At 36.4% G+C, this 144,179-nt stretch overlaps 11 protein-coding genes and 2 pseudogenes across 13 annotated transcripts; 6 read left to right on the top strand and 7 right to left on the bottom strand.

Moving 5' to 3' along the window:
* Positions 1-18,071: 18,071 nt before the first annotated feature.
* LOC122294710 lies at positions 18,072-26,676 on the bottom strand. Its single transcript, XM_043103633.1, has 2 exons — positions 26,491-26,676; positions 18,072-19,199 (listed from the first exon to the last, which is right to left on the bottom strand). The coding sequence occupies exons 1-2, from the start codon at positions 26,674-26,676 to the stop codon at positions 18,072-18,074; spliced, it is 1,314 nt and encodes a 437-aa protein (XP_042959567.1).
* Positions 26,677-35,243: 8,567 nt separating this feature from the next.
* LOC122293213 (putative pentatricopeptide repeat-containing protein At3g08820) lies at positions 35,244-37,718 on the top strand. Its single transcript, XM_043101723.1, has one exon. The coding sequence runs from the start codon at positions 35,442-35,444 to the stop codon at positions 37,506-37,508; it is 2,067 nt and encodes a 688-aa protein (XP_042957657.1). The 5' UTR covers positions 35,244-35,441; the 3' UTR covers positions 37,509-37,718.
* Positions 37,719-41,344: 3,626 nt separating this feature from the next.
* Positions 41,345-44,014, top strand: LOC122294345 (copper transport protein ATX1-like). Its single transcript, XM_043102989.1, has 3 exons — positions 41,345-41,544; positions 42,282-42,357; positions 43,646-44,014. Exons 1-3 carry the CDS (start codon positions 41,536-41,538, stop codon positions 43,861-43,863), a joined length of 303 nt encoding a protein of 100 aa, XP_042958923.1. The 5' UTR covers positions 41,345-41,535; the 3' UTR covers positions 43,864-44,014.
* A 429-nt stretch (positions 44,015-44,443) lies between these two features.
* Positions 44,444-48,452, bottom strand: LOC122294343 (IQ domain-containing protein IQM3-like). Its single transcript, XM_043102988.1, has 10 exons — positions 47,929-48,452; positions 47,721-47,835; positions 47,554-47,619; positions 47,370-47,458; positions 46,880-46,967; positions 46,444-46,590; positions 46,246-46,338; positions 45,741-45,842; positions 45,402-45,471; positions 44,444-45,311 (listed from the first exon to the last, which is right to left on the bottom strand). The coding sequence occupies exons 1-10, from the start codon at positions 48,171-48,173 to the stop codon at positions 44,998-45,000; spliced, it is 1,329 nt and encodes a 442-aa protein (XP_042958922.1). The 5' UTR covers positions 48,174-48,452; the 3' UTR covers positions 44,444-44,997.
* Positions 48,453-49,136: 684 nt separating this feature from the next.
* On the top strand, positions 49,137-51,907 carry LOC122294139 (60S acidic ribosomal protein P2-like). Of its 2 annotated transcripts, XM_043102631.1 has the most exons (4): positions 49,137-49,286; positions 49,371-49,470; positions 51,101-51,333; positions 51,742-51,907. In XM_043102631.1, exons 2-4 carry the CDS (start codon positions 49,383-49,385, stop codon positions 51,766-51,768), a joined length of 348 nt encoding a protein of 115 aa, XP_042958565.1. In that variant the 5' UTR covers positions 49,137-49,286; positions 49,371-49,382; the 3' UTR covers positions 51,769-51,907. The 2 variants fall into 2 exon arrangements, with proteins under 2 accessions (XP_042958565.1, XP_042958566.1); XM_043102632.1 differs by having other exon boundaries at positions 49,215-49,470.
* Positions 51,908-52,173: 266 nt separating this feature from the next.
* Positions 52,174-57,649, bottom strand: LOC122294137 (neutral/alkaline invertase 3, chloroplastic-like). Its single transcript, XM_043102630.1, has 7 exons — positions 57,193-57,649; positions 55,695-56,542; positions 54,986-55,151; positions 54,666-54,877; positions 53,380-53,873; positions 53,235-53,283; positions 52,174-52,760 (listed from the first exon to the last, which is right to left on the bottom strand). The coding sequence occupies exons 2-7, from the start codon at positions 56,385-56,387 to the stop codon at positions 52,443-52,445; spliced, it is 1,932 nt and encodes a 643-aa protein (XP_042958564.1). The 5' UTR covers positions 56,388-56,542; positions 57,193-57,649; the 3' UTR covers positions 52,174-52,442.
* Positions 57,650-66,259: 8,610 nt separating this feature from the next.
* Positions 66,260-71,868, top strand: LOC122294886. The gene is made up of 5 exons (XM_043103871.1): positions 66,260-68,205; positions 68,582-69,955; positions 70,644-70,758; positions 71,219-71,457; positions 71,531-71,868. The coding sequence occupies exons 1-4, from the start codon at positions 67,411-67,413 to the stop codon at positions 71,452-71,454; spliced, it is 2,520 nt and encodes an 839-aa protein (XP_042959805.1). The 5' UTR covers positions 66,260-67,410; the 3' UTR covers positions 71,455-71,457; positions 71,531-71,868.
* Positions 71,869-81,401: 9,533 nt separating this feature from the next.
* Positions 81,402-100,189, top strand: LOC122294703 (annotated as a pseudogene).
* A 690-nt stretch (positions 100,190-100,879) lies between these two features.
* On the bottom strand, positions 100,880-107,962 carry LOC122293399. Of its 2 annotated transcripts, XM_043101964.1 has the most exons (4): positions 107,685-107,962; positions 105,106-107,518; positions 101,740-102,050; positions 100,880-101,513 (listed from the first exon to the last, which is right to left on the bottom strand). In XM_043101964.1, the coding sequence occupies exons 2-4, from the start codon at positions 107,397-107,399 to the stop codon at positions 101,146-101,148; spliced, it is 2,973 nt and encodes a 990-aa protein (XP_042957898.1). In that variant the 5' UTR covers positions 107,400-107,518; positions 107,685-107,962; the 3' UTR covers positions 100,880-101,145. The 2 variants fall into 2 exon arrangements, with proteins under 2 accessions (XP_042957898.1, XP_042957897.1); XM_043101963.1 differs by having other exon boundaries at positions 105,106-107,962.
* Positions 107,963-108,781: 819 nt separating this feature from the next.
* On the top strand, positions 108,782-110,421 carry LOC122293398. The gene is made up of 4 exons (XM_043101962.1): positions 108,782-109,381; positions 109,610-109,720; positions 109,901-109,981; positions 110,086-110,421. The coding sequence occupies exons 1-4, from the start codon at positions 109,163-109,165 to the stop codon at positions 110,146-110,148; spliced, it is 474 nt and encodes a 157-aa protein (XP_042957896.1). The 5' UTR covers positions 108,782-109,162; the 3' UTR covers positions 110,149-110,421.
* Positions 110,422-110,508: 87 nt separating this feature from the next.
* LOC122294700 lies at positions 110,509-117,248 on the bottom strand (annotated as a pseudogene).
* A 12,153-nt stretch (positions 117,249-129,401) lies between these two features.
* On the bottom strand, positions 129,402-130,263 carry LOC122294897 (wound-induced protein 1-like). Its single transcript, XM_043103882.1, has one exon. The coding sequence runs from the start codon at positions 130,145-130,147 to the stop codon at positions 129,566-129,568; it is 582 nt and encodes a 193-aa protein (XP_042959816.1). The 5' UTR covers positions 130,148-130,263; the 3' UTR covers positions 129,402-129,565.
* A 12,015-nt stretch (positions 130,264-142,278) lies between these two features.
* On the bottom strand, positions 142,279-143,962 carry LOC122295219 (UDP-glucosyltransferase 29-like). Its single transcript, XM_043104333.1, has one exon. The coding sequence runs from the start codon at positions 143,866-143,868 to the stop codon at positions 142,498-142,500; it is 1,371 nt and encodes a 456-aa protein (XP_042960267.1). The 5' UTR covers positions 143,869-143,962; the 3' UTR covers positions 142,279-142,497.
* Between the last annotated feature and the right edge of the window lie 217 nt (positions 143,963-144,179).

Raw genomic sequence — 144,179 nt, 5'->3', positions numbered from 1 at the left:
AAAGGTTCCGCAACTGCAAACAAACTCGCCTTAAACTTATTGAGACATTTTTTAGACGTCCTCTAGAACTGCCCAGCCCTCTTATATTCCAAAAGAAAATATTGTCACTCATAAATTTAATTTTTGAGCACGAGTATGCACCCTCTGTGACTTTCTTACCGATTTTTCCTCATAAGCTTCTGAGTTTGAGACTTTTGCAGCAGTGGATTGTCTCTCCCCATCTGTATCATACAATTTTTCTTTCCCCAACAAAACATTAATTTCTCCTTCCTCTCGCTCCGAAGAATAACCTGTCATAACTGCTCGCTGTGGACTTCCATTGCCTGTACATTCGTTAGATTCTTTCTCAGCCAGCACCGTAATCTGCATTTTATCTGCTTGTGCACTCTGTTGCAGCTCAGGTTCATCATCATGCCAAACTTCTTCACATTCTTCATCACTATTGTTATAGTCTCTCGGTATAGCAGCTTGCACAAATTGACCACACTCTGTTTCTGCAACCTGTTTTCCTTCTCTCGGCTGAATCATGTCATCTCTTTTTATCAAGTCCGGTTGTGAAATTGTCCCCACTTCATCTACATTTTTTTCGGAAACCATCTCTATATGAATGGTCACATTTAAAACACCCATGTCATGAGCAGCAGAAGCATTTGCCATATTATCATTCGGATTGCCATTAACAGCCCCTGTATCCAATATTTTCTCCCCCATAACAGTTCCAGTTTTATCCTCCATCGGCTCCTTAATGCCCTTTTGTTGCCAGATTTTTTTCCCTTTAACTTTTCCTTCAATTTTCCTCTTCTCACCCACCCTACAAACAACAGAAGTGTGCCCTTGTCTAAAACATTTTGAGCAATAAAAACCAGATCTTTCATATTTGGCCTCCTGCCAAATGCAGTTTGTAGGAGAAACTACCATCGGAAATCCCTTTACCGGTTCCATCGTTAGATCAACTTCAACACAGATGCGAGCCCCAGAAGCACGAGTACGATTCAAGGTTGCATTGTCCGTTCCAAGATACCGACCAAACCTTGTAGCTATTATCTGTAAGAAATCAATCCGGTATAAATGCATCGGTAGACCGGGCAGAAAAATCCATTGGGGTGCCAAGGGGGATTCCTTTTGCAAATCAAAGTCTTTAGTCCATTTAAATAGCCGAAAAGGAAGGCCTTCCATTGTTCTTCCTTCACGTGCCCAACCATGCACGAAGTCTCTTTCATTCTTCATATGAATCAACACATGAAATTCGTCCATAAAACTTATAGTTGGAACTTCGAACAGCCCCCAGGTTTTCACCACCGTGAGTCTTATTTTGTCAATGGAAGGACGTGATTTCATGAACTTCATCACCAGAGCATACCTGAAATCATCTGCCGCTTTTGTCATCTCCAACTCTGAGAAAACAAAGCCCATCTCACCATCGATATCAACCGGAAAACGCATGGGAAGTTTGAACGTAGGATGCTCTGTTTTTTTGTTCACAACTTGAGCGTACGATTTCAGCACATCAGAACCAGCAGGCCCCGCCGACGGAGAAGCCATCGGAGGGGAGAAAACCGCCGTCAAGAGGCAGCCCTAGCTTGCGAAACCAGCCAGAATAAGCAAGAAAAGGAAAGCCCTGAAAATCCGGAGTTTCCAAAACCAGAAAAAAATAACGTTTCCAAAACGCTCCAAAATTGCCTCACGTACGCTCCAAAATCGCCTCACGTAGCCTATGACTACGATGCACCTCAAGACCAAGAAAATATGTGAGAGATCCAAGATCTTTCATATGAAAGGACTCTAAGAGATGAGTTTTTAGCTGGCCGAGTAAGACAGAATCGGAACCAGTGATCACAATATCATCAACATAAACTAAAAGAATAACAATACCCATGTCTGATTTCCGAAGAAACAATGAAGTATCATACTTGCTTTGTTTGAATGAAAATTGTAATAAAGTTGTGCAGAATTTATCAAACCAGGCCCTTGGAGCTTGCTTGAGACCATAAAGGGAGCGACGAAGCTTACACACATGTGAAGTCGGAGAGGTGAACAATCCCTGGGGTGGCTTCATGTAAATACACTCTTTAAGATCACCATGAAGGAAAGCATTCTTAACATCCATCTGATGTAGTGGCCAATCATTGGAAGCAGCAAGAGCTAGAATCAGACGAACAGTAGTCATTTTAGCCACAGGAGCAAAGGTCTCTTCATAATTGACACCATATTCTTGATTATTCCCAAGTGCAACAAGTCGAGCTTTGTAACGTTCCAAACGTCCATCAGATTGGACTTTGACTGAATAAACCCATTTGCAACCCAGAGGAACAATGGTAGGAGGACATGGCTCAATGTCCCAGGTGTGATTGGCCTCTAACGCAGCAATTTCTTCTTGCATAGCTTGTCGCCAACAATCTTGTTTGACAGCATGTGAGTAGCATGTGGGAATATCAAAATTGGATAACGTAGCAGTAAGAGCAGAAGCAAACCATCCATACCTATCCGGAGGTACTGACACTCGAGAAGAGCGACGTGCCAAGTGCTCTGAGGGTGTTGCAACTGATTGGTCCTGGAGTATGGTAGGAGCAGATATCGGTGGAGCCACCGGAAGAGACTGTGGACGGGAGCGTCTTGTATACACAAAACCTGGTCTAAAGCGAGAACTGACGGGATGATGATCTGAGAATGGCTGTTCAAAGGAGGGGAGAATCACAGTAGAAGAGGATTGCACAGAAGACACAGGAAAGAAATGTTGATTTTCAAAGAAAATAACATTTCTAGAAATCCGTGTACGACGTAAAGTATGATCATAACACACAAATCCCTTTTGACACACATTATATCCCAAGAAAGCACAGCGGACAGATTGAGCAGATAATTTATGTCGCTCATGAGGAGTTAAATGTACAAAACATACACAACCAAATGTACGAAGGTTATCATAACTAGGTTGCGTAGCAAATAAGCGGAAATAGGGAGACTCCATGTTTAAGACTTGAGAAGGCAAACGATTAATCAAATAAGTAGCTGTTTTCAGAGCCTCGACTCAAAATATGGATGGAACAGAAGATTCTAACAAGAGAGTACGTACCACATCAAGGAGATGCCGATTTTTGCGTTCGGCTACTCCATTTTGTTAAGGAGTAGAGAGACATGAACGTTGATGAATAATACCCTTAGAAGCCAAGAATGTTTGAAACTCAGTAGACAAATATTCACCACCGGAATCTGTGCGTAATGTTTTAATAGAAGCAGAAAATTGATTGTCAACATACGCTAAAAATTCAGTAAAAGTACGAAAGACCTCAGATTTAGAGCGAAAAAAGTAAACCCAAGTAAATCTGCTATGATCATCAATAAAAGTCACATAGTATTTAAACTTTTCATGTGAAGAAATAGGAGAAGGTCCCCAAACATCACTATGGATAAGATCAAAGCAGTGAGATGCTCTACTAGCATGCAAAGGGAAGGGAAGAGTTTTGCTTTTACCAAGTTTGCAAGAATCACATTCAAGAGATAAAGAAGAACGATTTTTATTACCAAGTAAACTAGAGTTCAATACATGAGATAAGATTTGAGCATGGGGATGACCTAAACGACGATGCCATACCATACTAAGATCTGAAACATTATTACAAGCAAAAGACTTAATAGAAGAAACTGGAGAAAAATTGGGAACAGACAAAAATAGTGGAAACAAGCGCCCCACTTTAGGTCCCTTCGTGATCGGCTCCCCCGTTACCTGGTCCTGCACAACACAACCATCACCAGAAAAATTAACAGCATAATTATTATCAACTAATTGGCCAACAGAAATAAGATTCGTAGAAAGCTGAGGAGCAAGAAACACATCAGTGAGCTTCGAAGAAACATCTCCGACAGCAGCTATGGGCAAAGAGCTGCCATTGGCAGTCTGAATAGCAGATTTACCAACGTAGGGCCGAACATGGCATAAAGCAATGGGATTATTAGTCATGTGATTGGAGGCCCCCGAGTCCACGTACCAGAGTTTAGTAGATTTGTTACCTTGGAACCCCATTGCTGATAATGTCGAAATGAGCATCTGTTGCACCATGTCGGGGGTGCAGTAATTCAAGGCAGGAGGTGCAGGAGAGCCATTTGCTGCAGAAGGTGCTGCGGGCAAAACAGTAACCGAAGTCTGAAATGCTTGGGCCTGACGATGCTGAGGGCGAATACGACATTCTGTGATAATGTGACCCTTCTTCTTGCAATAAGAGCAGAATTTCTTAGAACAATTGGCAGCAATATGCCCATATTCCTTGCAGCAGAAACATTGCAAGTTTTTAGAATTGATAGAGGGTCCTCGTCTGCGTGCAACATAAGCTACAGTTGACATCCCAGAACTGCCATGAGATTGCTCCAGAATAGCTTGAGTACTAAGACGTTGTTCTTCACGAATAACTCCCCAAAACAAATATCAAGAGAGGGAACAGGAGATCTGTTCAGTAAAGAGGAGCGAACAGATTCATATTCCGAACGTAGCTTCATAAGAAACTGATCACGGCAACTAGTCGCATGAAGAGTCTGAATAGTGCAAAGAGCGACATCGGGAACATTCGCTATAACCAAATCAGCATATTCATGCCAAAGGGTCAGAAAAGCCGAGTAGTAGTCCTGGATAGACAGACTACCCTGTTGAAACATGGCAATCGCATGTTCTAGCTGAAAGCGACGAGCATCATTATCCTGATGATAAACCCTCTTCAAGTAAGCCCACATAGATTGAGCGGTGCGATGAGGTCGCAAGTTGGTGACAATATGGGGCTCCACGGAACCAAGAAGCCAAGACATGATGCGTGCATCAAGCACGGCCCATGACGGAGAAGACCCGACATCTTGAGATTGTGTAGAAGCGGAGGGTTTGGCGACATCCGTGCCATCAATATGACCCCAAAGGTCTTTGCCCTTGAGAAAAAATTCAAACTGAAATGCCCAGGTGGAATAATTTGTGCCCGTAAATTTAACACACACAGGTGCAGAATCCATTGGAAAAAAAAAAATTACCGAGACAAAAAAAAAAAATAACACTAAAGATGCCAAGAAGCAAAATCGCAAAAAAATAACAGAGTGCACCGAAGACTGACCCACGGACTGTGTGCTCGAAATACCACACAGAATCTCAAATCTAATCCAGAATTTCACGTTGGAGTATTTAGAATTCTCCAGAAGATGTCGACATATGAAACCGAAAAGGGAAAAGAAAGAAATAATAGTAGGGAATAAAAAAATAAGAAATTACACGATAAGACAACACCTGAAACGAAAAGGGAAAAGAAAGAAATAATAGTAGGGAATAAAAAAAATAAGAAGTTACACTAGAAGACAAAAAAATAAAGCTTGTGAAAGAGTTAGGATAGATCAAGTCAAAACAATTTTCTACGGTACTTTAGCACCAGATTTTAGTTTGTATAGACCGAGAGAAACCGAGAGGAGAGAAACCGAGAGAAACCGAGAGGAGAGGAACCAAGAGGAGAGGAACCTGCCTGCCGAGAGGAGAGGAGAGAAGCTGTTCTCGTGTGGGATGATGGTGCCAAGAACCTGCCGAGAACCTGCAGAACCTGCAGAACAAGAAGCCAACAGGATGATGGTGCCAAGAACCTGCCGAAAGACAACTCACAGAGTGCCGAAAATTTATGTAAGAAAAAGAAATTTCTGTAGAATCACACTACTAAGATAGATCGAAACAGAAGAAGAATTTTAAGAAAGCTCTGATACCATGACAATTTCTTGGTCCGAATGCCTTAGCCTTCAGTTTCCTCTTTATTATATAAACTATACCACCGAATACTATACATGGAAAGTCAGCTATATACAATCAAACGGTGCCTAACATTCAATCAAACGGTGCCTAACATTCCTCTATAATTCAACTAATACGGTGCCTAATATATTCTTGTTGACAATAATTGCTTGATACCTTTGAGAATTATCGAAACAATGCCAATATAGTTGGATGAAACCATAAATATAAATATATATATATATATATATATTTATATATATATAAAGACTACAGAATCTTTAAACAAAAATTATCAAGATATGATTTTGATGAAGTGGAGATCGACAGTATACCCAACTAGTTGCGGACAATTGAAACTAGATGGTGCAACAGTGCTACTGGCACTGCAAAATGAACAAAATCTTTTTAGTACTTATAGACATTATAAAAGTTCCACCAAAACAACGCTAGTAGATTATTTCTTGGTAAAATGATCCGCTACAACCATAATGACATCAAATCCCTGAGATTTAAGTAACCCTTCTATGAAATCCATATAAAAGTAGTCCAAGCCTGTTGCGGAATAGGTAGAGCCTGCAATAACCCTGCTGGAAGTGTGGTCTCATATTTAACCTGCTGGCAAATCCCACATTCCCTTACCATACGCTTAATGTCTCTCTTCATTCCCTTCCAAATGAAATATTTCTTAGCCCTTTGGCAAGTCTTCAAATAACCAGAGTAGCCCGCCACTGGATCCTCATGGATATAATGCAAAATGTTGGATTTGAAGGCTGATTCAAGCACAATAAAAATTCTCCCCATTTTAAGAACGATTCCTCTTTAGAATGGTAAGGCTGTTTTCAGCCATTTAACAGCAGCCAATGAAAACATGACATCTCAGCTATACAGAAATTAAAATCATGGGGATCACCGCATGGGATTTCTCTCTAGAATTAAAAACCTGGAAAGATCTATATTCCCTTTCCTTTGCTACCCGACTTTGTGCCTCTTGCTTGATGCTTCCACCACTCGTTGCAGCCACCAGCAGTTCGACGTCAACGACGCAGCCACATAGTCCGCCGCAGAGTACGTTATTGGCCGTATGAAGATATAGCATATCACCGATCATTGCTCCCCGATTTTCATGCTTTGTTCCTTCTGCAGGACCTAGTTTCCCCAAGCCGACGCCAACGAAGTTGATGATGTAGAAGTAACCAACGCTTGGGATAAAGAAAGTACTTCGCTTCTCTTCTGTAGAAGTTGATGATGTATAAGCTAGCATTTGCTTATAAAAGAAAATACTTCACTGGTGAGATTGATTAAAACCCAGGAAACGTATCCAATAAAAGAAGATGCTTGTGAGATGTCGTTATCTCTGATAAGAGAAATCTAGAGAAAAGAAAACATGCACTGGGTTGTTTAATGGAAACAGATTGGAAAAGTTCATTTCATCTTTGCTTTTGTCCTGTACTTCTACAAAAGAGCCAAGAACTTGACAGAAAGTTTGTACTTTTATTGAATTAAAAATGCAACTGTTGTAACAGTTGACAATCGTTAAGCAAATCAATTCAAGTTTTGGTTTTTTATTACTGTTATATTTTATGGGTGTGATAGAGAGAGGGAGGCGTTTGGGTGCCAGAGATGGAGGGGGGCTTTCCATTATTTGAATCTAAACGTGGACATAGCTTATATTTCTCGGATCACCATGTCTCCAAGTGAGATCGATATCTGTTGCACTCAGAAGGAGGAAACCAACGCTTCAGCCTTGAGGGAGCTTACGAGTGGCGTCGATGGGGGAGAGCGGCGAGGGGTGAGGGAGAGGGGAGAGAGGAGAGGGGTGAGTCTACAGGGATCGAGTTTTTTCGGATGGAAGAGAATAGAGGGGATATGGGAGAGAGGAGAGGGATCTGAGTCATCTGACGAGCGTTTTTAACCTTTCATGGGTCTTTTAATTGTGTATTGCAGTCCCATTGTTAACCTTATGGGTGGATTACGTGGCAAAACTTTATTGGAGGCTGTTTTCAGCCCTTAACAGCATGACTTGGCAGGAAGATATTCTCTTTTAAGAGTCAAGCCCTGAAAATTAGGGGGCTACCCCGCACCGTATCGCCCCCCGCCCCCGCATGGGGTGGATGGGAAAAATCCCCCCCGTCCCCCGCTTCCGGTGTGCGGGGGCGGGGTACCTCGTCCCGCATGACCGGGTACGGGGTGGGGGGCCAGTCCGTCCGGCCCCCCGCACCCCCCTTCTAGGCCTTGGGCCCAGAAACAATTTCTGGGCCATTTTGGGCCCAGAAATCTCAGCAATGGGCCATTTTGGGCCCATAAATCTCAGCAATAGGCCAAAATGGCCCACAAGTCAAAAATACCTTGTAGGCCATTTTCATTTTTCAGCCCATAAAATTATAAGTAAAAAAGAAAAAAAAAAATTTCCGAAGTTTAAAAGAAAAAAAAAAGTGTTATGTCTAAGAGTCTAATACGTAATAAACTAATAATAATAACTAAGCTATTACAAAATTCAAAGGCTAAACAATTACAAAATTACAAACATAAAAGTGTCCAAAGGACATTGTATCAACATTACAAATTATTGAATACAAAATTTTTACAAATCATTAAAAATTGATCATTCTAAAGAGGCTTGTCAGCTGTGCCTTGTATTTGAGTCAAGGGGTGTGACAGTTGGGGCGGCCCGGGCTTGAGCATATTTTTATGTTGCAGAGGTGCTAGACGTCTCATGTGGTACTACAAAAATTAATATTAAAATTAATAACGATGAAATGGAAATGAATATAAAAAAATTAAAATAATAAAATAAAAAATAATTACCAGGTGGTCCAAATCCAGACTGATCACCACCCTCATCGGTCTCCTTAAAATCTAAAATATCCGGAACATGAATATCCTTTCCTATCGTCCAACTCTGTGTGCATATCAATGCCTCTACAGTTATAGGAGACAATGAACTATGGAAAGGATCCAATATACGACCTCTGGTACTAAAGGCTGACTCTGAGGCAACGGTGCTAATAGGGATGGCCAAAATACAGCGGGCAATCTCAAAAATGATGGGATATTTCTTTGAGGCATTCTTCCACCATCCTAATATATCGAAATGATCATCATCATCTTGGACCATATCCGCTGACAAATAGTTGTCTAACTCAGAAACGACCTCCGTAGATTGATGGACTAGTGTGGGATTCTGTGCGAGGGTCTTAGTCCACGGCATTCTGCGCTTCTTTGTAGGAGGCCCGGTCACGATGTCTGTAGAAGGAGTTGGGGTCGGTGTATGTGTCTTCGATGTAGTACCACCCTTAATTGCCATAAACTCGTCATACAATTTTTTCAGGGTATCTCGGGCCAATTCACCAATAATGTTAGTCCATACCTGATCGTGAACAAGTCCCAACCCATATAACAAGCCTGAAACTTTCAGACGGGGATCAAGAATAACAGCCACATATAAGAAAATATTCATTCTAGTCAAATCTCCCAAATACTTGTCATATTTTAGCATCATGGAACTTGCCATCCCCCTCATCCTTTCATTGGAACCCCTACGCATATCTTCTAATTCTTCTTTTACCCTACATATTTGTTGACAAAACCCATGGGATGTAGGGTACAAAGAACCAGATATATTCAACGTGACATCATAAAATAATCCAAGAAAATCAACGAAAGTAGAAACTACCACCCAATCATCATCATTAGGCTTTCGTGATCCCCCGTGCTCATCAAAGTATTTGACATATTGGATGTCTTCATCACCCAATAATTGAAAGGCTGCCTTATATTCCTGGGCCGCCTCCAACATCAAGAAGGTTGAGTTCCATCTGGTAGGAACATCAGTACAAAGACCCTTCTTCGATGTTATGCCCGCAGCCTTTGCAGCAACTTTGAATTTCTCCAATCTAGAAGGAGAAGACCTCACCCATTTCACAGCCATTCTAACTCGTGCAACCGAGTCATCAACATCTTTCAACCCCTCAGTCACAATTAAATTTAAAATATGTGCAGCACATCTAACATGCAAGTATTCACCACCCAAGAATGTCTTATTTGCATCTTTAAGATAATTCTTTAGATATCCCAATGCGACATCATTAGATGACGCATTATCAACTGACACAGACAAAACCTTTTCCAACCCCCACTCCTTTATTGCGGCCTCCAATGCCTTCCCAATCGTCTCACCCTTATGATCAGTTATTTGACAAAATTTAATAATCTTTTTGTGCAAAACCCAATCAGCATCAACAAAATGCACAGTCAACGACATGTAATTCATATTTTGGATAGAAGTCCAAGTATCGGTAGTGAGGCAAACTACCAAACCCGCGAGTTGGCCCCTCAAAACATCTTTATCACGAAGGTACATCTTCTTAATATCCTTTGCCATGGTGTGACGAGAAGGAAGTACAAATCTGGGTTCCAACTCTTGGACAAATTCTTGGAACCCTTTACCCTCCACAAACTGAAAAGGCAGCTCGTCCATGATAATCATACGAGCTAACTTCCTTCTACACTCATCGGGGTTATACTTCGTATACCCCTTCAATGTTGGCCCCTCGGCCCCACTACTCCCATCAGCCATTTTAAAATCTAGTCTAGATTGGCCCTTCTCTACTAAGGATTTTAAAATTGGACTCTTCTTGCATTGTTCCTCTAGATGGACCTTCAGCTGGGATGTACCATGTTTCCTATAGTGACATCCATACATTTTTCCACAGTGATTACATTTAGCTTGTGGGTTGTTGGGGTCCCCACCCTCTAGTTTGGTAAAGTGTTGCCAAACTATAGATACAGGTTTCTTGCCCTGTGTGGGCTTCGGAGTAGGGCAAGGTGTACTCGTTATAGGGGTAGGAGTAGGGTTAGTTTCTGGGGTAGGGGTGTTGGCTGGGGAAGGCAAGCTATCACTGAAATCTGAAGACATTCCTGATTTTCCAACAAAAAAAAATAAAAATTCAAAGTGCAATCCAACACAATCAGCAAAAACTACATACATAACTATTATTGATGTATTAAGTACTTTTTATATATAATGATGATAATATGAATGGCTACACTATAATAAGTTTTTACACCTCATATAAGCAATTCCAAATAATTTGATTAGGAAGAGTCGAAGAGAGATGCTTCATATTTTTAATAGGCATTATTTTAATAGGCCACTTTAATAAGCATTATTTTAATAGGCCACTTTAATAGACATTTTTTAATAGGCATTATATTCTTATCTCTTTTCTCTTTTTGATTTTATATAATTTTCAAATTGATTTTTTTTGAATTTTAATTATCTAATAGTTATAATTATTTAAAACTTTTAAATAAAACAAAAAGTGCTTGATAATATGCTTCATAGTTTTGTTCTCTCATTTTTACTTTTCATATATTTAATTTTATAAAATTCATTTCTTAATAGTTACTGACATTAATATTAGTATATTGGTATATTTTTTAATTTTTTAAAATCTTGAAAGATGTTTAAAAAATATGAAAAATAAAAAAGATCAAAAAGTGCAAATTTGCCAAAAACTTAATTTCATACTTTCAAGAGCAAAAACCCTAGCCAAGAAAAGAAAGATGCCAAAAACCCTAATAAATCATACCGTGCGTCCATGATGATTACTATCTCAAACAAGTTTCACAACTCCATAAATTTATATATATGTATATAAATAATTTATATATGTATATAAATATATATATGTATATGATTAACAAATATATATATATATATATATATATTAGTATAAATAATTAGGGTTTCGGATTGGGGATTGGAACCCCAATCTTGGCCTCAGGTTTTTCATGCCTTGATTAGGTCTAAAATTACTGCAAGATTAAATTCTGGCTGGCCTAGAGTTAAAGTCTCTAGAGACAACTTGTTTGCCAAGAGCAACTCATGGCCCATAATTCGATTATTTGACTGTGTATATTTGCATTTATTGTGTTTGTTATTAAATTTAGGCCTCGTTTAGTTAAATAAATTAGATGAGATGAAATGAGATAGAAGTTTAAAGTTGAATAAAATATTGTTAGAATATAATTTTTTAATATTATTTTTATTTTGGAATTTGAAAGAGTTGAATTGTTTATTATATTTTGTGTGAAAATTTGGGGAAGTTGTTATGATTATATGAGATGAGATGAGATAGTTTGAACTATGTAACCAAAGTAGGCCTTAGCTTTTTGTGTAATGCGGTATGTCAATGTTAATTTTATGGCTTTCTAGGCTTTGATATTGTTGAACTTTTGGATTCCTAATGATGATTTAAGATAACTTCATGGTAACAAATTATGGGTTAGTTTGTAGCTTGCAGTCAACTGATTTTACTGGCTAGAGGAAAATCCCAAATATTAGACCAGTCCAACCAGCAATTCTAAGCCAGCCCAAGGTCACACGATTTTCTATAAGCTTAAGCTATTAAAAAAAAAAAAAATCCAACCTTTTCTTTTGTCTTTTGTTTTTTGCATTTTTGGGGAAGTGCAGTTTAATCACATGTAAAAAATAATTTGAATAAGAACATCTTATATTTTCTGTTTTGTGCCAGTCGCTTGAATTTCATTTTTATTCTAATATAGTGTAATTTACAGGCTTTCACTTGTCTTTTTAAATAGATCTTGTTTTAAATTTCAGGAAGCTTTGGGGCGATACCTAGACATGCATGAATTATTCAACCAGTACATTAATTCCAAATTGGGGACCCTTCTACCGAGTACTCTGCTTACCTTGATGTTTTTTCACAACCACATAAGATTCCTTGCAAACTGAAATTAACAAGGTAAACTACTTTCTGATTATATCTACATTTACATATTGGTTTGCAGTCCTCCCCACTAACATCAGAAAAAAGTCTGGTTGGCTTTGTTTACACTTGTGGAATTAAAGTTAATTGAGAGGCATCCTTGGGTGATCAGGTCATAGCGGACTGAATAATATAAATGAAATACATTGATTCAATCTTTGCTAGTGTATTGAGTAAGGGTTTAGTCATGGTAATATAACATTTCCCTGGAAATGTATTTGGAAAGTTAAAGTGCCCAATAAAGTTGCATTTTTCGGATTGGAACCCCAATCCGAAACCCTAAATTGATAGGGGTTTCAACCCCTAAATCAAAATTAGGGTTTCGGATTGGAACCCCAATCCGAAACCCTAACCCCTAAATTGATTTAGGGGTTTCATGATTGAAACCCCTAAATCAATTTAGGGGTCCGAATCACAATGAAATTTACAAAAAAAAAAAAAAAACAATCCATTGAATCGGGAATCCAAACAATCACACAATCCGAAGAATCCACAGCACACAATCCAAACAATCCCATCCTCCATCTCCGATTCAACCCCATCCTACCTCCAATCTCCGATCAAAACTAAATAAAAAATAAAAAATAATAACCAAACGGAGAAAATCAAAAGGGGAGGAGAAATGTTACCGTGCGGCGTGCGTCTGGCCTCGTGTGTCGTGCGAGAGAGAGGGATGATGGAATACGTGCGGCGGCCGGACTGGTTGCCGGTGGGAGGAGGGAACACCGAAGGGATTAGGCCGAAGGGGGTGAAGGGACTCGGGAGGGGAGGGGAGGGGAATCAGGGGATCGGGGGGGGGGGGGGGGGGTTGGGTTATGGGTTAGGGTATTTGTTGAAACGGCGCCGTTTTGTGGTGGACAAAACGACGCCGTTTCAATTAGTGGGTTTTGGCCCCGCTGCCCACCCCTACTGAAAATGGTACCCCTTAGAGCATTAGCATTGGCTTCATCAAAAGTCAAGCCAAATCCATAAATAGATGAATATGTAAAAAAAGGGCTGTATTGGATTAGTCAAACCAATAAATGAGTAACTTTGACCTACAGTAAATGGTTCTGGTCTTTCATATTTGAATTGCTCCTGTGCACTCATCTTTGTATTATTTTACTCTATTTTATTTCATCTTCCGGTCAATTTTCTTTTCCCTCTCTCCCCTTTTCCTCCCAGCGTTTTCTCTCCCCATTTATCTCTTTTTCATTTCTCCCAATCCCTTCGGCTCTACACTTCGATTCTTCGTAGCAGTTTGATTCTTCGTAGCAGAACACTCGGCTCTACACGAGCTTCTTCTCCAAAGGCAGCCGGTATGTTTTCTCTCCCCCTTTCTCTCTTTCTCTCGTTTTCAAGCTTTTTTTTATTCTTCCTTGGATTCTTGGTGCAGAATCATTCGGGGGTTTCTTCTACCGGTTTCAAGCAGATCAGATTCGTGCGGAAGGCAAAGATTTCAGGTTTGTTGGATTGCTTTTCTCCTGCAACCCTAATCTTATTTCGGTTTTTGATTTCCATTCAGCCTCGATTGGGGCTTTTGCTTTTGGATGTTTGGCTGGGAAAAATTTATGGTTACCATTGAGCATTCGACTGATGTTGGTTGAATTTATTTTGTGAATTTCTTGCAGATTTTCTAAGGTGCACTCAGTCCCTTCGGCTCAAGCAACCACACTCATTCTGGTATTGTAGTTGTTGGATCCGTAATGTATTGTTGCCTATAGGAAGATTTGTGTGGTTGTGTGTGAATTGGTTTTGTATGCACTCGGATATATGGAGTTCTTCCCTAGAAATTCTTCCATTTGGTTATGTGTTTGTCTAAATATTTGCTTCAGGATGATGAGCAAGTGATACTTTCTTATAAGTTTTCTTATAAGATACGATATATCTAGTATGTCCATAAATTTTTATTTTTCCAAATGATGAATATTTTTGAGTCTGTTGTTCTTGTGTGTGAGTGGGTAGATTTGACTATCATCTTTGGTTTGTTACTATTGGAAACTACATCCAACATGCAGATCAAAGTTACCTCACTGATTTGAATTGGACACTGTTATTTGATAATGTAAAGAATGACATGCTTGTGTTCTTGTTTGTGTTTGTAAAGAAGAATTTGGTTTGTTCTTGTTTGTGTTTGGAGTTTTGCTTCTGAACAATGACATGCAGCATCTATTTTTAAAACTTGGTGAGGTTGGAGCTAATGTTTGTTTGGGAAGTAACTGATTGGGTAACACTCTGCCCACTTGTGGTATTTGTATGGGCTGAGTTCAGTTGCAGCTGAATTTGTTTTGATCATTACTCTTTGCCCACCTGAGTAACATTATAGTATCCACCAATGAACTCATCTCATGGTCTGCCATGATGCATGATTAGTATAAAACATCCAATATGTTAGTTCAAAGAGGTCGATTAAAATGTTTATGTTTTTCTGTTATTTGAACTGTTTTTTAATATGAATATGAGACTGTAAAAAATGGCCAATTTGAAGTACAAAATGGTCTAAAAGTCCTGGCAACAGAGGCATGCATGAGAGAACAAAACATTGGCTTAGGAAAAATGGTAAGGGCATTGTGTTCAGCCTGTGCCTACCAGTTGATTTACTATATGCTCCCATACTTAAGGCTGAATTCCAGCATGTGCCTACCAGTTTATTTGTAGCTCATTCTGTGTTTAAAGGCATCACTGATATATAGTTTACTAGTTGATCATCCATCCAATCTAATCTAATATGTCTTTAGAGACATCTAATCTAGTCTCACTAATAAATTACAGTCTCATATTCTAATAAATTGTAAGCTGAATTTTTATACTGTTTTTCTGTCTATGGAAAACTTGGTTTCCATATATTAGCTGAATTTGATAGGCCTTAAATAGAGCTTGTGGATCTACTGTTTTTCTATTTTTTTTTATACTGTTTTGCTGTAAACTGTCTTGCTGGACCTTGTTTAATGCAAAATACGTTGTATGTGCTGCTGTTTTTCTGTTTTTGTTCTTTTTTTTGGATCTGTTTTGCAGTCATTTATTTATACGATTTTTCTGTTTTTGTTATACAGTTTTTCTGTAAACTGTTCTGTCTTGTTTAGCTATTATATTTTTCAATTGCAATCATTTTTGAATTGTATTGCCTTATTTATTGTGATGAATTTGGTTGTGTCTGACAACTTAATAATTGTAATTTTTAAAGGATGGACAATCTTTTGGAGGAGGACCCATTCTTCACCACTCTCTTACAAAGTGGAGGAGAAGGTCCTATTACCACTCTAACATTCACACCCCATTCTAATACTTTGGTCAGCCCAACTCCTCTTCACGGTGAAAAGAGGCCTCCAACAAAAACAGTTCAAAGAGGAGCTTATTTCACTGTTGAGGAGAATAATGTACTTGTCTCTGGTTGGCTCAACATTAGTATTGATGTCATTCGAGGAACTGATTAGAAATCAACTCAAATGTGGGAGCGGATTTCTGATTTTTATCACGAATATAAGAAACCACATAATGTGAACCATTCGGTTGGGTCATTGATCAATCATTGGTCCATGATCCAAAAATGCACAAATAAGTTTTGTGCATATTTAGCACAAGTTGAGTCATTGCACCCGAGTGGTGCGACCGAGCAAGATACGGTATGTACTATTTTCCTTTAATAATGTGGTCTATTTATGTAAGATTTATTCTTTGACAATATTTCTTAAACTTTTTTTCAGATTGAAAGAGCAAAGATATTGTACAAAGAGATGGAACGAGGGAACTTCACATTAGAGCATTCTTGGAATCTTTTGAGGCACCAACCCAAATGGCATCAACACATGAATACGCTGAATATGAGGAGAAAGTCACACGATAGACAGCCTTCCAATGAGCAGTTAAGTGAGGTTTTGGACGATGTTGTGGAGGAGAATGTTGAAAGGTCTGCTGGAAAAAAGGCTGAAAAGGAAAGTTTGAAGAAGCGGAAGGCACAAGAATCATCTGATGCTGAGTTCAACATGGCATTAGGAGCAATAACCGAGGATAGACGATTGTTCATGGCGGAGAGAAGAGAATGGCAGACGAAGGCTGATCGCGATAGAGGTGCACAACTGGATCTTGATAAAAGAAAGTTTGATGCTGAGATGATGAGCAATGATCTTTCTGGTATGAATGCCATGCAGCAAGCCTACTTCCGTAAAGTTCAGAAAAAAATTTGGGAAGAGTCAATGAGTGATTCAGATGGTATATTCGAATGACCTATGCATTTCCAGCTTCTAGTGGCTGTTTAGCCACAAGACTTCCTGAGGAAGCATGTGGCTGGGCAGCCACTATGAATGGATTTTATTCTATTTTTTTTTTGAATGGAAATCTTTGAAAAACTGAATGTTAGTTTAGTTTTTGGCACTGTTTGTGGATAGAAAATCTGTGAAGTACCCATCTTTTTGGAAGTGTTTGTGGAACTATTTGTATGTGATGCAACTTGTATTTGCTGGAAGTATTTGGTGAATGGAAGTTGTATTCTTAAACTTGTCTCTTGGATCTGTTTGTGGACATTAAAATGATAATGGTAGTTGTTTATGGTGTCATTTAGTTAGGCTGATTTTGTACGCTGTTATGTGGCTGTTTTTTTTTTTTTGTTTTGAGGCTGTATTTTTTATATGAGAGAAGCTGAATTTGTGTAGGTTTTATTAGTTCCAGATGTTGCAGCTGTATAGTTTAACTTAATAGTATAGTTTGTGTAGGTTTTATTAGCTCCAGATGTTGCAGCTATATAGTTTAACTTAATAGTATAGTTGTTGTAGGTTTTATTAGCTCCAGATGTTGCAGCTGTATAGTTTAACTTAATAGTATAGTTTGTGTAGGTTTTATTAGATCCATACGAGATGTATGGGTGATATTGTGTACCAGTTTAAGAAGTTGAATTTGTAGAGATGTGTAGAGATAAATCCAGCTTTTAAGAAGCTGGTTTTATACGAGATGTGTAGCTTTTAAGAAGTTGAATTTGTGTAGCTTTTAAGAAAATGTTGCAGCTGTATACGAGATTTAATTACCATATAATTATTTCTAATACTGTCTTCAATATAAATAAATATAAATATATCCATATAAGTTAATAAAAGGCACAATATATATTGCCTTCAATATAAATATATATATATCCAGAAAAAGTTAATAAAATGCACAATATATAATGCCTTCAATATAAATAAATAAATAAATATATATATATATATATATATATATATATATATATCCATATAAGTTAATAAAAGGCACAAGTGATACTGCCTTCAATTAAACAAACTAGTGATAGGTTCTCAACATTAAAATAATAAAAAGGAAGTCATAAAAAGAAGCTGAATTTTAATGAGCACTACAATACACCATAAGGATGTTGGCTATTCAAGAAATCCATATTATGCTCGGCCATGCATATTCCATAAGTGTTCGATAAGGTCAGCTTGGAGTTGAGAATGAGTGCCTCTATCTCTAATACGATGATGTTGGGCAATGAACTCCATGAATTCAGGTATATTATCGCGTGAAATTGGCTCGGATGGAGTATCATCATTGGCTTCATAATTGAATTAGTCAGCCCCGAGATATAGATGACGTTCATCTTCAACAATCATATTGTGCAAGATAATGCATGCGTACATAATATCGTTTAGAACTTCAGGATGGAAATACCTTGCAGGTTCATGCACAATTGCAAATCTAAATTGGAGTATTCCGAACGCACGTTCCACATCTTTCCTTGCAGACTCCTGGCAAGCAGTAAAATGTTTTTTCTTTTTCCCATGTGGAGCAGGAATTGTTTTTACTAATGTTGCCCACGAAAGATATATACCATCAGCAAGATAATATCCCATTGTGTACTCGTGACCATTGATAGTATAGTTGCATGGAGGAGCACGACTTTCGGCCAACGCAGCAAAAACAGAAGATCGATCAAGTACGTTAATGTCGTTATGAGACCCAGGTAAACCAAAAAAAGCATGCCATATCCAAAGATCATAAGAGGCAACAGCTTCCAAAATAATAGTTGGTTCATTTACGTGGTCAGAGTACATACATTTCCAAGCACTAGGACAATTCTTCCATTTCCAGTGCATGCAATCAATGCTACCCAACATTCCTGGAAATCCACGCATTTGTCCAACTTCTAGTAACCTTGCTATATCATTGCTGGTTAGAGACCTCAAGTACTCACCCCCAAAGATTGACACGATTGCCTTTACAAATTTCTTCATACTCAACCGTGCAGTACTTTCTCCAATTCTTACATACTCATCCATAAGATCTGCTGTTATCCCATATGCGAGCATCCTAATTGCCGTGGTCATCTTTTGAAGGGAAGACAATCCAAGCCTACCACTGGCGTCTCTCTTTTGGATAAAATAATCATCATGAGTCTGAACTGTAGAATGTATACGTAAAAAAAGATCACGATTCATTCGAAATCGCCTCCTAAAAACGTTTGGCGGATATATTGGCGGTTGAGCAAAGTAATCCTTCCAAAGGCGTTCATGACCTTTCAATGGATTGCGTCGGATGAACATACGAGGTTGAGAATTAGGACGATGTGAAGAAGATGCTCCGAGAGTTGCATGTTGTTGTCTATGTAGGGCCATTGCTTCTATCATAAGATCCTCATGATCGAAATAATCTTCATCTAACATATAAAGAGTATTGCTATAGGGATCCATAGGGACCTAAGAGAAAAAAATGCAAAGAATTGGAAGAAGAAATATTGATTTTTGATGAGTGGGAAGTAGTTCAAGAATGAATATATTTATAGGGTTTAATCCAAGACTATTAGCTACATCTAAAAAACTTGGCAAAGGAAGGACGGTTAGCTACATCTACAAGTTGGTTTGAAGAATTATGGATATGAATGTTGGGTATTGTGTATGGTGGAATGAATGTGTTTGACCAAGGATAGAATTGTAGATGTAAAGTTTAGGTAGAGAAGAAGGGTGGTTTGTAGTTAGTTTCAAACATAATATTTTATCTTGGATGAACAAATTGTATATGTGCTTGTTGTTCCTTAAATTATTATATATTTGATTGTTAGGTAGAAAAAGGATCGGCAAAATGTGTTTGTTGGTAATTAGGTTGAGAAAAAAAATTAATTGGAAATCAATAATTTAAATATCAAATTAAATTATTAATGTACATATAGTATGTTTAATTGCAAAATATGAAAAAAATTATTATTATTAAAAATATAATATTATATTATTATTTTAATGAATCTAATGGCTAATCCAATGTGGGATTATGGATAGGAAGATGTTAGAATTATGGAAAACTTGTACTTTTCATCAAAATTTGAAGATTGCTTTGATGAAGCCAATGTGAATGCTCTTAAGCTGGTCTGAATTACTTGCTAGCTTGGAAATGAGCTGCTGGGCCTCATTTGACTTTTTATAACTGGATTTTAACTCTTTAACCCAATTGAGAGTGGGAAAGTACGGTTCGGTTTGGTAACAAATTTTTTTTATCTCAAATTCAAAATTCTCATCTCATCATTACAACTTTTTCAAATCTCTATATAAAATATAATAAATAATTCAAATTTTTCTTAATTTTTTCAAATCTCAAAACAATAATAATATTATATATTTCATCTTAAATTTAAAATTTTCATCCCACTTACCAAGCAGAACCAGTCATAGCTAGCAAAGCCTCTTGTGACACTTCATCCACCATGTTTCTAGATAAGGCATGTGCCACTATATTTTCTTTTCTTTTCTTTTGTAAACAATAACAAAATCATGGCCAAAGAGTTTGTTCAACCATTTTTGTTAGGCCATTGTGCCCACTCTTTGCTCCAGTCAGAATTTAAAGGCCTGCTGGTCAGTTTTAATAGTGAAAGATCGACCCAATAAATACAACCACTACTTCTGAACTGCTATAACTAATGCCAATAATTGTTTTTCATATGTCAAGAGTAATAGGGCCCTCCTTTCAGTGCCTTGCATATATGTAATGGGCTGATTAAATTACATTAGAACAGCTCCCACACCTCTCCCACTCGCATCACACTCCACTGTAAAAGGCTAATAGAAATCTGGCAGCCTAAGTACTGGTGGCTGTGTCACAACCTTCTTGAGGTCCTGAAATGCTTTTTTGGCTTCCTCAATCTATACAAATGAATTTTTTCGTAGCAACTATGTAAGGGGTGTTGCAGTTGCACCATAATGCCTTATAAAAACTTTCAATAATAGCCCATTAAACCAAGGAAACCCCGTAATGACTTCACATTCTTTGATTTTTGCCACTCCAACATAGCAATCACCTTAGAAGAGTTAGCCTTAACCCTATCAGCAATAATTACATGTCCCAAATAATCAATTTCTGGTACACCAAACCTACACTTGGAAAGCTTTGCATATAACTTGTGAACTTGCAAAGTAGTCAACACCTTATTTATGTGAGTAAAGTGTTTTTCCCAACACTTGTTATAAATTAAGATGTTGTAAAAAGAGACAATTACAAACTCCCTCAAATATGGCCTAAAGACCTAATTCATAAGCCCTTGGAAGGTGGAAGTAGCATTGGTGACCTAAAGGCTGTTTGTGGTATATCGTCTAGAACCACTCGAATTTGGTGATAGCCGGATTTCAAATCCAACTTAGAAAATACTACAAATCCATATAATTCATCAAGCAATTCATCAATCATGGGAATGTGAAACTTATCTTTCACCGTTTCTTTGTTTAGGGCCTGTAACCCACACATAATCACCAACTACCATCCGCCTTTCAAACCAACATTACCGGGGATGAGAAAGGGCTAGATCTAGGTCAAATGACCCCTAACAGTAGCAATTCAGACACTATTTTCTCAATTTCAGTTTTTTTATAATAGGGGTAACGATAGGGGCGTGTTGAAATTGGTCATGTGCCCTTCTTTATGATAATTTTATGATCATGGGAGCAAGGGGGGTAACCCCTGTGGTGTTTCAAAAACCTGTTGAAAGGTTCTGAGTATGGTCTCAATTTCAGGGTGAGTACTTAGGGGTAATTCAGTTGGTTCCTTCTCCATTAGTTGCAACAATAATCCCTTCCCACAGTTAATAGATGTGAGTATAGATTTACTACTACCCTAAAATCTAAGTCCCTCAGTAGTTAAACCTTTCAAAATAATTTTTTTGCCAGTCTCACCAAACTCCGTAGTTAATCTCGAAAAGTCCCACATAATGGGGCCTAAGGTTTGTAACTAGCTCACCCCCAAAACTACATCACAACCCCCCAACTTCAGTAAATAGAAAAAGGGAGTAAAATGTGTACCTTGGAGTGTAAGGGCCACATTGCTACACTAACCCTCGCCATGTACCATGTCCCTATTGGAAATTTTCACTAAGATGGCTTGTCTCTTCCACTTTCAACCATGTTCTTTGTGCAATCCACAGTTCCATAAAATCATGTGTACTCCTTGTGTCTACCAACACTACCACTTGTTCTCCATATATGCTTCCAAGGATCCTCATAGTGTGAGAACATGGAGTTTCGACTATTGCATTGAGTGAGATTTCTAACTCAGTTTGCTCCAATACAGGTTGTTGTGTTTTATCTTTGTTCATTTCACCTCCACTTTTAACATTATCCCCAATTTCTTCAACCTCTTCCTATGTTTGTAAGTAGTATATTTTTGGGGTCTTACAATTATGTGCAAGATTCCACTTCTCACTGTCGTGATGGCAAAGACCTTTTCAACGCTTCTCATCCATTGTGGAAGATGATATCCTTCTGTTAGGAGGTAAATATTTTCCCCATTTACTAACACCTTCTGTCAACTAACTCCCAATATTAGAAATAGTTCCAAATGGGGAAAATCCCTTCTTTGGAATAGTTTTAAATAAGGATTTTCCCATGCTAGCTAAATACTCTGCTTGTATCTTAGCTAAACTAAAAGCAACTCCAAGATTAAGAGGGTTTAACATACAAACTGGTAAGTGAATTTCATCTTTCCACCCGCTAGGAAAACAATTAAGTTTGTGTTGATCTGACAAGCCCCTTAAGCAATTGGATAGTGCCTTAAACTAAGCCTTATAAGTTGATACATAGGATGTTTGTTTGAGTTGTGTGAGTGCTTCCATAGGCTCATCATAGGTTTTAGGGCCAAAACGCAACAATAGGGCTCTTACTAAGGTCTCCCAGCTTGTAAACTGGCTAGACTCCATGACATCTTGGTACCACACCAAGGCTTCACCCTCCATGTGATAGGAAGCCATTAACAAACAATGTGTAAGGGGAGTTTGGTGAAAATCAAAATATAATGTTGCTTTAAATATCCACCCTAATGGATTGTCATAAAAAAGTGAGGAAACTCTAAATGAACCCCCCTTGTAAACCCTCCCCTGTGAGGTAGTGGTTCCCCTTCTAAGCCCACTTGTATTTCTTTGTGAATATTGATATTTTGGTGTGCCATTAAGATTCTTATCATATCTGTAAGCTAATCTAACCTCTCATTGATATTGTGCATGCCTTCTTCATGGGAGTCTACTTGGCACTGGAGTGAGTCTTGTTGCTGCTTAAAGCGTGTGCCCTCTACCATCAGGCAAGGCTGGCTCAATGGTAAAACCATTTAGGCCATTGCCCAAGGCCCCCACCTTATGTTAGACCCTCAAAATTAGAAATGAGGTGTTTTTTAAAATAAATAAATAAATAAATAAAAACCATTTCATTAAATAAAATTTGAAATAACTTTTATATTTTTCAATGTGTGCAAAACCCCATAATACTAAACTTAATATTTAATACAATTAATCATTTATATTTTAAATAATTTTTTAAGATCTTGCTAAATTGAGGTATAAAATTTGCATTAAGGCCTCATTTTAAGATGTAGTATTCAATATAAATTAAAAAAAAAATTATTTAAATATTTTAAATAAAGTCTCATTTTATTGAAAATTTTTAAAATATTCTATATAATAATTTATATTTTATTGTATTATAATTACAAATAACTAACTTAAATTTCGCCTTAGACCTCAATTTGTATTAAACCACCCCTGCATCAGGATGTAGGTTCTAGATACCAAATGTTAGCTGCCCAATAGAAATATACTCTTTTGGTGTGAGATTTTGATTATAAGGAAGAAGAAATTGTAATGAACATCAAAATAAAAGTGTGGGAAATATTGTCATAATTTTCATTGAAAATAGACTGGGATTGTTCGAGGTAATTCAACCTCCATGAGAGTCCAAATTACAAGATTAAAAAACTAATCCTTATGCTCCCCTCTCTGTTTTTTCTTATTCACTCTGACATTGTAAATTCCCTAATAGATGATAGTAAGAAATAAACTAATAGCAAGAACAAACTCTTTCTATCACAAGATATAAACGCAACGTTTAATATTAATGAAACACAGCATTTTGACAAGACATTAAGTAAAATTAAAACGCATCGTTTAAGGCTCCTTAAGATGCATCTAGCCAGCTCGCCATGCACCGTTTCTTCCATCCCCTCAACGCACCGTTTTAAGTTATTGATCAACTAAACAAATCTTCACTTTAGTTCTCACTTCAGTTCACTCGACAGCTTTAGTTCTTCCAGCTAGGATTTCCCAATCTGTTCTTCCCTTCATTGCCAATAAACCTAACTAGGGGGACTTCAGTCCGGTCCAGTCCGGTCCGGTCTGATTCGGAGAGGTTTTGTGGACCGAACTGGACCTATTCAGTCCAAGGTTTTCCCACCCTGGATCGAACTGAACTCCCTAAGGACCGGTCCGATCGGTCTACTCTAGACTTTTTTTTCTTTATTTTATTTTATTTTTTTATATCCAAGGGCATTTTGTTTAATACTTATGTAATTATATTATGATATATTTAATATATATACATATAATATACTATTATATATATATTAGTCATACGCTAATACTATTAGTCTATTAGTATATAATAAATTAGTAATAGTTATTAACTTATTTACTATAACTAATAATACACATACATAATATACTAGTATTACTATATCTCTTTAAATCCCACATATTTATTAATACTCTATGACACTATGTAATACTATGTTAAATAATAGTAATACTCTTATTACTAATACTCTATGTAGTTATATTAAATACTATATAAATAATACTCTATGTAGTTATAGTGATTTAATACTAACATATTAAGTTAACTATACTAATACTATTAGAAATTTATACATATACTATAATTTATACTATAACTCTTATAATATGTTAATATATTAATATATACTAGTACTATATATTATAGTTATATATTAAAGAATATAATACTTATGTAATATTGTGATATATATAATTAATTTATAAAATTATTTATGTAAATAATATATATAATTTTTTTAAAAAAAATTTCATTTGGTCCGATCAAGGTGAAAAATTTCTAGACTGTGAACCGGACCGAATTCAATTTTTGGACTGGACCGGACCGGATCAATTCCGGTCCAAAAATAGCTGGTCCGTCGGTTTATTCGGTTAACCCTAACATCCGCTCGACTGTGCCAAATAATCAGACTGGGCCACTACTCGATCCATCAACATAGTAGGCTGGTATGACCTCATAAAGTGAAGATCGGATACGACCTCCATGGTTTGACACTATGTAAATCGAGATTGACTCATGTGTAGCTGCACAGATTGCTCCGATACAGAGTAGGTTGAAAGACATGGAGGATCGGCTCGAAGAGCTTCATGAGAATACTTATTTGCGACAAGGGACGTTGGAGATTAACCTTGTTGCCAGCCCCCGATCTTATTTTTCTTGTATTTTCCCTTAAATGTATTTTTGTAACTTTGATGAAAAAAAGGAAGAAAATATTTTACAATCCATGTTGATGATCGTGGACAATAAATGACTAATAACCGCCCACTCATAAAGTCCATTAACATAGGCGCGCAATAATGGAGATATCCAAAACCCGCTTTCTGGAGCATACGGCCCACGCCAACGACCAAATGGTAATTATAATCTAATTATCTCAAAGCTACAATTTATGAGAATCTAATAAAAAAAAGTGAGATTCCGCCAGAATTCAAGTATGGAAGAAGTACCCCATCTTCTAATTCCTTGCGAGCTTTTTCTATTTTGTTTTATAAAATATTTTATCGACTTAGTATATCTTCGTATATAAGTGAATAGTAATGAAATGATTTGAATTAAAATATTTTATTAGATTTTGATAAAGGAGAGAGAAAATTTTGAATAAAAATATTATAAAATTAAAAATTATTTAAATATAATTTTTGTTTGAAAATTTGAAAAAATAGTATTAATTTTTGCATTTTGTTTGGTAGTTTGAAACAATTAAATATTTGAAATTGAAAAATATTTGAGTAATATTTAAAAAAAATATATATATGAGAATATTTGATAACGGTTGTGTTGTCAAACAGACCCTTAGGCCTCATTAGTTACATTGGAGTGTTTAACAATTCGAAGTATGATTTGTATAGGAAGGATTAATCATTATAATCTTAGCAATCACAGCTAATATGACCTTTTGATTGCAAGCAACAGCTAATATAAATATTCTTACTTTGTGACGAAAATTATTTTGTTTTGGATGAAAAATTTTGTCCAATAAAGACATATGATCTTTTGTAATGTTACCATTGTTATTGGATTCTTGATTAGCCAAGAGGACCACCTTGGTATTAATCACGTCCAAGAAAATAAAACTTACAGCTCCATCGGCCTCCTAGGAACACGCAGACTATAAAATGACATTGATTGCAATAAAGAGAAGAGAAAGAATTCATCCATGCATTCATGTACATGCATGATTAATTGCAGGTTCATTGACTATAGCAATCAGCATAACTTATTCATTTTATTCTTGTAACATCCCATCTTTTGATAAATTCACCCTAACTTATGGTACAGAAGAAGCCATTCAATTGCATGGCAGGTACACAAACTAGGGAAACGATCACTTGCATGATCTTCAGCAGATTCATTAATTAGCCACCATGGAGGGATTTCGCTTGGGATAACCAACCTTGCCGGACGTGCTGCTAATGGCCGGCTGTTTCAGGTTGCAGCTCTGACTGCTATGACTACCACTCTCGCTTTCTTCTGCAATTGTTGCCAACCTTTGTCCGTAACTGGGCCGCCTCTGGATCTGAAGTAGAGCGGCTGGTGCCTCGGTAGCCTGCCAAGTACTTGTGCTCGCAGCCCTTGACATGTGCCTATAATGCCTCTCTCAACCGATGATCTCTAAATATTTGTTTCTATGTGATGAGCTTTGTGATTGTCTGCCGGATCGATGACACATTTATAGGGAATAAGCAGATCCCTTTAATTTCTACTTGATGACGATTAGCATCATTTCTCTTTTTAAGCAGAGAATCTACGCTACTTGTTTTATATTATTCCTCCGTTACTGCAGCCTGCAGATGCTTGGAATAGTTCGGTTTGCGACTTCAAAATTTTCATTTCAAACTCAAAATTCTCATCTCATCATTACAATTTTTCTAAATTTTCATATAAAATATAATAAATAATTCAATTTTTTATTAACTTTTTCAAATCTTAAAACAATAATAATATTAAAATATAATATTTTAATATTTCATCTTAAAACTCAAAATTCACATCTTACTACCAAACCAAACCTAATGGGTACTACTTTGGAGGAACAAAAAAACCATTTTTCTAATTTGTATACTTTTCTTTGGAACATTACTTAACGACATGATCTACAAGCTCATTATAATATATTTGCTAATTACAATAAATACTTTTCATTATTATTTTTCCATGGAAAAATATACACAGCAGCCTCACATTTTTTCACATCATTGAAAAATGTGAATTTATTATTTTACCCTCTTCTATTTTACACTTCAAAAATGATGGTGTGTTGGGTGTGATGCTGCTATGTAGCAGCTCTCTTTTTCCATTCTATCTCAATTTTTTCTTTTCTAACATATTAGAGAAATACTTTAGTCATAAAATAATTTCACAAAATTAAATTTACAAAATAATGTATTTTAATTCAGTAAATTAATAAATTGTAAAACTATTTTTATTATAAAGTAAATTTAACGTATTACATAAATTTATGTCAATTTGTGAATTTATTTTTATGAGATCTCTTTGTGACTGTAACATTTATCTTAATATCATATCATTAGTACTACTTGTATTATGATGTAATCAACTGTACTTTGTATAATTAGTCACGAATTCCATCTCCCTCGAATAAATCTCAAAGATTCTTCATGTACCCAAAAATGTCGCAGTTCTCTTCTTCTTTTTTTGTTCTTTTTATAAAGAGGGGAATATATATAGAGAGAGAAGAAGGTGATCATTCAACTTGTGGTAGCTGAAGCGTATAAACTCAGCAAGAACGAAATTATCAAGAGCCGACCATCGTCTGTGAATTGTCATGATAGATACATCGGTCCACAAAAAGAGAACATATGCTCTCCATTCCATATCATAATTAATTAATTAATTAATTGGGACATAAATCTCTGTCTTCTTAAATGATTTGATAGCACTAGCAGGATTTAATATTAATGTTCTCTTTGATCTGGAGATCATACGATGCTGTATGGAGGTGGTGCCAAAATAAAACATGATACCCATTCACAACATTTTTAATACAGAAAATATCAGCAGATTGGCATTCAATAGTGCAAATTAAGATATATACATATATATATACAAGATCATAATTAAATTAATTAGATTGGATACTTTGATCTCATGATCTTAAGTTGGATAACTTATTCTAAGTTTTCTCAGCATATGATCTCTTATGCATGCCCCCAATGGCTATCATAAACTTTACTACGTCGCGTAATACGTACGCATGCATGTGCAGATGATTAAATTAGATTACCTTATAAGTTTAGGTACGTAGACAGTAAACGTGATCGATCATGTGCATTTGATCACCTTGTTTGTGAGTGTTAATATATAAAATAAATAATAAAATATATATTTTCCCATCAATTTAAATTTTTAGAATAAGAAGTGATTTCATATGGTATCAGAGTAGAGGTACTGTGTTCGAATCCTGACTCTACACTCTCTATCATATTTAATTAAATATTCCACATGTTAGGCTACTTATTGATGAAAATCTAACCCACACGTAAGTGAGAGTGTTAAGATATAAAATAAATAATAAAATCTATATATTCTCATCAAGTTAAGCTTTTAGGACAAATAATGATTTTACAACGAGCAATATATAAATTAAACAATTCTCTAATTTAAATTATCTAATTCCCGTGAATAATTACAAAACTGTCTATCAATCATACCATAAATTAATTAAGGGGAAATGATTTATACATGAGTCTTAAGTGTCTAAATCTCACACTCCTTTTAAAAAAGTGGATAAATCTAAAACTTGCATCAAAATAAATAAAAATCACTTTTTAATATATAGTGGCTCCCATGTTGTTTCAAATTGAGTTTGCAAGACTTGTTCACCTTAAAACAGCATCTAGCATAACTCATGATTAAGCAAATCAACCTCAAGAACATACTTATCAATTGATTTTTTCGTCAAACAATTCAATAGAAACACCAACTCAAATTGCACTCATTATTAATAACAGCTAGCTAGCTTGTTCGCATATCGCTTCTATTTCAAACTTTTGTATTACGTCATCTATGTTATCAGCTTGGTATTCATTACTTCATAGTTGAAACTGACTTGTGGTACGTACGTTGGTTCCAGAAAGAAAAACAGCCGACGTGGCAGTTTTATCATGAGCTTTGATAGTTGATACAACATTATTCTGACCTTTTTTGGCCAATTTTATATCTTTCGACATATGTCACGTTTTTAGAAAGGACAATGGTGTAACAAATAGATGTGCAAATGTAGGAGATGTTCAATTTAATGCATCTTTTTCTTCGGTTCTACAACTTGCAAAACACATCTATGGTATTTTATTATTTTTTAAATATGGTTTACCTTCTTCTCGATTTACGTAATTTGTTGTTTTTAAATTTGTTTCAATTCTATGTTGTATAGCATAACTTTTATTTTTTTGACTTAGTTTTTTTTTTTTTTTAAAGAACAAGTAAACCTCTTTTATTGAAGAATCAAAGAAACTTTTCAGTTATTATAATATTTATCTCTGTGTAAATCAGTAAGTATATCTATAGGGCCCTCTTCTATCTACCACCTTTCCTCTCTCAACATGAATGCTAATTTTGCCAACTTAATTATGAGCTATGCAATTAGCTTCTCTATGTACAAACCGAACCCCCCAATTGTCTCTCCCAGCATTTATGGTCTTCAAATCCTCAATGACATTCCCAAAACAATTGCTGATTTTCTGGTGTGATCCATACATGGTCTTTGATCCATACATCTCTCCCTCATGGTCTTTGATTACCACTCCCACCCCAACCTTCTTAAGTTGATTATTAACTACAGCATCCCAGTTTACTTTGACAGGTCCTTCATTTGGTTTTTCCCATTTTACAGTGCTTTTGTCCACACTTCTTTCCATCAACAACTGCTGTTAGCTGGTTTGAGCTGCTATAAATTCATCAAGTCCCTCATTTGCTGTTCTTATCACATTTCTGGGTTCTTCAAACACCCCTTTAAACACCCATGTATTTCTCCTAAGCCAAATTCTTATCATAATACATGCAACTACTTTTACTCCTTCACTGTCAAGCTTGGCATTTAGTTTTTCCCATAGTTGCTTGAAATCTATGACAGATATACTCCATTTTTGTACTGGAATGTCACCCTTCTTTTCATCATATTCTATTTTGTAGGTAGGATTTCATGGTAGACCTTCCATAAAAAAATGTTTAACCACCCCCTGCATTCTTAAGCCCCATATCCACTTCCATCCCCCCACTGAATTATCACCACTTGATGTTTCCCCAGCCTCACGTAGTAGTCTTCTATGCTCAAGGTGGTAGGCACTCTTAACTGAGAACCTACCATCATTTATTACCCCCACATCTGCTTGTCTCTAACAGCCCATCTGCATCTATGTATAATTAGGATAAGGTCCCTCTCCTCCACAGAAAAAAAACTCATCAATTAGACTTGTATTCCACATCCCATCATAAACTATTAATAAGCTGCTTTACTTTAGAATTTCTTGGTAATATCATAGCAATAGACTGGATCCTAGGGGACTTTTGACTAGGAAGCCACTTATCCCCTCATATATTAACCTCACTACCATCACCCATCCTCCACCACATACCTTCTTTAATAAGATCAATCGATGAGCACAGACTCTTCCAAATAAAAGAAGAACCAACACCCACTTTAGCCTCTAAACAACCAATTCCTCGAAAATACTTTTCCTTCATAATAATTGCCAGCAAAGAAGTAGAATTCTCTATTAGTCTCCAACATTGTTCAGCAAGCATAGCTTTGTTGAAGCATTCTAGATCTTTGAATCCTAGACCACCCATTCTCTTGGCAGCACTCATCTTGACCCAACTCCTCCAATGTATATTTTTGTTATCCTGCATGTGATCCCACCAAGATTTGGCCATAAGTGATGCTAATTCTATGCGTAATCTCTTGGAAAGTATAAAAACACTCATAGCATAAGTTGGCACTGCTTGAACAACAGCCTTAAGCAACACTTCTTTCTCAGCCTATGACAACCAAGTATTTTTCCAATTTGAAATTTTTGCCCATACTCTCTCCTTTAGGTTTTTGAATTTAGTAAACTTAGATCTACCAACTATGGCTGGCAACCCGAGATACTTCTCATAAGTTCCATAAACTGAAACACCTACTATACTTTTAATTTGAGATCTGGTCACTTGATCAGTATTTGAGCTAAAGAAGATAGTAGTCTTTTGTAGATTCAAACATTGGCATGAAGCACCCTCATATATCTTTAAAAGACTTTGTATTTGCTACCATTCAGATAACTTGGCCCTCCCAAAGATGACACAGTCTTCTACTTTTTGCAAATGACTAACTTTAGTACCCTCTCTGGAGACAGCAACGCCTCTTAAATTCCCTCTCCTCTTAGTTGCATTAGTCAAAGCTGTCAAACCCTCTGCATATAGGATGAAAAGATAAGGGGATATAGGGTGCCCTTGTCTAATCCCCTTGAGGGTTTTATAGTCTTCCCTGGCTCACCATTTACTAGCATAGAATAAGTCACATATGACACACATTCCATCATCAAATTAATCCATCCTACCTCAAACCTCATCTTCTTCATTACTGCCTACAAATACAAGCACTCAATCCTATCATAGGCTTTGGACATATCCAATTTGAGTGCCATACTGCCCACCCTTCATTTTTGCCTTACTTTCATTTTATGGAGAGCTTCATAAGCTATTATCATATTATCTGTTATCAGTCTTCCCTCAATAAATGCACTTTGATTGCCTAAAACTATTTGAAGAAGGAATCTTTTCAACCTATTAGCCAATACCTTGGACACCAACTTGTATAAAACATTACATAGGTTGATAGGCCTAAATTCACTAGCTATAGCAAGGTTAGCCACTTTAGGGACTAAAGCAATATAAATACAATTAACAGTTTCCTCCAAGCTGCCCTCTCCATTCAAAAAAGCCAAAATAGCATTACTTACCTCCTCTCCCATAATTCTCCAATAAGCCTCATAAAAGCATGCTCCATACCCATCTGGCCATGGAGACTTTAAGCCTTAACCACATCTTCGTTTATGAACACTTTTTCAAGCTCTAAGCTCATGTAACATGTAACCCTCAGGTCCATGTCTTTCAAAAATAATTCAATGGCCCCCATTGCTGGTTGAGAGGTACTAAATATGGTACTAAAATAATCATGGAAGACTCCTTCAATATCTACTTGATCAGTTCTCATACTACCTTGAGAGTCCTTTATAGCCAATATTTGATTCTTTTTTCTCCTTTGGCTAGGACAAGAGTAGAAGAATTTTGTATTTTTATCACCTATCCTATACCAGTTCCTTTTTGCTCTCTATTACCAGTTAATATCTTCTTGCTTCAGCATCAATCCTAGCTCACCTTGAAGTTGTTTGATCATCATCACATTATGAGGACCTTCATTTTCTATTTCCATTATCAATCTGTCAGTTTTCTGTCTCATCTCCTTTTTATGATCCTTTTCCTTCGTGTGGCTCCATTAGCTCAATTCATTTTTACACCAGATTATTATTATTATTTTTTGGACCTTTTTTAATGGGTCAAAACCCCTTACACTTCTCTCCCACACCCCTTTAACAACAGGCTTACTTCCTCATCCAAGGCCCATTTAGCTTCAAATTTGCAAATCCTCCTCTTAATCCTTCTTCTTGGGATCTTTAATGCCAAAACAAGAAGTATAGCTCTGTGATCTGATTGGCTAACAATTATGGTTTCTGCTACAGCTTCTCTATACATTTACATCCATTTAATATTGGCCACTGCTCAATCCAGCCTTTCTTTTGTGAATGTATCATCAGAGTGCCTATTACTCTAAGTGTATCTACTTCCCTTCTAGCCCAGATCAAAGACACCATTCACCTCTAGAGCTTGCCTGAAATCCTCTATTTGAGATTTTGGCCTTGGTCTTCCACCCCATTTCTCATCTTAATAAAGGATCTAATTAAAATCCTCAACAATGCACCAAGAGATCTCATGGGATTGATTCAGCAATGATAACAGGTTCCACGTGTATTTCCTCTTGCAAACTTCAGCTTGGCCATAGAATCCAGTAAACTTCCAAGGCACATTCTGCTCCTTCCATTCCACCTTCGCATTAATATGGAATTGAGAGTAATTAATAACATCCACCATCAACTCTCTACACCATAGCAGTGCCAATCCCCATTTCCTTCCTACAGCATCCACTATAGAACATCCCTACCACACCAACTTCCTTCTTAGTGCATCAAACTTTCTAGCAATAAGTTTGGTCTCAATGAGAAAGACCAAAATGGGCTTCTTATCCTTCACTAACTATTGAAGGTTCTGAAATGTCCGAAGGTTTCCAAGCCTCCAGCAATTCTAACTTAGTATTTTTATAATTCTTGGCGAAGCTGTCTCACAGCCTCTACCAATGACATATTGTTTTCACCCCTAAACTCCTTCCCAAACCTTCTGCCCCTCTTCATTGCCCCCTTCACCTCATTCACTACTCCTTCCTCATGTGTTTTTCTTTTACCCCCATAAGGACCCTCAGTAAGCTTTTGACAAACATTCCCACGAGCTCTTCTTTTCCATCTCCTTTGCTCTCTTACCTCCATACAACTCTCGATGCTAATGTCAGCATCCACTAGCTACTGAGAACTCTCTTCAAATTCCATCCCAGCTTGTATCATAGCCCTTCCTCCAGTACGCTTATTACTCACCTCCCCCTTTCTCTTACCAGACTAGATAATACTAATATCATTTTTCCTGTTTCAACCACCAATATTACTCTCAAGCATTTCCTTAAATACTATATTTGTAGGAATCTCAACCCCATCCTGAATCATCCCACTAGTCCTTCCTTCATCCAAGACATTCACATAAGTTCCCAACTCCCCCAATTCCTCCATTATTCTCGGATCAAACTTTTCTGTTGTCTCACTTTCCTTTATCCCCTTTTCTAAGTTGGTCTCCCCGCCAATATCCCCTTCATCCTCCTGCTCATAGCTCCCCATCTTCTCAATAATTTTACCTTTAGATTTTAACTGGGCTCCCAACTAGCTCTCATACTGCAAACTATCCCCCTTCCCATTCACCCCCTTACAACCCTCTTTGTCACGTTTAATTCTTCCACACTTAAAACAGATCTTAGGGAGTCTTTCGTATGTCAAGGGCACCCACATTTTATTCCCCTCCAAGTTTACAGTTCTACCTCTGATTATGGGCTTCCTCAAATCCACTTCAATCTTCACCCTCAAATGATTATCCCATTCAATACCCTCCCCATTCACATCCACCTCCCTTAGACAACCAATAGAGGCACCAATTATCATTCCAACCTCCCAGGACCACGTCAATGGAAGGTTCTTAAAATGGATCCAGAAAACTTCATGATCAAAACGCATTTTTCGAGGAGGCGTAAATCCATCAAATGGATTTAGAATCAGGAGTTGATTGTCAAAGAGCCATGGTTTTCCATCCAAGACATGTCCCCTATCCCTCTGAATTTCAAAGTTCACCACGTATAAGTTATGATTGATCTCGTGAAATTTAGAAGCTCCCCTTAACTTCTAGGTCTTGCTCATTGTGGCTCCGACAACCTCCTTGCTCACCTTATGGTCCGAGATCAATTTCCCCACCAAGCTTCTCTCACATTCAATCTTCAACTTCCCCAAATGATCTACCTCAAGTTCAATCTCTGAATTCTCTCACTCGGTGAGTTTTAGACTATCCCATCTCTCATCCAAATCCACTATTCCTCCCACTAATACTACACACAGTAGACTCTCCCTCCACCTAAGCTTCCTCTACCAGAGCAAGCTTAGAGGAGAATCGTCGATAATTTCTTAAGCTTTAGAGAATCATTTCTTAAGCATGTGCAACTACTGAAATTAAAAAAAATTAATTTTATTTTTTAAATTTTGTTCTTCTTAAACTAATTGAATTCTTCTACTAATTATTCATATACCACACATTTGATTAAAAAAAAGTGTTATGTATGGAAATGATTAATAGAATTTTTCTTTAAAAATAGATATATGCGTGTGTGTGTGTGTGAATAATTCTATTTGAAGACTTCTACAATATATTCATCATGCTAGTAACATAAATTGATTTGAAAGATGAATTTTAATCTCAATTTGACGCTTGTAAATATTAAAACGTGAAAGTTCGTCACTTGTTATTCTTTCCTATCTAATTTTGTGCATGCTTCCTTATTGCTTTTATACTACAATAACTATGTAATTCGTTTGAACATTGCCTCCTGTTGTCGGGCAGCACAACATGTTGGCCGAAGGTTGCCTGAGACTGCATTCACTCTATCGATGAGAAGAGGCGTCACCAACAGCGACAGTGAGGGTCATGGCCATCTTCGCCAACCCAACCTCTGAAGCATTTCCCAAGGTCTTGGAGATCAAGAAAACCCTCCTTCAAGGCTTCAACTCCTTCAAACACCTCAAGCATGTCCACGCCCGCATTCTCCGTCTTGGCCTCGACCAGGACAACTATCTCCTCAACATGGTCTTGCGCCGCGGCTTGCATCTTGGTGAAACGCATTACACGCGGATTGTATTCGACCAAGCCAGAGAACCCAACATTTTTCTCTGGAACACGATGGTCCGGGGATTGGTTTCCAACGACTGCTTCCACGATACCATTGAATATTATTGTATGATGCGGAGAGAGGGATTCTTGCCCAACTGTTTCACTTTTCCTTTTGTTCTTAAGGCGTGCGCAAGACTTTTGGATTTTCAACTGGGGGTGAAGATTCATACCCTCGTGGTGAAAGAGGGGTTCGACGACGATGTCTATGTGAAAACCAGTTTGCTCTGCTCGTATGCTAGTTGCGGCTATATGGGACACGCACGTAAGATTTTCGACGATATTCCGGAGAAGAATGTTGTCTGTTGGACTGCACTTATTAGTGGGTACATCAGTGTTGGTCAGTATGGGGAAGCTATTGACATGTTTCGGATGTTGCTGGAGATGGGCTTGCAGCCTGACAGTTTTACCATTGTTAAGGTTTTGTCCGCGTGCACTCAACTAGGGGACTTAAGAAGTGGAGCGTGGATAGATGGATACATGGCAGAGATTGGCATGGGGAGGAATGTGTTTGTGGCTACTTCTTTAGTGGACATATACGCCAAGTGTGGAGACATGGAGAAAGCGCGGTGTGTCTTTGACCGGATGGGCGAGAAGGATATAGTTACATGGAGCACCATGATTCAGAATTATGCTCTAAATGGACTCCCTAAAGAAGCTCTGGACCTTTTCTTCCAGATGCGGAGAGAAAATCTGAAACCTGATCGTTATGCAATGGTTGGTGTTCTTTCTGCTTGTGCAAGGTTAGGTGCGCTAGACTTGGGGGACTGGGCAAGTGGGCTGATGGATAGGAATGAGTTTTTAACTAACCCTGTTCTTGGTACAGCGTTGATTGATATGTATGCAAAATGTGGGAGCATGGCTCAAGGCTGGGAAGTCTTTAAAGGGATGAAGGAAAAAGACCGAGTTGTCTGGAATGCCATCATATCAGGGCTTAGTATGAATGGGCATGTCAAAGCCGCATTTGGACTATTTGCCCAAATCGAGAAAACTGGGATTCAGCCTGATGGAAACACTTTCATTGGCCTTCTCTGTGGGTGTACCCATGCCGGTCTAGTTGATGAGGGTCGTCGATATTTCAATAGCATGAACCTTGTATTTTCCGTGACACCTACAATTGAGCATTATGGATGTATGGTGGATCTTCTAGGTCGTGCAGGTTTATTAGATGAAGCTCATCAATTGATAACAGGTATGCCCATGGAGGCCAATGCTATTGTTTGGGGAGCTTTGTTAAGTGGATGCAGGCTACATCGAAACACCAAGTTGGCAGAACATGTATTGAAGAAACTCATTCAGTTAGAACCATGGAACTCAGGAAATTATGTTCTCTTATCAAATATTTATTCAGTAAGCCATAGATGGGACGAAGCAGCAGAGCTGAGGTCCACCATGAATGAAAAAGGGATCCAAAAGATACCAGGATGTAGTTGGATTGAAGTTGATGGGGTTGTTCATGAATTTCTCATGGGAGACAAGTCTCACTACTTGTCAGAAAAGATATATGCAAAACTCAATGAATTGGCTATGGAATTGAAAGCAGCAGGCTACGTTCCAAGTACAGATTTTGTCCTGTTTGACGTTGAAGAGGAGGAGAAGGAACATTTCCTTGGTTGTCATAGTGAGAAGCTGGCTATTGCATCGGGTCTAATTAGTACATCTTCAAAAGATGTGATTCGAGTGGTTAAAAACCTCCGTGTCTGCGGTGATTGCCATGAGGCCATAAAGCTGATTTCAAAATTTACAGGGAGAGAGATAATTGTTCGGGATAACAATCGATTTCATAGTTTCATTGATGGTTCATGTTCATGCAGAGATTATTGGTGACGCATTGAGACTAGATAGGAAATTAATGCCAGTGTAAGTTCTAAAGAACCTGATCCCTTTGTATTTTCTCAAGTTGCAAATTGTCTTGTTGCATTCTTTCTCCATAGAGAGGGAGAAGTACTTCTCACCACATTTCTATGTCAAAAGAAACCATGTAGATTATACAATCTTGAATGATTAATGACATGGCCCCGGAGTCTGTTGTTCTAAGCCAGTTGTCGGATATAATGGTGAATCTATACAAGGGACACAAACAAAACTGGTATTATAAGCATAATGGTATGTTCATTTTGTTGTTAAACATGATGGCATATTCTTCATATGAGAGATGAGATTGTATTGCAATGGCGATATAACTGGTAAAGAGGCACACTCATGAAGCCCTAAGAGGCTAGCTGATTCCTGTGACCATTTGGTGACCGTCTTCTTGTCTTACAGGAAGAGCTCGGCACAATCCGACCGCTTACTGATCGATGGCATGAGCATGTGTTATTTCAATCATCATATTGCATTGTTTTTCTATCTGACATGTTCTCTATGTTATTTGAGAGCTGTGTAAGATTTCAATGTATAAAATACATTTCCTTTATAAAGTCAACCACTTATTTGGCCAAAATTGAAATACATAAAAGAAAAAAAACACCACCACTTGGGGCCAAATGAATTATAATCTCAAATCTCAAATTCATTTTTTGTTCCCTTTTTTTTTTAAAAAAAAAAGAAAAGAAAATGGAGTATGAGATTTCGATCTCCGGATGTTTCACATCGTGTCCCGTACATTAACTATAACAAAAATTATATGTGCAATCAATTTTGTATATTCTTTTACGCACTCTACTGATGTGATTGGTTGTGTATTAAAAAATGAGAAATTCTATTTGCAGTCCCTACTTGAGGATACACATGCAGGCCTTTATCAAATAAGAAAAAACATCATTTTAGAAGAAATATTTTTGTAATTTTAAAAAAAATTAAAGATAAAATTGCTTAGACCTTCATTGCATTTTTCATTTGAGGACTGTACATAATATTGTTCTTAAAAAAATTAATACAACTAATCATATTAGTTAAATGCGTAAAAAAATACATATAAATAATTGTACGAATGATTATTTTTAACATAATAAACAGTGAAGATAGCATCATGCCAAAAGGGAATTCATTGATTCACATACAATAGCAGTACTATTTTGGTAAGCTGTTGGTCCTACCACTTTGATTGCACAGTTGGAGATAATCGAACTAAAAATAATTAGTCGTTGCAACTATTGACCACAATTTGTTGGCCAAAAACATGCCAACCAACCTTCATAATTTCATATATATATATATATATATATATATGAGTAATATTTCGCACAGTTCATTTTATCATCATTCTTCTACCATTTTATTACGTTGTATTAAACTATTAAAGACTATTTGTTATGCTCAACTTGTGGGTCAATCATTTGATACCACGTTATGGAATATTAAGATGATGATGATAAAACAGATGGTATATATATTGACCATATAGTTAAAAAAAAAAAAAAAAGTTCAATGTATTTCTTCTATTTCTTTATCTCATAAGAAAAATGATGGAAATTTGAAATGTTTATGTGGAGGAGATTACACATTGCCCCTCCACCCCTTTCAAGTCAAGTGCACTAAAAAATCAAGGAAAATCTCTTTTAAATTTGAGGTTCTTTTGAAGATTCGATACTATTCTTCCATTTAGAAATCAGAACTTATGACATCTGGGTATTGTAAAATTGCTGGTATGCTTTAGTAATAGACTCCGCCGCCATGAAGAAGTATATGGAGTCCAAATGACCATACACGTGTAACAATTTCATTGAAGATCGTAAACAAGGTACTGAATTAATATTCTGCTATGGGTTACTAATTTATAAAAGAAATTCTTACCATATGTGTATATACATTGCCATCACTTGAGGGAGAGAGATGTTATTGGAATTTGAGTAATATGAAAGCATGGTTGCTATCTGTTGCAAGTTGAGTACAGCAATGACACCAACCTTCTTTGTCAAAGTTGGGTAGCCAGAACACTAGTTAAAGATGCCTGTACTTCTCTATGGGTACTGCACTCTCTTTTTATCATGTACTACCAAAGAAGACTACTTTGTACTGCTTAATCTATGCAAGACTATGACATAAATTTTCCTGTAAAATTCGATTTGAGTTTCTCTCTAATAAATAAATTTGCAAAATTAATCTGACTATATGTAATATGTTATATTTTATTTACATTAAAATTAATTGTGCAATCTTATATACTGTATTTAATCAAATCAATTTGTGAACTTTACTTTGTGAGGTCTTCTTCTAAATATATTTTTTTAATATTTTAATCGGATGTAGATATTGTACGCAAATCTCACTTTATTTAATGTTAAGATTCATGTTATTTATAATAAATTAATATTATAAAATTATATTATAATAATATTTTATTTAATTTTTAATAAAATTGTAAAAAATAATTATTTTAAAAAATTATAAAAAATAACGAGATTGTCAAATCATGCACAACGTTTTCTTATTGGGTTCGGCTGGTTACAAGACATTTCATCAACGAAAGCTTGGCACCTCATTAACACTTTTTAATAACTTTAGTTAACCAATCCAATTGTGACATGTTGGCTTTGAACATAATATAATATGATTTGAGGGTGATATATTCTTCATCACTAATGACAGTGATGTTAAATCTCTAACATTGGCTAGAATGTAAATGGGGTAAGCATTTACAAAATGAAGCAAAATTCATTTCGATCTCAATCGTAATCATCATTGACTAAGAAAAAAATGTAATTAATACATTAATATTGACCATTAGTTGGAAGATTATCAATAATTTAATTTTACTTAGGGGAGAAAAAAAATATATATTAAAAACCACATACCATACGGCATACACATAAGATTACCAAAACACAATCACATGTGAATTAGTTATCTAAAAAATGTTAATTTTCCAATTCTTTAGACTTTGTTTTTGAATTCTAGCACGTAATTTGTAATAAATAGAATAATTCTACTATGTCTCTCTATTTTGCTCTTCCATTTTGATCGGTGATATATTTAATTTTTATTTATTTATTAATTAAAAAAGTAATTATTAGTGTATTGATATTTTTTTAAAATGTTTAAAAATGTTAAAAAATATGAATACAAAAAATAAAAATAAATAAATTTTACCTAAAAAATACTTCGAGCGATCACTGCTGGACGGCACACTGATAGCATTCTAATAAATAAAGACACATCAAGAGAGTTGTATGTCTATATGAGATTTCCATTAAACTTTTAAGATATCTTAATTTAAAAATAAAAAAGGCTCCAATAATATCAGAAACAAGGACCTATAATTTATGAGTTGTGTTGCTCTGTCGCCCAGTGATGATCCATAGGTTAAATGTCACTTTTTTTTTTTCTTTTCACATTTTTTAACATACTTAAATATTTTTTAAAAATAAAAAAATACATCAATATACTAATATTCACTTTTTAATTATTAAATAAAAAATAATAATAATAAATTAAAATATATAAGCAATCAAAATCATGAGTGGATAAATTCATAGTGCACACTAGTATCATTCATAATTTATATCTGAAATCTAAGCCGCACGATGAGATTGCAGAAAAATTCATAAAATTTTATTGTTACCCGAGTCTCCCAATAACAAAAATAAAATAAAAATCTAGGACGTTGAATTTCTAGTTAATTACTGAAAAAATAAATTAATTAATTAAACGTAAAAAGGACTCTTCCATTTTACGTTACGTCATGACTCATGGGTAATAAATCCGTTGCCACCAAACTTATTATGATATATTATCCCTTTTCTCTTTTTCTTCCTAATCTCAACCGTTCTCCAACACCAAGACCTCTCCTTTTCTCCTCCATATAAATCAACCCCAGACCCCTAAGCTTTCTTGTACCGGAGAGAACCACCACATATCCTAGTCTCTGAGTCTTTGTAGTTATTCAGCTTAGTTTCTTCCAAAATCTGTAGTCATGTCTCAGGTACCCAACCCAACTTCTTCTTTACATGTCAAATCTGGATTTCGTTAATGGATTCTTCCTCTATAGCCAGGGGTTTTCTGGGCATTCTATTTTACATGTTCTGTTAATTCGACGTCGAAAATTCCATCTGTTTCTTCTTTTTTCTTTGGCATGAAAGGTTTGATATGTTTTTCAAGATGAAAATATAGAGCGATCTATATGCTAATGTCTTGATCGAATGAAGTTTGAATTTGATGATGTTGCTTGTGTGTGTAATTTGAGGTCCTCTGGGTTGGGCTTCTTTCTTTTTGGATGGTTGATTTTGTTTTATTGACTCAACCTAGAAATAACAAAGGTTTGAGCCAGTTCCCCTGATGGACCCAAAAAGAAAATAAAGAAGAAGGATTTAGCAAAATGTATTTGGGAATCATAAAAGATAATGCAAGGAGAAAACTTGACTCAAATTTTCTTGAGTTGCACTTTATTTATCATGTGTTTTCTTTTTTTGATATTGTATTGAAAGAGGCCAAATGTCTTCAATTTCCTTTGGGGTTCACCCCTCAGAGGATGAGGAGCTTTCATCTCCATAGATCTTCATTTTTTACACGCTCTGGTCTTGCATCTCTCTCTGATAACAGTCGCTTCTTGGAATTATGCTTATCTTCCCAAGGAAGAGTAAGGTTTAATGCTGTGACCTGCGAATGTTATATTTTCCCTCATTACTTTTGACCTGAAGTTCTGTTTTTGTTTTCGTGCAGACAGTTGTCCTCAAGGTTGGTATGTCATGTGGAGGCTGTGTTGGGGCCGTGAAAAGGGTTCTGGAAAAAATGGAAGGTCTGTGGTATCCCTTCAAATTGAACTGCAAAACTTGCCGAAGCCTTTTTTTTCTTTTTTTTTAATCCTTTTTTAATCTATCAACCATCTCTTATTGATTCAGTAAGCTTTAGTAATATTCTTTATCGATTTTTTGTCTGTTGATGCATGTAAAAACTGAGTTTTTACGTCTAAGGTTTTCTCTACATGATGGCATTTGTGTGGCTTTACGGTATTTTTCTCTGTAAATTCTAAATGTGTTTGTGGCGTGTTTTCAACATACAAGAAAAGGTTGATACAAGTTACAACCCTAGCAAATGGCAAGAAACAAGAACTGAGTAAAATTTAATACTAGCTGACAGCTAAAAGAGTACATTTGGCCTACCAGGAACACAATTTAAAACACAAATTATTTAACTGCACTTCTGTCCTAATCTTTGTTAGTAAAATGGTTAGTGTTCTCGATAGATTAGGAATTATGAAGCTTCATCAATTTTCATCCTAGCTAGGTGGGTGCAGTTGTGAAGGAAATTCCTTTTATCCAGCTGTTGATTTTGACGGTGTTTTCTGTCTTTTCTTTTCACAAAGAAAACTATGTGATGGAGAATTTGATATAGAACTATTTTATACCAATAAAAAAAGGACTAGAGTGGTATAGGCATTGAGCTTGGGGGTATGCTCCCCCCAAGTCTAAGGTTCAAATCCCCTTGAGTGCAAACAATCTCTAGGGGCTATTGGACTGAGAGATTTTCCCCTTGAATTATCCAAGGTGCACTTGCAGGAAACTCCTTGCCAAGAGCCTATGCACCCTGAGATTAGTTGGGATGCTGTTCCTAGACACCCAGTGCCAATAAAAATTAAAAAAAAAAAAAAGAATTAAAAAAAAAAAAAAGACTTGATGGAGAACTATTTTATCTTTTCACTAATATTCTGTTTACAAACTATGTATCATGAATTTATTTTCTTTGAAATGAAATGTGCTTGCTTATGGAAATTTGTGGTGGGGATTTGGGCTTGTTGCCCTTTGGTAATTCTTGTCCCACACATATTAGATGTGGGATTTGTGGGGGATTTATGTGATCATGGGATCAAGATAATCCCATTTTTTTTTGTTTGAAAAACAATGAAGCTTGTAGAAACTGTAGTGGTTATTATTTATATATTTTGACAAACAGATCTATGCACGTTTGTTTAGAGTATTATTACTAACTTTTGTATCTGAAATCATCAGGGAACTTTAGTTTCGTATTTACTTTTATGGAATTAATCTTGTATGATACATGCCGGTGTCCTTTTTCACCATCTACAGGTGTAGAATCATATAATATTGATTTGAAGGAGCAGAAAGTGACAGTGAAGGGCAGTGTGCAGCCTGAGGCAGTTCTGCAGACAGTTTCAAAAACTGGAAAGAAGACTAGCTTCTGGGAAGCAGAAGCACCAGCAGAACCTGAAGGAACGACTGCAGAACCGGAAGGTAAACCTGCAGAACCTGAAGGAAAGCCTGCTGAAGCTGTGGCTGCAGCTTAGGAGTCACTAATTGCCTGGAAGAGTGTAGTCTATAAACCACTAGTAGTTTGCTGAACTTAATATAGTATGAACGCATCTGGACTATGAAGTTTGTAATGTACTTCAAATAATTGGATGTGAGCAACAATAATTTCTTGGGTGCTTGGCATAAGATCTTCTGTTCACACAATAAGCTTACAGCTTGATTGCTGTGTTATTTCTTATCTTCATTGCTGTTTTCCGCTTCATTTGGTTGTTTGAAAGGGAGAGATATGCCAAATTTGGATGCTAGCTATCATTCCAACTGGTTTTTATATGGTACCCTGCCTGCCCATTATAGTTGCGCCCATAGTTTTAGACCATGTAACAAGTTCCATTATGTGTGTACAATTTCTTTACAATAATGATTGATTTGATTGTTATCAGCTTGGTATTTCACTTTTCATGCCATCCTCATGATCTTCACCTCTGTGTGATCAAGTTTTACCAAGTACACATCTTAACCCCCTTTTCTAAGGGTGTAATTGGAGAAACAATTCAAAAATTTGTTAGTGCAAATACTTCCTTGTACCTGGTCAAGGATTTGTGTTTTAATCAGAAGTTGATAAATTAGTGCACATTAATTTATATTCATCCTTCCTTAAGATTCCCTCAAGTTGTGGACTGAACTTGAGGAGCTCGAATGGGAAGGGGAGATAGATACATGAAGTGGGGTCCAAGTTCGAGGCTATTGATGGTTCATGCACCCCATACAGTAATCTATCAAATTTTACACTGGCTTACAATGTGACAAAATGCATACTTTTCTGCAAATCCTTGTGCACAACTCCAAGAAACCACCACTTTCCAGCAGGGTTTGGATGCTGACAGAGCAATTGTTTGATTCCAGATATGTACCCGGGGCCATGTTCTTATTGCACCCAGGAGACTAAGCTGGGGGTATTAAATATAAGGAGTAATTGGTCATACTGCATAAAATATACCAAAGTCATTTACATGTGTGAAAACAAGGCACCTGAATCCATGATCATCTGAGATGATAGATAATGGCATTAGATTAGATGATATCGAAAGAGGTCTTCATGTGTATAGAAATTTGAAAATTCAAAATTGATGCTGACTTGTTAAATACCTTCTGAGAAAGAGTCAATCTGGTCACATTACCACACAGAAAGATGTGATTGAAGTGAGATTGGAGGGAAATGTAGAGACTGATGCTGCGGGAGGATCCCCTGGTGAGAGGTTAACAAACTTAAGGGATTGTAGCCTTAGTTCCAGAGGGTAGTCTGCTACACAACCTATTCTTGGGCCTGCTCCTGTTGACCATTTTAAGGACAGTTGATGCCCTAGTTGATAAGAACATGCTTCCTTTTTCGAGTTGATCCTCTGCAATATCTCTTTCTTTGGGACGCTTCTTTTGGAGCTTTGGAGATTACTGGACAAGGTTCTCTTATAACTGCTTCTTCTTTCTGTTTGAGCAAATATACATGATTCAGAGCGTCCTTTATTCTCAATCACATAAAAAACTTGAAAGTGGAGCGATTCAGAATTTGTTTTACCAAGGTCACTTCCTTCTTGAACTGATGTGCTGGTATCATAGCTCTCATGATCGTCAACAGGGGAAAGAACCTGATTAAAATGGGAAAATCTCAGCGAAATGAAGAAGAAACAGTATATCAAGCAAATGTTGGTTACAAAACACAGGTAAGGGTCCTAGGGATAATCAAAGTAGTACAGAATGAGAAATGACAAAAAAGTTCATAAAGGTCAACTTGCGATCTGCAGTATCCTAAAATCTTGAAGATATACTTTTATGGTTTATAAATGGAATTTTGTGAACATGGAATTCGAACCGGTGTAGTAGGTTCGTGCAATGTCATGGTATATGAGTTGAGTACCTGAAGTTCATCTAGGCTGATCCCATTCTCCTTGAGGAAGGCTAGGAAGCTGCCAAGGTTCTCATCAGTTGGACGGTAATGTCCACTATATGCAGACACAGACTGGAAGTAAAAAAGGACAATATTCAGAATTCAGAGGCAAGAAACATATATAGGCTTTTCAAGTTTTTAAGTATGCTTTTAAACTTATCCCTCATCAAAATAAAGTTGCAAGAATTTCTTGCAAACAGATATCCTATTATCTGCAGATGGAAGTTTCTCTTGATCCTACCAGAATTGGCATCATAGATGCCAATCTTGGTGAAATAGCCGCTATAGATTTATGCTGGGACTCTTATGCATGCAATTACAGAAGCTATAAATAAAAGATGATTCTGTGAGCTATTTCAAACTAAATCCAATCCCATGTCACCTTCTTGTAAATATGTGTAAAAATAGATCTACTTCTCATTTGAAAAGCAAATTTGAAGGCCAAAAATTATAGATATTCTTTCAACCAGCATACCTTGAGCTTGCCATGTTCTGCCTCAAGTCTTCCAGCGGCCAAAGTGGCCCCTCCAGCAAGGAAGCTGGAATGATGAAATAACCCCTTCTTTTTCTGGATAATACATAATGCATTAATCTTTTATATAATGCAAAGTATCATTACATTCCAGATTAGAGAACTGTAAACAAATGGTTTGGTGCACATGTCAGTTTTTACCTCGCCACCATAAAGCTTTCTCGAGGTACTCATAACAAAAATCCACTTTGAACCTTGCAATCCTTGATTTGTATGAAGGAGGTTTCCAGTTTGTTTATGTACCATCATCCCTTCAGCAATTATGTATTCATAGTATTCCCTCTCTTGCTTATCCATGGTGCATGTTGACAGATCAATTAAGCTAATTAGAGCTGGTTTAAAAACATGGGAAGCACAAAGCTATTTTCTAGGTAGGGTTGAATTGCTTCTGGCTTGTGGAAAATTGGAGTATTGACAGAAGCAGTGCTTATATAATTTCTATCATGCTATCTAAATAAAATTCTGACAAGAGTAGATTCATCTTAATGGACAGGGAAAAGGAAAATAATATTGCTGTGAGTGGACTTTTTCTTTGATTGTGAGCATCCACTCGGTTTGATTCTATAGAGAAACATACCGGTCCAAGATATTTAATGCATTCTTGTCGGAGCCTTGATCTTGGGCAAACTCTGAGATCAACCTCTTTGCCTTCTCCAATATCCAACCTACACAAGACATGTAAAAAACTTCTGAGTGACCCCTTCCCATATTTTTGTAAAGGAAAATTCTATACACCATACTACTATCCTACTTTTATTTCACTATGTAAGATATAGCACATTTAGCACTTTATTGGATAATTTTTTATCATTCAATAATGATAAATCATCTTACATAGTAGGATGAAAGTGGGATGTGAGTGTGGTGTATAGCATTATTCCTATAAATCTCTTTGACATCTCTTTTCTACTTTGTGCACACTTTCATTTCTATTCATATGGATGCACTTGAGTCACATGCACAAATTAGCGCTCATTCTGATATGGCAATTAAGGAGAAAAATCAAAGAATCAACCATGAGAAATTTTCCTGGAAAAGGAAAGAAATACTGAGAGAAATGGGCATACCAATAGAAAAATGGCTGCCGTGCATCACCTTTGCACCACTCTTCATAGTAGAAGTTCAGATTCCGACCATAACGATGTCTTGGATCAATCTGCGCCGCAAAAAAACAGCTTTCCAACAATGAAGAACAATGGAATAGTCAGTAGTATAAAATGTAATATTTGGCTTATGGCATTGCAGGCTTACAGCTTCAATCCAATGTTGGAAAGCTAATTTCCGTGCCTTTGTGTCTTTACACAATCCCTTTCCAACCTGCCAAAACCATCAAATTGTATGACACTATTGCTAATTTCATATCATTTATCATATCTTAATATGATTCTTTATATTTAATATGGTTAAATGCAGCATGCCTTGGAAGCAATCAGGCTGATCCTACTCCACCGCGAGGCAGCTGTTTCTGCTTTGTGAAAATTGAAGAAAGAAACTGTGCTGTGATTTAGCCTTGCGAAGTCTATAGCTTGCCACCTGCAAACATTCCCAAAACTTCTTACTTCTTATACGAGAAAGAATTGCAATCTTGCAGAGCATATGTATAAAACATAAGGTGGTGGCTTTTACCAGAGCTCTTCAGCAACCACAGCCGAGTCTGCTAGCCTGCGCCGGGTGCGATAACTCCTGTAAACCTTCTGCAACTTCACTGCAGCCGTTGACTCAAAGTTTTCTCTTCTATCCTGAGTGCCCATTGACATCAAGCCAGGGTGACCACTATCCAAAGAAGGTGGTGCCATAGGAGAGAAAAGAAGGAAGCCAAGTGTTTGAAAGAGATTGAGAAGTCTCTTCAAGGGAAAGTCTCTTTCTAGCATTCATTTTTCTTGTTTTGGTTGGGAGCACGTGGTTTAGATTTAGAATTGATGGTGCCATTAATGGGTGGTTCTGCTGCAGGGACAGCTTCCTACATTTGGTTGGACGTTTGAGGAAGAAGAGATCAGAAAGTGGTCTCCACTCATCTACCGGCTGAGTCATGTCAATGACACAACGCACTCTTTTTAGTGCCCTCTCCCGCCAGTTCATGCTCACTAAGATTTTATTTCTATTTGATGGGTTTTGGCCTTTCTCCTGCCGCTTTCTTAGCAGACAGCAAGATTTACTAAGATCATGTTCCAATGTTCCATTTTGAAGCTTTTATAGAAATATCTAGCTCATCTTATAATGGATCTTAAATGTGACACACTCCACCGTTGAGTTGTATATATGATGTCAAAAAATTATATAGTCAAATCGGTGTTTAGAGCACATATAATAAAGTGTTTATATAATATAATTTGATTTAAAAAATTATTTTAAAATTTTAATCTTACAAATCAAATATCATCATTTAAGCACTGTAAATGATGTGTTCCATATATCGACATGATAATAGAATAACTCATATATTACCTCCTTGAAGAAACAAAACCAGCAAAGGATAAAAAAATCTTTCGAACTAATCATTATAACTTTATCAAACTTTTAAATAAAAAATAAAAAACAATTCAATTTTTTTAAATTCTCAAAACAAAAATAATATTATAAAATTATATTTTAACTTTATAATATTTGTTATTTAATTTTTTCTCTCTCTTATTCCAAAATTCAAAAAATATTTAACTTAAATTATCTCACTATTATTAACAAATTATTTTATAATTATTCATAAAATTTTCATCTCTTCTCACTATCTAAACTTCGAATTAAGATGGATTTTTAGTAATTTATTAAGGCTAGAGAGAGAAAGGTCTAAACCATAAAACTTTAAACTAATAGTGATATTGGGAAAAAAATAAAAAAAATAAAAACAAAAAAATAAAAATCCAAACAATTAACAAAAAACCGTAGCTCTATAAAAAGCGCGAAGTTAGAAACTTAGAACCCTAACGAGCCTCCAGCACTGTTGCGCTCATTTCCCTATCAGAGCCTCACAATCACCGGCCCTCAAAGTACACTCTCTCTGTCTCACTCTCACTGTCTCTCTATCTCTCAATGTACTGATTAATCCTAACCTATATGAGTTGGCTTTGAAGGAAGAAGATAAAATGAAGGTTATAGCTGCATACTTGCTCGCTGTTTTGGCAGGGAACACCAGCCCTTCAGCTGTTGATTTGAAGGACATTCTTGGATCCGGTACTCTTCCTCTCTCTAGACTTCTGATTTTGACATTTTATGCTTCGAATGGGTTATGCTGATTGTAGCTGTTACATTACTTCGAGAAGAAGACTGCTTGTCAATCTTTGTTATTCCCTTTAAATGGGTTCGGATGATATTGCTTCCAAGTTTGTTGAATTTTGATGTTCCTCTTGGTTTTTTGGAAACGAGATATTTGTTACGTTTATACCATTAATTTGGCCTCAAAAGATGATACATTGATCAAACGAGTCTAAAAAATGGTGGACTTCAAGGGGTGGGTCCAAAGGGGTTGGTCTTGGGTCTCATTCCCTTCAAGGTCCAAGGTTTAACACCTCATGGGTACAAACAATCCTTTGGGGCCACACCCCCTGGTGAAAAGCCAGCAATTTAACCAGTTTCGTGTAGGGAAACTTTCGAGGGTGCGGTGCACGGGACCGGGGTTTATTCTGCAGGGGCGGATCCAAAGGGCCCTGCCTTGGAGAGGATCCCCGACATCAAAAAAAAAAGATGGACTTCAGATGGTCGATTTCTTGCTTGTGCTATGAACCTCAATTTTCCTACGTCTTCCCAAATTTGTTTTAGCAACTTACAGGGAATTCATGACTCTCTTTATTCTTCTTTGAGAGGCTAAATCCACTTGTTTGGTTTCTGGTAGATTTGGTCTGTTCTCTTCTACGTTGCATGTAGTCTATAATGCTACTCCGGGGTTGATCAAAACTTGTAACTTAGATTAACAGTTGGCAGTTGCTAATATTTTTTTAGTTATGTGGACATCTTAGACGGATTAGTAGACATTATATAATACTAAGTGGAAGAAGTGCACGAACATGATTGTTATCCACTTATAGGAACTTTTGTTTGAAGGGGTTAAATCCGAGCCTCCCTGAGCATTTGGACAAAATCTTGGGCTTCTGTTTTTGTCTGAATGTTTCTTAAGTATTTTAGTTTTGTGCAACAAGTGGAACATTTTTTGAAACTGCTTTTTTTTTTTTTTTTTTACTAATTTCCCTGTCGGGTGAGGGGGGGATGCCATACACCATTTTCGTTCTTTAACATGCAAATTGATTAAGAATTGTATACATGTTGTATAGGTGTTCACGATTTTAATAGTATGGCTAGCTAGGACAGGCTCGCTGGACCTGCCACTAAATATATGTCATTAGCAAAATGGATAGGTAAAAGTTGTCGATATTTCCTCTTTTTTATTTTTTGAACTTCATACCCGAATAAATTTTTATGACAATCAGTCTATCTTAGTCTTAGTTAGAGACTAGTTCCTGGAATAATACTAGTTTTGATTCTGAATAGTTAATCCAGTTCTTACTAAGTGAGAAATTTTTTCTGTTTTAGTTTCTTCGCCCGTTTAGATTAAGAATTAGTCTGGATTCCTGGTTTTGATGATATAATAGCTGGAATGAAAGAAAAAAAATGGATTCATGTAAGTTTATTACTGAATCATTGCTAAACTGTAGACTTAAGATTTGATTAAATAATGAAGATCGAACTCTGGGTTATGGTTCCGGACGGATTTGGTTATGATTATGACTAACATCCTATGCATATAAAAACCAAAGAAAATTTTTATAGATTATATGTTGTCATTGACTAATTGTTACTTACTCTGTAGTTGGAGCTGAAGCTGATGATGATAAGATCGAGTTGCTCTTGTCCGAAGTCAAGGGTAAAGATATTACTGAACTAATTGCATCTGGAAGAGAGAAATTGGCATCCGTGCCTTCTGGTGGTGGTGGTGCTGTTGCATTTGCGGCAACAGGTGGTGGTGGTGGTGCTGCCCCTGCTCCTTCTGCAGTAGAGCCAAAGAAAGAGGAAAAAGTGGAAGAGAAAGAGGAGTCAGATGATGTAAGCATCCTACAATAAAATTTCATTTACCTGAAGTTAGTTAACCTAACCTTCTAAAAGTGACTTTCATTCAACTCTTCTGGCCATTTATAATTCCAAGAAACTTATGCCATCAACTTCTTTTTAAAGTACGTGGAGCTGCCATGGGAAATTCAGCCATTGAGATCTTAAACCCAGGAAATGGGACCCCCCTTTCACTTCCCCCCTTCTGTCTCAGTTTTGCCACGGATCCTGATGGGAAAGAGAGTGGCCTAGTAGACTCCAAGGAGAATTGTAGGAATGGAAAACAACTCCAAATCCTCTCGATTGACTAAACTATTTGGCTACAGGCACAAACTTGTTGCTTTTTCAATAGTTGTATACAGTCCCATTTTATCTGACGTTTCTGTTCTTTTATTCTTTTTGCAGGATATGGGGTTCAGTCTCTTTGATTGAGGAAGTAGGATATCATCTAATGTACCAAGAATTGGAAGAACTCACCAAATCTTGTTTCTACAGGCCATTATTTTTCTTTTTGTTGGTTCTCTTTTAAGACTGGAAAGTTGATAATTATGCAAAAATCTTATTAAACCCAGTATTCTGTCTTGGAATGTTGCATGTCTATTTTTCATGAATCGAGATGTTCCTTGAGATATTGATATGATGTACCGATTTCCAATGGTATAGCTCAGCTGGTAGTAGAGCATTAGACTTTTAACCTAAGCGCGGATGAAGAAATGAAGTAGACGAGCCAGCCGTCATCCTTAACTTGCCATTCATCATAATCTTATCAAGACAATGAGAAATTCGAAAACAGCATGATAATCAACTGAATAGAAACAGAAGTGGTTTCTTCACTCGTAATCGAACTGCTTCAAGACATTGTCCTCCATTTGTCATGTTATAGAAGTTGACAAAATGACAGTTTCTGGGGCCCCCATATTATATGGGGGCGACATTTGAAGTCCTGAGCAGGCTACACAATCTTTACAAATGAATATTAGGATACATGAATAAGACCTGTCTAACAATTTCATTACAACACAACCATTCAATGAAGAATTACAGTTTGCCAGTTAAACCATCAGACCTTAAAACTCTAAATAGTCTTCATATGAATGTAGATAAACTCATATTATATAGGTCTGTTTCAAGTTCTTCCGACCACGCTTTCTTCTTGGGTTGGCACTGAGGAAGGCATTGACAAGTTCAGGATCCTCTTCTGTAATCAGAATCTTGGCTTTACTTGGGTCTGCAAGCAGGAGCTTTGCCACAAGGTATCCTGCGATTGACCAGGTTTGGAACAGGCGTGCCTGTTTTCCTATAAACCTTGCTCTTTTGGTGTCATAATATTCAGGCCAGTTGTCTCGTGATATGCGTTTCCCAGCAATTTCAACAGCTCTCGCAGCAATTTCTGGTCTATTCATCTTTATGCATGCAACTGTGAGCTGCAAAGATATCTAGACTGTTAAATCACTGTATATCTGTCAATACTTGGTTGAAACTGACCTGATTGATTATGCATAATCATTGAGATGCGTTTGCAATCTATAGGCAAACCAAAAAGATAAAGCAGACATTCCATACAGAGCCCAGAAAGTTCAGATCCAATTGGATCAAGGAACTAAACTACAAAATTATGAACACATAGAATGAAGCTTCTGAATTCTGACATTGTTAGGAATTGTATGTCATCAAGGAAAAAAGATAGAGCAGACTACCTTGAATTCCAAAAGGCAACAACAAAAGTCATTAAGATGTAATTAAACTACAAAATTAAAGGTGCCTTATTTTAATGTTTTTATGTTCTTCTACACCATTATTCTATCTCCCCCTCTCTCTAAAACGTGAACACATACAATGTTTACCTTTTATGCTTGAAAAATACAAATTTTTGCCTAATTAATACCACCAGAACTAACCTGCCAGAGCAGTGTTGGCCAAGAACCTGCATTGTGGTAGGACCAAGCGCTGCATCAAAAACAAATGAACCCTGGCATGAATGAAACAGCAAAGTCGAAGAAAAAAGTACATTATCATTACAAAGAAAGATATGGGACATATTACGTGTTCTTAGGATCACTTCCTGTGATAATCTGCCACTCCTGACCTTCAAGAGCAGGATAACATATCTTTAATGGCATATCTGCCACCAAGTCAACCCATTTGGCTTCAATGAGATCCAATATGGCATGTGACTGATCCAAAGTTGCAAGACTGCTTACAACAGACCACAAGTTTCCTAGAGAAAAAAATCGAAAATCCATGTGAGCTGGTTGCAAATTTCCAATTAGATAGCCACCTTTATTGGGTATCCATTCCACCAGCCAAGGTGGAATCTGATCGGGGTATATATTGAACTTATTAACTGCATCATATGAGTACTCCTCAGTCTTATAACGATAAATCTCGTTTAGCTTTCTTGAATCAATCCAATAATACTCTCTGATGTGGAATGACAGAGCTACCAGACGATTGTTCAGTGCCCGTAGAAGATCAGCCGATCCATCCTCTGGAGCAAGCATTTCACGTGCACAAAGTAATGCTGAATAAAACAATGCCTACCAGAATAAAACAATCATATGAGACCCAAGTATCAGAAATCTTGCTTGCAAGCAAGGTGAAAGGGGAAAAAACACCAGTGATTGATGTTATCAGTATACAACTTAAACTTATTTTAAGGAGAAACAATGGAGACACGGAAAGAAAACTTTATCAAATTTCTGTGCAAGCCAAATATCACCACCCATTTGTGCACTCCTAATTTCCTTGACTATACAAGTGTCCCCTTCTTTCACTGAGAGAAACTGATAACTCCTATTGGCTATTCTTTCTTCTAACTGCGTGCAATAGCAGCATGATCATCTGAATGGTTTTAGGGATAAAATCTTGAATATTTAAGCTTTCGAAAAAGAAAAAGAGGAAATAGAAGATCTCAGGTTGATTTGTTAAAGGGCTTTGGACGTAAAATCTTAATTATTTGTGTTAAGAATACTGTCCTGTAACAGTATGGCTAGTCCACTGATGTTGTGATTGTGAATGAGTCTTGTACCATTAGCCTGTGAAATTTGCAATAGCTAAGGCTGCTTGAGGCAGTCTGTTTTTTTAGTTGAAGGAGACAGATACTTTAATCTCCCCAAAATTTAGAGTTGATCAGCTTTTCATTAATGTTGCAGTCTTGAATGAGTCCATTAAAGATCAATTTGCATACTATTGTGACCAAAAAATCCAAAAACAAAAAAAACCTCTTTTCCAAGTTCTCTTGCCAAAGCAATTGCTCCATAGTCCAAAATTACAGTCATTTGAAAGTAATCTAAAGTGATCATTCAAGGATGATATGAGAGCTCACATACCTGTATTTCTAAAGGGTGGCCATGAATTCCCATTCTGCGATCTATCATGCAGGAACCATCTGTCACTAATAATGTAGGAAACATATCAAAACCATCAGCAAGACATAGCCTTAGAATCATTTTAATTCCTGTTTGCACATCAACTCTCTCCTGAACAGAAAGGTCCTCAGAGCATTTTCCATAGGCACGTAATAAAATAATCCACCATAATCCTGAAATTGACATAATTTAACAAATAAAGATTCAGCATTGCAAGAAGATAAGGCAAGCAAAAATTCCTCCCTTTTAGAAAACACTTGGGCTCAATGAAGACATTTTACCAGAATCAACTGGTGCAACACGGCCAATTGCTGCCTCTCCAAAGTCAGGATCCAGTACCTCTTCTGTGGCAGAATCATCACCATCCAGGGGAACTGTGCGCACCTTGAAGCTAGCAGGCATTAATCCTTGACCAGGGCTGTGACAATCCATTGTTTTCTCCCAGCTCTGCAATAAATGGAGTCATGCATAAATATACACATACATGGTAAATACCATAACCAATTGATTACAAGTAATATTCTCGGTTGGGTTTGGATATGCAGCAACCTACTTGATAGGAAGTCATGAATCACATACAATATCACACTGTCACTGACTTTCAAACAGTTATATATGTATGGCAGCAACTGTCATCTAGATATCTGATTTACAGTTGTCAGAAAGTTTCATTGCAGAATCGTGACAGCAAATCTCATAAAAACTACTGCAGTAAAATGTTTTTCAAGGAGATGGTACAGAAATTATATTCAAAGTGTAGCCAATAAGAATTGAAGTAAATGGTGCCTTCCCATGTATAGCATTACAAGCAAATTTCCATGGTGCAAAATTTAATAAGACATCAAAATATGTGTGACAAATGAATGACCATGCAGTTAAATAAACATGTAAATAACAATGGTAAACACAAAGTTTAACATTATAAAATAAGCTACATAATTTACTGGTTGCAAGGATTAAGCACTCACTATTATTGCAATACTGGATTACCTGCAACTGAAGTGTATGAAGGATGAAGTTCCGAACAATATCATACTCCCCCTTCAATAAGAAAGCTATACCAGAAGGTATGAAATCTCGAATGAAAACATGATCATAATTCAACGTACTGGAACTAGTTGGGTCTTTCGCAGCAATTGTTCCAATTGGACTACCACAATAATAAACCATTGACTCTCGGAGTAATTCCCATGCTTCATCCTCAATGGAGTCAACACTAATCTTGTCAAAGGTATCTCTGACTGCTCCATTTGCGCCATTAGATGTCAAACCCTCGTTTTCCCTTTTCAACTGTTGAAGATCCTGAAACTCCAGAACATTTGATGCATTCACCATAGTGTCCATAGGATTTAACATTTTTGCGTTATCCACAAACCATGTCCCATTTCCATCTTCAGTGGTTACCCCACTTACACTCTCAGCTTCTTGGCATTTGCAATTCTGAAGCCAAGGGGAGTCAACTTTTGTATTTCCAAAAAACCCACTGCTTAACCTTCGATCTCCATTCTGTAGCATGCTTGAACACTTGAGAAATTCAAAGCACCTTAAGGCCCTTCTCCTTGAACATTTTAAATGAAGATTAAGAGCACATGTTGAATCTGATGGGCTAAAACATGGACCACTACCAAAAACTCGAGGTCCAGCCCCAGACAGAACCTGCAGAACTGCTTCAGAAGTGCCCATCGATAAAAGGCTTGTATCAACCTAAATTATTAGTATCAAACTTGGTCCAAAAGAATCCAAAAACTCCTGTCTGTTTTGAGACAGTACACCTTAAATTAGAAACAGCTATATAAATCACCAAGTCCTCAACATCATCAGAATAGCTTCCATAATGTCTGAAATCATGGAACAAAATTAAATCAGTAGAGAAATGACACTGGAAATCACACCATTCTCATCCTGCAAAGGACAAAAGAATTGAAAAATAGAATATATTGACCCATATCCGGTAGCTGAGAAACTCTATGAAGACATAAAAACAAAACTACTGAAATTCTTCATTGCCTGAACCCATGAAATCAATAATAATATAAAAAAAAAGTATGTCCCTACCTTTTGTTCATTTTTTCCAATTAATCAAACAGGATCGCTCTTCTTGTATTCCAATATATACAAATAAGCAAGCAAAACGAAACAATAGCATAATCCAAAAAAACTAAAAAACTATTCACAGCTTTAAACGAATTGGAACAAAAATAATTGTAATTTCCAACAGAAGTACTATAATTAAAGTACATATATAATCAGAATTACAATCCATTAACAGTCATCTTAAAGTGAAATTAAAATGAAACCAATATATGCTAAGCTGTCATACCTATAATTAAAAAAAATTAAAAAAACTCTAAAATTAAAAATAAGGCCGTTAGATCGTTCGAGATGTACCAAAAAGAAGAGAGATGGGGAGTGCAAATGTAAACCCAGAAAAGTTAATACCATACAACAGTTAAAAAAATAAAGTACAGCTATGGAGAAAAATACATACCCAGTTGAAGAAAAAGTGCAAATTTTTTTTCTATCCGCCGAGATAACGAATCTGAGGTTTTCGATGATACGAACAATGGAAAAGAAAAAGAAAAAACCGCAGCAAGTTACAGACACAGCTTTCAAAAATGGTTGCGTCTGTCGAAGGAGACGTACGATCGTTAAGATGGTTGACGGAGGCCAAGAGAGATAAATCGATACGCTTTTGCATGACCACTCTCTTATTTTTCGATATATTTTCTTTTCTTTTTCATTTTTTGTGGGATTGGATTGTGCATGACGTAATCAGAATTTGTGGGGAAAATGCAAAGCACATGACCGAAACACGCACCAAATCAATGTGGTTGGATACCAACAGAAGTTCAGACAGCTGAGCTGACCAGAGCAAAGCACCTACTTCTCGCTTTTTTGCTTGCCCTTTCGGCCTTTCCAAACAGGAACTTCGGATGGCCTCAATTTAATATTCAAGTTCTTTTCTTTTTCCCCTGAATTGAATAGAAAATGGATAAGAATGGAGTACCAAAATATGGGATCCACAATAATTCAACAAATTCTCCCAAATACCAATAGATTTTTCATCATAAATCTTACAAAACAATGCCATCCACTAATTTTTTTTCTAATTTTTTTATTAAATAATAAAAAATGTTACTCTTCTGGATGTAATTGGGAGTTATTGCTAGGATTCTTTATTTTATTATTATTATTATTGTATTTTATTTAATGATTAATTAAGTATTTTTTTAATAATATTATAAATATTTAAAAATATTAAAAAATACATGAAAAAAGTAATAAAAAAACTCAAAAATAACTAGCAAAGCCCTAGCGTGAGCTTCCAACAGTAATTGTAGAGCCACTCTTAAAAATTAGAAAAAATTTGTTAATTTCAAACACGTGTATAAAAAAATCTCATATTATTTTTTTTAATAAAAAAGTAGGCTGTATTATATAAAAATGTAAAAAACTAATTTTTTTAATAAAATTTACTTTTATTTTTATTAAAAAAAATCTACGCAGAGCTTGTATATTTTCGACGGGATAAAGATATTATTACAGTCAAGACAAAAACAATGCCATCCACTACTTTTTTTTCTTCTTTTTTATTAAAAAATTAGAAAAATTTGCTAATTTTAAACTGCTTCACCTAACCTTCACCTCTATATTTTAGTCCATTTTTTTCAGTTAAGTAGTTAAGGTTATTAATTTTTTAAAATAAAATAATTTACTTATAAATATATAAAAATTAGATAAATAATATTTATAATTATAGAATACATAAATATTAAATAATTTTTTTTAAAATAATAAATATTAATTTTTTAATAATAAATTATATTCTTTTTAAAATAATTACACCACATTTATGAGAGTTACTCTACAAATTAATATCACTAATCACGTACGTGTGAGGAAAGCAATATGAAATTCCAATCAGGATATTAACAGTTTTACATCTTAACCATTGTCGAATTAGTTCTCCGTAGTGGGAATCACATTGTCCACTTTTGCTGCTAAATTTTTATGATTTGGAGTCTATGAGGGTTTCCGTTCCGTGTCCCAGCGATGTTTTTTCTTCGTGTAGGAGAACGATTCTTGTGCCTCGGCACCTCCATTCCGATTTTCAATTCAAATCCTGTTTCTTTGTATCACCCGAAGGGCCGAAACTTTCTTTCCTCATCTTTGCGATGGTCGGACTCCGAGATACCCTGGCACCTCCAGCGACGTTGTTCCTGAAACATGGGTCTGACATTTTACAGGCCCATTGGAGTATTTCCAGGAGCTTTTCGATCGAATCTCGAGGTAGGCATTTTTCGATTCCTTGATTATTTGCTGCTTTTGTTTGACTTCGAATAATTGAATTGATAAATTTGTAAGGACGATTGTTATTTAATAGCTTGTAATGTGGGTTATGTTAGGATTCTAGTTCGAGAGGGTCTGAGTTTGGTGCATTAGGTGTGGTGTGAAAATCCATGATTCAAAATTGCTCGTAGTGCGTATGCTTGATGGAATTTGAAAACTTCAAAGGAATAGTGGGCTATGAAAATTTTGGATGCAAATTGTAGGTATTCCTTGTCATCACTGAAATCCCATGTGATGGTTTATGGCAGTGACATGGTGGAAAAAAGTGTTCAAGCGTATACCGAGATCAGTTGGTGCACAATCCTAAGATTCGATGATTGAAACATGTTTAAACCAGTTACTGTTTTGCAAGAGTTTCTGCCTTTTTGTGGGAGAGAGTAGCTGTTTTGCCTATGAGAGGAGTAGAAGAAGAAATTCAATGTTTGCTAAACTGAATTGTGTTGATCTTGTTGGATGTGAAATTATAAGTTACCCCAGTTTCTTTTCTATGGAAGTGGGAGAGGCTGCTTGAAAAGATATTTTCCTATATTAATTCTTCAACAACTCAGGATGAGTTGGCCAATTAGGTGCATCCTTGATGGAGTCTATGCTCCTTATAAAGTTGGGACTTTATATTGCATTGGAGGTGGGGCTTTAACCGAGATTGTGAGGAAGCAAAGTTTGGACATTTTCAAACCTTCATAAATTGGATGGGTGATACTAAGACCTCTTTTTGATGGTGTTAAGGCATTGAATATTGTTCGTTGGTGATCTGTTCTGCTAACCTAGCATGGTTTGCTGCATCTGGAAAAATAATTAGTCAGGGAATCCAAACGACCCATACATTTGAGCAATGTTTCACTTTGTTCGAGACCGCCGTAACATAGCTTTAAGTGTATTTTTTTAGTTTTGTTGGATGTGGGTTTTCATTCTTCATTGTTTCCTCAATATCTGACATTTTCTCAGAGTTTGTTAGTTACAGTTTTTCTTATCTTCAAGAGGTGGCATAGTAGTGACCATGTTGCTATTAGGGACCAAATTCTGGTTATGCTTGAGCCTAATCTAATGGGAAAGGGCAGATTTAATTATTTAATTTATTGTGACTTGTCAGAGGAGGATGACATGGAGCTGTATCCAGATATTTTAAATGTTTCATATTTGTGTTGTCCCTCCACCTGGTTGAAATCTGATAAGCCTCAAATGTCTAGATTCCAGCACTCAGATTCCATATAGATAGTTTTTTTTTTTTTTTTTCCTTTTGTTGGGAGATTGTATTGATGATATAAGAAAACAATTGGGGAACACTAGAAAGCTCAATGAATTCATTGATATGATGAAGGTGTTTAAATATTCAGCTTCATAAGTGATTACCGCAGTTGAATAAATACAATAATTTCTGTACAGCTAAACAATCAAGCTGAAAATGGAAACAAAGAATCAAATTCAATCTTGACTTTGTAACAACGGTAGAATCCTTGACAGTAGGCTGAGTTGGCTGTTCTGATATGGAGGATTGAATGTGGAGTGGACTAGGCTTGTCTCGAGAGATGATGTGGCTTGAATTTTGGTATCCATGATCGATAGGGTCTTGAGAATCTATATGGTTAACTGATGATACACATTAATTTCTATATCTGGAAAAATAAAAGTTTGCCCAGGCTTGTTTTAAGTACTTACCTTCTGGAAATTTCATATAAAGTATGGTTGGTTGACAAGAAATGGCCAGAATACTAATGATGGTAGTTCCCATGGCGGTTCATAATAAAGAAACTGTAACACCCCCCTTCCCTAGGGTTAGGAATGTCACGTGCTTACGTAAATAAGCCAAGCAAGAGATTTCATGATTAATAAATCAAACTAAATAAATAATTAAAGCCTGGAACTAAATCCAACTGTTCCATCTAGGCCTAGCCCGCCTGATCGTATTGATCATCATCCTGACCTGAGTGGTTAAAAACATGAAATAAAGCTAAAATGAGTTGACGACTCAGTAGAAACCCATCACAACGTAAACATAATAAACGTAAGATTTTCATAAAATTTTTCATATTGAGAGTTTAAAATCATGACTGATAATACTGATGCTTATGCTATGCATAACACGTCTTGATTTATTTGAATTAAGTGACTGATCTGACTAGACAATATACTTAACCCTGTGTGTAAGGTTGTGCACCAGCCCCCATCCCACTGTAGCAAGGAGAGCCGCTAAGGTAGTATTCTGACATACTACGGTGGACCAAGCTTGAGTCTGTGGCTTTCACACCCACTTTGAATTTACATTGGTACCATGCATCTTAATAACCATCTGATTAAATTGATCTGATCTTATCTTGCACTTGAACTTAAGATAGTTTATGTGTCTTATGCAATGTGAAATACATGACATAATACATACATAATTATAATTGCTGAATCTAAACATGATGCATAATGAAATGATTGTTTTCTATGCTGGATGACATGTTTGCATGTATCATGACATTCATGGTACATAAAAAGTGGCTGTCAAAGAACTGGCTTTAATACTAATTTATCTAAACTGACATGTGATGATCCTAATTTATGATCAAACTACTTATCTCGTTGCACTGCTTCCTAAATTTCACTTTGTAGCTTGTCACCTATACAAAGTATTGAACGCCAGTAAATCTGTATAGGAAAATGTGTCCTAAAAACCTGTCTAGCCCATGTGAAAATTAAGCCCAACGTAACAATCAAAGCTCAACCTAAAAATATAAGTTTAAAACATATTCTCTTTGGCTTATAACTAAGGGGCATAATTGTAATTACATTAAAAAGTCTACCTTTCTGTAAGTGTAACCGACTGAAGGCGTAGGAATTCAATTCAACTTGAAATCAAACAGCAGGTATTTTCTTGAGGGAAACAAAAGCCGTGCGACAAATCCTTACCAAGAGAGGAAGTACGTGACGAAGCTGAGGTGAGGCGATGGTGGCAAGTGCAGCAACAGAGAGAGAGAGAGAGAGAGAGAGAGAGAGAGAGAGAGAGAGAGAGAGAGATTGGTGTCATTGGTTTAGGGAGAGAAGCAACAGAGAAGATAAAGAGGAGGGAGGTTGAGTGTGGGCTTACCGGAGGAAATACAGCGGACCTGGGGTGACGGCAAGTGCCCGGCAGCACTTTCTGTGCAGATGGAGGCGATGTGGAGAGGGCTAGCAATGTGCAGTGGCTTCCCGAGATGCAGTGGCCACTGGTTTGCACATAGAAATACCCTATTTCAGGTGTAGCAGAACAGAGCACTACCATTGGTTGTTTTCGGTGGTTGGGCGACGATGGCTCTCGAAAGGAGACGTGTGACGGTGCTCATTCATTCGTTTTCACGATGTTCCAACGTGGTTAGAGATGGTTGTTTTCCAAGCTGGGATTACGTTGGTGCTACTTGTGGTAGTGTTTGTTGGCTCGCTATGGCTTTTCCCATGGTTGTGACACTGTTCTAAGGCTGGGGGCTGAGGGAGGTGCCATCACGTGGCTACGGTGTGGAGGAGACGGGTGGTGCAGCACTGGACTGTCCATAGCTGCTTCAGCATGGAGGAGGGGACGTATGGCAATGCTAGGTGTGGCTAAAGCTTGTTGCTTCGTCCGATGCAAAATTCAGAAAAGACGGCACAGGGAAGACGTGGAGGAGCTAGGTTATGCATGTTGGGTTGCTCCCTGTGATCTTGACTGTCGTGGGTGTTTCTTGCGTGTGTTGCCGAAACTACTTTGATGGGTTGGGAAGTTAATGATGTGTGTGAGGAGGTAATGTGGTAGCCCTATATTATGAGGAAGGTGACAGCATATGCATGGCTACGTGGGTATATACAGAAGTTGTGTAGGGTATTTATTGGTGTGAGTTTTTCGGTTACAAAAAGGAAAGTTTTTCAACTCAATCAAAATGTAGAGATGCGGGCGTAAGTCAGTTACAATATACGAAATCTTCCAAATTAAGAAATTACCCTAGAGAACATAGCGGCGTGAAGGGAAAAATAACGTAGAGGAAAGAGAGGTATAAAAAAAACTTGAGGATTTCAATGCTTGCATTCTGTTGCAGTGTAACGTTCAAGTTAATGTTGAACATCCCAAGGATGAAGGCGTGAAGGCTGACGGAAGATCCCAAAATATTAAAGTGTAATTAGGAAAGATTATTATTAATAAAGATAAAAATATTAACAATTATAACTAAAAGAATACCTATAAGAAAAATCCATATTTAAAATAGAAACAACTTATTAATGCCATAGAATCCTATAAAATTGATAATACTAATAATAACAATAGGAAAATTTTTTAATAATATAAAACAAAATCCGATAAAATTATTCACATTCCATCTCTAATAATATCTGGGTTGAGTTGTTATAGAAACTCTTTACCAACTAGAAATTATTGCTACAGGTATACCACTCCATTTCTTTCTTTTATCCAACTGTTTGTCTTTGAAGCCCCAGCCATCAAAATGATCATCATACTTCTTGAACAAACTACTCTTCAGGAAGACCTCCTCTTCTTGATGGTGTTAAGGCATTGAATATTGTTCATTGGAACTTATAAAATAAAAATAAAAAAAATAAAAAAAGAATATTGTTCATTGGAGATATGTTCTGCTAACCTAGCATGGTTTGCTGCATCTGGAAAAATAATTAGTCAGAGAATCCAAACAACCCATACATTTGAGCATTGTTTCATTTTTGTCGAGACCATCATAACATTGCTTTCAGTGTATTTGTTTAGTTTTGTTGGATGTGGGTTTTCATTCTTCATTTTTTCCTCAATATCTGACATTTTCTCAGAGTTTGTTAGTTAGGGTTTTTCTTATCCTCAAGAGGTGGCATAGTAGTGACCATGTTGCTATTAGGGACCAAATTCTAGTTATGCTTGAGCCTAATCTAATGGGAAAGGGCGGATTTGATTATTTATTTTATGGTGACTTGTCAGAGGAGGGTGACATGGAACCGTATCCAGATATTTTAAATGTTACATCCTTGTGCTGTCCTTCCACCTGGTTGAAATCTGATAAGCCACAAGTGACTAGATTCCAGCACTCAGATTCGATATCGATAGTTTTTTTGTGTTTTCCCTTTTGTTGGGAGATTGTATTGATGATATAAGAGAACAATTGAGGAACACTAGAAAGCTCAATGAATTCATTGATATGTTGAAGGTGTTTAAATATGCATAACTGATTACCGCAGTTGAATAAATACAATGATTTCTGTACAGCTAAACAATCAAGCTAAAAATGGAAACAACAAATCAAATACGATCTTGACTTTGTAACGGTAGAATCCTTGACAGTAGGCTGAGTTGGCTGTGCCGATATATGTGGAGTGGATTAGGCTTGTCTCGGGAGATGATGTGGCTTGAATTATGGTCTGCATGATTGATGGGGTTGCTGTCTTGTGAATCTATATGATTAACTGATGGTACACATGTTATTTTCAATATCTGGAAAAATAAAACTTTTCCCTGGCTTGTTTCTTTTGAGCTTTGAGTACTTATCTTCTAAAGGTTTCATATAAAGTGCGGTTGGTTGACAAGAAATGGCCAGAATACGGATGATGGTAGTTCCCTCAGTGGTTCATCATAAAGAAACTCTTCAGTAACTAGAAATTATTGCTACAGGTATATGACTTGATTTCTTTCTTCTATCTAACTGTTTCTCTTTAAAGTCCCAGCCATCAAAATGATCAGCATAATTCCTGAACCAACTTTATTGTATGTTTATATAAAACAAAGGAACTTTAGATGCTATTGTTTTCAATGAATGGTAAACTTTATTTTTTACTTGTAAAAGAAAAATAAAAGTTTACCAAAAGGAGCCAAGAAAAGTGACAACGATAAATGATGATAGTCAATCTTTGAGGTCAAGCACTGCTCACTTATCTTGCATATCTTATAGCCATTTCCAACATGTAATTAACATTTACAGTGTCCTGCACTCCTACATACCTTAACACATGAATCCAGAGAATCTTAGGTGTTCAACACTATTGTTATCTGAGAATTGAAATCCATGTACTGAGGTTTGGTCAACCCACATAAATTGCAAGAAATTTTATCAGAATTGCAGTGTATGTACTGAGGCTTTTACGGTTTTAAGGTTGCTGTCATTCTTTCTTGGTAGAAAATGCATTTTTTTTATTTTTTTATATAATTTTTCCATGGCACTTCCCTGCCAGAATGTTTGGTAGAAGGATAAAGCCTCTTTGCCGGCTGGGATTGACCGTTGGGTAAAAAAAATCTTTTTTTTTACTTAATAATTAAGAAAGTAATTTTAAATGTATTGATGTATATTTTTTTTATTTAATAATTAAGAAAGTGATTAAAAAAATGTAAAATGGAAAATTGGAAAAAAAAAAAAAATTAACGCTGGGCGTGCCATTTGGGGCGGCATAGTAGCCGGACCCTTGGTAGAAAATGTTTCGGAATTGGCTGCAATTGGGGTAGTTGTGTGTGACTTCGAAGAGGACCGGACCCCACCGCTCTGGCAGGTGACCTGAGGCACTTAGCTAAGCAGGTGGGGCAAGTCTATTCCACCTTCACAAATTCCTGTTCAAGGTGTAGACGAATCTGGTCGAGAATTTTGAGGAGATCACCATCTACTACACAATGAATAATTAAGATGGACGCTGCTACAGTCACCGTTGATGGCTCTCGCTGGAAGTCACCGTTAGGTAAAAAAAATTTTTTATTTTTTTTTATTTTTTTTAAAATCATTTTTTAATAGTTTTAAACATTTTAAAAAAATATAAAAAAATTATAATAATATTAAAAAAAAAATTCTTAATCATTAAAAAAAAAATTTGGGCCAGCGGTGGCCCCCGGCGGGAGCCACCAGCGGTGGCCATAGTGTTTTCCTATTAAGATAGCTTGTCTAGTTGAAGATGAGTGGTCTAAAAAGTGTCCCAATTTTTCTTGTGACGTGACATGGCAACCATACCTGACTTTCCAGGAAATTGGTAGATTATTATAACCTCTTTTCCCGCTTCAAAAGTCCTAATTTTTTTTTAATGTTACATGGAGCGATAATTTAAAAAAAAAAAAGAAAAAAGAAAATACTTGTATGCTGCCCTCAATTCACCAACACTTGTATGCCGCCCTTACTTCACGGCTCAAAGTGATTGATGATCAAATTTTTTTATTTTTTATTTAGTGATTAATGAAGTAATTTTAAATGTATTTATTTTTTTTAAATATTTAAATATATTAAAAAATATAAAAAGAAAAAAAAAGTGACTAGCAGTTATTTTGAGCGATGCTACTCAGGTGGCAGAGTAGTGTCATTTTTTAAAAAAAACACACAAAAATAGTCTATCAATCACTAGCGTCGGTCACATATATCGGACTACATAGCATTTTCCTTTGTTTTAAAGATGAAAAGATAAGAGAAGCAACATAAGTAACTTCTTTATCTGGACGTGATCATAGTAATTACCTAATAACTAATAGTTAAATAGGGTTACAAGAGTCTTAAGTGGAGGAAAACTGTAATAAACATAATAATATTTATCATGTCATTAATCTTATCGAAAATTTGCCACTTGCATATAAAAGTAAAACATAATTATTCTATATTTTTTGTGAGTAATCTCTTTTGTGTTAACTAATTTGTGTTACACTTGCCATTTTTTAAGGTAATTTGGCAACAAATTCTTCAACATTTTAGTAAAAATATTTTATTCCAATTGGCCTTCTTTTTTCCCGTCACGTCATTAAGCCCATTTTAGTCCTTTCGACTTAAAAATCGACTTGGCGAATCCTGAAGAAATATCCACTCACTGACTCTCTCTCTCTCTCTCACCCTCACTCTTCTCTGAAACGAAACGCTCTTTGTTGGGTCTTTGGAGCCATCGAACCGATATTCGGACTCGAAACCCCCGATCTGGACCGTCCCTTTCCCCCATCCAACGCATCTCGTTAGTCGGCGTATTGGTCAGTGGCTTCTTTTTGTAGCATAAACCCTAGCCGATAGAGACCAGTAGTCTTTGTCTCCCTCCCTCCCCCCCTCCCTCCAACAAGAACTCCGTGAACCTTCTTAACTATCCTCTCTCTCTCTCTCTCTCTGATCGTGTACAGTAGAATTTTTCTTCTTGTTTTTTCTATTGTCAAATCTATTTTTTTTTTGTTGAAGATTGATGTATCTTTGTATTAATCTGTGTTGATCGGTACCCGATTTGCGCAACCATTTTCTTTGTTTGCCTTTTCCTCCTTTTCTTGGTGTTGTAAGTTTTATAGAATGGGTTTTTTATGTACTGAGATTATTTGGGTCCGACTCCGGATCCGAGTCCGAGTATAGAATTCTCGTAGTTTCGGTCAGGGTTAAACAGGCGACCATTCAGGTTTTTCTGTTTCCGAGAATTTCGTACTCGTTTTCGTAGGATGATTATGAAACCGGTATTTGCTAGAAAGTCAGGATCGCAGTCCAAGTTCGAGTCCGGGTCGGTATTTGCTCCTGGGTCTGAGTCAACTCGGAGATCGTCTCGGAGACTCAGTGAGTCTAGAGGTTATACGACTCGTAGCTACTGTACGCCAATGCCGTCGGTGGGGATGAGGCGGACGACAAGGGTGTTTGGGGTGGTGAAGGGCTTGGACGGCGGTGCCAGAGTACTTCGCTCGGGGCGGCGCCTTTTGCGAGAACCCGGTGAAGGCAAGATCAGAAAAGGCAAAGACAATGAAGACTGGTTCAAACTGATCAATAGCCCCGGAAACGGCGGCATCGGGTGCAAGCAGAGCGGCTGGGGCGGTCTCAAAAGAGTGACTGCCGTCGACATCAAAGACGCTGAAGATTGCAAAACAGAGGTTCCAAGATGCGGTAACCATGCAGCGAATGTTAACCAAAGCATGGATAAATTGTTTGGGATGGTTTATAGCAGAAAGAGGAAGATAACGAGTACCGAAAATTGTGATTTTTCCTCGTGTGATTTCGATAGAACGTGCAGGCTTCAATTTTTTCGTCGGCATAGAAAGGTTGATGGTAGTGGGGAGTTTGTGGCGTCTCTTCCCCGCCCCATGCTTGCTGTTGTTGGTGGGAGCTGTTGCTTTGTAGTAAGTTTTTTGTGTTCCGTTTTGACTTACATGAGGAAAGCCAGGCTGTGCTTGAATAAGCTCTCTGCGTTCTTGTGCTCTGAGCCGATTGCCACTGTTTATGCCTCATGTGGAATTCAATTCTTGCGTGTAAGTATTTCCTGATCTTATATGCCAAAACTGCATTCTTGTTGGTTTAATCTTCAATTGCAACGCATGTATTTCGAATTTTTGAGTTTCTTCTTGAGCCTCATCTTAATGTTCGGTTCGAATTGTGAACTGGAGAGAAAACTGATGATAATTTGTTACAAGGGAAAAGTTGATGGGACATGTGAACTATTAACGTTTATGCTTTTTTTTTTTTTTTTTTGGGTTAAAACTTTATGGTAACTGAGGCGTAGGGTATTTGGTGTTCTTTCTTTTCAGAATATGTCTAGAAGGAAAGAAATTTGAACGGAATGATGTCATTTAGTTGTGACTGGTATAGTTGATAGGTTGATTTTCTTTGTCTTAAATGCTTTTTCAGGATCCTTCTATCTGCAGTGGATCTGGGATGTGCAAGTTTTTTGGGATGAAGGATTTTATACCCTTGTTCTCTGTGGAATTTGCTATAGTTCCTCTATGTTTTATGTACATGCATCACAGGATGCTTCTGAGGTTTAAGTGTTGGCCGTTTGTTCTTGTGAATAATTCAAGTGCTGTGGACACAAATGGTGACATAACAATCGACAGTGAAGATGAGTATGAAGACCGCCGCTTATGCATTCCCTTGGAGAAAGATCTCTCTGTGAACATTACAACTGGGATGGATCCTTCCGTATGCAAAAACATTGTGCATGAAGTTAATAATATGGAGAACAGGGTTTTATTACATCCATCTATCAGAGCTTCAAAATTACCTGGTCGATCTGCACAGTATAGGAATGGTTTAAATTCTCGTAGTTTCCAAAAGAGGAGGAGTTCGCCGAGGCAGAGGAGAGCTAGAAATCCTGCAGCAATTCGTGTACACAAACCCCATGGAGTCTTAGTTTCTGATGCTATCAATGGTAGGAGAAATGGGATACCTCTCTCTTCTTCGGTGAATAGTGGTAAGCTTAGGAGCTCAGTTCAGAGTAGCTCTGTGAGACAAGTTAAAGAAGAGACTTGTACCTTATTGAAATCCAGGCAGGATTTAGAACCATCATGCTGCTCTGCAAACATATTGGAAATTTTGTCAGACAAGTGTTATCGGCACGAAGGCGCCAATATCAAGTTGGAAGTCTCTGCCTCAAGGGAGTGGCATCTGGTAGTGAAGAAAGATGGATTAACAAGATATACACAAAAGCCTGAAAAAAATATGAGGCCATGTTCTTGCAACCGATTTACACATGCGATAATGTGGAATTTGGATAATGGTTGGAAGCTAGAGTTTCCCAATCGACTAGACTGGTTCATTTTCAAGGATCTTTACAACGAATGTTTAGATCGAAATATGCTGGCTCCAACTGTTAAGAACATCCCAGTGCCAGGAGTTGTTGAAGTCTTAGACTATGAGAATAGCAGTACCATTCCTTTTTGCAGACCTGATTCATATATCTCTATTAAAGATGATGAGGTGTCTAGAGCTATGGCAAGGAGTACTGCAATTTATGAGATGGACTCTGAGGATGAGAAGTGGCTGGAAAAATTCAATAATGAGTCTTTTACAGAGAATGAGCTTCATCAGCGTGTTTCTGGGGATGCTTTTGAGTTAATGGTTGATGCATTGGAGAAGGCTTATTATTGCCATCCTACGGATTTTTCAGAGGAGAAGGCAGCTGCTTATCGTTGCCTGGGTAGGAGTGAAGTGGTAGAAGGCGTGTGTAATTACTGGATGAAGAAACGGAAGCAAAAAGGGTCAGTCCTTGTTAGGGTTTTTCAGGTAAAACTGCCATTATGTTTAAGATATCATACATATATATATATGACATCTCACATCAATTTTTAGTTTTCTGGTGTTGATCTGCCACATTGAAGTTGTTAATAGTTTGGGCATCAGTTACATTGTATGAGGTAGAATGTTGTGATAACCATATGATGGGTCTTTTTATATTGGTAACTATATGACTCAGAACATTTGTTTCCACAGTTCAAAGCCAGTGTCTCTTATCTTCTTTTCCCCTTTTTCTGGGTGAGGTTGTTGGGCGATCTAATTTTGTCAATTTATGTAGCACTTCTAAAAGAGTTTCCTTTTTGTAGTGTAGCTTAGCTCGAAGTTGAGCTTTTGATTGCAGAATGCGTATTTTCTCTTTTGTTTTGGCTATGCTTTTATCCAGTTTGCTTCTGTGTTGGTTCATGAGCTTTGTTCATTAACATATCAAATGGATGAGCTTATATTTGTAGTCTAGAAAAAAGTCAAGAAATCTAGAGCTGAGAAATATGTTCTGATTTATATCATTTGAAATTCTTATATTAATGTAATTCAAGAGAGATTCTCTGCCAACTTTCCTGCCCTCCAGTTTTCTTCTTTATTCTTCTCTTTATGGTGTACACCAATTTAAGCTCAGCACGATGTATCAAATTTCTGTTGACTCGATCATGTGATCAGTGTGGATGATTTTTCCATACAGAGTCATCAAGTAAAGAGGGCTCCAGTGATCCCCAAGCCATTTTTACGAAGAAGGAGATCATTGAAACGACAGCCAAGCCAACTTAGAAGGGGCAAACCACCAAGTGTCTTTCGAGGTAAGCTATATAATTTGCAATTCTTGTACCTGGATGAGTTTCAATTCTATAGGAAGGGGAAAAAGAGAGAAAATATGGTGTTGAATGATGATTATTTTGTTGCCTAAATCAACATTCTAATGTGTTTGTTACTAAGATCCTGAGTTTGATCTGATTTTGATTCCCAAGGGTGACTTAAACCTCTGAACTGATTTCCAAGTTCTCTCTCTCTCTCTCTCTCTCTCTCTCTCTCTCTCTCTCTCTCTCTCTCTCTCTCTCTCTCTCTCAGTAGTATGCTCTTGATGCAATATTGTGATCAGTAACGGTGATAAAATTGACGGAACCTTGGTTGGTTGAAATCATGCTTGACTGGGCGTGTTATCCAAAAAAAATGTTTCGACTTGTTATGATTTTTTAAAGCATCTGAACTGTTGTTTATTCTTGTGTTAATGGCTGTTTTCCGTCTTCCATTGGTTTGCAGCAATGGTAACTGAACGAGATACTTTGGAAGAAAAGAATGCTACGATCAAAGTTAAAGAGGCTAATGCATTGGCAAACAGATCCGTGGAATATGCTGCTCTCAAACGTAAAAGAACTCAGTTTCTTATGGAGAATGCAGATTTAGCAACTTACAAAGCCATGATGGCACTTCGAATTGCTGAAGCAGCTCGAGTTGCTGAATCACCAGATGCTACAGCCAGTTATTTCCTTGACTGATGGGTAGGCGTCCCTGACGCTTATGAGGAAGGCGTTTTTTTTTTTTTTTTAAATAATTTTTCCTTTTAAAATACAGGAAGGATTACAGCCTCATGGCCGATTTTGAAGTCGTCAGAAAAGGCTACCATCTTTGAAAGATTGTAACTGCATAGATTTTGATTGAAGGTACATTCTGTAGCATTATATGTTCTCATAGCAATCGTGTAAATGGGGGGGTTTAGTTGGTTTCATAAGTGAGGAAAAAACGAAAAAAAAAAGGGGGGGAAAGACAAGCAAAACTTTGAGCCTTAGGCCATGCTGGTGCTCTAAGATATACTGTTCAACGATACTTTAGTATTTAACTTCAGTTTAGGGATTATGCAATCTGCAATCCTATACTTATCAATGGTATGGTGTATAATTCTCTTCTGGTTAGATTTTGATTGCGGTGGGTTGGGTTGGTTCTGAATCATTTATAAGCTAACCAAAGATGCCTATGTGGTGTAAGAATAAGGCTTAAGATGGAGGACATGGGACTAAAGAATCGCTTTTTAAGCTGAAATTTTTGATATTGTTGTTGGAGCCAAAAGTTTTTTGAGTTTTGCTATGTACACATTAGACGATGTGTTAACATAGGAAAATTTTACATTCTATTTTCCTCTTACTAAGTAAAATATGATACATTTATCATAATTAAATGATCATTTATCATCTAATAGTGATGAATGTATCACATTTTACTTAATACATTTTACTGAATGTATGATTTCTCCACACTTTCGTCTCTAACAAGTTTTGTTATATCAATTTTTCTAGGAATTGGGTTGGAGGGAAGGTGAGGCCTGTATTAACTAAAATTGAAATTAGTTTTAATGAAATTATTGGCTACGATTAAAAATTCTTAATGTCTTCCTTTGTTTACAAACTCTTTTTTATAGACACTAATACAGGAGTTATCAATAATACACATATAACATTTTGTCTTCATGTGTCAGCGAATAATAAGTGGGGTTGAACAGTAAATAGTAATCTGATAATGTACAAAGTTGTTTGTATTTATTCTTTGAAGAGATAATATTTCTTTTTTTTTTTTTTCGATGGAATAGAACTTCTCATATAGTAGAAAATCAGCATTACAACTGTCTTTCCGTCCAAAGGACTGGAGCAATTACATCAGGGAAAGATCCCCACCACAAGCTGATGTTACTTACATGCCAAGCATGTCTTGCAAGCTTATGTGCTGCTGCATTACACGACCTCATAACATACCTAACTTCACACGTACTGAAAAGGCTCATAAGCTCTTTAGTGTCCCTGATCACGTTCCCAACCAATGCCATTGAGGGTTCTGGTTTCTGCAGCTCCTGAACTAAAGTCAGTGCATCACTCTCTATAATGAGATGTTGAATGCCCAGGTGAGCAGACAGCTGTAGTCCCCTGAAGATTGCAAGCATCTCAATACTTGTTGCATCCCTGACTTCATATTCCTTCTTACTTGCTGCCATTAGCACCTTCCCTTTACTGTCTCTCAATATGGCCCCAATGCCTGCACTATGTTGGCTCAAGAAAGTAGCCCCATCCACATTCAACTTAAAAAAACCTGGTGGGGGAAATTCCCAGCGGCAGTGGTGCCTCACAGCCTTCAAAGGTTGTCCACGGGTTGCCTTATAAGCATGCTGGACAGCCAGGGCATGGGCTATGGCCTGCTCAATCTGAATGACTTTGTCTTCAAAGGTTGAAGCATTTCGTCTATACCAGCAGCTCCACGAGACTAGGAAGAACAACTCTAGCTGCTCTTTCTGTTGTAGATCACTAACAAAGCCAGCAATATCCCCATACACCCTTGGTAGGTCAGATTTGAAGATAACAGGTAAATGGTTTTCCCAAGCTTCTCTTACTGAAGGGCAGAGGCACAAAGCATGAGCTACATCCTCAGTTTCTGTGTTGCACATCTTACATATGTCTTCACTCAGAACCTTTTTTAGCAGCAGGTTATGCTTTGTTGGCAGGCTTTCTTTACACGCCTTCCATGCAAAAATTTTGACTTTGGCTGGGATCTTCAGGCTCCATAGGTCCTTCCACAGCTTTTGCCTCCCCATTCTTCTTGAGCCCTCACAGTCTGTCCTGCTTCTTTTTGCCTCTTTGAAGACTCGGTATGCACTCTTGACAGTAAACCTACCATGAGACTCAGGATCCCAGATCATCTTATCTTCTGGCTTACTACTACTTAGCACTATTTTAAGAACTTCATCTGCTGCTCGTGCTGGTAGTAGGGTCCTTACCTTTTCTGCATCCCACCACCTAGTCTGAGAATTTATTAGGCTATCAACTGTTACATCCTGGTCACAGGTTGTTGCAGTTATTTCATTTCTGCCCAGAGGGGGGTGCCCAGGTATCCAGTTATCTTCCCATACTTTAATTATCTGTCCTGATCCCACTCTCCACTTGCATCCCAGAGTTAGCAATTTTTTTGCTTCCCAGATCCCCTTCCATGCAAAGCTCGGATTGAAGCCTAGTTTTGCCTTAAGAAAGTCCTCACTTGGGAAGTACCTTGCTTTGAACACTTTATGGATCAAGGTAGATGGTTCCTGCATGATTCTCCACCCCTGTTTGGCAAGAAGAGCATCATTAAATGTCCTCAGGTCTTTGAAACCCAGTCCTCCAGCCTGCTTATGATCACACATTCTGGTCCAGCTTACCCAATGGATTTTGTGTTCTTCTTCTTTCTGTCCCCACCAAAACCGTGCCATCATTTGTTCCAACTCATGACATAGGCTTCCTGGTAGTTTAAAGCAGCTCATAGTGTAGGTTGGGATAGAGAGTGCCACTGCCTTGATCAAAACTTCCTTCCCCCCCTGAGACAACAACTTCTCTTTCCAGTTTTGTAGCTTGGTCCACACCTTATGTTTAATATCTGAGAAAGCTCTTTTCTTTGATCTCCCTACCAGAGGAGGTAGGCCCAGGTATCTATCATATTGCTGAAAGTGTTGGATTCCCCATAAGCTCAGTAACTCCCTCTGTTGGTTAGAATCCACATTCCTGCTGAATATCATGGATGTTTTATCTTTGTTTACCTTTTGCCCTGAGGCCTCTTCATACTGCTCCAATAGCTGTTGTATGTGGTTGTTCTCTGTCCTATTGGCTTTGCAGAAGAGTACACTATCGTCTGCAAACAGCAAATGTGATATCCTTGGTGCCCCTCTACAAATTCTGACCCCAGCTATACTCCTGGACAACTCTGCCTGTTTCAAGAGGCTTACCAATCCTTCAGTTCCTATGAGAAAGAGGTAAGGAGACAGAGGGTCTCCTTGCCTTATGCCTCGAGTGGGATGGATAGGGCCCTTTGGTTCTCCATTTATTAAAATTGAAAAGGAAACTGTCTGAACACACATCATGACTAGTTGAATCCACCCCGGGTGAAACCCCATTCTACTCATCACTGCCTCCAGGTATCCCCATTCAAGCCTATCATAGGCCTTGCTAATATCTAATTTGATAGACATATAGCCTTCCTTTCCTTGTCTTCTGTTTCTCAAATAATGGATAACCTCATATGCCACCAACACATTATCACTGATTAGCCTTCCAGGGACAAAAGCACTTTGGGAGCTTGAAATAATCTGATTCAGGATTGGTTTGAGTCTGTTAGCCAGGACCTTCGAAATCAATTTGTATACCACATTACATAAGCTAATTGGCCTGAACTCAGTAATTTTTTCAGGCTTCTTCTTCTTTGGGATTAGAGTAATGAAGGTGTGGTTGATGGTAAGGGGGAGGGTACCACTTTGCAGGGCCTGCATCACAGCATCAGTCGTGGACTTCCCAACTAAGTGCCAATACTTCTGATAGAAAATAGGAGGGAGGCCATCAGGTCCAGGTGCCTTAGTAGGGTGCATTTGGTCCAGGGCATCCTTTACTTCTTCTCTTCTGAAATCTTTCAATAGGTCCTGGTTCATCTCCTCAGTCACTCTACCTTCCATGCCAGCTAAAAATTCTAAGCTATGATTCTGAGAACTTGCTGAAAAAAGGTTCTGGAAGTAGCTCACGATCACTGCATCCCTTTCTTGACCATCTTGCCAGTCACCTGATTCGTTCTTTAAGGCCTTTATCCACTTTTTAGATCTTCTCAACGAAGCCTTCTGGTGAAAATACTTAGTGTTCTGATCACCCCCTTGCAGCCACAGTGACTTAGCTCTCTGATGCCATAAAATCTCCTCCCTTTCCAGCCAAATTTGCAGATTGTTTCGAGCCTCCTGGTGCACCTTCACTTGGATATGGTATGGGTCTCTATCCTGCACCTGCTGTAGGTGGTCCCTGGCTTGTTGTATCTTCTTCTGCACCCTTCCAAACTTGATCTTGTTCCAGTGTGTTAAGTTTTGAGAGCAGGCCTCAACTTGTGTCTTGAATCTGTTCATAGGGTTATTATCTATGTCACATTTCCATGAGTCAGCTATAACTCTTTCACAATCCTCATCCTCAGCCCACATTGCCTCGAACCTAAACAGTTTGCCTCTAGTGCTTCTCTTTTCCCTGCTTGAATAACAGATAACTGGGAGGTGATCAGAGTAGGCTGCCCTCCCATGCACCACTGTATAATTTTGGAAACTGTCTAGCCACATTTGATTTGCTAAAAATCTATCAAGCCTTTCACTGACAGAATGTGGGGCTTCCCTCATATTACACCAAGTGAAAGGGTGGCCCTCATAACCCAAGTCAAATAAAAAACAGTCGTCTATAAGCTGTCTGAATGCTATCATTTGTCGTTCAGGTCTACCTTTGCCTCCCCTCTTTTCTTGCCAACATAACACCTCATTAAAATCCCCACAAACCAACCAAGGTTCAGTGTCTACTCCCTTCAGGGTTTTAATCATATTCCACGTTTCCTGCCTTAGTTCAGTCTCAGGATGTCCATACACACCTGTGAAGTGCCACTGTCTCTCAGCCTCTTCATCATAAATCCTAGCATCTATATGGTTCTTGGAGAAGCTTTGTATACTAAGCTTAGTTTCCTTTTGCCACAATAGTGCCAACCCCCCACTCCTCCCTTCACAACTTACTGCAAAACAACACTCATATCCCACCCTTCTCCTTACAAACTCCATTTTCATAACATGTAGTTTTGTTTCCTGTAGGAACAAAACCATGGGAACTTCCTTCCTGACCAGGTCACGAAGTGCTCGAACTCCCCGTGGGTTCCCAAGCCCACGGCAGTTCCAACTGATGCACTTCATTTAATTAGGCAGGGCTGTTCTCCAGCCTCTGCCTCTACACTCATGTTTTCATCTACCAACACCAAAGTAGCTTTCAGTTTCTTCCTCGTCGACATGTTATGTATGCCTGGTCTTTTAATGTTTCTAGTAGCTGTGCTAACCTGTCTGTCACCATCCTGCACTATCTCATCCAGATTAGGGGGTTTGTAGCATTCAATACGAGTCCTCCTTTTCCATGTTCTACCCCTCCCTTGTTCATTGGCACTCGTATTGTTATTCATCTCACGTTCACTTAGGACCCTAATGTCCCTCTTGGTCATGCACTGAACCTTAGGGTTCTGTGGGGAACAGGTACCAGGACTCGTGAAAGGGTCCTGATTTTCCTTTTGCCCCTCACTACCCATTGACTTTTCATTCGCTCTTTTTCCCCTACCAGAGTCAGTAAGACATATCGTGTTGTTCCCAGATCTAGCTGTCCCCCCTACCTTGGAAAGTCCCTCAGGGAAAAGAGGTGCAGGCATACCTGGTAATGGGCTAGTGCAGTCTTGTCGTATCATAGATGGCAGACCCCCACGTGGGAAATCTTGGCTTCTGGGGTTAGGTCGTGTGTCTTCCACCATGTCAGGGCTAGTTGACATCTTCTCCTGTGGAAGAAAAGACTGGGCCACGCCTTCATCATCACCCTTACTCCCAGCATTGCTTGCCGGATTGCCTCCCCCTCCGGCGAGTCCACCCGGCACATCCCTGTTTGGATGCTTCTGATACGAGGCTCGTAGCCATGCCCCATACTGGAACTCCTCCTTCCCATGCATGGATCTCATTTGAGTCGTCTTCTCGCACCCTGCTGCCCCATGTTTGATGATACCACAGCTAAAACAGAAAGAGGGCAACCTTTCATACTTAAAAGGGATCCATACTCGGTTACCATTTAAGGAACTCACTACCCCCCTCATCAGGGGTTTTGTAATATTAACAGAAATGTTAACTCGTAAATAGGGTCCCCAGCCAACTCCCTCTTCATCAACATCCACTTCTAGCACTTCGCCTACTAGCTCTCCAATGTTTCTTCCCACTCCCCTGGTCATGCCACCTAAGGGGATATTATGCATCTGCACCCACATCGGTTCTCTGTCGAAAACCATCTCCCCTGGTGCAATCAAGCCATTATAGTCCTCAAGACAGATTAAATTACGGTCAAACTGCCAAGGTCTTCCTAGCTTAACCTTAGCTATGTCACTTGCGTTTTGGAACTCGATCAGGAACAGATTGGTGCCCACTCCTTTAAACTGAACTCCACCTCGTATCTTCCAAATTTGGACCATGGTTGCTTTGAAAGCTTCCTTATTGACCACCTTGTCTGCCACAACAAGCCCCAGCAGGCAAAGAGTGCCTCGTCTAAAGGCTATGCCATCAGCGGATAGGTCGATCAGCACCTCCTCTTGTTCAGCCTCAGTGAGTTTGAGTTTGTCCCACTTTTCCAGTATGGAGTCTGCCATTTCTTCTAGCTTCCCCGTATCCTCACCCTTGTGTCTTTGTTTACTACCAACTCTCTCCACTAACTTCCTCCTATGGGAGAACTTCTGGACTATGAACCTCCCTGTCTAGCTTCAGCACTCGTGGCCTAGGCGAAAAGAAATTCGAGCTACAAACAAAACCAAGCTCCTCAACCTAAAGATCAGGAGACTACCCTTGCCAAGAGCAAGAAAAAAACTTCACCTCTGTCGCCTCTTAGAGAGAGAGCAAGAGAGAGAAGACTAGGTCAATGTTGATATTAATTTATGATATTTTTGAAGAGATAATATTTCTGATATCTTTCATTTGTGATGTCGAATAATTAAAAAAGTACTAATTTTCTACAACTCTAAAACCATATACGGTATTGGGGTATTATTAATTACACCTATTCAAAAAGTCAACCTACTTTGGCACCTTGCGTAGGGAAGAAAATGGAATGAAAAAGGAAACTATTTACATACTACTTATGTCCCTTACAAGTAAAAAAAGAAAAATCAAAGGCTTACTTTTACATGTATCAATTATTAATATATTAAAAATTATAAATGAAATTATAAGCACATATAACATTAATTACCTTTAGTTGTAGATTTCACTCATTACTTGCTCACTACTTAGAGAAAAAATATTAGAAATTATTTTCACCAATTGTCTCGAGCGTCAATTATCATATAATCATTAAAAAAGTTTTGCCATCAAATATGGAACTCAAAAAACATTAGCCTTAACCCAAACTTTCCCAAATCGAGTAGCCCATGATAATGAACAAAATAGCACTCATCTCTCTCTTAAGGAATGTAGAATATTCTTCCATTTTAAAGAGAAATTTCTCCTAAATGATTTTAAGAAGACATCAAATTATACAAAAATAATAATAAAATCGAAAATATTTTTTTAAAATAATAAAATTTATTTATTTATTTATTATTCAACATAGGTTGAAGGAATGTAGACCTTTATACTGTGCATAGAGTACAACAACAGATAGTCCGACATATTGAGCGCCTTTCTTGTTATCTAAAATTAACTAAATATATATATATAGATTGACCATAAATAAATTAATATATATATATATATTTATATATATTCTTGGCCGGCATTGTACTCATCCAACGGAATCCATCTCTTTGAATGTTTCTAGAATGTTGTGTTTGATGATGCCAAGTTCATCATTAGTTTGGGATATTTTCTACTTCCATCCTAACTAATGATATTGGAGAAAGATAAATATTTTTGTCAATTTTATAAAAATAAATCATAAACAGGAATTGATTGATATAATATATTAGATTGTAAAGTTATTTTTAGAAAAATGTTAGTAGAGTCTATCAAAGTTATCGCTCAATTATTATTATTATTTTTACTTAATGGTTAAGAAAACGATTATTAGTGAAATTATATTTTTTTTAATTTTTTCTTAATGATTAAATATATTAAAAAATAAAAAAAAATTAAATATACTAGCGGTAGGCCCGCTAACACTACTCTTATTTTATTAACGTATCATATAAAGTCATGTCATTACGTAGAAGTACTTTTGTGAGATGTTATAACACTTCTAATCTTAAAAGAAAAACTTTACAGAAATTTCAATTTTCTTTAAGAGCTATATGACATATCATAGTATAAATTATCAGTCTACTATGAGACCGAGTTGCTTACAAGGAGACAAATAATACTCCACCTAAAACTTTTGAATGATCAAGAAAAGTGAGCGTGGAATTGGACTGACTCGGACCACTTCAATGATTATATTAATTAATGTGATCAAGAATTTAAAAAAAAAAAAAAAATCATCGGTGAAGATTATCATTGTATGAAAAGTAGATAAAAGATTTTTTGTTTTTTTTGTAAACTTTCATATATGCCTTTACAACCCCAGCATGGCAGCTAGTCATGACAGAGTGAAGAATAATCTTGGACTTGTTTCGCAACCCTTGCCAACAGAGTCTTCTCATTCTCTTTTGATGTAGTTTTTAGACAAAATAGAAGCACCATAATAATCATATGTAAATCCGATAAGGGCACTCCAGTTTTTGCATGAGCAGAATTTGTCCACAACACAAATTTCAATATAGGAAAAGCATCAACAGCACTAATGGTAATAAATGAGGGAGCAAACAGAGACCTTAAGAGAATCATCATAGAATAAGACTAAGCACAAGTAATATTAGCCATCAACAATCCGAAAGCTACAACAAATTGGGCAATGTAGACAACCACTAAAGACATTCATCACCTTCTATATGGTTTTGATTAGTGGATTGAAAAAATAAATTCTCGATCATAAAATCGATGCGCACATAACTTGGCGCAATAAATAGCTTCTAACCAAGTGTACAGAAGCATTCCCCTAGACTGGATCCCACATTGTGTTTTAGATTTCCCAAGTGGCAAACAACCTCCTATTATTGTATAATCATACTGCTACAACTCTCATGTTTATGCTTATTGAATGAATGAATGAAACTTGTCGGAAAAAAGAAAATAATAATAATAATAATAATAATAATAATAATAATTCCAGCAGTTTTTCTTCCAATTATTGGCTATTTGCAGACTCTGTCAATAGCCATTTGTCCAGCTATGGTATAATTTGAAAAATTGCGTACTCATGGTGTGATTTTTGTTGGAAGAGAAATAATGTTTACAATCACTGTATATACAAGGTTCGCATATTTTTTTTAAAATAAGTAAATTCCAAATTTATATAAAAAAAAATACTTTTAAAATATTATTATTATTATTATTATTATTATTTTAAAGTGTGCAAATTCTAAATATTTTAAAATTATATTTGAATAGATGAAATACACCCAAATTACAGATTAGTTAGGAGTGGAAGATTTAAGAATCGAAAGTATAAAGTTGTCCTCTTTTAAGAGCACTGGCATTAGATTAGCCAAATGCCATTACTTTTCATATTTTATAGAATGTTGATGAAATTGAGTCCACATTGAATTAGTTAAACACTTTTTATATAAAATATTAGTTACAGTAAATTCATCCCACATTCCGTATCTGAAAACAACTATAGCTTCTTCAAACTAGTATTTTATTATTTCTTGTCCCACATTCATCACACATTTGAGATTATTATATTATATATATGGCATTTTTATTAATATGAGATTTTTATGGATTGTAGATATGAGATTTTTATTTATATAATATGTGATTTCATCATCTATGTACATATGAGATTATTATATTATAGACTATTGGACTGTAAAAATAAAAATGAATATAATTGTTGGAGGTTATTTAAGATTATGAAAATAAAATAAAAAGTATTTAAAAAATTAATTAAAGAAATATAAATAATAAAAAATAATATTATTTTTTATCATAGAGAATGTGATAGCTAATCCAATATAGATTTTAAGTGTTGAATGGTTTGCTAAAAGTTGCATATTCTTCAAATTTTAAAGATTGAGATGACCAATCCAATACCAATGCTCTAAGCAAAGCCATCCGTGAGAGTCCTAAGAAATAACGACTAAATTGGAAAAATATTCGGAATCCTTTCGCCCAAGGTATCTAAAACAAAAAGTCACATCATTTCATGCAAAAACTTTCAACTTCTCTAAACTCTTTAATACTCATTACTGTCACCACCCTACTCTTCCTTCTCACCTTCCTCTCCTACATAATCCCATGCCCAAACCCACCTTTGAATTCACCAAAAAACGCCTTCTTTCATGTCCATTATATCCTCCAAATTTAGCAACTCATAGTTTACAGGTCATTCAACTGTTACATGCTTGACACGTTGAACTCTTTTGAGAATTTTTGAAGCGTTAGATTCTTGAGGAGCTAGCACAAATTTCTTTTGTGTTTTGGGAAGTGATAAGTGTGTCTTCATGGTAGCTGCTTTGGACGGCGATGAGCTTGTGAGGTCCATAAGCAGCCGGCGGGCGAGTTTCCGGTCGGCCAGCAAGAAAAACTTATCGGCTAGATTCCGTGAGGCTTGGACGGGACAACCAGAGGAGTGGTAGGGAAGATGATGAAGAGGAGCTGAAGTGGGCAGCGTTAGAGTGGCTTCCCACGTATAACAGGTTGAGGAAGGGATTTCTAAAGCATGTTTTGGATAATGGGAGGGTTGGTTATGAAGAGGTTGATGTTACCAATCTTCAGACTCAGGACAAGAAGAATATAATTGAGAGTATACTCAAGGTTGTTGAAGATGCTAATGAGAAGTTTCTTCGTAGGCTTAGAGACAGGACTGATAGGTGAGACTGGAGCAGGCTACAGTGCTTTTGGTTGTGTATTTTTCTATCATGTATATCTTCGTTCCTCTTTTTTCTCTTGGCTTTGTTGGTTTTTATTTTGTTATTTTCTTAAGATCTTTTGGTTATTTGCTTCAGGGTGGGAATTGAGATTCCAACTATTGAAGTCTGGTTTGAGCATTTATCAATTGAAGGAAATGCGTATGTTGGAACCAAAGCACTCCCAATTCTGCTCAACTCAATCTTGAATTCAATTGAGGTATTTTTCATTCCATATATATCATATTTTTCTTGTTTAGTTATATTTTAGCTTTGAATCGAGTGGAAATTATAGAACAAAGTGTTCAATCCTCCATACTGCAACTTTGCTTCTGTCATCACTTTTCCCAAATTTCAGAAGAATAACTAGTTGTCTCTCAATCTTTTTTTCTTGTTCTTACTTTTACCGTGGAAAGGAACTCTAAGAATGGTTTCGGAGCTTGGTATGCATAATGGTGAAACATATCTTTCTTTCTTTCTTTGTTTCTTTTTTTCTCTAAAAGTAAAGTGGTATGGTTTTTCATTCTGGACATTTTCTATACAAATTGATAGTCTAGGTCTTAGACTGGGATATGCAATAAGGAATCTTGGGCAAAATCTCTGTTGCAAAGAGATTTTAAAATTGGTCATGTCAATTTGTCCAATAGAAAATATTGCTTCAATTTGCTCTTCAATTTTCTCTTCAAATTATAAATGGTTTGGTTTATATATATATAAATATATATATATATATATATATATTGTGATAATAGGCTCTTCTTGGGGTACTCAAGCTGTTCCCATCGAAGAAAAAGGTTGTCCAAATTCTACAAGACGTGAGTGGAATAGTGAAGGCATTGAGGTATTGGATTTTTGCAAACTTATATATCAGAGCTTTTGATTTATGATGTGTGTTTCCTTGATTAATTTACTGGCTCTTGTTCATAATGACGTTGCTTCTGGGACCTCTCGGATTAGGGAAAACGACATTGCTGCAGGCACCTGCTGGGAAAAGGGAAAAGGATCTCAGGGTGTGTCATTTCCTCTTCACATGTCTACCAAAAACTTCTATCTTGAATGGTTCGTTATAAATTATATATTATTTATACTTACATGCCATTTTGTTATATGGGTTTGTTTCATTTTGTTTGAAAAGTGCAACAAGAAGGTAATGCTGGATTTTCTAGTGTCCCAAAAGTTCATGAAGAAGTATTCATTCTCTCTCAAATATGCCCCAGAATGTTTCTTAATTCAATAACTATTGTTTGATTAATGAGCTCTTCCACAATAGACTCCGGAAGTATATGCTAAATCCTGAATAATTCTAGAAACATTTGTCATATTCTGACATCCTAACTTTGTCATTGATTACTATGAACAAATATCAGGCAGAGTCATGTACTGTGGTCATGAGTTGTTAGAGTTTGTTCCTCAAAGAACATGTGCTTATATTAGCCAACATGATCTTCATCATGGTGAAATGACGGTCAGGGAGACATTGGATTTTTCGAGACGTTGCTTGGGAGTCGCAACCAGGTATGAGATGCTGGCAGAATTATCAAGACGGGAAAAACAAGTAGGGATCAAAGCAAATCCTGAGATAGATGCGTTCATGAAAGCCACAGTAATGGCAGGCAAAGAAGCAAGTCTTGTTACAAACTATATTCTCAAGGTATGTTGCCTTAATGTCCAAGTGGTAACTGACCTTTTATGTACCTAAAGGATTTTTCTTATCTAACGTTTTAAAAATATGAATTGCAGATTCTTGGATTGGATATATGTTCTAACATTTTGGTGGGCGATAAGATGAGAAGGGGCATATCTAATGGACAAAAGAAGCGTGTCACTACAGGTATATAAAAGATGATACAAAGTATTGCAAATAAATATTAGGTGGCAGTACTTTTTCCCGTAGACCAAAAAGTTTTTGATAGAAGGTCACAAAGATGACACAAATTTTTTGATACTGAATGCAGGAGAAATGCTAGTTGGACCGGCAAAGGCCCTTTTCATGGATGAAATATCAACTGGTCTGGACAGTTCTACAACTTTTCAAATTGCCAAGTTTATGAGACAGATGGTTCATATCATGAACGTGACAATAATAATATCCCTTCTGCAACCTGCACCTGAAACCTTTGATCTCTTTGATGACATTATCTTACTTTCAGAGGGTCAGATTGTTTATCAAGGTCCACGAGAGAATGTACCTCAATTTTTTGAAAATGTGGGCTTCAAATGCCCATAAAGGAAAGGAGTAGCAAACTTCTTGCTAGAGGTTAAATCAAAAAAAGACCAGGAGCAGTACTGGTGCAAAAAGAATGAGCCTTACCGATATTTCAGTGTCCCTGAATTCGTAAGTTGCTTCCAAAATTTTCACATTGGCCAGAAAATTTCTCAAGAGCTTAGAATTCCTTACGATCGATCCAAAGCCCATCCTGCTGCATTAGTAAAAGAGAAGTATGGAATCTCGAACTGGGAACTCTTCAAGGCATGCCTTGCAAGATAGTGGCTATTGATGAAGCACAACTCTTTTGTATATATATTCAAGACAACCCAGATCACCATCGTGTCAATTATTACCATGACAGTGTTCTTGAGAACAGAAATGAAGCATGGTCGAATTGAAGATAGAGGGAAATTTTATGGTGCAATGTTCTTCATTCTCATTAACGTGATGTTTAATGGAGTGCAAAACTTGCATTGACTATTTTTAGGCTTCCTATATTTTTTAAGTAGATGGATTTTTTATTCTATCCAGCATGGGCTTTTGCGTTGCCAATTTGGCTCCTCAAGATCCCCCTCTCATTGATGGAGTCAGGAATATGGATCCGCCTCACATATTACACTGTTGGGTTTGCTCCTACTACAAGTAGGTACGTACATACACTTACATTCTTTGAGATAAATTAGTAGAGTTCACATGCATAGAATTGCTTACCTGGTAACTTATTGCCTTCCTGGAGCTATGTAAAATTATGGTTTATGTTCACTAACATGTCAAAATTTTATAGGTTTTTTCGCCAGTTATTGGCATGGTTCAGTGTCCATCAGATGGCCCTAGCACTGTTTCGCTTCATTGCAGCACTAGGAAGAACACAAGTTGTGGCAAATACTCTTGGCACCTTCACGTTGCTATTGGTTTTTGTCCTCGGGGGATTTATTGTTGCCAAAGGTCTGTATTTTAATCTTTTAGTTATCCATATGTCTTTATTGCTCAACTGAGATGATTCTTTATATGTGTGGAAAGGTGCTCAAATCCTCATGCATGGGCTTTATATTTGAGATAAGGAGACAACTAATTCCTACTCTTTGGTTAGATGACATTCAACCTTGGATGATATGGGGCTACTATGTTTCTCCCATGATGTATGGACAGAATGCCATAGTCATGAATGAGTTTCTAGATCAAAGATGGAGTGCGATAAGATCTCCAAAAGGATTTGCAAAATAACTATTTTTCCCATTAAAACTACCTTCATTTATTATCTTACATTTCTTTCTTTTTTACAGCTCAATCCTGACCTAAAGGTTACTGAACCTATTGTGGGAAAGGTTCTTCTCAGGGCTAAAGGCATGTTTAAAGATGACTATTGGTTCTAGATCTGTATTGGGGCACTCCTTGGGTTTTCTCTACTATTCAACATCTGTTTTATTCTGGCACTCACATTTTTAAGTCGTAACTTATTACTTCTCATGCCAATCTCCATTTATTATTGCAATGAAATATGTACCTGACATTGCTTTGAAAATCAAATGCAGTTTTAGGAGATTCTAAATCTGTCATTGTCGAGAAGGATGATAAGAGGAAGAGTGGAAAGCAGCCATCTAATGGCCAACATAGAATAAAGACCACGGAAATGAGTATAGCTTCAACTGCTCCACTGTGTAAAGGTAGCAGAACTTACAATTCTACTCGTAACATTTGAATGATAACACTTTTAATGATGATAACATTTTAATGATACATGTATTGAAATGGCGGGGAATAACACTCCAGGCTCCTCAATTGGTACTTCCTTAGTGCAAGCACTAGTTAGAAGGGGAATGGTGTTGCCTTTCCAGCCCTTGTCACTTGCATTTAATCATGTAAATTACTATGTCGATATGCATGCTGTAATTCCCTTTTCCCACATCTCTCTTTCCATCTTGCAGGATCACGTTATAGGAGAGGAAGATAAAGTGAGGGAAAATAAATTATAGAAGCTTAATTTTCTTTTACGATTGAGAGATCATAATTTATTTGAGCAATATCCTAAAAATCAGTAAAATTCTCAACTTCTTATCTTGTCAAGATATTGTGATTTTGTGAAAGAGATGAACAACTCCTTTGTGACTGTTACCTTAATAATTCACGTATAGAAAGTTATGCATAATATTAGGGTAGCATCTTGAAATATAAGAGAAATTCATAAACTGTTGAACATTTCCCATGTTTTCAAATCTGGATGCTAAACACATTTTCTTCAACAGGAAATGAAGAATGAAGGAGTTGAAGAGACTCGTCTCCAACTATTACGAGATGTTAGTGGTGCTTTAAGGCCAGGTGTTTCTTTAGAAAGTGTATAATAATTGTGTTTATTTTAGTAAGAAAAAAAAGGAAATTATGATTTAAAAAAGGATAGTGTTTCTTTTTCTCGTAAATTACTTAATGTCTCTTGTCTGGCAATTTAAAGGGAAAAACTTGTCCGGCTATATATCATAAATTTGGAAAATTCCATACTCATGGTGTGATTTTTTCTGGTATAATTTATTGGAAAGATGGAAAGTACCTCCAAATTACAAATTGTAGTTCGTAGTGGAAGATTTTAAGAATCGAAAGTGTATAAGGTTGTCGTCTTTAAAAGCCATCTAAGTCTGACTCCTGAGAAACTATGACTGCATTGCAAAAAAATATTCAGATCCTTTCTCCCGTGCTATTTAAAACAAAAAGTCGCTTCATTTCATGCAAAACCTTTCGACTTCTCTAAACTCTCTACTACCCATTTCTATCACCACCCCTACTCTTCCTTCTCACCTTCCTCTCCTACATAATTCCATGCCCACACCCACCTCTGAATTCAACAAAAACAACGTTCTTTCATTTCCATATCCTCCAAATTCAGCAGCACACAGTTTATAGTGGTCATTCAACATTTGCATGCATTCTAGCATGTTGAACTTGTTTTAGAACTTTTTTGTTCTTGAGGCGCTAGATTCTATAGGAGCTAGCACAAGTTTGATCTTTTGTGTATTGGGAAGTGATAAGTGTATCATCATGGCGGCTGCTTTGCACAGCGATGGGCTTGCGAGGTCCATGAGCTGGCGGGCCAGTTCCCTGGATTGAGAAGTCTCACACGGCATATAAACAAACTCATCCTGGGCTTTATAAGTAGTTATCCTACTTCTCCTATTAAGCCTTTTAAAGGAAGAAATTGGTGTTTCTATATGGTATCAGAGCAAACTAACCTATGACCGATGATGGTACTGGAAATACCGGCCCACACGTGAGGGGGCGTATTGAGAAGTCCCACATGACATAGGAACAAACTCATCTTAGACTTTATAAGGAGTTACCCTACTCCTCATATTAGGCCTTTTAAGGGGAGAAATGAGTGTTTCTATACCCAATCTGCCAGCAAGAAAAACTTCTTGGCCAGCTTCTGCGAGGCTTCCCACGTATGACAGGTTGAGGAAGGGATTTCTGAAGCAAGTTTTGGATAATGGGAGAGTTGGTTATGAAGAGGTTGATGTTACCAAACTTTGAATGCAGGACAAGAAAAATATCATTGAGAGTATACTCAAGGTTGTTGAAGATAATAATGAGAAGTTTCTTCGTAGGCTTAGAAACAAGATCATTGACCATAGGTGAGACTGGAGTAGGCTATAGTATTTTTGTTTGTGTATTTTTCAATCATGTTTATCTTTGTTTCCTTTTTTTCTTGGTTTTGTTGGTTTGGATTTGTTATTTTCTTAAGATCTTTTGGTTATTTGCTTCAGGGTGGGAATTGAGATTCCAACCATTGAAATCCGGTTTGAGCATTTATCAATTGAAGGAGATGCGTATGTTGGAACCAGGGCACTCCCAATTCTGCTCAACTCAACCTTGAAGTCAATTGAGGTATTTCTTCATCCCACATATATTATTTTCTTTGTTCAATAATATTTTAGCTTTCAATCCAGTGGGGATAATAGAACAAAGTTTTCTATCCTCGATAGTTCAGCTTTGCTTGTGTCATGGCTTTTTCAAAATTAGAGAATAATTACTAGTTCTTCCTCTCTCTTTCTTTCTTATTCCTTCTTACTATTACTGTGGAAAGGAACTCTGAGAATGGTTTCACAACTCAGTATATACACAATGGCGAAACATTTTTCTCTTTTTTTTCCTTTTTTTCTTTTTTTTTCTGGATATTGTTTTTTCAAAAAGTAAATTGGTTTGGGTTTTAATTTTGAACATTTTTTTTATATAAATTGATAGTTTGAGCCTTAGGCTAGGATATCCAGCAAGCATTCATGGATATAATTTTGCTTAGCAAAGAGAACGTTCAAAACTATTCATGTCAATTTGTCAAAGAGAAAATATTGCTTCAATTTGCTCTACAATTTGGTATACTTACTGATAAATGGTTTGGTTTATAATTTTTTGTGATAATAGGCTCTTCTTTGGGTACTCAAACTTTTCTCAACAAAGGAAATGGTTGTCCAAATTCTACAAGATGTGAGTGGAATAGTGAAGCCATCGAGGTATTGGATTCTTGCAAACTTATATATATATATATATATATCAGAGCTTTTGATTTATGGTGTGTGTTTCGTTGATTAATTTATTGGCTTTTGTTCAGAATGATGCTACTTCTGGGACCTCCCGGATCAGGTAAAACGACTTTGCTGTAGGCACTTGCTGGGAAGAGGGACAAGGACCTCAAGGTGTGTTATTTCCTCCTCTCATCTCACCAAGACATGTCTGCCAAAAACTTCTTGATTTGAATGGTTCATTATAATTTACACATATATGCGATTTTGTTATATGGGTTTGTTTAATTTTGTTTGGAAGTTGTCCCAAAAGCTCCTTTAGTATTATTCATTTTCTTTCACATATGCCGGAGAACGTTTCTTAATTCTATAACTACTGTTTGATTTGTGAGCTCTTCCACAACAGACTCCAGACATATTTGCTAAATCTTGAATAATTTTAGAACCATTTGTCTTGTATTATGAAATCCTAACCCTGTCATTGACAACTTACCATGAACAAGTATCAGGTAGAGTCACATACTGTAGTCGTGAATTGCCAAAGTTTGTTCCTCAGAGAACATGTGCTTATATTAGCCAACAAGATCTTCATCATGGTGAAATAACGGTCATGGAGACATTGGATTTTTTGGGATGTTGTTTGGGAGTTGGAACCAGGTATGAGATGTTGGCAAAATTATCAAGATGGGAAAAACATGCAGGAATCAAACCAAATCTTGACATAGATGCATTCATGAAAGCTATAGCAATGACAGGCGAAGAATCAAGTCTTGTTACAGACTATATTCTCAAGGTATGTTGCCTTAATGGTAACTGATCTTTTATTTTCTAAAAAGTTGAGGCTACCTCAATTTTATTAATAACACTTACTTACGACTGATGGATGAATACAATAGACAAAGGGAACATGGGGAGTTACAACCAAAATCCTAAAACAAGGCTCCTAAGGATTTTTCTTATCTAACTTTTCAAAAATATGTATTGTGGATTCTTGGATTGGATATCTGTTTTGACATTTTGGTGGGCGATGATATGAGAAGGGGCATTTCAGGTGGACAAAAGAAGCGTGTTACTACATATATGTAACAAAGTATTGCATATAAAAATTAAGTGGTAGTACTTTTTCCCATAGACCAAACAGTTTTTGATAGAAATGATTATGCTGAATGCAGGAGAAATGTTGGCTAGACCGGCGAAGGCCTTTTTCATGGATGGAATATCAAATGGTCTGGACAGTTCCACAACTTTCCAAATTGTGAGGTTTATGAGACAGATGGTTCATATCATGGACGTGACAATGATAATATCTCTTCTGCAACTTGAAACCTTTGATCTTTTTGATGAAATTATCTTACTTTCAGAGGATCAGATTGTTTATCAAGGTCCACGTGAGAATGTTCTTCAGTTTTTTGAAACTTTGGGCTTCAAGTGCCCATAAATGAAAGGAGTTGCAGACTTCTTGCAAGAGATTACATCAAAAAAGGACCAGGAGCAATACTGGTGCAAAAAGAATGAGCCTTACAGATATATCAATGTCTCTAAATTTGTAAGTTGCTTCCAAAATTTTCACATTGGCCAGAAAATTTCTGAAGAGCTTGAAATTCCTTATGATCAATCCAAAGCCCATCCTGCTGCATTAGTAAGAGAGAAGTATGGAATCTCGAACTGGCAACTCTTTTAGGCATGCCTTGCAAGAGAGTGGCTATTGATGAAGTGCAACTCTTTTGTATATATATTCAAGACAACCCATATCACCATCATGTCAATTATTGCCATGATAGTGTTCTTGAGAACAAAAATGAAGCATGGTCAAATAGAAGATGGAGGGAAATTTTATGGTGCATTGTTCTTCGGTCTAACCAACGTGATGTTTAATGGAGTGTCAGAACTTGCATTGACTATTTTTTGGCTTCCTGTATTTTTGAAGCAGCGGGATTTCTTATTCTATCCAGCATGGGCTTTTGGGTTGCCAATTTGGCTCATCAGGATTCCCCTTTCATTGATGGAGTCAGGAATATGGATCTACCTCACCTATTACACTGTTGGGTTTGCTCCTGCTGCTAGTAGGTACGTGCATGCACTTAACATTCTTTGAGACAAATGAGTAGAACTCCCCTGCATAGAATTGCTTACCTAACATGTTGGAATTTTATAGGTTTTTTTGCCAGTTATTGGCATTCTTCAGTGTCCATCAGATGGCCCTATCACTCTTGCGCTTTATTGCAGCACTAGGAAGAACACAAGTTGTGGCAAACACGATTGATACCTTCTCATTGCTGTCCATTTTTGTCCTTGGGGGATTTATTATTGCCAAAGGTCAGTGTTTAATCTTTTAGTTATATATAAGTCCTTAGTGCTCAACTAAGGTGATTCTTTACATGTGTGGAAAGGTGCTCAAATCCTCATGCCAGCGTTTTATATTTGAGATAAGGAAACAACTAATTCATACTCTTTGTTTAGATGACATTCAATCTTGGATGAAATAGGGCTACTATGTTTCTCCCATGATGTATGGACAGAATGCATAGTCATGAATGAGTTTCTAGACGAAAGATAGAGTGCAGTAAGATCTCCAAAAGGATTTGCATAATGATTTTTCCCTTTAAAACCACTTTCATTTATTTATTTTTTCTTTTTTACAGCCCAATTCCGACCCAAATGTTCCTGAACCTACTATGGGAAAAGTTCTTCTCAGGGCCAGGGTCATGTTTAAAGATGACTATTGGTTCTGGATCTGTGTTGGGGCACTCCTTGGGTTTTCTCTATTATTCAACATCTGTTTTATACTAGCACTCACACTTTTAAATCGTAAGCTATTACTTCTCATGCTAATCTCCATTTAGTATTGCAATGAAATATGGACCTGACATTACTTTGAAAATCAAATGCAGCTTTAGGAGATTCTAAATCTGTCATTATCGAGGAGGATGGAAAGAGGAAAAGTGGAAAGCAACCATCTAATGGCCAGAATAGAATAAAGACCACGGAAATGAGTATAGCTTCAACTGCTCCACTGTTTGAAGGTCCATAACTCACAGTTCTACTCGTAAAATCATGAAAATAGTTAAAAGGGAGAAAAACTTGTAACCACTTTTAATGATGATAACTTTTGAATGAGTACAGGTATTGAAATGGTGGGGAATAACACTCCAGTGTCTTCAATTGGTACTTTTACAGTGCAAGCACTCGTTAGAAGGGCAATGGTGTTGCCTTTCCAACCCTTGTCACTTGCATTTAGTCATGTAAACTACTATGTGGATATGCCTGTTGTAAGTCCCTTTTCCCACATCTCTCTTTCCATCTTGCAGGATCACCTTATAGGGGAGGAAGATAAAGTGAGGGAAAATAAATTATAAAAGCTGAATTTTCATTTAGGATTGAGAGACCATAACTTATTTGAACAATATCCTAAAAATCTCAACTTCGTACCTTGTCAAGATGTTGTGATTCTATGAAAGAGATGAACAACTTCATTGTGATTGTTACCTTAATAATTCACGTATAGAAAGTTATGCATATCAAGGCAGCATCTTGAAATATAATACAAATTCATAAACAGGTGAACCTTTTCTTTGTTTTCAAATCTAGATGTTGAACACAGTTTCTTCAACAGGAAATGAAGAGTAAAGGAGTTGAAGAAACTCATCTCCAGCTGTTACAAGATGTTAGTGGTGCTTTTAGGCCAGGTGTTCCAACAGCATTGGTTGGTGTAAGTGTTGCTGGAAAGACCACATTGATGGATGTGCTAGCAGGGAGAAAAACTGGAGGTACATTGAAGGAAGTATCAGCATATCTAGTTATCCAAAGAACCAAGCAACTTTTGCTTGGGTCAGCGGTTATTGTGAACAGAACAATACCCATTCAGCTCGTGTTACTGTCTATGAATCTCTTGCGTACTTTGCCTGGCTGCGTCTTGCCAAGGAAGTTGACAAGGAAACACGAAAGGCAAGTTTGCTTTGTCCTAAATCTAATTTCCTTCATTTTGTAAGCTGTTATGTCTACTTCATCTTCAACATTTATTTCTCTGATTACCCCTGAATGTATTTACTTGATGAACTCATTTTATTTTCTGCACAATTTGATAAGTCAATTTACCTTCACTAAGATAAACACAAACTTGGCACTTTCATCCTTCTAATCTTAGCTTAAAATATTTTTGTGTCCAACCTTTTAAAGTTTATTCTTCATATGAACGATGCATTTTCAATTGCAAATATGTGCCTTATTGTATGTTGCTACCCAATGATTGTGCATTCACTATTTTGGCTATAAATGTTTGTTGAGAAAGTTATGGGTTTGGTTGAGCTAAACCCATTGAGGAATTCTTCAGTCAGCCTCCCAAAAGTAGATGGTCTGTCCACTAAACAAAGAAAGGGACTCACCATAGCCGTGGAATTAGTTGTCAATCCTTCCATCATCTTCATGGATGAACCGACATCAGGCCTTAATGCTATAGCTGCAGCAATTGTTATGCATACAGTGAGAAATACAGTGGATACAAGGTGAATTGTTGTCTGCACAATTCACCAGCCGAGCATTGACATTTTTGAAGCATTCGATGAGGTATTTTGGATAATATCAACATTTTGCACGTCAACCTATTTGTTTGATTGTTCTAAATCCTCTTAACACTTATCAATTTTAAATGAACCTGGGCACAGCTTTTGTTGATGAAGAGGGGTGGACAAGTCATTTATGCTGAAGCCCTTGGTCGCCAGTCTCACAAGCTTATAGAATAGTTTGTGGTGATTATCTCATCCTACACTCGTTTATAAATTGATTGAAGTCTATAAACGTAAATCTTACGAAGTCTCCATCAAAAAGTAAATATTTATACCCATTTCAGGCTATCACTCTTAGGAATCCTAGTCACAAACTAATATCTATTACCATTGTAGTCTGTCCCAAATGTTTCTAAGATCAAAGATATAATCCTGCGACGTGGATGTTAGAAGTCAGTTCTCCTACTGTGGAGGTTCAACATGATGTGGATTTTGCATAAATCTATGCTAACTCTGATCTGTACAAGTAAGTAGAACATCCAAATTTTGCATCAATTCCTGCCCTCTTCACCTATTTCAATTTGAAATTTGATCTTTCAACCATACTGTGTTTTCATTTATTAATTCACTTACGCAGGAGGAATCAAGAACTCATTAAGGAGCTGAGTACTCCATCACCAGGATCCATAGAACTTTACGTCCCCACCAAATATTCCCAATCCTTTACTTCTCAATGCAACGCTTGTTTCAGGAAGCAATATTGGTCCTATTGGAGAAACCCTCGATACAATACAATCCGTTTCTTGTTGACAATAGTTATTGGAATTATATTTGGACTTGTATTCTTGAACAAAGGACATCATCAGTTAAGTCCTAAAAGTTCTTATTTGCCTTTGCAAAGATGATATTAGTAATCCATAAGGTAGGTGAAATTAAATGAAATTATTCATGTTATCTGATATTGAGAAGGCACTAGGAAAATATAATTGTCCAAGAAAGCTACTAACTTGATCAAAGCTAACCATGTAGTAGGATTTTACATAGTTGCATAAACATCAACAAGTACGTTTTTCTTAATTGGAATACGCCATCAAGTGAACTGTTTATGTGCCCTTTCGACGAAGATTTTATCTCTAAAGCTTATCGAGTTATTGTAACCTATTATGTGAACAAGAAAAGAAAACAAGACCTGTTGAATCTGCTGGGAGCAATGTTTGCAGCAGTTGTTTTCCTTGGTGGCATCAACTCTTCTATAGTGTTGTTTGTTGTGGCAATTGAAAGGATAGTCTTCTACCGTGAAAAGGCAGCAGGAATGTACTCGGCTTTGCCTTATGTATTTGGTCAAGTAAAAAAAAGTTGTTATATCATGTAAGAATAATGAGTTCACAACCCCAAGCAAATGAAACAAAAACTGTGCAAGACTGATCTGTAGTAAAAATAATGAGCATTTATATTGATTACAAACAGGTGGCTGTGGAGACATTATACCTTATCATCCAAACTTTTGTCTACACTATTATCCTTTACTCGATGATCAGATTCGATTGGAAAGTAGATCAATTCATTTGGTTTTACTTCTTCATATTTGTTGAACTCAAGGTTTCAAGTTTCGTATAATTATATATTTACATATGGATTTTGATGATAACAAACGAATTCAAAGAATAAAGGAGTCTCAACCTTAAATTGTCTATAAAATAGAGTCAAGCACATAAAGAAACTAAGCATGAATAAGAAAGGAACAAATTCATATTAAAACTCATAGAGTAATTTTGTATATCTCTTGAAAAATTCAAAATTTTGATTAATGCTCAAAATTAATATTTTATCATAAAGCATTAAAATACATTTTTCACATATGCATGAATATTTTAAAAATTTTGAAAGATGATTGATTGTCATCTTTCACATGTGCATGCTTTATTTGAATATTTTCAAAAGTGATTTATGCTCTTTTTGACTTATGCAAAAGATAAATGATTTTGTTTGAAAATTTTGAAAAGTAAAGTGTGCTCCTTTTGTCATATGCAAAAAGTAAAAATATTAAGTTTGAAATTTTTGAAAAGTGAATGATGTTGTTTTTGACAAATGAAAAACAAAAACTTTTATTTAAATTTTTTGAAAAAATGGTGTTGTCTTTGACATGTAAATCTTTTTAAATTTGAATATGAAATCTCATATGCCTATAAATAGATCATTTTAGAGTTTCAAATTCACAACATCAAGAGTATATAACATTCATTCAAAGTTTTCATTCTCTTTTCTCTAAGCATTGAGCCTTAATCTTTGTTCATTTTGAGAGATATATAGTTTATGTTGTATTGTTCTTATTTCACTCATTGAGAAGTGCTATCTAATAACGTACCCATTATCAACTCTTGTATTAGTAAAAGGGAGTGTATAACTCTTGTACGTGTAGAAAGTGTTCTACACAGGGAATAGTTGAATCACCAAGTGTAAGGTGATTACAAGTGTAGAGGATGTTCTACATGGATCTTTTGTAGCAGTGTTGTTCAAATATGTAATAGGTTTCTATCTCCACCTGAATGAGGTTGAATAGTGAATTTAGAGATCCTCAAAAGTTAGATTGAGGTGAGGATGTAGACAGTGGGACCGAACCTCGTTAACATACTGAGTTTGCTTCTCTCTTATCCTTACTCTTTATATTTATTACTGCTTCATATTTTGTTTATATTTTATCTTGTGTATTTGATTTATAATTATTAATTTTTAAATACAACTCAATTTATCCCCCCTCTTGTGTTAGTCATCTGGGCAACAATATTAATGCTTTTTTATACTTCACCTTCTACGGGATGATGATTCAAGCTCTGACTTCCAGCTACCAAATTGCTGCCATTGTTATGTTCTTCTTCATGAACTTCTAGAACCTGTTCTCTGGTTTCCTCATCCCAAGGAACATAAGTATGATATATCAACTTAAATGAGTATGGTCCACACAAGCACATTTGCTTTTGAGTTTTACTTACGAGTGTAAGATAACACATGAGATTGGTGGAGTAGGCTGAGTACCTAACTCAGTAAACAAACGTTTGTATATATAGATGTGTTGGTTACAACTTTGAATTTGAATTACAAAGATATCTGCTAACAGACTATAACAAACTAATCTTAAGATCATAACAAACTAATTTAAATTTATAAATCTGTTTTACAAATTCAGTATCTTCAAGCTTGCTTGAGAGATCTTCACAGGTTGTTAAGTTGGATTGTCGAGATCTTGAGATAAATCTTCAGTTGTACTAAGTCTAACACCCCCTTGCAAACTGATGGGGAAGAGCCGAATCATCAGTTTGGACCTCACAAATTTAAATCTCATAGCAGTGTGACCCTTAGTAAAAACATCAGCAATTTGGTTGGTTGTTGAGATGTGTTTAACTTGAATATCCCTGTTGAGGACTTTTTCTCTTATGAAATGATAATCCACTTCTATATGCTTTGTTCTAGCACGGAATACCGGATTTGAGGCCAAAGCAATTGCTCCAATATTATCACACCAAACAATTGGACATTTTGGTAGAGTAATATTTAATTCTTTGAAGAGCATCATCATTCAATAGAGTTCTGCTATGACTAATGCAAGTAATCTGTACTCGGCTTTAGTGCTTGAACGAGAAACAACACTTTGCTTCTTTGCACTCCATGAAATCAAGTTGTTGCCAAAAAAATAACATAGCCACTGCTGCCATTGTTTTTAATATCGTATCGTACCGGTCGGTACAGCCAATACATTCCGTACTGGCCACTGGTCCGGTACAGGTATGTATCTGTTTCGTACCGGCCTATATTTTCGGCCTGTACCGGCTAGTATTTCGGCCTTTACCTTTTTTTTTTTCATTTTTTCAAACTGTAATCTCATTTTTTGACCCCTAATTCAAATCGGACTATTTATAATTTATATATGTGTGTGTATTCATGTATAATTTATTCATATATAAACTATTATTTTGAAATATAATTTATTTATATATCGACTATCCCGAAATGGTACCGATACCGAAATATTTCATTCCAGTATCTTGACTAGTACGACATCCGATACGGTATTCAAACATTGACTGCTGCTTCTTCGATCATCTGGATTGCCTGCCCAATTAGAATCACAAAAAGCATGTGATTATGTGACTAAAAGAGTATAATAGAGACCATCGTCAATTGTACCCTTAAGATATCTTAGAACCCATTTTAGTGCTGTCCAATGTCCTCCACGTGGGCTATGCATGAACTGACATAATTGGTTTATAATGAAAGCAATGTCGGGTTTTGAGATAGTGCAATATTGGAGTGCACCAATTGCCATACGATATTCACTCGGATCAGTGAGTAAATCACCATCACAAGCTGTGAGTTTCTTCTCATAAATTGTTGGAGATGAGATAGGCTTAGCTCCAGCCATTCCGGTTTTATCTAAGAGATCAAGAATATAATTGCTTTGTCTCAAATGAAGTCCATTAGAGTTACAGGAAGCCTGAACTCCAAGGAAATAATTCAGACTGCCAAGGTCCTTGAGTTGAAACTTAGTACCAAGTTGAGCAATAAATCAAGTAATGGCTTCCTTATTTGATCCTATGATAATAATATCATCAACGTACACAAGAAAAGATAATTGTAAGCCATCCTTGATATAAATAAATAGTGATGTATCAACAGAAGATTCCATAAACCCAAATCCGATGAGTTCTTGAGAAAGCCTCTTAAACCAAGCTCTTGGAGCTTGTTTTAAACCATATAAAGATTTGTGCAAACGGCAAACAACATCTAGTTGGGATTGATCAATGAACCCTCTTGGTTGTTCCATGAAAACTTGCTCATCTAAAATGCCATGTAGGAAAGCATTCGAAACATCAAGTTGATGAGTAGACGAATGAAAATTAATAGCCAATGGCTAAGATTAGTCTAATAGTTGATGGTTTAATAACTAGTGAAAATGTTTTACTAAAGTCAACACCATCTCTTTGATCAAATCCCTTTGCCACCAAACGAGCCTTATACCTCTCAATGGTGCCATCTTGCCTCCTTTTGATCTTATATACCCACTTGTTTCGAACAACTGGATGATGGAGTGATCTCGGATAGAGGGACCATGTACCATTGGCCATTAATGCATCAAACTCACGTCCCATAGCTTCCCTCCATTCAGGAAGTGTCACTGCTTGGGAATAACAAGTTGGTTCTTTTTCTAAATAAACAGAGGACAGAACACATATGGGCTGCTTTGTTGAGTAAAATGTTTTGAAATAAGGGAACTGTTTTGGCTTAGGATATCCAGTTTTGGATCCTATGAGCATGTGGTGAGGTTGGTTAGGGAGAGGATCAGGAATATGATTTTTTGGAGCTAGACTTGGTTGGGACACATACCATACTGCTAATGCAACAGCATTTGATTTGCATGATATTTGATTTCTTTACTTATCAAAACATTAAACTAACTCATTGAGATAGAGATAAAAATTGCCCAAAGAAATAACATTTAAAACTGAGGCATGTTAATCGAGATCTATATGAAGAACAACCTTTATTCACACTCCAAGGGAAAAAACATACATATATATTCCACATGGCATGGGAATCCATGTTTAAAATTCTCATCTTGTTCTTCATGCACCATTCATGATCATGATATGATTTCAAGTGCTTTGCATAGAAAGAAGACTGAAATCAAACGGCTTTACTTCTGCAGCAAATTCCAATATGGTGGAGGTGGTATTACTGGGCTTATCCAGTGGCTTGGACACTCTACGGCCTTGTAACTTCTCAGGTGGGAGACAAGACAACTCTGATTGAGGTACCTGGAGAAGCTGATATTCAAGTGAAGGACTACCTAAAGAGCACTTGGGTTTTGATCATGACTGCCTTGGAGCTGTTGCTGCTGCCCATATTGGCTTTTCCCTCCTTTTCTTCTTTGTCTTTGCCTTTGGCATCAAGTTCCTCAACTTCCAAAGGAGATAAAAAGAGAGTGAAGTTTCGGCACTCGTGAGATTTTGCATGCAAGATTGCGTATGAGTTAATTTGAACCCTACTACTATTTTATTTGTAGGTTGTTGTCATTTATTGTTATTTAATCTTTCTTTTCAAATATATTTCAAGAAACTGAAATTCTTGTCAGGCAAATTCTCAGAGTCTCTAGCTTGGATCAAATCCCGCCAATTCATCAAACACATTGGACGTGATCTCCAATTGGATATTCGGATTTGCATTAATACACAAATTATCTAACTTGGACATCCTCATGGGTGCAAACAATTCTTTAGAGTCACACTTCTTGGTAAAAAATTAACGATTTAACTAGTTTCGCATAGAAAAACTTTTGAATGTGCGGTATACGGGACTGTAGTTTACTCTGAAGGGCCTGCCTTGGAGAAGTCCCCGGCATTAAATTTAAAAAAAAAAAAAAAAAAAAAAGAAAGGAATTTCCTAGTAGTACCGACCATGCATGCATAGAGGGAACCGATATTCTTCCTCGTTCAGTTTTTTTTTTTTTTTTTTTTTTTTCCAGTTCCAACCACATATTTGCTAGAGTAACTGTAGAAATAACTAAATATATTAAATAAAAAATATTATAGGTTACAAAATATATTAAATAAATTTTGCCGAGTTGAGAGGGAGTCCAAGAGCTTTTTATGTGTCTAAATACAATTTAATAACATTTATGAATCCCTATAACTAAAAATAAGAGTTTGGAAAACCAAAAAAAATGTTATTCAAACCAAAAAGCTCTACTATCTTGAACTTAATTAATTATATTATTTTATATTTCATAACTTAATGCTCATTTGGATTCAGATATGAGATGAAATAGCTCCAAACAAAATTTGAATAAAATATTATTAAAATATTATTTTTTATTTTAAGAGTTGAAAAAATTAAATTGAAATTTGAAAATTTTGAATTATTCATTATATTTTATATGAAAATTTAATAAAATTATAATGATGAAATGAGATGAAATACTAAATATCAGGGACCTTTGTATTCCCGTACATTCCGAGCAGGGGAATACATCCGGACAGGAGATTGCCGGAGATCTGAATTACCTGTTGCAATATGCATGTTGCATTATTAAGGTTCCCACATACATACATACATACACATACATACATCGTAATTTCCTTAAATGTTTTATGAACCACAGCAATTGCATAATTAGTCCTCAAACTCGTGTAAAATTATGATCCCGACCCTGCATTCATATAGGTTATCAGACCCTTCTACTTAAAAAAAAAAAAAAAAAGGGTTATCAGACCCTTCTATAATGGAAACATATTTGTTTGGCAACATCTGTTTTACACAATGAGTAATGGATGATGCAGTACGCTCATCCAATCCTACACAATGTCATGCCATTAAAACATTTTGCATAAGTACTACTCTTTAATAACATGTCATCTCGTGATAAGACGATAGCAACACGTGTTCGTTTTCCAGCACGGTGAGGCGATATTAAACTATAGCACTATGCATAAACAAGTTATACGTGGACAGCTAACTCTCATCAGGTGCAGGTCTAAGAGGAGCATTTGCCAGGTCCTGAATCTCCTCCTTACTCTTTATACAATTCGACTTCCTTGTATTGAAATCTACTTTGTCCAAGTCCTCTGCAATACCCATGTAGCCGTACAGAAAATGTTCCTCCGCCTTGTCTGCCTGCGTTTCTGCATCCCAACTGTTGCTATTGTTGGATGTTAGTCGCACAAAATCAACTCTTCCATGCTTATTTTCAGCAAAATATTTGTGAAGCCTCTCTGAATCTCCCAGCCCAGTGAAAGTGCCCAAGAACTTTACAACCATGACACTTTGATCCGCAGGCTTTCCCAGGCACATCTTGATTCTTCCCGTTACAAAACCTTTCCCTGCCACAAATAGGAGTCATTGAAATTAAGTATATTAACAGTTCAATACAACAAATGGCTACTGGCCTTGTATTTAAGTATATATTTTATATTAACACTTGATTTTGTTTGATTTATATGGTCAAAATTAGACAAAATAGACACTCCTAAGGCATAGCTTTTAATCTACTCAAATTTGATGTTAGACCAATTTTATGTTATAGGATAAATCCTACGAATCACTCACTTCTTAGAAAAGCCTCAATCTCCTCGACAGTGATAACCTTCCACTTTCCTGGATTATTGTCTGACAAAGATATGTTGTGGATGATAATCACAGGAGGCCAGAGTATCAAATCCTCTTTCTGAGCCAAAGCTTCTGCATTGGGTAAGACCTGAGGAACCCATGTTATGGTATCTTGGGGAACAACGGTATTCCACCCCAACAACACACATATTGCTTTGTGAAGACCCAGGTGCTGTGCTCTCAGCCCAACCTTGCGAGACATAAAGGCATGTGTTACCAAGCGTTGAGTGTCCATGAACTCCTTTGAGACGCTGTAACAGAACATATTATATAAACAAAAAAGTGTACTGTGTTAGCATTATTAATTACAGCATTGAAAAGACAAATATGATGCACCAAATACATTTTAGCCAACAGGCAACAACTACAAAGAACATTATGGGTATGCCTTCTATAAATACCATTAGATAATTGTTATAATTGCCTACTTTATATATGTTTCCATATTATTATCGTGAGATTAAGTATGTAATAGAGAACAAACAAGCAGCATCCAAGTCAACAAGTGAATTCAGAGCAGCTATCAAGAATGAAAACAATGAGACTATACAACGGAAACAATGAGACCATACAATGAAAACAAGTAAATGGAATGGCTATATAATGAGACTAGACGCTAGGGGTGGGCAGTGGGGCTGGCCCCCGCTAACCCTCCCCCGTCCGACCCAGCCCACATGGAAATATAAATTTTATATATTTATATAAATATTTATATAAAGCCTCCTAGGCCAACCTTTATATAGGAGTCCAAGCCAATACAATAGTCATACAGAAGTAATGTAGGACTTAATAGTTAAAGGTTTTTTTGTATTTATAAATTTTAAATTATATTATAATTTGGGTCCAAAAAGAATTTTTAGACCCAATGGGTAGGCCTAGGTGGGGGGCAGGGCAGATGAGGTTTTCAACCCCGCCCCCCGGCACCCGGGGCGGGGGGGGGGGGGGGGGGGGGGGGGGGGGGGGGGGCGGGATGGAAACCATTCCGGGCATGGTGCGGGGCGGGGTGTGGGGAAGAAAGAAAAAAGATACCACTCAAAATCTTCAACAGGTTGGCAGATAAAAATTAACAAATAATCCCACTGCCAAGGGAGCTTGCAGAAGTAATTTTTTTTTTTTTTATGAGTCTTGCAGAAGTAAATCAATGATGGTAACTAAAAATTCTACTAAAAAATTTTCAATAAATAGAAAATACACATTGGTAATTCAAGAACCATTCTTTCCATATTTGGATCGACCAAATCTACCTCAATCGTTACCAAGCTGAATACTCAATCACGAAACACTGTCTATTAATAAGTGCAGGTCTCATATCCCATATCAAACAGAAACTTCGGACACCCAAAGACTATTTTGGCCCATTCCTAACTGCTGCCTCTTTCCAATCTTACCTTCTCTTACCTGTCAACACCTATACTACCACTTCAAAAAAAGATCTGTGACATCAGAGTCCCAAACTAAAAATTCTTTTTTGAAGATAGAGTGTGACAATATCTGCAAATGCAGACATAATTTAAGTAATATCACACCTCTTCTCATGTATGTAGTTCTCTCTCTTAACTGCAAGAAGCCTGGACACAGAGCATTGCAGGTAAGCTTCGGACAATAAGATCAGCAGTTGATCAATAATCATCAAGTAACTAGAAAATTCCTTGTGCCTTTTAGGCAGTACAAGCTGAGCAAGCTCGGTTATTGCATAGCCAACTTATCTACTGATCCTCAGACTTATACATTTGATCACTGACATTCATTTTCTGCTTGCTCATTCATACAATTGGATCTGAAGGTTAAAGTTGTTCCATAAGAATCTCCAATCAGTACATAAATGCCATGGAGCTTTAAAAAACGCCATGACAATTTGAGCTGGTTAATCAGGGTTATCAAATCCTCAGTCCATGACACTAATTCTTTGAGAAAACGCAAGTCTTCCATGTGTAGCCACATCCATGAGTACAAGGCTTCTGATCATATTCTTTAAAATGCACATTCAGCCCAACCCCAGGGAAATATATTATCTATTAACACCCCAGAGAAATCCAAAAACCAAAAAAAAATAGATGCCCTCTTGGGGGGGGGGGGGGGGGGGGGGTTGGGTTTGGTGGTGTAAATAAACTCATCCATTCTTTAGCATTAATGTAATATCTGCAAGATTGATCATATTACCTGTACTTTGCATCAAGGAATTCAATGAAGCCCATTTCCCTAATTAAATAATTTAAAACAATTGCAAGTATAGTAGGATACATGCAAACAAAACGTAGATATACATCTAGCAAGACTCATAATGGCTTTGAATATAAATTCTACTAGTAACTATATTTATGACCATGTTAGAATGGCTTTGACAATAAATACCATGCATGATGAAAGTTAGATTTTTTTTTATTGGCACTGGGTGTCCAAGAACAAAGTCTCGACTAATCCTGCAGGTGCACAAGCCCTCGGCAAGGAGTTAATGATGAAAGTTAGAAATTACACCTAGATGCAATGAGATCAGACCATACAAACAATTCATCCACTTAAGTGTCTTTTACTAGTATCCTTGCTACTGCTGCTGCTATTGTGTCCCATGTCACATGCTATCTTCAAACTCAAGTGTCTAGTTTTTTCTCGATCATTAGCAAGGCTAACCACCTCTTGCGTGACTCAAAATATAGAGCACACCCCATCACAATCCACATCAAGTGTCCATGACAAAGCATGCTCTCCCGTAAAGCATATCTGCCGTTTCTCAGATTCCTTTGCCCAACACCCTTGGTCTATCACTAAATAGTCTGGTTCCCACTAATATCCAGTTTGTGTCAGTGAACTTTGCCGTTTCATATGTTGAAAACGATTGTATGAGAGTTCATTTTGATCAGCTCCCTATTTCCAATTAGTACCCTATTCCAATTAATATCCCTTCACTCAATGGAACAGCAACAGTGGAAAACGGAAGTAGCAATCATTTAACTGATTTTCACCATGGTTCAAGTAATAAAAAGGCACTTGAATGAACTCTACATAGTCACTTCTACAAAAGGCGAGTTCATCAAAAGGTCTTGGAACATGGAATTGATACCACTAAACCATCCGGCATCCAGCTCCAATCACCATGCATAGATCTAAATGATAAATACAATCTAGGTCTTAAAATAGCAGGGAGCCAAGTTAAAAACTTGAAATTCCAACAAATCCCAAACCATAAAATCTATAAGGTTAGAAGATACTCACTTGACTGCATTGGCTGAAGTAATGGGGAACTCCTGAATCAAAATATGAAAACAGGTGGTCCATATTTAGAAAGGATAAACTCAAAAGAAAACAAACCTTCTGCCACATACGATGCAGAACAAACTACCACCTTTTCCTTGCTCCTTGTATCGTCTTTGAACAGATGGGCTCCCATTCAAAACTTTACAGAACTTTAGGAAGGCTTCATGTACCAGTTGCTTGAACTCCAAAGAGTCCTCAGCAGGCTCAAAGTCTGAGACACTTACCCAATCTTCTGAAGGGTCATCATAATCTTCGTGTACATCCTTATTATGATCAGCATTTCTTTTCCAAACTTTCGGCTGTTTGTGAAGACCAATTCTTCTATCAAAATGGTGTAAGTCATTAGAGCTCAAAGAACCAGTTCTTGAATGAGCCTTTGTAAATCGACCACCATGTTTATACAATCTACTTGAATGCCTTTGCATGTGTGCCAGAGAATCTTGAGATGACAACCATTCATCAGATACAAAATCTTGATAATGTTCTAGCCTAACATATCTCCGCTTAGATTCTCTATATTCATTATAGCCATTTCCCACAGCATTGGATGAATACAAACCACTCGCATCTTCATCAATCCACTCTTCACCTCTATCATATTGATCCTGAAGCTCCCCTGGTGCATTCCGTTTTGACAGGAACCTTCTAGAATCATGCCCACCTAATTCTTCCTCAGCACTGTTCTTTCTTTTAAGCATCCTATCTAATGGTTCACATAAGCCAAGCTCTTCCATTCTCTTCATTCTTACAGCATTTCTATGCATATCTGAATCGTATTTATCAATAGGAGGAATCTGCAGCCTATCCTTCAAAAACTTTGGTCCTGCATCTTTTCCAAACATATAATCTGGTCTCGAGTGCATTACCCGATGTTTCTGCGATGCACTCAATTGTGAGATTTTGTAATTTTGTGGCACTCTACTTCCAAATTCAACATGATTATATCCAGAACCCAAATACTCCCTACTTCGCTTTGATGCGTTTGATGTCCTATTCATATCAGGGTAGTCCGAAACAGCCTGCTTTTGTAAAGTAGGATGGTCCAACATGATTCCCTTTCGAGCATTTCCATAAGCATCTTCAGTATTATCATCAACTCTATTTGCAACGGGATGCATTATACTAGGTCTTGACAAATGTCTATGATCATAATTGATTTGTTCTTGATCATAGTCCAGCGGACCACGTGGTGGAACCATTCTGTACAAGTCATCAGATTGATATCCAAGTTCAACATCTGCAGTTCCCCAGGGTTTTTGGTATGGATGATCCTCACAATTGGCCCTGGTGGGACCATATGCGCCTCTCTGGTAATATGTCAGATTCCTGTGTCCAGTTTCAGGGTCTCCAGAGGACTCTATAAGTGGACCTTGTCCATATGCATCAAAACTTATGGGATCTACAAGTTTTCCACTGCTTCTTGAAGATTCATATGTAGGGGGCAAACGAATGTCATCCTGATAAGAGCCCAAATACTCATTCCTCATCATCCTAGAAGAGGAGCTTGCCAAATCCTTTAGAGGAGATGTGATTGCCAAATCTTTAGAGTGAGATGCTGACCCAACAGGATACGATGCCTCCCTTGATTGAAACGTGGGTTTCTCTCCATCTTTTAAGGATCCTATGATTGGTAACTTATCCACAGTTATAGGGTCTTGATACTGAAGCCTTTCATGCTCAATCCTGCGTATATCTATATTTTGTGATGAGGATGATAGATGCCCACCAACTTCTCCATAATTTGAGGTGGGACCTAGATCTTGAGGCAACTGATATGAAACACGAGCTATTTTATCTTCCATTGACATTGAATTCTGTCCCAACATCCCATGTCCACCACCAGTTGACAATCTGCTTTCACTAAAGTCCTTCTCTTTACCCATCCCAGAATTACCATGATGATATCCAAAAATATTTGTTGAATTCAAGCTATCATCACCGACCTTTGTGTAGTCTGACAACTCATATCTCCGCCGCAACTCTATAGGCGGTGCATAATCCCTATGCATGGTAACACCACCCTCATCGAACTGAGCCCTTTTTTTAACTTTCTCAAAAGGGGGCGACTTTGATCTCATCCTGTCACTCCTACCTCCACCAGCACCACCACCCAAACGCCAAGAATAGTCCCTCCTTTCAGTAGAACCACTCCTTCGACTTGCACCGACAACCCATTTGGATCCATCTAACCTATGAGGATTCAAACTCTGCCCGCTGACTGGAGGCCGATCCAGCGCATCAGGGAGAATACCAGTGTACGGGTCAGAACCCAGTTTTAATCGTTGTTGGGTACGCAACTTTGAACCTGAAGATAGCGTAGAATAGTCTCCATGCTTTCTTGATTGCATCTTTGGTTACACTAATCGATCGACACACTGCTAAATCCTTTAAAATATGAAGTTTCGATTTTTAAAATCGGGTATGTTTAGCCAAAGCTTAGGATCAAATCCTGAAGAACTTACAAAACCTAAATCCAAAGACACAACAGTCAAAATGATTCAAGCACAGTAGAATGTCAACCAAAACCCCAACTCTAGAAATACGGACAAAAATTGCACCTACAGATCAAAGAAAGAAAATGGGTTCGGACTTCCATTGCATTAAAAGTTCAAGGATCAGAGAGATTTTCAAACCTTCTGTCGCGAGTTGTTAGAATCCATGGTAAATTTTGTATCAAATTTTTTCTTTTTCTGTTTCTGGGTGGCCTCTAACGCTTCGATTTCTCACAATCCATATATCGGAGAATTGAGAAATCTTTCTTATAAGCATCTGATAGTGTTTTGCCAAACAATTCTGGGAACGAAACAGGGTGACAATTGGGGCTTCAACTTTTTTCAACGCGCTGCTGTCCTTACTACGCGTGGCTTGTTTGGCACGCACCAATTACTGGTGCGGGTATGGCGTATAGCATGCGCCGAAAGAGATCGAGATTTTCTTTAGTATTTTCTCGTAATATTAATTAAACGAAAGGTAAAGCTTCTATGTCCCTTATCTTTCACCGTCTTAATTGACCGCTGATCAAAAACAATTTTATATTTTTTATTTAATAATTAAAGAAATAATTTTAAATATATTAAACAAAAATTGCCTGGACAGCAGAGTAGTCTTGCCCTTAAACTAAACTCTATAATACTTGATATTATAGTTGTAAAACAAAATTAAATGTGGAATAAAAGATAAAAATTTAAAAAAAAAATTATAAGAAATCCAAATCTGTTTACAATATATTCTACCCAACCGATTTTTATTAAATATTAATTTCTCTTTATGACTGCTTTTGATTGTATTTAAATCAGCAATATGTTAATTGCGTAAAAAATAAAATTTATAAATAAATATTTTTTTAAGTCCACTCTGTAAAAAAATGGAAGAAAATACTCTCACTTGAATTTTAATATAAGAAAAGAATAATAAATTTAATTTTCCAAGTATCACGATCCTTGAGAATTTGACTGGAAAATACACGCACAGTTAATATTTTATCAACATTAATATTTCTAATTAAGCTCTACTTTGGAACGGGAAAAAATTAAAAAATAAAATAAAATAAAAAGAGCAAAATTAGGACCCAAAGAAAGAAAAGAAATGGAACCGAAGCAACCATAGCCACATCGAGAATGAATGAATGTGTATGAGCCTATCAAAACATATCAATGGCGTGGTTTCCAGGAAACAACTCCTCGATGGGGCCAGTACCGATTGTGATAGGCACAAATACTCGGCCCCAGAAGTGAGCCATGAATGCATGACCAGCACCACCCTCCAGCCATGTGCATGCATGATTTCATGCGACTACAGTACTCCCTATATTCTGCTTCAAGCAATGTTGGTGGTCATGACCACTCCAATGTAGATCATTTTGCGTGCATAATCGGTTTCCAATGTTTGATAGATCCATATATAAATCTCTCAATCCTGTTGTGTAGGCCTGTCTGTTCTTGCTTTCTTTGAAATGTTTTCTACACAAAGCAAGCATATTTGAGAGAGATTTAAAGCAAAAGCAATCGAGTGGGAGTTTGAGATCAGGATTACAAAAGAATAGGTAGAGGTGGGTTTTGTGGCTAGCACTAGCAGAGAAGCCGAGTGAAGTGACCGGTAATTGAGTCGACCAATGCAGAAAATGAAAAGCCTTGGGAGCATAGGCAATGGTGGGGGACAACCAACTCATGATCAGGAGAATGATGAGGAGGAGATCTCAAGGTTGGCCATATCTACATTCCAAGCCAGGGAGGAAGAAATTGAGAGGAAGAAGATGGAGGTTAAGGAGAAAATTGAACTTCAGTTGGGCCGTGCTGAAGAAGAATCTAGGCGTTTATCACATATTTGGGAGGTACCTCCAGAAAATAACTCATCTAGCATGTCTGTTTTCTATCGCACTTTTTCATAACTCATGATCATCGAATTACAATCTACTGCAAATTAAGTTCTGACTAATTCAAGGAAAGGAAGAAAGAAAATGATATCTCACTGAATTATGCAAAACTCATGTTGTTCTTAGTTCTTAATTGACAGAAATGTTATTCATTTGTTCTAACCTTTTGCTGATATGATCTGCTAGGAGCTAGAAGAACTCACAGATCCAATGAGAAAGGAAGTTGCAGCTGTACGTAAGAAGGTTGATATGGCTAGCCGAGATCTGAAGACATTAGGACAGAGCTGCCAGAAGAAGGTATTTGCTAGTTTTGCTTATGTCTCCAATGGTCTTCTCTAAGAATTTGTACATACCAAGAATGTTCATCATCCCTTTATCATCATTGTCCCAATACCCCTTGACCTGGCATCAAATGATTGGTAGAGAAGTGAAATTGGATTATCACTGCAAAGTTATTCTCTGTTTGGTTGACTACAGGAGAAGGAATACAAAGAAACCTTAGACGCTTTCAATGAAAAGAACAAAGAAAAAACTCAGCTAATAGCCACATTAATGGAGGTTAGTTCTGAAAGTATATCATCCCCTAAAATACCAACATTCTTTCCCTTGTTATCTCATCTCATTTTTCCTCTCTAATATCTTATTTGGGATATTATTTCCAGTTGCTAACCCAGAGTGAGAGACTGAGGATGACGAAACTCGAGGAGCTGAGCAAGCATATATAGAATCCATAAACTGAAATCTCCAGCATTAGTCAGTGGTTTGGCTTCTGAGATTTTTCTCAAATAAATGTATTAGTATTGTAGGTGTTCAATAATCCTGCACGGTCTTGATCTCCTTCAAACATATTTTACCATTTACGATAATATGTCTTAGTACTGCGAAGGTATAACGTCACCCTCAAAATGTTGCTCTATGCCAATTAGAGCAGTTGTCAAACCAGGTTTTCTCATCATATGCACAAGCAAACCAGCAAAATTGATGCATTTTCCCCTGAACTCTGTCATAGGAGGTTATACCTCAGCTGTTTTCCATGCATTTACATATCCTGTTGCAATTCTTTTTTAATTGACAGATAGAAATCATTTGCTAAAAGAATATTATGTAATTTGATCAATGCCCGTACATACTAATGTCATTTACTTCTTCATCTAGATATCTGGAAAAGTCTCCATATCCCAAATCCTTGTAAAATAAATTTCAGAGAATGCTTTAAAAAAGAAAAAAATCTTCCGGGGAAGTGAGTAGCAGTACTAGACCTTAAACCGGTAAATAGATCAGCCTTGTTTTTATTCCTACAGAGTTGTCCCAGCTCCTGCACAACTTCGTCAATCTCTTCATCACCCTTATTTCTTATTTTCTCCTTTAATTCTTTTGTCATTCGCCTCACACCCTGATCTCCAGATTTCTCCACAACCGCCTGACCTCTTTTGCCACCTCCTCTCTTTCAAGCCTCCCATTCATATCTCTCTTGACTTCCACACCCACACCCACACAAAGTTCCTCCACCAGCCTAGCATTGAATGGCTGATCAAGGTGCATGGGCATGGCTGTAATTGGAACCCCAAGCTTCATGCTCTCCAGCACAGAATTCCATCCACAGTGACTCACACACTCACAAAGCCACCAATGCTAGGATGCTCTGAAATCTTTGTTTGCCGTGCCCATCCCTCCATAACCATTCCTTCATCTCCAACCCTATCAAGAAAACCTTTTGAAAGTGCCATTTCAAGTGTAATGTCTTTGGCACCTGTGGGGAATCTGACTACCTGCTAGAGTTTCAGAAAGGAGAACAAGTGTTCGAGAAAAGTTCTTATTGAGAAGAAATTTTTTACAGAGCGATATTGCCTATTCTGTTCTAATAAATACCTATTTATACAGAACTGAGATAATGAAAAATGAAGGAAATATATTATAGAGTTTCTAGACTTTGGGACCACAAGAGATTCTCAGTTCTGTTATTCTACCGTACCCACTAAAAAAGATTCTTGGTGCAATGGAATGTGCCCAGACGTGAGCCTCTCCTTCGTGAACTAATCCTTGCTGTGTTGTTTTGCTACAGCAGGTGTCTTTTCCTCAACAATCCCCCATGATCCAAGCAACACATTGGAAATGTTGAGGCTTGATCATAGATGGCCATATCGTGCTGAAGACAAGGGTCTAGTAAAGATGTCAGTAATCTGATCCTTGCTAGACAGAAAAGAGACTTGTAGAGTTTTGGTTGCAACACAATCTCTAACAAAGTGATAGTCCAAATCAACATGCTTAGTACAAGAGTGCAAAATAGGATTAACAGTTAAGCATGTAGCACCGGGTTGTCACACCATAGAGTAGGTGGATCATTGGGGAAAATTTCTAACTCTTTGAGAAGGGACTGTAGCCAAAGCAACTCACATGCAGTGTTAGTTATTGCCTTGTATTCGGCTTCAGTAGAAGACCATGCAATTGTGGGTTGTTTCTTTGAACCCCAAGAAATTAAATGAGAACTAAAATAAATACAAAACCCACCAGTAGATTTGCGATCATCTAGGCAACCAGCCCAATCAATATCAGAGAATGCATTCAACTTCAATTCAGATGATGGATGGAGTAAAGAAGAGACCGAAATGCTATATGAGATTTAAATAATGCAAAATGCGTTTGACGACTTGCTAGTGGGGCAGCCGTGGATAATGCATGTACTAACACACTTTGTTGACAGTATAGGAGATATCAAGCCGAGTAAAGTCTAGATATTGGAGGCTGCCAACAATGCTATGGTAAAACTGAGGGTTCTCAAATGAAGCTCCTTCAAGGGCTGTAAGTTTGACCGATGAGGACATTGGAGTGGAAACTGACTTTGACTTATGCATATTAGTATGAACCAAGAGATCCAAAATATATTTTGACTAAGACATACAAAAGCCAGCAAATGTTTTAGAGCCTTCAATTCCCAAAAAATAATGCAATGAACCAAGGTCCTTTACAAGAAAGTGAATGCCGAGTGCAGTAATGAAGTCGGCTATGAGTGAATCACTAGAACCAGTAACAACTATGTCATTCACATAAACCAGGACATAAAGACACAAAGAAGCCGTTTGTAATATAAACAGTGAGGAGTCAGATTTAGATCCATGAAACCCTAAGGAAATAAGTCTATCTGTAAGTTTCAAAAACCATGCGCTAGGGGCTTGTTTTAAAACATAGATAGACTTTTTAAGTTTACAGACATGAGAGGGGAGATCGAGATTAACAAAGGAGGTTGTTGCATAAACACATCTTCTTCGAGTTCACCTTGCAAGAAAGAGTTCAAGATGTCCAGTTGACGCAACGACCACTTGGAAGCAGCTGCAATAGAAAGAAGAAGATGAATGGTTATAGGTTTAACTATGGGACTAATGGTCCCGGTGTAATCCAGACCTTGTTGCTGATGGAAGCCCTTGGCCACAAGGCGTGCCTTGAGGCGTTCAAGGGTTCCATCAGCCCTACGCTTGGTCTTCAAGACCCACTTAGACCCAAGAACATTCTGGTTGGGTGATGGTGGGACAAAATCCTAGGTGTAATTGTGAATGAGGGCTTGAAACTCAGCCACATGGCAGCAAGCCACTCCAAGTATTTTAAGGCTTATGTGTATGACAAAGGTTCTTCTGGTATGGGGGTAAAGGTCGAGACAGTAAGGAAAACAATGTGTTTAGGAGGTGGCCATGGTATGGTGTCGTCGGTTCGATGGAGAGGACGATGAGCAAGGGATTTCAAACGTGTAACCATGGGGTGGTGAGAGGAAGCTGTAATAGGTTCAGAGAGTGATGCCAACTCAAAGGAAATAGGAAAATTAGGGTTGGGGTTGTTAGAGTTTAGAAGAGAAGATCAAGATTTGAGAGAGGGTGATGGGGAAAGTGACAAAGGTGCGCTTGGAGAGTAACTAGATGGACTGGAACGTGAAGCACATGGTGGGCCTAAGGTAGAAGACATGAGTCGACCATTAATAGGTAAATGAAATAAAGAGGGATTCGGTGAGGGAGGCAAGAAATAGGAAGGATGTGAGAGCCCAGTATGAGATGAAGTGGATTGTGAGGAGTTAGTGGGCTACATGACAAATGAAAATTCACTTTCAATAAAATGTACATCCCGAGAGAGATATTTCTGGCTTGTAGGAATATGCAAGCAGATGTACTCTTTGTGATCAAGGCTGTAGGCCATAAACACACACAACTTGGACCTAAAATCTACTTTGTAAAGGTTTGTGGGCCTTAAGTTGGGCCAACAAGCGATACCAAAGGTACGCAAAAACTTATAATCAGGTGTTTGATTAAACAACATTTGATATGGAGAGGAGTTTTGAAGAATTGATGTGGGCATGCGATTAATGAGATAAACAGTAGTTTGTAAGGCCTTAACCCAATATTTGTGTAGGATAAAGGCATGTACTAAGAGAGACAAGCCTGTTTCAACAATGTTTCGATGATGACATTCGACATTGCCATTTTGGGCATGGGAATAAGGACAAGTAACTCTATGAGTGATTCCACATGATTTGAGTAAGAATTGGAGTGGGCGAAATTCCCCACCCCAATCCAATTGCACTAATATCACATTGGTGAAAAAAGTGTTGCTTACATATTGCAAAAAGGCCAGAAAAATAGATGAAACATTGGATTTAGATTAAATGGGAAACATCAGTATTTATTTAAAATAGTCAGCTAAAATAGAAAAATAAAACCGACATCCTAATGAAGATAACATTGGGGCAGGACCCCATACATCCAAAAATAAAAACTAAAAAGGCATCTGTGAGCATGAAGGAGAAGAAGGGTGAGATAGTGCATGAGTTTTGCTTGATGGCACACTGGATAGGATTCTATGACACTCAAACTGGTCACCGGAAGATGGAATTTGTTGAGAGTTAAGGAGGTAATGTGAGAGGAAGGCTGCCCAAGTCGAGCATGCCAAATTTGAGGTGTTGTTTTTTCACCAAGATAGACTTGTGGGGAGGTCGAAAAATTAGATGAAGATGCTTCTAAGGAGGTCGAGCATGCAGGAAGAACATAGAGGCCATCTTTAACTGTTCCCCGAAGAAGAGACACTTGAGTTTGCAAATCCTTCACAAAGAAATGAAACGAATGAAATTCAAAATAGAAGGAGTTATCTAAACAGAATTGACAAACTGAAATTAAAATTTTCACTATATAAGGAACATGCAAAATATTGTGGAGGAGAAATTTGTCATTTGAAGTGTTGAGGCGAGCAGAGCCAACATTTTGAATTGGAAGTGAGGAGCCATCTCCTATACTGACTTGTTCAATGCCATGGTAAGGGGTAGAATCCAAGTTAAGGTTGGAAAAGTCAGTTGTAAAGTGGTTTGTAGCCACTATATCAAAAAACCAAGGACTCAGGGAAGGGGTAGATGGGATGGAGGTGAAGTTGGCTATGAAAGAGGGTGGTGCAAGGGCTTGGTAGGACTGATTAAAGTGGTGGTAACATGAAATGGCAATATGTCCGTGTTTTTGGCACACTTGGCAAAGAGGTCTGGTATTAGACCAAGAAGAAAAATAGTTGGGAGGCTATCCTCCTCGTCCTCTGCCACAATGGCCTCCTCAATGATTAGGATTTCTTCCTCTCGTTGAGTTGCCCAATGGTGAGGGAGGTCCAAAATTGGTGGCATGAGTAGCAATGTTAGTATCTAAAATCAATGATTGATGTTGATGAGCTCAAGGTGATTCATGGTTGAATAAAAAACCGTAAATCTGATGTGAGGATAAAGGCTCAGGATGGGTTGTAATGGACGTGACAATAAACTCATAATCTGAGCCAAGGCCAGCCAACAGATAAATTAAAAATTGGAATTGAAGTAGAGGATGCCCAACTACGTACACCAAGAGAGGCTGTGAGCAAAGTGGCCTTTTGGTAGTATTCTGAGCTTGTTTTAAAACCCTTTTTTAGAGTTGCTAGTTGGTATTGAATGTGCAGTACATGTGCTGAGGACTGGGTAGCAAAAAGATTTTGGAGTGTAGTCCATACTTCGTGTGAAGTGGTACACTTAAGAACATGAGAAAGAACATTATCAAATAATGAAGAGTTGACAACAGATATAATCAATTGATCTTGAAGAAGCCATTGAGTATACTCAAGATTAAGAGCTTCCTCAATGGTGGATGGAGGCTTAGGAAGGGTACCATCGACGTAACCATAAAGCTGATGACCCTTAAGGAAAGGTACAATTTGTGCCTTCCACAAGAGATAGTTATCAATGGTGAGTTTGAGAGTGATGAAGTGAGAGGCAGAATTTAAAAGGTAGGAGTTGAGATTTGGTGGTGGAGTCGACAAAGGAGATTCTGGATTTTTGTTGTTGGACGCTATGGATGGGATTTGAAGAAGAGAAAAAAAAATAAAAGAAAAAAAAAAGATAGCGCGAGCTTTATTTTGGCTCTTGATACCATGTTAGAGTTTCATAAAGGAGACCAAGTGTTTGAGAAAAGTTCTTATTGAGAAGAAATTTTTTACAGAGTGATATTGCATATTTTGTTCTAATAAATACAATGACCTTTTGGGTCCTATTTATACAAGAAAAAATCTATACAACCTCCTACTATTCACACAACCTCCACACACCACACTTTTTTTAATTTTTTTTTCTTTTATCAAATCTTTAATATATGAATAATGAATAAAATAATTGAATTAATTTAAAAAGAATAAAGTCAAAAAAAATTTTAAAAAATATTAAAAATTTGAAAAAAAATGGTGTGTGGAGGTTGGGAGGTTGTGTAGCATTGCTCTTTATACAAAGCTAAGATAATGAAAAATGAAGGAAATATATTATATAGTTTCTAGACTTTGGGACCACAAGAGATTCTCAATTCTGTTATTCTGCCGCACCCACTACAAAAGATTCTTGGTGCAATGGAATGTGCTCAGACGTGAGCCTCTCCTTCATGACCTGATCCTTATTGTGTTATTCTACTACAGCGAGTGTCTTTTCCTCAACACTATCCATATGAAAGGTGCTCTACTAAGTTCAAACCCAAAAGCTATTTCTTTTATTTCCTCATTGGATAGAAAATACTCACTACAAAATGAAACAAACACAGCCGATGATCGTTTTTGGTTGTTCAACCATTCTAGGATTCCCATTCTCATCTTCATGGATAGGGTCTTCAACAAGTGGATCAACCGATACAATCTTCTTTCCCATTAGAACTGAGAGATAGTCAATGTATTTTGCTTCAATCTCTCTGAAAGTTTTTATCAAAATGATTTTACAAGATTGTTCAAAGCATTCTTATGCTCAATTATTTGCAGACAATTCGAGCAAATTTGTAAACTTACAAAACTCATCGTCTTGAAGACAAATTTCTAGAAAGGGAAATCCAACACTCGGGTTCATGGTAAGGTACATAGCAAAAGATGCCACTGTAGCATTAGCAGGTAAGCTCTCGACAGTCGAAATGTTTTGCGACAAAGCTAGAGATGATGCCCAATGTGGAAGAAAATCATAAATAAGCAAGTCAGGGCTCGAATTCTTTAGGTTGGTGGAGAAGTTTGGAGAGGCCATATCAAAGGCATTCTTAAGGGTTGACATGAGATGGGGTGGCAAGCCATTTATTGTGTGGTAATGTGGAGGAAGCTCCGGCAATGATGAAAGATGGAGTTCCACAAGTTCTACTGAAAATGGATAATTTTCACGAAGCTTTTCTATGATAGGATGGAGGTTTATAGGTGTAGAACAAAAATGGAAATGGAAGTTTCTCTTTGCAGGCTTCTTTGCAACTTCTAGGAATGGCGATATGTGGCCATGAGCTAGCCTTGGAAGCATTAGGACACTGGTATGAGTATGGCTAGTATCCATAATTTTTGAATTTCCTCTTCTCATAAGAGGGAAACTAAAGAGAGGGAAACCGAAGAGAGGGAAATGAAAAAAAATTATATAATGTTGTATTATTGAAAATGAGATTACACAAAATATAAAGTAAAAGTAACTAATGATGGGCCCCAAGGTGGACCAAGTGTTAAGGATCAATTACAAGATTAAGAGCCACGAAGATCAAGAGAGCAATGCAAGAATTGGTGCAATCCAATTGGGATTAAGATAGCAAGAGCCCAACACTCATGACGGGCTTGAAAGAAGGAGAACCAGTTTTGCTCTACTTGATCCAAGTTATAGAAGACACGACTTGGGCCTATTGTTATGGAAGGCCATGGATTTATTTATTTCATTAAAAGGCCTTAATTTATTAGTCAAATGAATTAATCAAGAATAATTGGGCTCCGGGGATGTCCAGCCCACATGTCTTATTTCTAATAAACTAGGGTTTGGGGAAGGCCTTGTATTTTGGCCAAGGGTTTATTTGGAAAGTTATAATTTTATGTCTTACTAGGGTTTCAGAAGTTACTGTAGCGCGGCGTATGGCACTGTTCACGCTATAGTACCCGACGCATTGTTTACTTAGGATTTTTGGGGATTGTCTATTTAAACCAATTGTAACCTCATTTGAGAGGCAGACTATATGGAATTGTGATTGAGAATTGAGTGATCTCCTCTTGTTCGTCTTGAACTTCTGAACTTATCAAGGGTAAATCAAAACCTTTGTGGCGTTCTTCCTTTGTAATCTAGGTTCTTGAGACGGGTTCTTCAATGGGTCTAGATTTTGATATAATCTAGGTTCTTTGAACGGGTTCTCATCGGGTCTAGATTCTCCATCTATATACCTGAGTTTGGCTTTCTTGGGGTTGTTTTTTCCAGTATTGTTGTTGGGTCTCAAAGCAAGTCTATTGGGGTTCACATCATTTGGTAATCAGAGCAAGGTTTCCAATCAGGTGTAATTCTATCTTTTATCTATTGCATCTTTAATTCTAGGGTTGTAAAAAAAAAAAAGTGCAGAAATTCGTTTTTCCTAGGGCTGGCAGATTACTCTATCATTTTGGTTTCATGTTATCAACATTGGTTGACTAAGTTGCTTGTTTGAGGGCTGCCAAAATTTACACCATATAGAGGTTGGAAATTTCTAGAGTTTCTTGCATCTTTAAGTTTGTCAATTCCTTGGAGTGTCGTTTCATTGATTCTCTTCTATTTCCTTGCCAATTTTTATGTGTTTAAATTCAGTTGTTTGATTGTTGCAATTGAATATTGCTGTTTTTGATTGAAATAGTGAGAAAAGAAAGGAAAAGAAAAGAAAGGAAAAGAAAAGAAAAGAAAGGAAAGGAAAAGAAAAGAAAAGAAAAAAAAGGAAAGGAAAAGAAAAGAAAAGAAAAAAAAGGAAAAGAAAAGAAAAGAAAAAAAAAATAGAAAAAACATCAGAATTTTTATTTTATTTCAAAGGGGCTGCATATATCATTATAGTTGGTATATTGTCTTGTGATTACTCTTTCCCTTGTATCATTTCCTTGAGTCTTGTGTCATTTTATTCTTTCAGTGTTTTCTCTTGTTCTTGTTTCTTGGACCTAATTACTAGTTGAAATAAGACAAGGTTGTATTATCTTGATTTAGTTCAATTAGTTCTGAAAGAACTTGGGTGGGAAAACTCTTGAGGTAAAAGGCAAGAGAGTGTGAGATCATTATCAGAAAAAAAGCCAATTAAGTGTGAAACACGAGTGGAGTGCCATTATTTGAGTGTAAACACGTAAGATAGAGAGCGTGAGGTCTTTTTCTACTAACATTCTTTTTTGTGCAGCACATACAATGACTCATTAAAGTGACTCATAACCAAAGGGGATGTCAAACAATTCATTTGTGCTGCAAGCCATGCAACAACAATTTGAGCGGTTGAACATGGTGTTGGGAGAAGTAAGGGATAGGATGGATCAACGAGGTGCAGTGATTAGAAATCTACAAAGTGGGAAAGATAGGAGGAGACATGAGCCTAGTATTGAGAATAGGTACGATAAGAATGAAGAGTATGGCGAGTCTCTTGTTGTTAGGCGTGCTCCCAATACAGAATTTAAGATGGATGATATAGAGCAACAAAGAGAGAACATTTTTCATACTAGATGTCACATCAACAATAAGGTATGTAGTATGATAATTGATGGGGGAAGTTGTACTAATGTTGCTAGCACTACTTTAGTTGAGAAATTGAATTTACCTACCTTGAAACACCCTAGACCATACAAGTTGCAGTGGTTGAATGATTGTGGGGAGGTTAGGGTAAATAAGCAAGTGCTAGTTTCTTTTTCAATTAGGAAGTACAAGGATGAAGTGCTTTGTGATGTAGTGCCTATGCATGCTGGCCATATTTTGTTGGGAAGGCCGTGGCAGTGTGATAAGAGAGTGATCCATGATGGGTTTAGGAACATGTACAGTTTTGAAAATGATGGAAAAACAATCAAATTTGCTCCTTTAACTCCAACACAGGTCCATGAGGACCAACTCAAGTTGAAAAGTGAGGTTGGGGAAGAAAGAAATAGTGAAACCTCAAGAAAAAGAGAGAATGAGTTGAAAAACAATTGTGAGGCTGAGAGTTCAAAAAAAGATGTTGAAAAAGGGATTGAAAGAAAGGAGAGTGTAAAGGAAAAAGAGAGTGAAAGAAATGAGGGTGATGTTAAAACCACAAGAAAAAAAGAGAGTGAAAAGAAAGATGAGAGTGAAGAAAGTGAGAGAAAAACAAAGAGAGAAGTGAGTTTTTATGCTAAGCCAAATTTTAAAACTAACGGACTTAACAAATCTTTGCCTAGTGTTGTTATCTCTTTGTTGCAGGGATATGAGGTCATGATTCCTAGCGGTGTGTTTAGTGGATTGCCACCTATTAGAGAGATAGAGCAATACATTGATCTTGTACCAGGTGTGACAATCCCTAACCGACCTTTATTTGAAGAGCATAAGTCCTTGACGCACTTGAAGGGACAAGTTAAGTTGGATAGAATGCATGCCAAGTGGGTTCAATTCATTGAGACCTTTCCTCATGTAATTCAGTACACATATGGTAAGAGAAATCTTGTATTTGAAGCATTATCAAGAAGGTATGTCCTTGTCTTCATTTTGGATGCAAAGTTATTGAGATTTCAATATGATAAGAACTTGTTTGTTAATGATGATGGCTTGGTTAGTGTGTATAGAGTACGTAAGAAAGCATCGTTTTCTCAATTATATAGACTAGATTGGTACTTGTTTAGAAAGAAAAGACTTTGTGTGCCTACTAGTCTTATGCGTGAGTTGCTTGTGCATGGATGTGGTCTGTTGAGAAATTTCGATATAAAGAGGACTTTAGATGTGTTGCATGACCACTGGTGGGAGTACTACTTGCCATTCATTAAGTTTGCATATAGTTGGAGTGGTCACTTTGGTATAAAGAATATTTTAGGCATATTGCATGAATATTGGTGGGACTATTGTTTCCCATTCATTGAGTTTGCATATAGTTGGAGTGGTCACTTTGGTGTAAAGAAGAGTTTACGTGTATTACATGAAAACTTTTGGGAGTATGGTTTGCCATTCATTGAGATCGCATATAATTGGAATGGTCATTTTGGTGTAAGGAAGACTTTAAATGTGTTTCATGAACGTTTGTGGGAGTATCATTTTCCATTTATTGAATTGCTAAATGAACGTTTCTAGGAGTATCATTTTCCAATTATTGAATTGTTACATGAACATTTGCGAGAGTATCATTTGTCATTTATAGAGTGTGCATATAATAGGATCATGCATAACGCTACTTCATATTGTCCTTTTGAAATTATTTATGGTTTTAATCCATTTATTTCTTTTGATTTAATGCATTTACCTGTTGATGACAGAAGTAGCTTGGATTGACATTTCCAAATTCTTGATAAAGTTAATGATACTTCATATCTAGTGGATCTTCCAGGTAAGTATCATGTGTTTGCTATTTTCAATGTTACTGATGTTTTTCCCTTTGATCCAGGTGGAGATTCGAGGTCGAATCCTTTTGAGGAGAGGGGGAATGATGGGCCCCAAGGTGGACCAAGTCTTAAGGATCAATTACAAGATTAAGAGCCACGAAGATCAAGAGAGCAATGCAAGAATTGGTGCAATCCAATTGGGATCAAGATAGCAAGAGCCCAACACTCATGACGGGTTTGAAAGAAGGAGAACCAGTTTTGCTCCACTTGATCCAAGCTATAGAAGACACGACTTGGGCCTATTGTTATGGAAGGCCATGGATTTATTTATTTCATTAAAAGGGCTTAATTTATTAGTCAAATGAATTAATCAAGAATAATTGGGCTCCGGGGATGTCCAGCCCACACGTCTTATTTCTAATGAACTAGGGTTTGGGGAAGGCCTTGTATTTTGACCAAGGGTTTATTTGGAAAGTTATAATTTTATGTCTTACTAGGGTTTCAGAAGTTACTGTAGCGCGGCGTATGGCACTGTTCAAGCTACAGTACCCGACGCATTGTTTACTTAGGGTTTTTGGGGATTGTCTATTTAAACCAATTGTAACCTCATTAGAGAGGCAGACTAGATGGAATTGTGATTAAGAATTGAGTGATCTCCTCTTGTTCTTCTTGAACTTCTGAACTTATCAAGGGTAAATCAAAACCTTTGTGGCGTTCTTCCTTTGTAATCTAGGTTCTTGAGACGGGTTCTTCAATGAGTCTAGATTTTGATATAATCTAGGTTCTTTGAACGGGTTCTCATCGGGTCTAGATTCTCCATCCATATACCTGAGTTTGGCTTTCTTGGGGTTGTTTTTTCCAGTATTGTTGTTGGGTCTCAAAGCAAGTCTATTGGGGTTCACATCAACTAAGGTACAATTGAGGTAACTGTGCACATGAGTACATGTGAATATGCAATGTAAAATGTAAATATAGCATTATACAATAACTAGTAATAGCTCTCCTGTGCAAATTTAGAACACCCAGCTTGCTGAGAAGAGTATGAAACCTATCAGATGCCAAATGTTTAGTGGATAAATATGCCAACTGATATTTAGAAGAAACATGAAGAGTTACAACAGCACCATGTTGAACCATATCTCTAACTAAATAACAGTCTATTTCAATATATTTAGTCCTTTCATGGAAAATTGGATTAGCAACAATATGAATGGCTGCCTAACTATCACAATATAGAACAAATGGAAAAGTAAAGGAGATGCAAAAATCAACAAAGAGAGAGATAAGCCATTTGATTTCACAATATATGGAAGCTATAGATCGATACTCAGTTTCAGCAGATGATCTGAAGATAGTAACTTGCTTCTTGGACTTCTAAGAAATTAAAGAATCTCCAAGAAAAGGGCAATATCCAGTAAATAATCTTCTAGAATCAAGGCAAGTGGCCCAATAAAAATCACAAAAGCCTCTAAGCTGCAAGGAAGAGCTACTGGGGAAGAACAATCCTTGGCATGCAGTAGCTTTGATGTATCTAACTACTTTAATAGCAGTATCATAGTGTGACTGTCGAGGCTGATCTATAAACTGACTCAAAGTACTAATAGGAAAAGACAAGTCAGGTTGAGTAAGTGTCAAATAAAGAAGATGACCAATTAACATTCTGTAAGAATCTGGATCAGCAAGTAAATGGCCTCCAGATTTTGTTTTGGAGAGGCATAAGTTTTGATCCATTTGACAGCTAGTAGGTATAGCAACTAATAAACCAGAATCAAAAACAATTTTAAGTGCATATTTTCTTTGGGAAAGAGATATACCCTTAGCAGATCTTGCAACTTCCAGTCTCACAAAATACCTTAAAACACCAAGATCTTTTAGCTTGAAATGTAGATTTAAAAAAGCCTTAAGATCAGTAACAGTTTGTGAATGATTTGAGGCAATAACAATATCATACACATATACCAACAGTGCCACAAAAGAATCAACAAAACATTTAGTAAACAAAGAACAATCAGACTTTGACTGAGTAAATCCATAAGCAACCAGAGTTGAGGAGAATTTAGAAAACCATTGACGAGAGGCTTGTTTTAAACCAAATAAAAACTTAAGCAGCTTACAAACTCAAGAATCTCCAAGTTTAGAAAAACCAGGAGGAAGTTTCATGTATACCTCCTCATCCAAATTTCCATGTAGGAATGCATTATTGACATCTAATTGATGCAACTCCCAATTGTGTATAACAGCTAAGCAAGGAAGTAACGAATAGTGGCCAGCTTAGCAACAGGAGAAAAAATATCAAAGTAATCAACTCTCTCTCATTGAGTATATCATTGTGCAACCAACCAAGCCTTGTACATTTCTAGAGTGCCATCAGATTTTAACTTGCACTTGTAAACCCATTTACAACCAATGGACTGCTTGCCAAGAGGTAAATCAAGTTTTATTGACTTCAAGAGCATTTATTTCAGTTGTCATTACATCCACCCAATGAGGATATGTGATGGCTTGATGAAAGAATTTGAGTTCATAAAGATAATCAACAGAGAAATAGAAATGCTTATAGGAAGAAGAGAATTTGGAATATGAAAAAAAGGGTAAGGAGTGCCTAAAACTGAAGAACCATCAACCAGAGGAAAAGTAGTAACTTTATTATTTTATATCAAGGAACAATGATAAGACTACAAGTAATCAAGTGGTCTTCTATTTCTTGTAGACTTGCGAATAGGAATTGGCGGTGATGAATTATGAGATGTATCAAAATGAATGGGTAGATAATTGTGTGAAAAATGAGAAATGGAAGCATCTGAAAGAAGAACTGGCAGAACAAGATTTGGACAAAATGAGTGAGGATTCTGTGTTTCAAAAAAAAAGTGTTGATAAGGTGAGTCTAGTTTGAAAGGAAAAAGATGTTCATGAAATATGACATCTTTAGAAATGATGATCTTATGATTATGAAAATTATACAATTTGTATCCTTTGATACCAGCAGGGTATCCTAAGAATACACAAACTTGAGCTCGAGCATAAAACTTGGTAGATGAAGGATTACCAAGTAAGGATGCATAACAAAGGCAAACAAAGATTTTAAGATGATTGTACTGAGGTTTAACGTAAAATAGTACTTCATATGGTGATTTATGTGCTAAAATAGGCATGGGAATTCTATTTATAAGATAAACATCAATGAGGATACAATCACTGCAAAAATATAGAGGAATATTTGATTGAAATTGAAGGGATCTAGCAATATTGAGTATATGTTGATGCTTTCTTTCAACAATAGCATTTTGTTGAGGAGTGTATGCTATTGTTGAGGAGTGTAAACACAACTGTGTTGGTATACAACTCCTTTGCTAGCCAAAAAAAATTTTATCAAACTCCAAAGCATTATCAATACGAATGGTTTTGATTTTACAATTAAACTGAGTTTCAACCAAAATAATAATAAAAAAAAAAGAATGTAAATATGAACGTGTTTCAGACTTGGATTTAGACTTGGATTTAAGCAAATATACCCAAGTATATCTACTGTAATAATCTACTATAGTTAGAAAAAATTTAAAGCCATCATATGGGACACATCACAATGAATAAACAAAAAAATAGAGCTAGAATTTGAAAAACTTAAAGGAAAATGAAGTCCTTTATATTTATCAAGTGGACAAACATCACAATGACTATTATTCGGAGTTGTAAAGCAAGAAAGATCAAAAGATAAATCATGCAGTCTAGAATCATAAATGAGTCCAAGGAAACAATGCCAAATGTGAGAACTATTTTTGACAGAATTATAGTGAGAAAATGTAATTGAATTACAAGAAATAGAGGTGCCTGAAACTCGCAGTAATTGATATAAACTTTGAGAATGTTTAGCTACTCCAATCGTCCTCCAATTGAAGAGGCCCTAGATATAACAAAAACCATGTAAGAACAATAAGAAACAAGATAACTGTGAAGTTAACTTGCTAATTGAAATTAGATTAAAGGTAAATGTGGGAACATGTAGAACATCAGTCAGAACTAGAGAATCAAAGAGTCTAACCGTGCTTGTATGTGTAACTTGAATACATGAACCATTAGACAATTTCACAGAGATATTAACAGGGGCTGGTATTGAAGAAAAAAGAGGAAGAGAACCAATCATATGATCAGTTGCTCTAGAATCAACTCATCAAGAATCCAAGACTGTTGATGAAATGCAACTGTATCAATTACAAATAAAACTAAAGACTGATAAGATTCAATAATCAAGATACCTGAAAAAGGTGGTGCAAACGAAGTTAAAGGTGCACGGGGAGAAGTGGATGGAACTATACCTGCTTGATTTACAAAAGAAGGGTTAGCTTGATTTTGAAGAAATGTAAAAGTTATTAACATTACTCTTAAGAAAAAGGGAAATTTGGTACCATAACCGAATCTAAGACAAATTGGCTAGCAGTGACTTGATTAGCATTAGGAATTCTGGTTTTTGCTTTGAATCCAAGTGGATAACCATGGATTTTATAGCATTTATCGACCGTATGACCCAATAAACCACAATAAGTACAATAAGGTCATTCCGTACGATTTACAGGTTGCTTGCCATTTCTAGATCTAACGTAACCTCTCATATTACTAGAATTACAATTGGTCAACATAACAACAACATAATTAGAAGATAAAGAATCAAAAGCAATCGCTCTTTGTTTTTCTTCTTGAAGAATAAAAGAAAAAACCTTATTAAGAAGAGAAAAGGGATCAAAAAGTAAGATTTGATAGCAACGCAGCGCAAATGAGCGTAAGACTCATTAAGCCCCATCAAGAATTGTAGGACATAGTCCTTTGTTGATATTCAATAATCTGTTTGATGGCTCCACAAGAACATGGAGGCAAAGGTAAAAAAATGGACTATTTCTTCAAATCATTCCACATCTCTTATGCAGAATCGATGCAAATGACAGAGGAGGCAACTTCTTTTGACAAAGCATTGAGTAACCAAGAAAGAACAACAATATTACAACGGATCCAAGCATGATACATTAGATCATTCTCGGCAAGCAATGACAAGGCACCATTAACAAAATAGAGTTTGTTTGTGGTGATGAGAGCCATGGACATGGATCGATTTCATATAAGGTAATTATCTCTAGTCAGTGGTTGGGAGACAAGTATTGCTTCAGGATGATCACCACTCTAAAGATAGTAAAGATTCAAATAATCCACAAAGGAATGAGTTGGAACAACAGAAGAATTAGCATAAGATGATTTGACAGTTGGAATAAGCATGACGGCACTTCACTAGTTTAGGGTTAGGATTTCATCTGATATCATGATAAGAGAAAAACTGAAGAGAGTGAAATGAAAAAAATTCTAGAATGTTGTAGTATTGAAAATGAGAGTGCACAAAAAAAAAAAAATATATATATATATATAAAGTAAAAGAATTCTTGAAGTAACTGTGCAAGTGAGTACATGTGAAAAAGTGATGTAAAATGTGTAAAAATAACATTATACAATAGGAAAAATATAATTATAAGTATAATTATGTACTAATCTGTGCATCAATACGATGTGATTGGTTAAAAAATAGATTTTATTAAAAATAATGTTAATTTAAATTTTAAGTATAAATAAATTAGTATTGATATACAAATTAGTATGTAACTGTATTTGTATATAATAAAACTCTATACAATACCTGATAATACTTGGGTAAAAGGTTCCTAATTTATTTTTGTGGGTCACAGACAGATTATAATCGTGAAGAAGATGAGATCAGTGCTGGAAGAGTCGGAAGCTTTAGGAACAAGGAAGAGTTTGAAATTTGAATAGAAACGTGGCCTAAGAGACGGGACTACAGAGGGAAACTAGGTGAGAACGTGGAAAGTGAACCAGAAGTCTCGTACGTGTCAGCACAAACGTAAGTATAACGCAAGTCATATCTTCTTTAATTTGCTCGGATGACTTATCTCATATTCTCAAAATATATTATTATTATTATTATTATTATAAAAAATCTCTAGTATTAATAAATTATATAAAATTAAAGTCATAAAATAACTTAATTTAATATGATAAGTTAACTTGTAAAATTATTTTATTATAAAATAAATTTACCATATCCAATAAAATTATATCAATTTAAAAAATTATTTTTATAAAATCTACTATAATATTATGTTTTTTTTTACTTTTAAGCAATGGTCAATATTTTTCACTTGTCTAAATTAGATGACACGAAGAAATAATAATAATAATAATAATAATAATAATAATAATGTGAGATATAATTTTAAAGTGTTAAAATCTTACAAATTCTATTTAAAAAAGTGGAGTATATTATAAAAAGAAAAATTAATTTTTTATGCAAATCCAGATTTCTTATAATTTTTTTAAAAAAATAAAAAAGTGTGTGAAATTTATATATTCTAAGATTATATGAATGATTTTTTTAAAAAAAATTAAAATTTAAGACTATTCGACCATTGAGGAAAAAGGCTAGTCTCTTGACTTTTTAAACATAGACTGGTTAAACTAAGTCAACTCAATTCATCTCATCCCATCTCATATAATAATTACAACTTTCTTAAATTTTTATATAAAATAAGATAAATCATTCAATTTTTTCAAATATTAAAATAAAAATTATATTAAAAAATATATTCTAATAATATTTTATTCAACTTTCAATTTTAATCTTAACTAATCTGTGAAAAAAAAAGAGTCATTTTCTACATAAAATTCTTAAATTACTAGATTAAGTGAGAGTTCAATATATAAGCTTGTTACATTTATTACTCAAGTAAAAATAGAGTTTTAAAGTTTTTAGCAATGTTGAATGTTACCTAAAAATAAAATATTAAATATTTAATAAATATTTATATATTATTTGTTTTCCATCTAAATTTTCAAAATTTAAATTTGTAGAGGTATTGATCCAATGAATGATGGTCTTCTGGCACCCCTTATATATATATAGATTGTTTTGAAATTGAATTAATTTCTTTATTTAAAGAATATAATTCTAAAAAAATTGTGATAAGAGAAAAATTTATCATACGACTTTTACTGATTCTGAAAAATTATGTGTTAACACTACAAGAAAAACGGGCAATTGCGATCGATTTATAGCAACGAAAAGAGTATTAGCAATCAATTTTGGTTGCTAATACTCTTTTCGTTTCTATAAATCGATCGCAATTACCCGTTTTTCTTATAGTGTAAATACAAATAGAAAGAAAAGATATATGAACTCAAAACACATTCTTTTCTTTGATTTGGTTGAAAATTATTATGTTTTAAAAAATAGTTTGAATGTTTTAAAGATTGATTTTGTCAAGGAATAAGGAAAAACTTATCATGCGACTTTTATTGATTCTGAAAAATTATGTGTTAAACGTAAATGGAAAGAAAAGATGTATGAACTTTAAAAACATATTATTTTCTTTAATTTTATTGAAAATTATTATGTTTCAAAAAATAGTTTGAATGTTTTAAAGATTGATTTCTTTGAAATAAATATATATATATATATATATTTATATATATATATATTTTTGTAGAAAAGTCATTATGACCATAAGTCTTCACCACTTTGGCACCTGACGTCCAATTTATATATGCAAAGTCAAACAATAACTCGCCCCTCGTGAATACCAAATTAAGTTCCTTCAAACCGAATAGCATGAAGATGTCAGGGAAACTATCGGTGCCCAATATTGCGTATGAATGTCATATATATATATATATATATATGCACGATTTAAAGTTACATGAATATTACTGTCGCGGCTTTGCATAAAATAATATGCAACTAAGTGGGCTTCTAATTTATTTAAAAAGATATGTTATAGAGATAAAGAGATCATTACACAAAATAAATCTATAAATTAGATTTTATATAATCAGTTACATCTATTTTATAATAAAAGTAATTGTACAATATGACATATCACATCAAATAATATCAATTTATAAATTTATTTTTATGTAATTCTTTTATGATTAAAATATTTTTCTCATTTAAAGTTACATGAATATTAAAATTACATGAATATTACTGTTTTGGGTTGTTGCGTATCCTAATTTTAACATTTTGTTGTTATCATATTTAGTGTGTAATATTTTATTTTATATAATTTATTAATTTTAATAATTTAATGTAATATTTTAGATTGTATAATTATTTTTATTACAAAATAAATATAAAAGTAACAACCCCTTGAAATTGTGGATTAATGCATGCGCATTCAAAGCCCATTGGAACGTCACTTTGAATGCAACTTTGTGTTTGACTATTTGCACCTTGAGAGTCTCTGACTCGATCTTTTATGGCAATCCAGCTGAGCCCGTAAGTGATTCACTCAATCAGGGGCTGACACCTGTACACTTTTATTTACTTTTAATAATAGTAACGGCTACAGCTGATTGAGGGAATATAGGGAGAAAACAATACCATATCACCAGGACCAAACCCGGCACTGACTTTCCGACTTGGCTGGAGACACTGCTCTCCCAAAGGGACGGGCAACGAAGCGGGTTTATTTCAACCCTTGATGAGGATGACGGCATTGAAGATGAGTTGGAGTTACTGAGGCGCATAACAGTGAGGGACGTGTTGAAGTACTCCCTTACCTGAGTGATTATCCCATCAGTAACGGTGCAGGCGTGAACCCAAGAAATAGAGCGATCATGATCACAGCCCTCGACAAGGACGGTTGGCCCAAAGGAAGTGATGGATTGAGGCACAAATCGGAATGATGTGGCAGAGGCGGGGGCAATGCCGGTCAGAAGGTGCATCAAGAACTGGTGAGAAGGCGGACCATGAAACCACCACTCGAGGTTGGGGGCAAGGACTTGGTGCACCATGGCCACATCGTGCGAGCTCAAGGCCTCATAGAGGGCGAGAACCACCCTTCGATTATTGGAATCAGTTTCCTCCATAATTTCCTGAGAGTTTGCCAGTTCTAGCATAAGCCTAGCTAGGGTTGTGGATATCAAGTCTTAGATGAGGAAATGAGGAAACGGAAAGGGAGGGAGAGAGCAAGAGATAAATTGTAACGTGATAGATGGGGTATATATAATGGGACTTGGAGTTGAAGTTGAAGCGTAGTTCTTAACTTCTTATCATTATATAGGGGAAGGGGAAGGGGAAGGGAAGAGCATTAAGATTGTTTAGAGTCGTTTTCATTCGATTATGTTACAACCAGCAAGCTCAATCGGGTGATTGAATTTTGGGCCATATCGTCATTCCAATCAATAGATAAGGAAAATTTAGCGAGAAACAAAAAAAGAAAAAAAAAAAAAAAAAAAGGTGAAAGCTATCGTAATTGGCAAAGTAAACAACTCGATGATGTGGCAAATTGTTACTGGATCGATGGATGTGAAATGAGTATTTATTTATGGAAAATGCTAGTATGCTCCGTGAGTTTGCTTTCTCATTTTGACCACTCATATATTTAAATTTCTTTTTAATTTTTTTATTAATTTACTTAATGATTAAGATCTAATGAACTGACTTTTAGTATATTGATATATTTTTTTATTTTTAAAAATATGTACATATGTTAAAAATGTAAAAAGTATTTGTATTAGTGGCACGCCCAACTGTCAAAGTTTGGCGGCACACTAACATCACCCTCTATTTATATGTATCTAGCTAGCATGCAAATGAGGGGGAGTAGTTATGGTGTGAGTCAAGCCAACTCTTTTTGACCCCACTAATGAAGGTGCAGTTTTGACAATGAGATAAGATAAAAGATAATTTTAGATGTAAGTTGAAAGTTAAATAAAATATTATTATAATATTATTTTTTTAATATTATTATTGTTTGAGAATTGAAAAAATTGAATTGTTTATTATGTGTAAGAATTTAAAAAAATTGTAATAATAGGATGAGATAAGTTGAGAGTATTTCTCAATTTAAACTGGTCTTAAGTTATAATTTTACACTAAAAGGTTAAAAATCTTCACGCTATTCACTTGGTATTAGATGACGCTATCCGCAAATTTTTCTATTCTTAAGGATGCTTTTCTTTTATGTTTTTTTTTTTTTTTCTCTCTAATCAAGAAAGACATGCTTAATACAATAAGTATAAGGATCTAAACATTATTATAAATTAAGAAAAATTTTACTCTCTAGCATGTATGTATTAACCAGCCCAAGCAATTAAGTTATTTATGGATAACATCAGTACTTTAATTACTCCAATTTGATATTGATGTTTTATAATGAGTAAAATTAAAAGATAAGTTAGATAGAATAAATTACTGAAAAAAGCTTAAAAGAAACTTGTTAGGTTAATTAGCTTGTTTTTTAAGTGTGCGCGGGCCACATTTTGGGATTCAACTTAAATAAAAATTGAATGATATTAGATATAATGTTAGAGGGTGCAATTAAGTATCATGTATTCTTAAAAAAACTAAAGTAGATGATTAAAAATAATAATTTTTATATGTAAATCTTATATTTATCTTCTTCTTTTTTTTGAAAAAAAAATACAGAACTTACACTTGATACTAATACTGTAAATATAATTTCTCGTCAAAATTAGGGGCTCAATTAAGTACAAACTCTTACTCCAAGTTTGGGGTGAGAAAAAAATAAAAAGAGGGGACCGAACGGGTACCGGTTTCATTTTTTTCAAAACTGGTCGAAATTAGTTTGGTTCCAATTTTCTTTTTTCTAATGCTAGACCAAACTAAACCAGTTCATATATATATTTAAGTTTTTTAGATTATATAAAATATTTTTATATGATTTTTTATATTATATATAAAATAATTTTGTATTATATGTTAAATTACTAATTAATATATCATTAAATTTTAAAATTCTATATAAATAACTATATATTATATCTATAGTCTATAATATAATTATAATATATATTATAATATACTACAATATATTATCATTATATTATTATATATTATAGCATATATAGTATACCGAAAAAACTAGACCGGAACTTGAAAAATCGGAAGTACCAGTTTAGAGATATAATCATTGCAGTATCGGTTCTTTAAATTTCAAAACTAATTTATACTAATTTGGTCCTAAAATATATCTAAAACCGAACCGGGTGAATTACACTTCTAGCCCATGTAAAAGTTAGACATCAATAATGCAGTATTGGAAAAAAAATTTCCCGTCAAACACCCTACAAAGGCAACCATGTTAGACTGTATACAATCCGTCTTATTTAACGTACGTTTGAAAATGAGAACTTAGGCTCCAACTTGTATGCTATAGCTGACATCAATCAGGCTAAAAGGTGTAGTCGATGGACAATAGGTAAATATTTCTGTACTACCTATTGTTGGTACCAAGAGACAAAGGATGTTAGGTTAGCCAAAAATGGTTATCAGTTCAAAGTCACTAGATGCCCTTACTTTTTCAGGATAAGAAAGAAAAGAGAAAATACCTTGAATAAATGTTTGAATACCAGGCTCTACAGCACTGAAATAACCCATGCCATACTCTTAGAAAAAACTCGAACAACCTTCAACAACAGGGTACCCCTACTCCACGTAAAATTTAAACATCTATATTAACGCAGCATGGGGAAAAAGATTTCCCGTAAAACACCCTCCAATGTCAATGCATTTATTGTACGACTTTTGACAATAAGAATTTAGGTTCCAACTTGAATGCTATAGCTAGCATTCAAGCTCGATATATGTCATTATCTAAAGAAACAAGTGCAAAAGTTGATAAGTTGAAATTAATCCGTATTCAAAAACAGACGAAGCCAACCCTGTCATAGTCTCATGGATGGAGATGTTTTGGTAGCCAAAACTGATTTAGACTGAAATTATTGACCGACTTAAAAAATTATTGAGATATTAATATTTTATCCGTAGTTGCCATTAATTTCCTTGAAATAGTCTATATATATAATGAATTTGAAGTAAAATTTCATGTTTAATATTCGTTTCCAAAGCCGACAGAAATGAACAATGAGTAGTAGACGTACGTAGAAATGGATTATATAGAGGCATGCAGACACCGTATGTACGTACTGCTGATGATCAAACGCAGTATCACGCCAACATACGGTATCCAGCAACTCATGACAATGTCCATGTGTAGTGCTGTAACTGCGGTTCTCTCCCCTAGTGACACGCATTCAATAATAAGGGACAGGAGTACTTTACAGCTTTTACGGTACTAGTATAGCTTTCAGGGTCTGCCACCTGTACTTTTGTACCGCTTTCCTAGATATGCTTAATGAAGCTTCGTAATTAGAATGTTAGAGCACTGCGATTGGATTAGTTAAATGTCAATATTTTTTATTTTTTAAAAAATGTTAATGAAATTAAATCTATATTGAATTAACTAAATATTTTTTATATGAATTATTAGTTATACTAAATTTATCTCACATTTTATATATAAAAATAATTATAACTTTTTCAAACTAATATTTTATTATTTCTTGTCTCACATTCATCCCATATTTTATATTATTATATTATATATATGAAATTTTTATGAATGGTACATATGAGATTTTTATTTATATAATATGAGATTTCACCATCTATGTACATATAGAATTATTATATTATAAATTGTAAAAATAAAAATGAATATGATTGTTAGAGGTTATTAAAGATTATGAAAATAAAATAAAAAGGTATTAAAAAATTTAATTAAAGAAATATAAATAATAAAAAATAATAATATTTTATTATTATAGAGAATGTGATAGCTAATCTAACGTAGATTTTAAGTGTTAAGTAGTTAGGTAAAAGTTAAAAAGTTACATATTTTTCAAATTTTAAAAATTGGAATAGCCAATCCAATGCCAATGCTTTTATCACTACAACATATTTGGCCTTTTGCGGCCAATTTTTTTCCCGCGCTTTATAATTTGCCATAAATACTTACTTGTATCCACAAAATTAATGTCTTGGAAAAAAAATGATGTAATCGTGACTAAAAGTTATATTTTTCCAGCAAAAGCATGTGGCCGAAAATATTTTTGACAAAAAAAGTCAATTTTGACAATTATTCAATATTTTACAATAGCATTCAATTGCCACTAATGTTACTGAGTTAAATTTAATCATTTACGAGGATTAAAACTGTGGCAAAAGTTTTCGATGATTTAAACCGTGAAAAAATTTAAAACATTAATCTACTTCCATTTATTTTTCTCCCCCTTCTCGGAAACTCTTTCCCTCTCTCTCTAGCTCGATGCCCTCTTTTTCTTCTTTGAGATTTTTGCAGGCCGTCCCGTGCCGTTAGCGACTCAGCACACTACGGCAATGTTGCCGCCCTATCTAGCCGGTGAGTCTCTCTTCTCCATTTCTCTTTTTCGCGCTCTCCATCCATCTCTCTCTCTCTCTCTCTCTCTCTCTCTCTCTCTCTCTCTCTCCATGATTAGGTTTCCTCACCATCATGCCGCCACAACCCAGGTATTCCACCACCTACTCAAGATTAGTCTCCACTTGTAAGCTCTTTCTATCTCTACCCCTCAGTCTCTTCTCTCTCAATTTGAAGGTAAGAGATCCCATGTGCTTTCTACACTGTTCGCCTCCCTCTCTTTTTAAAAGTAGGTGTTTCTTTTCTATTTTGGTGCCTTATAAACTTGCAGGTTTTGTTTGGTACCGTAAAAAGAAATGCTTTTATTTACATGAACCACACTACTTTGGTGTTTTTCATGTTTACACCTTTTATGAATTGGACGTGCTGCTCTAAATTATGATACACTCTACTCGTTTGTTTAAATGATGAAAAAATGCAATTAGATAAATTATTTATGGGTGATTTTCGCTTGAGCTCAAAATGAGTTAAGTTGCAACCATAGAGTGCATGCATAAGGTACCTGACTTCATGAGTTAAAATGTTGTAAAAGATGCAGCTTTTGTCACTCACATATGTTGATCGATTAATATATTGAAATTAGTATATTTTTTTCAATATGTATATGCATGTATTTATCTGTTGTAAACTTTATACCATGTAAAAATATTGGACTTCATTTAATTATCTTGTGTGTAGTAAATGTGAAACCTGGTCAACTTGGACTCGCTTTAGCTATTGAAGATCTTGGCAGTATAGTGGGATATTTGTGAAGCTCGACTATGTTTCTTTTATAACTTCCATTGAAGTTGACTGTGCTTTTTTACTTAGTTGACTCACAGATTCTTGGTTTACTGTGGATGACTTTCAAACCTCCTATGCCTTTGTTTCCTTGTTTTAAAAGCATTAATTCTTGGGTAAGTAGAGAGTCTAAATGCAGCCACTTCAAAATTAGATACCTTAAGATTTTTGGTTTAGGCTCAACAAGTTTGTGCTTAGCTCTGTTTTAGTTTTGTTATGTATTTGATATGTGTGCACCCGTAAGTGGGCTTTCATGGTTATAAATACATATGTGAGTATTATCCATCGGAAGTCATGCTTATGAGTACAAAGTCCTGCTTGTGTATGGTTTTTTGAACTAATTCTGTTATATAACTCCTTATCATTTCTTGATGTTGGATAGGTAATTCTTTTCAATAAATATTGTTCGAAAACCTTTCTCTATATAGCTGCATACATGTGCTTGTAACATGTTTTTTTAACCATTGGTACATCTCTACCCATATGCCAAATTTTCTTATTGCTGGTCATGGATCTCTATTGAGTTTTTCATTTATTGACTTTCTATGTTCATTAACAATTTAGTTGCAATTGCAGTACTTGGTTTTATGATTCATATATCCATACTCATGAAACAATTTATTCTCTTGAAATAATACAAACCCCATTCTTTCTTTGGCTTGATGTTGGAATTTTTGAAAGCGAGCTTTTTCACCTCAGGTGAAATAACTAGCTCATATTAATCTTGAAAGTAATACATGCCAAAATCGACATCCCTTGTTCACGTGAGGTGAAATATTCTTTGTAATTTCCATGAAGAGGGAAATCTTGCTTTACATCTAGTTGCTCTCAAATTAATGCCTTTTCTATTTATTAGTTCAATAGTGAATTAGTTTTATTCCTTATGATTTCATTTGACTTAATGTTGCATGTGTTCATAATGCATAACTAGTTCTTTTTACTTGTAGTTCTAATCGTTGTTTCCGAATCATTGTATGGGATCAAATTTTTTGTTTTTTTTTTTGGGTAATGATTCCCTCTATTATTTGTCTTGGTTTCGTGATCGAGAGGCGGATCTATACTTTACCTATAGGGAGGCAGCCTTCACATTAGTCTCATAGGAAGCAAAGCTTTCATCATATTTGCTCTTAAATGATGTCACCGGCTTTATCTTTTATTATAATTTAATAGTTTTAACAATCTAATGTTCCCATTTTGTTAGTTGTAGTTGCTAGTGTCAGAAACTTATATGCTGCCAAAAGTTTTAGTACCCACCATGTCAGAAATTTTTGTTATCTAACTTCTCGTCTTAGTAATTGAATTGGTTTTCATATCTTTATTTTGTGCCATAAGTTGTATATATAATTTCCTATTCTTATGCAAGGGATACTTATGTTACCTACTTTCCAATATCATTTGAAGGGTACCATATCTATTGGAAAAGTCCCCTTAATCTAGTAAAGGTACATCCCATTGGACTCTTTTCTTTGTAGTTATTTCCCAACCTTCCAAAAAGAAGCTATTTGGAATTTTGAGCTTGAGAATAGACCAATTGTGCACAGTACTAGTAGAATTTATTTTTCTCAATTGGATGATTTAGTTCTATAAGGAACTTTGTTGTAGAGATGTAAAGGGGGGACTTGAAGATTGGCAAAGTAAGAGAAGATTTCAAACAAATGAGGAAATCAGATTATTGGATTTTCTTGTTATAGAGACTTTGGTCCCATTTCATTTTCTCTCGATTTCTTTTACTGCAATTTTTCCATCTAATATATCTTCTTTTAGAACTATTTGCAGTTGTTATGATGGTATAGGCATATTGAGAAGCTTGAAGAGAGACATTAGGTATTTTTCACTACAAAGTTAAGCAATTTCTTTCTATTTTGTTTTTGCCAAAATTTGAATAAACTCTTTCTTGTTAATTTAAGGCATATTGAAAAACATCACCTAGAAGCAATACCAGGAGTATTAGTTTTCTTGTAGGTTCTTGTCTGATGCTGCAAGGGATGTTTATGTTACCTCCTTTTGTTTCATAGCTTTCTTTTGTGTCATAAGTTGTCTAAATTTATGTACTTATGCAAGGGATGCTTATGTTACCCCCTTCTCAATATCATTTGAAGGGTACACTATCTACTGCAAAAGTCCCCTTAATCGGTAAAGGTACTTCCTACTAGGCTCTAATTTCTTTTGTAGTAATTTTCAAACTTTCCAAGAAGAAGTTGTTTCTTATTTTCATTTTTTATAATTACCTAGAAGTTATTTGCTTGATTAGTTTGCAAGAAGTGTTAGGGGTTTAAATTATCAACTCTTTCGGCAATAGAAGTTCACCAAACAAAGTTAATGCTTTTTATGGAATTGACCTCTAGCTTTTGCTATTACATGAATTTGCTTATAGCCCCAACAGCTGTAGCATCAATCACTATAACTGATGCTATTCAATCATTACCTATATTCATTCCAAAATGTTCCAGCATACATATGTTGTTTGGGTAGGCGTAATGCACAAAGGAGGTTTCTATGCATGTTGGTTATGATGCACAGTTTGAGAATGGACCAACTGTGCATATTTGTGCTAGTATAATCTATTTTTTTAATTGAGTAATTTAATATCTAATGTTTCTCATATCCAAATTTTCATGAATAATTGAAATCTAGTTAATATACCAGTATCTAATGACGTTCCTCATATCAAATTCCATATCAATAATTTAAATCTATTACAGCATGACAAAGAACATACATGCAAGTTACAACAAACAGAGGAACACCATATATTTAGCTATTCAATTAACAGACATCAGAATTTTTAAGAAAGTTGATTTTGGCTTTCTTTGCACAAGATGAATATGCTTATCAAAAATAATTATTATAGAGTATGCATTTTTCCTTTGTCTTTACTCCCAAGTGCTTATTCTTCAATGAGTCCATTGATCGTAATTAAGTATGTCTTGATTTAGTAATTGTTTCTCTTTGTTTTCTGAATTTTGGAGGTCATGTTAGTTTATGTTTGTGTTGAGAAGATGCTAATATAAACATAAATATAGGTTGAGGCAGAGCAATACACCAAGGGAACATCACAAGATTTCTGGCAGCTATAGACTTTTTTGAAGATAGTTCTCCTATAATGGTCTTTAATATATGTAATTAATCATGTTATTTTAGTTTTTATTTTTATTTTTTTATGGATCAGATTTTGTTTTGATGACATTGAGTTGGTGAAATTGGTAGCACAGTTTGTACATGTTTGTTTGAAATTGTTATATGACATTTTGCTAAATTTGAAAATCGATTGCTTTCATATTTATTCTTTTAGGCTTTTATTATGCTATTCTTTTTCTAGTTTGGGTCTCATTCTCATTTCATTGGTTCTATAGTCTATACTTTTTTTTAAAAATTTTTTTTCCTATTTGCGGCAACATGTATTGGCTGCAAATATTTTTTTCTACCAGAATAGATTATTTTTGGCAAAACTATTTGTAAAGAAAAAGAGTTATCGACAAAAATTCTTGTTACAAAAAATTTTGAGAGAGGCTTTCAATAACTATCAAAAGATATTCTTATCGTTAAACTCTTTTTTTGATGATGTCTCTTTGTGGGAATATAATATATTGTGGTGATTACTATTTGTAGTGGAAAAGAAATATCGACAAGATTTCTTGATGTAAAAAGTATTTTGTGGCAACATATCAGTGTGACAATAAAGTTTCTCATGCGATGTAGAATGACTTGATAGAGGTATTTCTGACAAATTTTTTTCTTATTAGCAACGACTGGAGTTGTTGTATTCGGTAAACATTTGTGACAAATTGAACTTTTGCCAAATTTAATACTTAAATTGGCATTTTATTATCTGCAAATGTGCGGCCGTGAAATTTTGTCAATATTGGTGTTTTATGGCAATTTTCAATGCTTATTGCAGCAAAAGTTGTTGCAACAAAAAGTCGATTTTGTTGTAGTGTATAAAGAATAAGACTTTTTATTTTCAAACAATATAGATGTCATATATCATCTATTTTTATCATTTCTCGTATGAAATATCACACGGCTGATATTGGCTTCATGATATAATCTCTTACCATGCAATTGTAAGGGATGGATGTTGTCAAACTTGTATGTACGTGTGTGACCAGACCATGAGTTGCAGCTGGTTACCTATTGTTAAGGATGAAGATCCCCTGCTTTGATATAAGGCTTTCCTATTACAACATGCATTGACCCGTGATTAGTATTGTCCAATTCTTTCCATTTATTTACTTGATTCTTTTGTAATCAATCCCTACAAATAATTTACATACATAGATGTGTAAATACAATTATATAATGCAATAGACTCACCAACGCAAGGTGTGGTGGTTTTTCCAACACGCTCATGGTATCAGAAAACTGTATGATTTAACCTTCATCGATCCTTCTTCTCAATGGCTATCGAGTCCACTCTTCTCCCCATCAACACCTTCATTCACATGGTCACAATAAAACTTTCCTCTTTCAATTATCTTCTGTGGAAAAGCCAGTTGCTTCCTTTCTTAAAAAGTTAAGACTTACTCAGTTATGTGGATGGCACACTTACACCTCCACACCGTTTTGCCTTTGTCGATTCTCAGACACCCAATGATAAATATATGGGATCGAAGACCACAAACCAACGGCTTCTAAGTCTTCTCCTGTCCTCTCTCACCGAGGAGGCTATGGCTGAAGTGGTGGGTCTCTCCACCTCCCACGAAATCTAGGTTGCCTTGGAAAACACTTTCAGCCACTGTTCGAAGGCCCGTGAAATCAGACTCAATGATAATTTAGAGTTTATGAAACGCTGCACCAGGTCTATCTCTGAGTATGCTCGCGCCTTCAAAGCTCTTTATGATCAGCTTCAAGCAATCAGATGACCCGTCGATGGCACTGACAATGTGCACTGGTTCTTTCAAGGTCTTGGTTCAAATTTTTTGAACTTCTCTACAGCACAAATAGCACTTACTCCTCTCCCATGTTTTGCTGATTTGGTGCTCAAGGCAAAGAGTTTTGCAAAAATCATTGGAACCTGCTGCTCCCACTCCAACGGCATTTACTGCCACTCTTGTGGGTGCTCTCCAATACCTGACAATTACTTGTCCTGATACTGCTCATGCTGTCAATTCAGTCAGTCAATTTCTACACTCTCCGACTGAAACTCACTTTCAAGCTATCAAACACATTATTTGCTAAGTTAAGGGCACACTACACTTTAGACTTATCTTTCATCCATCTACTACTCCTAGTGTTTTAGTTGCCTACTCAGATGTCGATTGGGCAGGATGCCCTAATACTCATCGCTCTACGTCGGGCTATTCTATTTATCTTGTGGAAATTTGGTCTCTTGGAGTGCCAAGAAACAACCCATTATTACTCGCTCCAGTTGTGAATCTGAATACCATGCCCTGGCCCTCGCTGCCACTGAAATTCTCTGGCTCACACACCTCCTTCGTGATCTCAAAGTTTCCCTTCCCGAGCGGCCTCTTTTGCTCTATGACAATAAGAGTGCAATCTTCCTGAGCTCGAATCCAGTTTCTCGCAAGCAAGCAAAACATGTTGAGTTAGACTATCACTTTCTTTGTGAACTTGTTGTCGTTGGCAAACTTTGCACTTAGTATATGCCATCTCATTTGCAAATTGCCGACATCTTCACCAAAAGTGTGCCCCGACCTCTCTTTGAATTTTTTTCGATCCAAGCTTCACGTCCGGCCCAATCTGATGCTCAACTTGCAGGGGGTGTTAAGGATGAAGATCCCCTGCCTTGATATAAGGCTTTCCTATTACAACATGCATTGACTCGTGATTAGTGTTTTCCAATTCTTTCCATTTATTTACTTGATTCTTTTGTAATTAATCCCTACATGTAATTTCCATACATAGATGTGTAAATACAATTATATAATGCAATAGACTCACCAACGCAAGGTGTGGTGGTTTTTCAAACACTCTCACCTATAAAGGTCACTTCTAATAATGCAAAACAATAGCGATTGGTGAAAGATGAGGAATAATACGGCGGTTTCATGAGTGAATTTTTTAACCTACTATTGCGGAAAGAAAGAGGTTGGGTGAAGCCATAATTACATGATTGAGCATTCATGAGCACCTATACATGACCATTGCACCTTCCAAAAAGAGGGAAAAAAACCTCCTTCCTTCCAATTACAATCAGCTGGGTCAAGTTGTTTTGTTGGTCTACTTGGGAAAGAAAAAGAAGGATCCCACTGTTTTAATAAATCTTTTGGTTGCAGCCCTTAATTTATTGCAGCCTGGTTCTCACAACCAGCCAAAATCCATGCCTTACGTACAAGTCTATAGAGGCCTTGGATTTATGCATTTCGTTTAGGCCAGAATGGTGGCATTATCAGTCAGTTAAAATATATGGCTCGGAGGGATGTGCACTGTCGTATATACCTCACTGCACATTCCTTTTGATAGCTTGAGAGTTTTGGCCATGACAAAGACGTGTACGAGAAACAGGAAACAGCAAGCTCTGCCTGCTTGCCAATTTTTGAGCTTTTGGGAGGACATAACATTTGAGTCGATCTCCGCTGTTATCATCTAATATCTGTCACGTTTAGCAATAGCAGATGGACTGCCCAACTTTGGTTCTTTGCCTAAATAATGTTTCTTTCTCCCTATTTTGCGTTTGCCTCAACTTTGTTATTGGTCCGCTAGATTATATTATAACAAGTAATGAAATAAACAGTTATTTTTGCATATTTTTTATGTACTCTACTAATATAATTAGTTATATTAATTTTTTTAATATACAATTAATTATATTAACAGAGAGCACAAAAAAATACATAAAACTAACTGTACATAAATTTTTTGTATTATAACTGATCTTTCATAAGTTACCAAAATATCAAGTGCTGTAATTTCGCACGTACAGCCGCAATTTTCATTTCCCAAGTTATCAAAATATCTGTAGCTAAACATTCGAAACTAGACATTAAACATTATTGCATGAACGTCCTAATTAGGAGATTATGAGCAAAATTAGGGACAACTTTTTTATATTAATTTCCACAAAAGTTGAAAACATACAGAAGCGTGTAAATTAAACATCAATACGCACCATGCATGCATCATTAATCTTTTCAAAGAAAATATTAATGATTCATGTAAATCTGTAATAGATTGGTGCAGATGAGTTTTTATTCTCATAATCATGATACTGTTAGGGTATACACCAAGATTAACACTGGCCCTAACTATTTACACATTTTTTATTCCATTTCCATGTAACTGGACCAGCTCCTGAGCAACTCCATCCATTTTCTCCTCTCCTTTCTTTCTTATATTATCTCTCATTTCTCTTTCCTTCTTCCTTACACTCTCTCCAATATTCCCCATCACCACTTCTCTAATAGCTGTTGCAACCTCTTCTCTCTCAAGCTTCCCATCTCTGTCTCTCTTAACCTCCACACCTACACCAGCTTCCTCCACTACTTTAGCGTTCACTGGTTGATCAAGTTGCATTGGAATGGCAACAATGGGCACTCCAAAATCTATGCTTTCCATCACAGAACTCCATCCGCAGTGACTAACAAAACCACCGATGCTAGGATGCATCAATATCTTTGCTTGAGGTGCCCAACCTTCAACCACCATTCCTTTCTCTCCTACCCTTTGCAGAAACCCCTCTGGCAGTGCCTCTTCGAGCTTAACTTTCTCTCCCTCGGGAAACCTGACTACCCATATGAAGTTCACGTTACTGAGCTCGAGACCATACGCTATCTCTTCCATTTCTTCCTTTGACAGAAAATACTCACTTCCAAACGAAACAAACACTGCTGAAGACTGTTTTCTCTTGTCCAGCCACTCAAGGGTTTTGGCTTTCTCATTATCTCCACGGACGGGATTTTGAATGAGTGGACCAACTGGTACAATCTTCTTTTGCATCAAATGGGAGAGGAAACTTATGTACTTTCCCTCGAGTTCTTCGAAAGTCTTCATCATAACGAAACCAGAAGATAGCTCGAAACATTTAAGAGCCCGATCTTTGTCACTAATGTGGTGATGATCATTACTTGGAGAATTATCTTCAGGCAAATCAACGAACCTTGTTGTCATACACTCATCAAGATGAATCTCTGGGAAAGGAAATTCATCACCTGGTTTCTTCATGGCATGGAGCACAAAAGAAGTCATGGCCGCTCCCGTACTTAAGAAGTTGATAGCCGGGATATTCTGGGAGGCAGCGATTGCCGGGGCCCAAGGCTGAAGAAAATCATAGATAAGTAGATCAGGGCTGAGGGTCTTCAGGATGTTGGAGAAGTGAGGGCCAGCCATGTCAAATGCCCTTTTGAGGGTGGCATTGAGGTGGGGCGGGAGGCCTTTGGTTGTGTGGTTTTGAGGAGGAAGCTCCGGCAGGGATGGAAGATGGAGCTCAACGAGCTGTATCGAGCGAGAGTACTTCGCAGATAGTTTTGGCTTGATGGAACTGAGGTTGACGGGCGTGGAACAGAAGTAAATGTGAAAGTTTCTCTTAGCAAGCTTCTTGGAAAGCTCCAGGAATGGCGATATGTGGCCGTGAGCCAACCATGGCAGCATCACAACTCTGATTCTCTTTCCTGCAGTATCCATATCTGCTGCTCTCAACTCTGTTTCTCTCTTTCTGATCTCTTGCTTTCAAGTTTCAGCTAGTACTTTTGTGCACAGTTTGTGTTTGGTTCTTTGGTTTTGACCTAGTGGGATATTTATACTGAAGAGGAGTGTGTTGAGGTGGCAGATTAAGGAGATACGTGGCAGCTTGTGATGAAGGAACACGTGTCAGAGAATAAGAGGCTAGAAAGAGGACAGAGCGGGGAAGAAGGACAAGAAGTCTCGTGGATGTTTTGATCACGTAATTGGATATAAACTATGATGGATTGTTTTCCTTGGACTCGAAGTCAATT

This window comes from Carya illinoinensis, chromosome 14, assembly GCF_018687715.1.
Source record: "Carya illinoinensis cultivar Pawnee chromosome 14, C.illinoinensisPawnee_v1, whole genome shotgun sequence".
Classification (NCBI taxonomy): domain Eukaryota; kingdom Viridiplantae; phylum Streptophyta; class Magnoliopsida; order Fagales; family Juglandaceae; genus Carya; species Carya illinoinensis.
The sequence above is the reverse complement of the archived record's forward strand: the minus strand, read 5'-3'. Positions and strand labels throughout refer to the sequence as shown.

Excerpts from the sequence above, each read along its gene's own strand:
- LOC122293213 (XM_043101723.1), top strand. The coding sequence starts at position 35,442 with ATGGCCATCTTCGCCAACCCAACCTCTGAAGCATTTCCCAAGGTCTTG.
- LOC122295219 (XM_043104333.1), bottom strand. The coding sequence starts at position 143,868 with ATGGATACTGCAGGAAAGAGAATCAGAGTTGTGATGCTGCCATGGTTG.
- LOC122294137 (XM_043102630.1), bottom strand. The coding sequence starts at position 56,387 with ATGGGCACTTCTGAAGCAGTTCTGCAGGTTCTGTCTGGGGCTGGACCT. Across the intron at positions 55,152-55,694 it reads TTCATACACTTCAGTTGCAG|AGCTGGGAGAAAACAATGGA; the intron begins GTAATCCAGTAT and ends CATTTATTGCAG. Across the intron at positions 54,878-54,985 it reads TGTTGCACCAGTTGATTCTG|GATTATGGTGGATTATTTTA; the intron begins GTAAAATGTCTT and ends TGTCAATTTCAG.
- LOC122294897 (XM_043103882.1), bottom strand. The coding sequence starts at position 130,147 with ATGCTAGAACTGGCAAACTCTCAGGAAATTATGGAGGAAACTGATTCC.
- LOC122294139 (XM_043102631.1), top strand. The coding sequence starts at position 49,383 with ATGAAGGTTATAGCTGCATACTTGCTCGCTGTTTTGGCAGGGAACACC. Across the intron at positions 49,471-51,100 it reads GAAGGACATTCTTGGATCCG|TTGGAGCTGAAGCTGATGAT; the intron begins GTACTCTTCCTC and ends CTTACTCTGTAG. Across the intron at positions 51,334-51,741 it reads AGAAAGAGGAGTCAGATGAT|GATATGGGGTTCAGTCTCTT; the intron begins GTAAGCATCCTA and ends TTCTTTTTGCAG.
- LOC122293399 (XM_043101963.1), bottom strand. The coding sequence starts at position 107,399 with ATGCAATCAAGAAAGCATGGAGACTATTCTACGCTATCTTCAGGTTCA. Across the intron at positions 102,051-105,105 it reads TGCATCGTATGTGGCAGAAG|CGTCTCAAAGGAGTTCATGG; the intron begins GTTTGTTTTCTT and ends GTTCTGTTACAG. Across the intron at positions 101,514-101,739 it reads GATTGAGGCTTTTCTAAGAA|GGAAAGGTTTTGTAACGGGA; the intron begins GTGAGTGATTCG and ends TATTTGTGGCAG.
- LOC122294343 (XM_043102988.1), bottom strand. The coding sequence starts at position 48,173 with ATGCTAGAAAGAGACTTTCCCTTGAAGAGACTTCTCAATCTCTTTCAA. Across the intron at positions 47,836-47,928 it reads GTGGTTGCTGAAGAGCTCTG|GTGGCAAGCTATAGACTTCG; the intron begins GTAAAAGCCACC and ends GAATGTTTGCAG. Across the intron at positions 47,459-47,553 it reads TCCAACATTGGATTGAAGCT|ATTGATCCAAGACATCGTTA; the intron begins GTAAGCCTGCAA and ends TTTGCGGCGCAG.
- LOC122294710 (XM_043103633.1), bottom strand. The coding sequence starts at position 26,676 with ATGTCAAGGGCTGCGAGCACAAGTACTTGGCAGGCTACCGAGGCACCA. Across the intron at positions 19,200-26,490 it reads TTAGCAGCACGTCCGGCAAG|GTCCCTATGGATCCCTATAG; the intron begins GTTGGTTATCCC and ends TTTTTCTCTTAG.
- LOC122294886 (XM_043103871.1), top strand. The coding sequence starts at position 67,411 with ATGATTATGAAACCGGTATTTGCTAGAAAGTCAGGATCGCAGTCCAAG. Across the intron at positions 68,206-68,581 it reads GTGGAATTCAATTCTTGCGT|GATCCTTCTATCTGCAGTGG; the intron begins GTAAGTATTTCC and ends ATGCTTTTTCAG. Across the intron at positions 69,956-70,643 it reads TCCTTGTTAGGGTTTTTCAG|AGTCATCAAGTAAAGAGGGC; the intron begins GTAAAACTGCCA and ends TTTTCCATACAG.
- LOC122293398 (XM_043101962.1), top strand. The coding sequence starts at position 109,163 with ATGCAGAAAATGAAAAGCCTTGGGAGCATAGGCAATGGTGGGGGACAA. Across the intron at positions 109,382-109,609 it reads GTTTATCACATATTTGGGAG|GAGCTAGAAGAACTCACAGA; the intron begins GTACCTCCAGAA and ends ATGATCTGCTAG. Across the intron at positions 109,982-110,085 it reads TAATAGCCACATTAATGGAG|TTGCTAACCCAGAGTGAGAG; the intron begins GTTAGTTCTGAA and ends TATTATTTCCAG.
- LOC122294345 (XM_043102989.1), top strand. Across the intron at positions 42,358-43,645 it reads GGTTCTGGAAAAAATGGAAG|GTGTAGAATCATATAATATT; the intron begins GTCTGTGGTATC and ends CACCATCTACAG.